The sequence below is a fragment of the Amphiprion ocellaris genome, chromosome 7 (assembly GCF_022539595.1).
Source record: "Amphiprion ocellaris isolate individual 3 ecotype Okinawa chromosome 7, ASM2253959v1, whole genome shotgun sequence".
Taxonomy (NCBI): Eukaryota; Metazoa; Chordata; class Actinopteri; family Pomacentridae; genus Amphiprion; species Amphiprion ocellaris.
In genome coordinates this window covers 37,237,203-37,360,855 of record NC_072772.1, presented here as the reverse complement: position 1 = coordinate 37,360,855, position 123,653 = coordinate 37,237,203, and the positions used below count along the sequence as shown (strand labels likewise).

The 123,653-nt window shown below is 42.2% G+C and overlaps 7 protein-coding genes and 3 non-coding genes across 14 annotated transcripts; 9 read left to right on the top strand and 1 right to left on the bottom strand.

Moving 5' to 3' along the window:
• The first annotated feature begins 13,720 nt into the window (after positions 1-13,720).
• On the top strand, positions 13,721-18,064 carry LOC129349224 (mRNA decay activator protein ZFP36L1-like). The gene is made up of 2 exons (XM_055011878.1): positions 13,721-13,882; positions 15,566-18,064. The coding sequence occupies exons 1-2, from the start codon at positions 13,829-13,831 to the stop codon at positions 16,640-16,642; spliced, it is 1,131 nt and encodes a 376-aa protein (XP_054867853.1). The 5' UTR covers positions 13,721-13,828; the 3' UTR covers positions 16,643-18,064.
• Positions 18,065-27,716: 9,652 nt separating this feature from the next.
• On the top strand, positions 27,717-29,970 carry LOC129349355 (transmembrane 4 L6 family member 5-like). 2 transcript variants are annotated; one of them, XM_055012414.1, is made up of 5 exons: positions 27,717-28,185; positions 28,340-28,408; positions 28,803-28,957; positions 29,033-29,225; positions 29,359-29,970. In XM_055012414.1, the coding sequence occupies exons 1-5, from the start codon at positions 28,009-28,011 to the stop codon at positions 29,377-29,379; spliced, it is 615 nt and encodes a 204-aa protein (XP_054868389.1). In that variant the 5' UTR covers positions 27,717-28,008; the 3' UTR covers positions 29,380-29,970. The 2 variants fall into 2 exon arrangements, with proteins under 2 accessions (XP_054868389.1, XP_054868388.1); XM_055012413.1 differs by lacking the exons at positions 27,717-28,185; positions 28,340-28,408 and having other exon boundaries at positions 28,541-28,957.
• A 1,810-nt stretch (positions 29,971-31,780) lies between these two features.
• LOC111575541 (protein phosphatase 1 regulatory subunit 14A) lies at positions 31,781-36,794 on the bottom strand. Of its 2 annotated transcripts, XM_023280744.3 has the most exons (4): positions 36,436-36,791; positions 35,256-35,336; positions 35,019-35,051; positions 31,781-34,358 (listed from the first exon to the last, which is right to left on the bottom strand). In XM_023280744.3, the coding sequence occupies exons 1-4, from the start codon at positions 36,625-36,627 to the stop codon at positions 34,224-34,226; spliced, it is 441 nt and encodes a 146-aa protein (XP_023136512.2). In that variant the 5' UTR covers positions 36,628-36,791; the 3' UTR covers positions 31,781-34,223. The 2 variants fall into 2 exon arrangements, with proteins under 2 accessions (XP_023136512.2, XP_023136519.2); XM_023280751.3 differs by lacking the exon at positions 35,019-35,051 and having other exon boundaries at positions 36,436-36,794.
• A 734-nt stretch (positions 36,795-37,528) lies between these two features.
• On the top strand, positions 37,529-46,857 carry LOC111564454 (kunitz-type protease inhibitor 2-like). Its single transcript, XM_055012415.1, has 10 exons — positions 37,529-37,799; positions 41,273-41,443; positions 43,266-43,358; positions 43,974-43,997; positions 44,117-44,278; positions 44,450-44,518; positions 44,603-44,770; positions 44,862-44,906; positions 45,356-45,461; positions 45,572-46,857. Exons 1-10 carry the CDS (start codon positions 37,670-37,672, stop codon positions 45,663-45,665), a joined length of 1,062 nt encoding a protein of 353 aa, XP_054868390.1. The 5' UTR covers positions 37,529-37,669; the 3' UTR covers positions 45,666-46,857.
• Positions 46,858-47,719: 862 nt separating this feature from the next.
• Positions 47,720-68,741, top strand: LOC129349380 (autophagy-related protein 16-1-like). Of its 3 annotated transcripts, XM_055012519.1 has the most exons (21): positions 47,720-47,883; positions 50,649-50,760; positions 50,930-51,026; positions 51,123-51,225; positions 53,538-53,611; positions 53,705-53,774; positions 54,246-54,427; positions 54,514-54,579; positions 54,663-54,749; positions 55,121-55,180; positions 55,278-55,319; positions 58,856-58,958; positions 60,509-60,614; positions 62,998-63,068; positions 63,147-63,218; positions 65,824-65,944; positions 66,310-66,415; positions 66,569-66,718; positions 66,844-66,891; positions 66,972-67,073; positions 68,311-68,741. In XM_055012519.1, exons 2-21 carry the CDS (start codon positions 50,655-50,657, stop codon positions 68,402-68,404), a joined length of 1,860 nt encoding a protein of 619 aa, XP_054868494.1. In that variant the 5' UTR covers positions 47,720-47,883; positions 50,649-50,654; the 3' UTR covers positions 68,405-68,741. The 3 variants fall into 3 exon arrangements, with proteins under 3 accessions (XP_054868494.1, XP_054868496.1, XP_054868495.1); XM_055012521.1 differs by lacking the exon at positions 55,278-55,319; XM_055012520.1 differs by lacking the exon at positions 55,278-55,319 and having other exon boundaries at positions 58,853-58,958.
• LOC111564456 (small Cajal body-specific RNA 6) lies at positions 53,887-54,159 on the top strand. The gene has a single exon (XR_002745782.2). It is a non-coding gene; the product is annotated as a small Cajal body-specific RNA 6 (non-coding RNA).
• Positions 60,737-61,009, top strand: LOC111564455 (small Cajal body-specific RNA 6). The gene has a single exon (XR_002745781.1). It is a non-coding gene; the product is annotated as a small Cajal body-specific RNA 6 (non-coding RNA).
• LOC111564457 (small Cajal body-specific RNA 6) lies at positions 63,283-63,557 on the top strand. The gene has a single exon (XR_002745783.1). It is a non-coding gene; the product is annotated as a small Cajal body-specific RNA 6 (non-coding RNA).
• Positions 68,742-73,290: 4,549 nt separating the features above from the next.
• LOC111564450 (anoctamin-7-like) lies at positions 73,291-86,693 on the top strand. The gene is made up of 23 exons (XM_055011889.1): positions 73,291-73,380; positions 74,601-74,658; positions 74,731-74,879; positions 76,280-76,387; positions 76,797-76,933; positions 77,011-77,068; positions 77,502-77,612; positions 77,693-77,858; positions 78,096-78,186; positions 78,320-78,416; positions 78,791-78,934; positions 79,197-79,334; positions 79,656-79,754; positions 81,021-81,123; positions 81,790-81,901; positions 82,097-82,151; positions 82,944-83,041; positions 83,126-83,283; positions 83,848-84,053; positions 84,623-84,768; positions 84,876-84,966; positions 85,197-85,316; positions 85,435-86,693. The coding sequence occupies exons 1-23, from the start codon at positions 73,291-73,293 to the stop codon at positions 85,489-85,491; spliced, it is 2,592 nt and encodes an 863-aa protein (XP_054867864.1). The 3' UTR covers positions 85,492-86,693.
• A 5,439-nt stretch (positions 86,694-92,132) lies between these two features.
• LOC111564452 (anoctamin-7-like) lies at positions 92,133-117,502 on the top strand. The gene is made up of 24 exons (XM_023264026.3): positions 92,133-92,221; positions 93,811-93,916; positions 96,849-96,906; positions 96,989-97,116; positions 97,276-97,383; positions 98,643-98,779; positions 98,857-98,914; positions 103,763-103,873; positions 103,954-104,119; positions 104,357-104,447; positions 104,581-104,677; positions 104,784-104,927; positions 105,010-105,147; positions 105,462-105,560; positions 105,635-105,737; positions 111,159-111,270; positions 111,411-111,465; positions 114,343-114,440; positions 114,581-114,750; positions 114,842-115,047; positions 115,185-115,330; positions 115,438-115,528; positions 115,759-115,878; positions 115,993-117,502. Exons 2-24 carry the CDS (start codon positions 93,827-93,829, stop codon positions 116,143-116,145), a joined length of 2,679 nt encoding a protein of 892 aa, XP_023119794.1. The 5' UTR covers positions 92,133-92,221; positions 93,811-93,826; the 3' UTR covers positions 116,146-117,502.
• Positions 117,503-123,653: the final 6,151 nt, after the last annotated feature.

Here is a 123,653-nt window from a genome sequence, read left to right as displayed (position 1 = left end):
TGCTTCACATCATGATGCTGCCACCACCATGCTTCACATCATGATGCTGCCACCACCATGCTTCACATCATGATGCTGGTTTCTCTACTAGTTCTGACGAACCTCCTACCAACATTAAATTTTACCCAGAATGACCTTTTTAAAGTTTTCTCTGGTGGATTATCAGAAACAGAAACACATCCAGGAACCAATGATTGTCTCTAGGACTCTAAACTGTTCACAGTAGGAAACATCCCATAATACTGATGCTGGTCTAACCTTAATATGTGTTCCAGTCAGATAAAGTTGTGTTTTCTGGTCCCTACATGCTGCAGTTTGTTGTTGTGCTTCTTAATGGGGTCGGTGGAACACAAAGCAGAACAGTAGCAGCACAACCGGTCAGTTCTCGACTGGATGTATTGTATGAAAGGAGGGCAGGAATTCCACAGGGAATTAATATTTGTTATGGAAATGACTGGTTAGATACGACTGGATGGATTCTCTCAGACGTGAAGGTGCTGATGGTCCAAACACTGGAGATGTTCCACTTTCTTCATGTTGGTAGAACCAGATTTCAGTGTGATTCTGTTGGTGGTTCCAGAACAGCAGAAACAAACACAGAGATCAAGGTTTTTAATGTTTTTATTGATCTGAACAGCATCTAACTTCACCTACACTGTGTTTGGGATTGATTGCATTCATTTTTATTCATCTTTGATTGTCTGAGCTGCACATCTCTGAATTTATCTTCAGTTCTGTTGTTGTGTATCTACAAGAAAATGATCACAGAGACACAAAATGATCACAGAGACACAAAATGACCACAGAAGGACACAAAATGACAACAGAGACAAAAAATTATCACAAAAACAACCAGAAAACAACACAAAAACTGCAATGAAAAGACACAAAACCTCCACAATAGCACATCAGCTGTTTTTCTGAAAAGTAGAAACACCTAAACCCAGACTAAAAACTTCAGCTCAACGCTACATGCTAACAAAGCTAGCACACATATGTCTGGTTAATGACTCAGCAGCTCGTTATTGTGATTATTATTGATTTATTGTGTATTTCTGCTGCTCTGTCGCCAGTGAAGGACTCCTCTGATGAAAAAAACATAGATTTGTACATTAAAATGTTGATTCAGTTGAATTCATTCTGAGCTGCAGCTTCTCCTCACAGCTGAAGTTAGAAGTTAGAATCTGGAAGAGATGATTTCTGACCTCTCTGACCAACCAGCGTTCCTACCAGAACCCTCCAGAGGAACCCTGCAGAGAAACCCTGCAGAGGAACCCTGCAGAGGAACCCTGCAGAGGAACCTTCCAGAAGAACCCTGCAGAGGAACCCTCCAGAGGAACCCTGCAGAGAAACCCTGCAGAGGAACCCTCCAGAGGAACCCTGCAGAGAAACCCTGCAGAGGAACCTTCCAGAAGAACCCTCCAGAGGAACCCTGCAGAGGAACCCTGCAGAGAAATCCTGCAGAGGAACCTTCCAGAAGAACCCTCCAGAGGAACCCTGCAGAGGAACCCTGCAGAGAAACCCTGCAGAGGAACCCTGCAAAGGAACCCTCCAGAGGAACCCTCCAGGGGAACCTTCCAGAAGAACCCTGCAGAGGAACCCTGCAGAGGAACCTTCCAGAGGAACCCTGCAGAGAAACCCTGCAGAGGAACCCTCCAGAGGAACCCTCCAGGGGAACATTCCAGAAGAACCCTCCAGAGGAACCCTCCAGAGGAACCTTCCAGAGGAACCTTCCAGAGGAACCGGCCTCCACAGCTCTGATCTCGTGTTTATCTCAGAATCTGGCTGCAGTTTGATCTCAGGGTTTCTTATCTGCAGTTTTCTTCAGGTTCTGGGTCAAATGTTCTGTCCTCCAGGCTGCAATACATAAATACATATAAAATGGGCTTTATTATATTATTCCTAAATCTAATTACGTGTTCCGTCTGCTGCTGGAGGGAACATTGGGGACTTCCAGAGCGTGAAGAACGTCTCATTCACTGGAAGCTGAGCAGAAATCCTCTCCAGAGGGACGGAACATGTCGTGCTGTTGGTTCAACAAAAGACCGAGTGTTTGGGACTCGATCGCTTTCTGACGAGGACACGGTTTGCACATGAATCTTTTTGCGTTTTTCTCCGCGGCGTTTTCATGCTTCTGCATTATTTCATATAAACACAGTGAAATAAAAGACACTTCCTACGTCTCATTTTGTGCTCTGATGCCAAAGTCAACAAAAAAGTCAAACATCAGTGAAAAATCAGGACACAAAGACACAAAACGACCACAAAAACTACACATAAATACCACAAAATGACCACAAACACAACATGATGACAAAAAGATCCAAAAATACTACAAAATGACACATAAATACGACAAAAAACACAAAATGACCACAAAAAGACACAAAAATACCACAAAAAGACCACAAGAAGACACAAAAACACCACAAAAGACTACAAAACAACCACAAAATGACACAAAAACACAAAATAACAAAAATACACCAAAATACCCCAAAGTGACAACAAAAAGACACAGAAATATCCCAAAAAGATTAAAAATGTACCACACAAAAACAAAATTACACAAAATGACAACAAAAATACACCAAATACCGCAAAATGACAACAAAAATACACCAAAATACCACAAAGTGACAACAAAAATACACCAAAATACCACAAAATGACAACAAAAATACACCAAAATACCACAAAATGACAACAGAAATACACCCAAATACCACAAAGTGACAACAAAAAGACACAGAAATATCCCAAAAGGATAAAAATATACCATAAAAAACACAAAAAGACACAAAATGACACAAAACTACCACAAAAAACGCAGAAAGATTTTTAAAAAACTATCACAACAAAACACAGAGACACTAAACAACCATGAAAAGACTGTTTTGTAAAAATTTGTTGTGTTTTTTTTTCTTGATAATTCTTGAATAATGAAACTTTCTGCTAATGATGAACTCTGTACACCTGTGCAGGTGTGCTGAGGTGAGCTGGTGCTGCTGACTTCATGTTTACCATCCTCAGTATTTCCATTCATGAATTCTGAATATGTTGATTTCATCTGGTAAATGTGTAACGGAGAACATGGAAATGTGCTCCGAACGCTACCAATTAGCCCGCTAACGAAGCACGTGTTGAGGAAAATAATCTTTTTATTGTTGTCACGGGATGAAGGGATTCTCTTTAAGGCGATTTCCAGCCATAAAATAATGTTTTAATTCTGTTCTTCTGTTCCCAGGATGCATGAAAGGACATCTTTATCCACTGTTACATCATAGCAGCTGGCACCAAACGGATGCGCACGTGTGTGTGTGTGTGTGTGTGTGTGTGTGTGTGTGTGTGTGTGTGTGTGTGTGTGTGTGTGTGTGTGTGTGTGTGTGTGTGAGACACGTTGCCAGATTCCAGGAAACAGGAAACTAACTGGCAGGAAAATTACAGCAGCGGGGGGATCCTTTGTCAAAACATAATCCAGTGGACACTATTAACACACACACACACACACACACACACACACACACACACAGGCACTTCTTCTAGGAGACACCAGCTGCTGCTTCGATCCTCTACAGAGCTAAACAGAGGATAGATGGATGGATGGATGGATGGATGGATGGATGGATGGATGGATGATTGATGATGGATGGATGGATGGATGGATGATGGATGGATGGATTGATGGATGGATGGATGGATGGATGATGGATGGATGGATGGATGGATGATGGATGGATGATTGATGATGGATGGACGATGGATGGATGGACGGATGGATGATGGATGAATGGATGGATGGATGGATGATGGATGGATGATTGATGATGGATGGATGGATGATGGATGATGGATGGATGGATGGATGGATGGATGGATGGATGGACGATGGATGGATGGACGGATGGATGGATGATGGATGAATGGATGGATGGATGGATGGATGGATGGATGGATGGATGGATGATGGATGGATGATTGATGATTGATGATGGATGGATGGATGGATGGATGGATGGATGGATGGATGGATGGATGATTGATGATGGATGATGGATGGATGGATGGATGGATGGATGGATGGATGGATGGATGATGGATGGATGATTGATGATGATGGATGGATGGATGGATGGATGGATGGATGGATGGATGGATGGATGGATGGATGATGGATGGATGATTGATGATGGATGGATGGATGGATGGATGGATGGATGATGGATGGATGATGGACTAGTATTTAAAACTGTTCATTACTCCTCATTAAAGCCTCAGCACATGATGCTGCCACCACCATGCTTCCCCATGGGGATGGTATCTTTTACATGATGATTCTTCCCCGAGGTTCTGAGAGATTGGAGGCATTTCTTTAGTGGTTGACAAGACTTCTTGGTGTCCAGCCCACCTGTAGTCCAGACACATGAAGCTCTGGACCATCTGATTGGTGGAGGAGACCAAAGTTTGGATTCAAGAAGACAAAAGAAATCAGCTTCAGTAGAAATCAGCAGGACTTCTGTTGGAGGTTCTTGAAGATGTTCCACCTCGCGTCCAAGATGAGAGATGGAACATCTTGAAGAACTTCCAAAACCAGTCTCGCAGTTTTGTATCTTTTTGTGTTTTTGTCATCTTTTTGTATCTTTTTGAGATAGTTTTGTGTGTTTTTGCAATCATTTTGTATTTTGTGGTAGTTTTGTGTCTTTTTGTCATCTTTTTGTGTCTTTTGTGGTAGTTTTGTGTGTTTTTGTGGTCTCTTAGTTTGGTTTTGTAGTTTTTGTGCTAGTTTTTTCCAGACACATGAAGCTTTCAGGAGGTTACCGGTTGCTTCTTGTAGGAATCAACCAGTAAATTGCTGCAGTTCTTCTAAAGCTGCTGTCGGGTTCTTGGCAGGTTTCTCCTGGTTCCCCTCAGTTTTAAATGGTTTTCTGCACTCGTTGATTCCACAGCGTTCTACATCCAACACCAACAGGAGTGTGTAGACCTCTGAAATCCACCATCTGGGAGCAGATTGGTGTGAATTAAAGCTGATCAAACCTGTTCCAGAGGTCTGAGCTGCAGGTGGAGGTCAGGACTCGGGGTGAAATATGGTCCTCCAGCAGTTTGTCCTAACAGAACCTCACGGTGATTTATCCTTCAGCTTCTGGTCTTCATTTCTCAACAGCAGCCACCGTTAATCTCTATAAGTTTTCTCTTTCAAACGGTTTCGCTGCTATCAGGGCGGGAAATGTTTCCTGGAACTCAGAGAGTAGCCATAAATCAGAGCTGCCGGGTTTTACTGGCTGAAGTGTTTCTGTTGAGTTTATTCTGTTTACAGAAAGAACAAACCAGAACATCAGCAGCGTATCAACAGCAGGTTAACAGAAAATCATCCACAAGTAAAGAAAACTTTACAGAAATGAACTAAACTGGCAAAAAAATCACTCAAAATATCACTGAAATCACTCAAAACATCACTAAAATCATTCAAAACATCACTAAAATATCACTAAAATCACTCAAAATATCACTAAAATTGTCTGAAATTACCGAAATCTTCCCAGAATTGAATTGAAAATCATTAAAAATGACTGAAAACTTGCAGAATGACACTAAACTTTTCCAAGATGCTTCAAAAGTGATCCAAAATGATTCCAAATGTGTCCAAAATGGAACTAAACGACTACAAAAGCACACAGAACTACAAAAAAAAAACACAACTCCCACAAAAAGATACAAAATTATGACAAAAACACAAAACTACCACAAAAAGACATCAAAAATCATAAATTGATGACAGAAAGACAACAAACTAGTATGAAGACCACAAAATTACCACAAAAACACACAAAACCTGCCACAAAAAGACACACAATGACCACAACATAAAACAACATGGCCAAAGACACAAAATGATGACAAAATGACAAAAATAGCACAAAAACAACTACAAAGTCATTTTTGGTATTTTTTGGTCATTTTGTGTCTTTTTGTGATTATTTTGTGTGTTTTTGTTGTAGCTTTGTGTGTTTTTGTCATCATTTCATGTCTTTTTGTGGTTGTTTCGTATCCTTTTGTGGTAGCTTTGTGTCATTTTGTAGTAGTGTGTGTTTTTGTTGTCATTTTGTGTCTTTTTGTAGTAGTTTTGTGTGTTTTTGTAGTTTTGTGTCATCATTTTGCATCTTTTTGTGGCAGTTTGTGTGATTTTTGTAGTCATTTAGTTCTATTTTGTTGTCTTGTGCTAGTTTTGTGTGTTTTGTCGCCATTCCGTGTCTTGTTGTAGTAGTTTTGTGGTCAATTAGTTTTGTTTTGTGGTCTTTGTGCTAGTTTTGTGTCTTTTTATGTCTCTTTGTGGTCATTTTGTTGTATTCTATAGTCAGTTTGTGCTAGTTTTTGTTTTTTTGTCATCATTTTGTGGTTATTTTGTGTCTCTTTGTTGTAGTTTTGTATCTTTTTGTTGTCATTTTGTGTTGATTTTTCGTTTTTTTTACCGTTTTGTTTTACATCTTCAAGAACCTCCAGGAGAAGCCCAGCTGAGCTGCTACGATCACCAGAACCTACAAAGAGAACGAACCAGCAGCAAACAAACCAAACCAAACCATGGAGGACTAGAAGCTCAGCTGACGACCTTCAAAGCCTCCTGAGATGGAAATGAGCCGGACGTCTCCATGACAAAGAGCAGCAGGAGTTGGTTTTCTGTGGGACGTAAACATCTGAGAGGACGGACTCTCAGCAGGAGAATCATTCAGAGGAACAACGTCCTGCTGAGTCTGAAACCAAACCCATCCTCAGAACCAGAACCTGCTGGCTTCCACAGGAACATCATGAAGCTAAAAAGAAACTACTTCTTTATTTCATGGGTCTCTTTGAGTCCTGGTGGTTTTAAATCTACTTCCTCTGAGCTCAGAAAGCCAGAAGATCCTCCTGAAGCTGCCAGATGTGAGTCCAGATGTGAGTCCAGATGTGAGTCCAGATGTGAGTCCAGATGTGAGTCCAGATGTGATCCAGCGTTAAGCCTCAGAGGACAGTTGGAGCAGATCTGAGCTGGTTTCATCCACAGAGCTGCTGAACATATGGAGGATCTGCAGCACAATGGAGCTGCTCAGCCTGGAACACAAAGAGGCACAACCGCTCGCTGTGTGTCTGTGTGTGTTACTGTGTGTGTGTGTGTGTGTGTGTGTGTGTGTGTGTGTGTGTGTGTGTGTGTGTGTGTGTGTGTGTGTGTGTGTTTGTTACTGTGCGTCAAAGGGACATAAAATGACCACAAAGTGATGACAAAAAGACAAAAAACTAGTATGAAGACCACAAAATCCAACAAAATTATCATAAAAACACACAAAACTAGCACAAAAATATACAAAATGATGACAATAACACACAAAACTACTGCAAAAAGATACAAAACTACCACAAAAACACAAAATTACCACAAAACACACCAAACCTGCCATAAAAAGGCACACAATGACCACAAAATGAAACAAAATGGCAAAAGACACAAAAAGACACAGAACTACCACGAGACCCACAATGATGACAAAAACACACAAAACTAGCACAGAGACAACAAATTGGAACTAAATGATCACAAAGGGACACAAAACTACAACAGAAAGACACAAAATCACCACAAAAAGATGCAAGCTACCACAAAAAGACACAAAACTACGGCAGAAAGATACAAAATGGTGACGAAAACATACAAAACTACCACAAAGGCAACAAAATAGAACTAAATGATGACAAACGCACACAGACAAGAAGATACACAAGTACCACAGAAAGACACAAAATGATGACAATAACACAAAAATACAACAAAAGATACAAAATGATGACAAAAAGACACAAAACTGGCACAGAGACAACAACATGGGACTAAATGACCACAAAAGCACACAGAATGAGAACAAAAAGACACAAAACGACTACAAAAAGATTGTGGTAGATTTGTGATCATTTTAGTGTTGTTCTCGTCATTTTGTGTGTCTTTTATGTGTGTTTTGTGTCTCTTTGGCTGATCTTCATGTTGTTGTGTTGTTTTGTGCCTCTTTGGCTGATCTTCATGTTGTTGTGTTGTTTTGTGTCTCTGAGGCTGATCTTCATGTTGTTGTGTTGTTTTGTGCCTCTTTGGCTGATCTTCATGTTGTTGTGTTGTTTTGTGTCTCTTTGGCTGATCTTCATGTTGTTGTGTTGTTTTGTGTCTCTGAGGCTGATCTTCATGTTGTTGTGTTGTTTTGTGTCTCTTTGGATGATCTTCATGTTGTTGTGTTGTTTTGTGTCTCTTTGGCTGATCTTCATGTTGTTGTGTTGTTTTGTGTCTCTGAGGCTGATCTTCATGTTGTTGTGTTGTTTTGTGTCTCTGAGGCTGATCTTCATGTTGTGTTGTTTTGTGTCTCTGAGGCTGATCTTCATGTTGTTGTGTTGTTTTGTGTCTCTTTGGCTGATCTTCATGTTGTTGTGTTGTTTTGTGTCTCTTTGGCTGATCTTCATGTTGTTGTGTTGTTTTGTTTCTCTTTGGCTGATCTTCATGTTGTTGTGTTGTTTTGTGCCTCTGAGGCTGACCTTCATGTTGTGTTGTTTTGTGTTTCTGAGGCTGAGCTTCATGTTGTTGTGTTGTTTTGTGTCTCTGAGGCTGATCTTCATGTTGTTGTGTTGTTTTGTGTCTCTTTGGCTGATCTTCATGTTGTTGTGTTGTTTTGTATCTCTGAGGCTGATCTTCATGTTGTGTTGTTTTGTGTCTCTTTGGCTGATCTTCATGTTGTTGTGTTGTTTTGTGTCTCTGAGGCTGATCTTCATGTTGTTGTGTTGTTTTGTGTCTCTTTGGCTGATCTTCATGTTGTTGTGTTGTTTTGTGTCTCTGAGGCTGATCTTCATGTTGTTGTGTTGTTTTGTGTCTCTTTGGATGATCTTCATGTTGTTGTGTTGTTTTGTGTCTCTTTGGCTGATCTTCATGTTGTTGTGTTGTTTTGTGTCTCTGAGGCTGATCTTCATGTTGTTGTGTTGTTTTGTATCTCTGAGGCTGATCTTTATGTTGTGTTGTTTTGTGTCTCTTTGGCTGATCTTCATGTTGTTGTGTTGTTTTGTGTCTCTGAGGCTGATCTTCATGTTGTTGTGTTGTTTTGTGTCTCTTTGGCTGATCTTCATGTTGTTGTGTTGTTTTGTGTCTCTTTGGCTTATCTTCATGTTGTTGTGTTGTTTTGTGTCTCTGAGGCTGATCTTCATGTTGTGTTGTTTTGTGTCTCTGAGGCTGATCTTCATGTTGTTGTGTTGTTTTGTGTCTCTGAGGCTGATCTTTATGTTGTTGTGTTGTTTTGTGTCTCTGAGGATGATCTTCATGTTGTTGTGTTGTTTTGTGTCTCTTTGGCTGATCTTCATGTTGTTGTGTTGTTTTGTGTCTCTTTGGCTGATCTTCATGTTGTTGTGTTGTTTTGTGTCTCTGAGGCTGATCTTCATGTTGTGTTGTTTTGTGTCTCTGAGGCTGATCTTCATGTGTTGTTTTGTGTCTCTGAGGCTGATCTTCATGTTGTTGTGTTGTTTTGTGCCTCTTTGGCTGATCTTCATGTTGTTGTGTTGTTTTGTGTCTCTTTGGCTGATCTTCATGTTGTTGTGTTGTTTTGTGTCTCTGAGGCTGATCTTCATGTTGTTGTGTTGTTTTGTGTCTCTTTGGATGATCTTCATGTTGTTGTGTTGTTTTGTGTCTCTTTGGCTGATCTTCATGTTGTTGTGTTGTTTTGTGTCTCTGAGGCTGATCTTCATGTTGTTGTGTTGTTTTGTGTCTCTGAGGCTGATCTTCATGTTGTGTTGTTTTGTGTCTCTGAGGCTGATCTTCATGTTGTTGTGTTGTTTTGTGTCTCTTTGGCTGATCTTCATGTTGTTGTGTTGTTTTGTGTCTCTGAGGCTGATCTTCATGTTGTTGTGTTGTTTTGTGTCTCTGAGGCTGATCTTCATGTTGTGTTGTTTTGTGTCTCTGAGGCTGATCTTCATGTTGTTGTGTTGTTTTGTGTCTCTTTGGCTGATCTTCATGTTGTTGTGTTGTTTTGTTTCTCTTTGGCTGATCTTCATGTTGTTGTGTTGTTTTGTGCCTCTGAGGCTGACCTTCATGTTGTGTTGTTTTGTGTTTCTGAGGCTGAGCTTCATGTTGTTGTGTTGTTTTGTGTCTCTGAGGCTGATCTTCATGTTGTTGTGTTGTTTTGTATCTCTGAGGCTGATCTTCATGTTGTTGTGTTGTTTTGTGTCTCTTTGGCTGAGCTTCATGTTGTTGTGTTGTTTTGTATCTCTGAGGCTGATCTTCATGTTGTGTTGTTTTGTGTTTCTGAGGCTGAGCTTCATGTGTTGTTTTGTGTCTCCTGGTCGTTTGTCTGTTGCAGCAGTTTTTCATCTTTTCATGGGCAGGTTTGTATCTTTCAGCGGTGGGTTTGTGTCTGAGACAGATTCAGATTTAGTATTTTTCCCACTTCTTTTAATCATAAAGTCTTTTCCTCTTTTTCTGACTTTGTCTTTTAACAGTTTTCATAAATATTTCACTAGTTTCTGCTGTTAACCTGCTGAGGACCACAGAGCTGAGCAGCCTCACTCTGTGTGTGTTTTCTTGTGTGTCTGTGTGTGTTTTTGTGTATTTATTGTGTGTGTAGCTGCCCCTCCTGGTCTCCACCCTGTCCTCTGCTAACTGACGCCGTTCACGTCTCTCTGCCACAACATCACGACTTTCATCAAAAGGCACATCCTGATCCACACAAACACATAAACACACACACACACACACACACACACACACACACACACACACACACACACACACACACACACACACACACACACACACACACACAATAACACACTCTCTCTCTTTCACCCAGAGTCAGTTATTCTGATGTAACAACAGATTCTGTTGCTGCGTCACTCAGACCTTCAACCACAAAAACTCTCAGATTCACCGACACAACGGCCTGTTACCACGGAAACCACCGCAGACAGGAAACCACACACAACCCAACACACACAACTCAACACACACTCCATAATAACACACAACTCAACACACACTCCACAGTAACACACAACTCAACACACACTCCACAGTAACACACAACCCAACACACACTCCATAATAACACACAACCCAACACACACTCCACAAAAACACATGCAAATCCTGAAAAAAATCACATCGATGGAGCCCCAAGCCAATGAAAAGTTCTGAATTCTCCAGAAATCCTGTGCTGAGCACAAACCCACAAATAATTGTTCAGAAAGCAGTAATTTGGGTAGAATAAACCTTTAAACCAGAACGTATCCATCAGAAAGTACTATTTTGGACTGAACAAAGCTTTAAAACTAGAAGTAATTGAATTATTAGGTTTATTGCACCTAAAATACTACTTTCTATCCAAATATTTAGACTTTTAAAGGTCTTTTCAATTCAATTCAATTTCATTTGTATAGCACCAGTTACAGGTCAAACTGTCTCAAGACGCTTTACAGAACCCATATTCCACCTAAAATATTGAATTCTGTCCCAGTACTTGTACTCTTAAAAGTTTATTCAGTTCAACAGATCTTAAAATCTCTCCAAAAACGTTCTTTCTTCTATGAAGTTATTGTGACCATTCAGACACTTTGTTTGCTCCTAAATATTTCAAAGTTTTGACATAAAAAGTCTAATTATGGATTAAAAGCAGAAAACCCAACATGTTTGGCGGATTGTTGTCCAGCGATTAAATGTGCTGTTAGGAGCGTTGGTTTCGAACTCTTTAGAACCAGAGCTGTTAGGAGGGTTGGTTTAGAACTCTTTAGAACCAGAGCTGTTAGGAGGGTTGGTTTAGAACTCTTTAGAACCAGAGCTGTTAGGAGGGTTGGTTTAGAACTCTTTAGAACCAGAGCTGTTAGGAGGGTTGGTTTAGAACTCTTTAGAACCAGAGCTGTCAGGAGGGTTGGTTTCGAACTCTTTAGAACCAGAGCTGTTAGGAGGGTTGGTTTAGAACTCTTTAGAACCAGAGCTGTTAGGAGGGTTGGTTTAGAACTCTTTAGAACCAGAGCTGTTAGGAGGGTTGGTTTAGAACTCTTTAGAACCAGAGCTGTTAGGAGGGTTGGTTTCGAACTCTTTAGAACCAGAGCTGTTAGGAGCGTTGGTTTCGAACTCTTTAGAACCAGAGCTGTTAGGAGGGTTGGTTTAGAACTCTTTAGAACCAGAGCTGTTAGGAGCGTTGGTTTAGAACTCTTTAGAACCAGTGCTGTTAGGAGCGTTGGTTTCGAACTCTTTAGAACCAGAGCTGTTAGGAGGGTTGGTTTCGAACTCTTTAGAACCAGAGCTGTTAGGAGTGTTGGTTTAGAACTCTTTAGAACCAGAGCTGTTAGGAGCGTTGGTTTAGAACTCTTTAGAACCAGAGCTGTTAGGAGCGTTGGTTTAGAACTCTTTAGAACCAGAGCTGTTAGGAGCGTTGGTTTAGAACTCTTTAGAACCAGAGCTGTTAGGAGCGTTGGTTTAGAACTCTTTAGAACCAGAGCTGTTAGGAGCGTTGGTTTAGAACTCTTTAGAACCAGAGCTGTTAGGAGCGTTGGTTTAGAACTCTTTAGAACCAGAGCTGTTAGGAGCGTTGGTTTAGAACTCTTTAGAACCAGAGCTGTTAGGAGCGTTGGTTTAGAACTCTTTAGAACCAGAGCTGTTAGGAGCGTTGGTTTAGAACTCTTTAGAACCAGAGCTGTTAGGAGGGTTGGTTTAGAACTCTTTTGAACCAGAGCTGTTAGGAGCGTTGGTTTAGAACTCTTTAGAACCAGAGCTGTTAGGAGGGTTGGTTTCGAACTCTTTAGAACCAGAGCTGTTAGGAGCGTTGGTTTAGAACTCTTTAGAACCAGAGCTGTTAGGAGGGTTGGTTTAGAACTCTTTAGAACCAGAGCTGTTAGGAGCGTTGGTTTAGAACTCTTTAGAACCAGAGCTGTTAGGAGCGTTGGTTTAGAACTCTTTAGAACCAGAGCTGTTAGGAGGGTTGGTTTAGAACTCTTTTGAACCAGAGCTGTTAGGAGCGTTGGTTTCGAACTCTTTAGAACCAGAGCTGTTAGGAGCGTTGGTTTAGAACTCTTTAGAACCAGAGCTGTTAGGAGGGTTGGTTTAGAACTCTTTAGAACCAGAGCTGTTAGGAGGGTTGGTTTAGAACTCTTTAGAACCAGAGCTGTTAGGAGGGTTGGTTTAGAACTCTTTAGAACCAGAGCTGTTAGGAGCGTTGGTTTCGAACTCTTTAGAACCAGAGCTGTTAGGAGCGTTGGTTTAGAACTCTTTAGAACCAGAGCTGTTAGGAGGGTTGGTTTAGAACTCTTTAGAACCAGAGCTGTTAGGAGCGTTGGTTTCGAACTCTTTAGAACCAGAGCTGTTAGGAGCGTTGGTTTAGAACTCTTTAGAACCAGAGCTGTTAGGAGCGTTGGTTTAGAACTCTTTAGAACCAGAGCTGTTAGGAGGGTTGGTTTAGAACTCTTTAGAACCAGAGCTGTTAGGAGCGTTGGTTTAGAACTCTTTAGAACCAGAGCTGTTAGGAGCGTTGGATCAGCTCTGATGAACATGTCTGGGAACCAGCTGAATGCTCCTTTAAGGTCTGCTGCTGGGTGAATAGGAGGAGGAGGCTCCATTCAGCTGCCCTCCCTGCCCCCCAGCACAGCATCACAATGGGACCCTCCCCCCCACATTAGCACACATTAACACCCCGTCCGCCTCCAGCTGCCCCCGGGGGGTGGGGGGATAAAACTATTTAAACAGATTCCAGCAGATGGTCGGGAACTTTCCTCCTGGAGACCCGCTGCTGCTCTTCGTCCACAGACAGACTCCTGGAACTAGACGGAGCTCCAGACGGTGGACGGAACCATGCCCTCCAACTTCCTCACGCCTTTCCTGGAGCTGGACGAGGAGTTCTGCAAGGTGAGGAGAATCCAGACGTTAATCCATGAAGCTTCTCAGTGATCGGGCTTTTCTCTGACTCTAATTTATTCATCTTTTCTGCAGCTCAAATGTTCAATTTGCAACCAAAACTACAAATACTTGGACAGAAAGTAGCATGCTGGGTTCAATAAACCATTAAAACTACAAATATTTGGACACAAAGTAGTATTTAAGGTGGAATAAACTTTGAAACCATAACTTGTTCATCAGAAACTACTATTTTGGACTGAACAAAGCTTTACAATTTGAAGTACTTGGACAGAAATAAGTATTTTGGGTGAGAAAAACCTTTTAAATTACAACTACTGAGGCAGAAAGTAGCATTTTGGTAGAAACAAACCTTTTTAATTAAACATACTTGGATAAATGAAAAGTAATATTTTGGTGGAATAAACCATTAAAACTACAAATATTTGGCCATGAAATAGTATTTAAGGTGGAATAAACCATTAAAATGTCAGATACTTGGACAAAAAGAAGAAAACACAAGAGAAAAGTTTAAAGAAAGTTTGTTTTAGGATTCCCTGAACAGAGAGATGAATTAAACAGAGCTCAATATCTCTTAAATAAAGTTATGATAAAGTTGTAAAACTGATGCCTCATTTCAACAGAAGCTCCTTTTCTTTGACCACATTTCTAGTTCAGGGGTTTAAAATCTTCTTTTCTGCAGCTCAGATGTTTCATTCAAGTTTTCTACAATGAAGAAAAGTTTGTTCTTACTTATTTTTTAAGCCTTTAGCTTAAAGATTCGCGATGAGTTTATTTCAGATGTTTCCTCACACGAGACTAACTGAGCTCCAGCGTTTCCTCCTGGAGGTAAAATAAAACCAAAGTCTCTGGAAGATGAAGTCTTGTTTCTGATCTGGTGATTTTAAATTAAACTGAGGAGAGTTTCTAGCTCAAATGTTCAGTTTTAAATTAGTCTTTGTTCCAAAATCTTCAGAAGTTTTTGACACTGATAAAAAAGTTTGAAGAGACAATGCTTTTCTTTGAATTTCTAGTTTATTCTGTTATTTATTTCATCTTTTCAGCAGCTCTAATGTTTAGTTTGAAATGTATCGAACACTGAGGAACATTTGTATGAAAGTTTTAAACCCAATCTGGGGAGAAAATGCTTTATTTCAGATTTATTTTGTTTGTATTTTCAGCTGCAGATTGAAGTCAGTTTTTAGATTCCATCTTTTCTGAAGCTCAAATGTTCAGTTTGGAATTTATTTTTAATCGTTTTGTAGACCGAAGAAAGTTTCATGAACCTTCAGCTGAGAAGTTTTTAATTAGAAACATTTCCTCATTGAGGGAAAATAAAGTCATAAAAAGTTATTTTAGAAAATGTTTTTAAAATGTGGTTTTGATGAAGAAGCAGCAGAAGTTTGGATTGTGATATAAACTATAATAATGTGTGAAAAAAACATCTTATAACTCCTGGGAACTTGTTTATATGCCTGTATAAAGGTTACGCTGTTTTTTTATATTGTCAGTCACTTGTTCTGTTCATGCTGCTTCTTTGTGGCAAGTAAAACTTTGCTCTGACTTGAGAGACGACTCTGAGTATTAATCTGGAGAAGTCAGGACTCCACTGGAGAACATTCCTGACAGATTGTTTGGATTTTAAACGTTAATTTCCATCCTTCATCTCATCGTTTCTTCTTCCCCTGCTTTCAGAGTTTCCGTGGTTTGGATTCATCCGATGTTCTGTCCGGCGGCTCTCAGCGAGTTCTGGGTTTCCAGCGGCGCCACTCGCTGTGCCCCGTCACGCTGCCCAACTCCAAGTTCAACAGCGGCGACTCGTCCGAGGCGTGCTGCTGGGGGCTCAACATGGCCGCCGGCCCGCCGTGGAGCCGTGAGGGTCAGCTGAGCTCGTCGCTGAGCCACATCCCCTTCAGGGTGGACCGCTCCGTCAGCATGATCGAAGGCGCCGTCCAGGAGGACAAGATGGCCGCGTCGTCGCCACCGCTGCCGCCTCCTCCGGGCCTCTGCATCAGCAACGCCTCGCTGTCGGCCTCCCGGCCGCCGCCCCACATCTCCACCCGCTACAAGACGGAGCTGTGCCGGACCTACGAGGAGAGCGGCGCCTGTAAATACGACGCCAAGTGTCAGTTCGCTCACGGCCTGGACGAGCTGCGAGGCCTCAGCCGACACCCCAAGTACAAGACGGAGCCCTGCCGCACCTTCCACACCATCGGCTTCTGTCCCTACGGCGCCCGCTGCCACTTCATCCACAACGCCGACGAGGCCAACGCCATCGCCACCGCCGGGACTCAGAAACACAAGCTGAGGCCTCCGCTGCTCCGTCACAGCTTCAGCTTCGCCGGCTTCTCCTCGTCTCCTCAGACCTTCCAGCCACTGGAAGAGCCTTCATCCGTCCTCTTCACTCGGGCCTCCTCCATCTCGCCTCCCCCGTCCTCCTCGGTGAGTCCGGAGCTCCTCTCTCCTCTGTTTCCAGAACCAGGAGCCCTGAAGCACTGCTCCTATCCCTTCTCCGGGATTGGCGACCTGGCGGCTGACGCTGGCGACTCCCTCCGGTTCTATGCTGCGACCGACTCGCTCAGAACCTCCAAACCCCAGAACCTCCGGTTCCTGCCGCCGGGCCTCCAGCGCTGCTCCTCGGCCGACTCGCTGTCCGAGGAGGGCTACACGTCGTCCTGCTCGCTGAGCTCGGCCTCCAGCGGAACCGAGTCCCCGAGCTTCGAGGGCCGACGGCTGCCGATCTTCAGCCGGCTGTCGGTTCCGGACGAGTAGAAGTTCTACACAGACTGGGACAGACTGGTGTAACTCTGACTCCAGAGGATTAGAACTTTAGCGGTTCTATTCCCTCCTGAGTCCGGCCCAGTAAATATCTTTGTGCATATTGCATTCCTCATCCCAGCAGCTGTAGCGCTGCTCAGTGTTCGTCCACTTTTAGCCGACCTTTTGTTCTCTTTCTGTTTGTTACTGCTGTATACTGTTGTATACCTGTTAGTACAGAACCAGAACCTGTGGAGCCCAGCATTGGTTCTGATGCTGGTTCTGGAGTTCTGTGTGAGAACTTCTTGTACCCTGAAGAAGAAGAAGAAGGATTTTACTCTTTTTACCGCTTTATTTGATCCGTCTTTGTGTAGATTCTCAGCCGTCCAGGTCCTGGTGATCCAGCTGGACTTCTGCTGGGTTCTAGAAGATGTTCCATCTCCAGAACCCAGCAAAAGTCTAGTTCAAGAATCCAACATGGAAGCTCCAGTAGCTTCTATTTCTACTGAAGCTTCCATGTTTGTTGGTTGTATTTCTTCCTTTAAGTCTGCAGCTTTCAGCACCTCTCACATTCAGGGCTGAATACCTGCCACTGATTGATTGATTGATTGATTGATTGATTAATTGATTGACTGATTGACTGATTGGCTGTGGACACTTGATTGTACTCGTTTTAACTGCACCGCTGTAGAGAACCCACTGACTCTAGTTACCAAAGTCCTTCCTAACCTGCTAGTTAGCTGTTAGTGACCAGACTGCTGTGATTCTAGTCTAACTCCTTCGTTTTATTTATTTATTGCTTTTTGACTCGTTTGTCGCGTCATGATTGCTTTATGCATTATTCTGTGATGCCAGAGAAATTAGGATGCTTTGTGATGCGTCCACCTGCTGGCCGTCAGAAGCTTTAAGGCGGCTGGTCGGAGAGGAGAGACCAGGAGGAGTCTTCACTTTGGCATTCTGTCTTCATGTTGCCTTACTGGCTAAAGGCCTGCAGGAATCAGGACTCTCCTCTCGACCTCCTCACCTGACCGTCGGACTCACCTTTACCTCAGCAGACCAACAGGAGGAACTGAAACTATGGCCTGTTTTAAGTGTTTTTATGCTGGTTCGTGTGAAGAATGGATCGTAAACTATAAACTCTGGAATCATTCAACTGAACTGTTTTGTTTTTTTTTTAGTCCTGAAACGGACACTGAGCTTCCTTCTTTTTTTTTGTAACTTTTGTTAACTTAAAGTCTTATTTATTTTTTTGGTTTTTCGAAGCCGAACCTATATTGTGTTGATTGATTGTTGTGTGTTTTTGTTGTTTTACATAATTTAAGTGCATCTATTGTTTACAGTCTGTGGTTATGTTCATATCTTAGCTCTTTATCTTAATATATGTCCATCTTTATTTCAAAATAAAGGTCTCTGAAAAGAGCTCAGTCTGGAATCTCAGTGGATTTGGTCTCATTTTGTTATTTAGCAGCTTTAAAATAAAGATTTCAAGTTATTTAATCCAAAACTCTTTAATAGAACGCAGCTAGACTTCGTTTTTTTTATATTTTAAGAACCAAAAAAGAAGTCCAGATAACTTAATTCTTTGTCTTATTAGGTTTGCATTTGATGAGTTAAGTCCTCTTTTAATGACGTTGCATGAGATAAAATATCTCAAAATCTTGTATTGAATCCAAAGTGCTTCAGTAGAAATAAACTCGACTTAAGGTTCTAAAATACCAAAAACAAAGAAGTCCAGTTAACTTTTAGTATCTTTTGAAACCAGAAACATCCCTGATTTCATCCTAAAAACCTCTAGAAGTGAAGCGGACTTTCTGAAATCTCTAAAAAACAAGAAGTCAGGATTAAAGGGACATTAAAAAGCTTTTTTTAAAATATTTTTAGAAGCAAAAACCAACATCTAGTCAATGTCTGCTGCAGCAGTTTGGGTTGAATCTGGGATGTTTCAGGTTTTCAGATATTTTCTTGTGAATAACGTCGATTAAATCTCATTAACACAGGGTTTAACTCAGATACCAAGCAGGATAATGATCCTAAATGCTTCAGTAGAAGTTTTTCTTGTTTGCTTTTTTGGTATTTTAAGAACAAAAAACTGAAATCTAGATAATTTCTAATGAAGCTCTTAGAGGAAAATTTCTTTTAAAACCGAAAACATCCCAGCTTCAATCCAAACTGCTGCAGCAGACATTGACTAGACGGTGGTTTTGGTTCCAAAAATATCAATAAAAAGTTTTTTTAATGTCTGTTTAAACCTAAAACACCATGATTTGATCCCAAAACCTTCAGTAGAAGTTAACTAGACTTAGTTTTTGGTATTTTAAGAACAAGATATGAAGTCTATGTAACTGCTACTGAAGGTTTTCGGATCAAATCAGAGTATTTTCCAGTGAATTTAGTCTATTAAATCTCATAAAAACAGGGTTTAACTCATATCAAACAAGATCCTAAATGCTTCAGTAGAAGGTTTTTTTTTTTTTTTTGTATTTTAAGGGCAAAAAATGAAGTCTAGATAACTTCTACTGAAGCTCTTAGAGGGAAATATCTTTTAAAAACTAAAACATCTCAGATTTGATCCTAAATGTTTGTTTTTGGAGCGTCAAGAACCAAAAAAGCAGCCTACAACCTGAAGCTTTTAGGCTGCCTTTTCCTAAGATCCCAAAATCAGGGATCTTTTAGAATATTTTCCAGTGAATTAAGGCGATTATTTTTCATGTAACTTCATTCAAACGGGGTTTAGTGCGAGAAAAACAGCATTAATTCTTTGATGTTGATATGAAGGAATGCGGGAGTGTGTGTCGTCCCACAGCGTCTCTTCAGTGTGTGTTTGTGTGTCTGTTTGTGTGTGTTTGTGTGAAACGTGGAACGACTGAAAGGCCGTAAAGGTTCAGTAACTAAATGACAAAAAGCAGAAACACAATCGTTCCCACAAGCTTCACTTTAGAACAGTTTCAGCCTCTTTACCGTCGTCTGCAGCACAAAAGAACAAAGATTAACCCCGAGAGAGAGAGAGAGAGAGAGTGTGTGTGTTAGTGTGTGTGTGTGTGTGTGTGTGTGTGTGTGTGTGTGTGTGTGTGTGTGTGTGTGAATGTTTGGGCAACAGATGCTCGAACAAAGACTCGTCTGAACACAAAGGAGCTCTGAGATACTTGTGACTGATTTCCATCTATTCAGAGACTGGAGCAGAAGTTGAGGTCCTCCCAGTGTGTGTCTGTTTGTGTGTCTGTTTGTGGGTCTGTTAGTGTGTCTGTTTGTGTGTCTGTCTGTGTGTGTCTGTTTGTGTGTCCGTATTTGTGTTGCGTTGAATCTTTAAATTCTCTCACTGCAACTAATGGGAAAACGTACCAAAAAACAAAAAAAATTCTGTGTTTTATGAGCAAATTCTTCAGTTTTTGTTGTAAAATAACATCCCATAATTATAAACTGTTAAAGCTACTTTATTTTACTGACAGATTTAGTTATTTTAAGTTAAATTTCACTCATATTTACTACCAGAAAGTAGAACCTGCTGCTGTCGCCACATAATGTTGGTTACCGAACAATTAAAGGCCTTTTTAATTCAGATTAACCCCCCTGTTGTCCTCATTTACAGGCACCAAAAAATATTGTTTCCTTGTCTGAAAAAAATCAAAAAAATCAGCAAAAAAAATCCCCCAAATTTCAGAACATTTGCAAAACCTTCAGGAAGAAAATTCCAATAATTCCTTAAAAGTTTCCTTTAAAGGTTTTATTTAAAAAAAAAAAAATCCCCCAAATTTGTAAGAAAATTCTTGAAAACATTTTCAAAAAATGAGTAAAAATCTTCAAAAAAATTCCTACAAATATCCAAAGTGATTCCATATATATCAGTAAAACTTCTAATATTTTCTTTAAGAACATTCACATCAAAATGGATTTTGGTTGATTTTTATGTGAATGTTTTTAAAGAAACATATTTTTTCAGCATTTCTTTTTTTCCACCAAAAAATGTTCAAAAATTTTCCAAAAATGTTGAAAATGTGGACATCAGAAGTTTTATTGTGAAAATATATTTTTTCCATATTTTCAAACTTTAAAATGGATCAATTTAACCCGCAGGACGACATGAGGGTTAAATCAATGATTGACGCCAAAAAACAAGTTTTTAAGTTGATTACTCAGAAAATGAACTTGTTCTAACTGTAATTTCTACAACTTTTGAAGGGAAAATGTTCCTAACATGCATTTAATCATCATAAATATGAACACAAACCTTTAAAACTTCAGCTGTCAGTCAGATTTGAATCAGTAGTTTTAGTCTTTTTCCTTGTTTGTGTAGTTTTTAAAAGTAAGTCTGTGTGTGTGTGTGTGTGTGTGTGTGTGTGTGTGTGTGTGTGTGTGTGTGTGTGTGTGTGTGTGTGTTGGTATTCAGCCTGAGGTTCAGACTCCCACAGCTGCTCTCCATTCAGCAGACGTGCACGCTGGTGGGCACGTGCACGTCCTGGAGCGTGTGCATGTGTGTGAGTGGAGCCCATAAAGGCCAAAGTGCTCAGTGGAACATCTGTATGATAATGAGGAGGAGGAAGAGGAGGAGGAGGAGGAAGAGGAGGAGGAGGAGGAAGAAGAGGAGGAGGAGGAGGAGGAAGAGGAAGAGGAAGAGGAAGAGGAAGAGGAAGAGGAAGAGGAAGAGGAAGAGGAAGAGGAAGAGGAAGAGGAAGAGGAGGAGGAGACTCTAGAAACTGATCAGGAGGAGTTCGGGGTTTCAGGGTTCAGATTAAATTATTGATCAGGAAACTTTAACGACTTCTGCAGCTTCAATCAATTAAATAAACTAACCAATCACTGATCAATATCTCCAGTTCACTAACCAATCACTGATCAATCAGAGACATTTAATAGCAATAATTTAGTTTCTTCATTGTCATTACAAAATTATTATTATTATTATTATTATTATTACTATTCCTATTATTTATTTATCATTATCATCATTATTATTATTATCATTATCATCATCATTATTATTATTATTATTATTATTATTGTTTTTTTTTTTAAGTTATTTTTTTGGCCTTTTATCAGCTTTATTGGACAGGTGCAGTGAGAGAGAGACAGGAAACAGGGGAGAAGAGTCGGGGGAAGACATGCAGCAAAGGGCCGTGAGCAGGAATGGAACCCGGGCCTCTGTGTCAGGGACCAGCCCTGTACATGGGTCACCTGCTCAACATGTTGAGCTACACGGGCACCCTATTATTATTGTTGTTGTTGTTGTTGTTGTTGTTGTTGTTATTTTAACAGAATCTCTTATCTCTCTCCCACAGATGATGAAGGAAGAAACAGATGTGCAGAGATGACGCCCTCTAGTGGACTCTTCAGTCAGTTACACTTGTCTTCATAATTATTCAAACCATTGCTTTGTTGTGCTTTTTAAATTTTTGTGATGAAATTAATGCATTTTGTTAAGTTTGTTTGTGAGTTATTTGTGATCAACAAGTCAAAAAACGACAACAAAACACAAGAAACTCTTCATTTCATGGTATTTTATTCCTGGAGTCCCAAAAAACACTCCATGTTCAGTATTATTCATACCTCAGTCATTAGCATAGCCTTTGTTTTTCTGACTGCTTCTAGAAGGTTCTCGTCCTCCAGCGTCCTGCAGGTCTCTGTGAGACGTTGGGTTTCCTCACCATCGCTCTGGTCTTCAAGTCTCACCACGAGTTCTGATGGGATTCAGGACTGTGACTTCTACAACGTTGACATTGTTCTCCTTGAAGCGTTTCTTCTCGACCTTGGCGGTGTGTTTGGATCATTGTCCTGCTGGTACATCCAGTGGTGAACCAGCTGGAGCTTTCATGAAGAATCCTGTCATAGTTCTCCTTTCTCATGAGACCTTGATGAGGTTCCCCGTGCCACTGGGAGAAAAGCATCCCCATAGCATGATGCTTCCACCACCATGCTTGACATGGACAGTGTTCTTCAGCTCAGATGCTTCTCCAGACTGCCTCCAGACATATTCAGAAAGTAGAACCTGCTGCTGTCGCCACATAATGTTGGTTACCGAACAATTAAAGGCCTTTTTAATTCAGATTAACCCCCCTGTTGTCCTCATTTACAGGCACCAAAAAATATTGTTTCCTTGTCTGAAAAATATCTAAAAATTCAGCAAAAAAATTCCCCAAATTTCTGAAAATTTGCAAAACCTTCAGGAAGAAAATTCCAATAATTCCTTAAAAGTTTCCTTTAAAAGTTTTATTTTTAAAAAAATCCCCCAAATTTGCAAGAAAATTCTTGTCAATATTTTCAAAAAATGAGTAAAAATCTTCCAAAAAAATCCTAAAAATATCTGAAGCGATTCCATATATATCAGTAAAACTTCTAATATTTTCTTTAAGAACATTCACATAAAAATCAACCAAAATCCAGCGAAATTCGCTGGATTTTGGTTGATTTGGTTGATTTTTGTGTGAATGTTCTTAAAGAAACATTTTAACATTTCTTTTTTTCCACCAAAAAATGTTCAAAGATTTCCCAAAAATGTTGAAAATGTGGACATGAGAAGTTTCACTGTGAAAATATTTTTTTTCCCACATTTTCAAACTTTAAAATGGATCAATTTGACCTGCAGGACGACATGAGGGTTAATTCAATTATTGAAGCTGATTACTCAGAAAACGAACTTGTTCTAACTGTAATTTTTAGGTTGCATCCGTGTGGCCAAATGACTCCAGCTTTGAGTCATCAGACCACTGGTTGACCAAACGCTGGGATCCTGCTGTAGATGACCTCTAGTGAAGGCCAGGAGAACCTCCACGTGGTTCTACGTCCAGGGAGACCTCCTCCATGGTGGACCGTGCCTGGTCAGGTGTTTCTACTAGTTGTGGTCCAGGGGGCAGGTCTGAGGGACACCTTACACTTCCTGTCTCGCCCACTGAGCTCTTTAACAGTGAACCTCTTCTGCTTGTTGATGATGCTCTGGACGGTTGCCACGGAGACATCATACTGCTTTTAAATGACCTTGGAATCCAAAGTTGTTTAAATCAATCCAACTGGACTTTAAGAAGGTTCCTTGAAATTTCAGGAATTTCAAGGAACCTTCTTAAAGTCCAGTTGGATTGATTTAAACAACTCTGGATAACCATGACCTGGATGAATGAGAAACTACACGGAGACCTTGGAATCCTTTCCAACAATAAGACGTAGACGTAGGTCCTCACTGAGCTCCTCCTTCTTCACCATGAAGACCAGAAACTGAAAACAACCAGAACACTTCCTCTATTTACGCTCTTCTGGAAAAATGATTTTTTTTTTTATTGTTGTTTAAGATTCGGTCAACAAACTTATTATTCCACTGAAACATCCTGAAATAAGTACAGGACAAACATGAACACATCTGGGACATCTTTGTTGACATGTTTTCAGGGGTACAAACAGGAAGTACCAAAATAAGAGCGTTCACAAATGAAGAATCTAAAAAAGAATGTCGTTTTTCCTGAGGTATGAATCATTTTGAGGACCACTGTACATGTTTCTGTGTTTACTGCTAATCTGCAAAGTAACTGAGTACTCTTACTTGAGTATATTCACTTCCTGCTACTTGATCCTTTCACTCTACTACAGCTCAGAGGTGAATGTTTTACTCCTTTACATTTATCTGATAACTTTAATAAAACAAAATAATCAGCTGAAAAATGATGATTATTATACAAAATCAGCTGATCTTTAAGGAGAAATTTATATTTTCATCGTTTTTCTGGTTTTAAATGCTCCAATAATCCATAGCTGACAGATTTTTACTGTTTTTTTTTTATGGATTTCTGCTTTAAATATCGTCTTTATTTGTTTTTGATCATCATTAAATTCACTTGTTTCATGTATTTATTGGGGGACAGATGAATCTGTTGTGAATTCTGACAGTATTTACCTGAAACCTCCACCTGAGGTCCTCAGAGTTCAGGTGAGATGAAGCTTCAAACATGGAGACACCTGCTGGCTGCAGACCGCTACTGCAGCTTCAAATCAACATTCGCTCTTTCTCATGTCAGCACATCTTGACAAATAGTTCTTCTTGAACGTCTCTGATCTGCCTGAACTATATCAGAATCTATGGATGTATGAAATGCTACAAATGAAACTTCAGATTTATGAAAGAAATACTTTATGAGGTAAAATGTTTTTAAATTTGACATTCAGCAGTTTTTTTTCTCACATTAAAGATGAGTCTGTTTGAACAACAACATCTGAGGAACTATTAAAGATAAAAACTTTAAAAAAAATTTTTTTTTCTTATTTCGTATCGTGTCATTGATTCAGAATCTGGAATATTGGAGAAATAGATCAATAATCTCTGAGTATGGCTGAGCTGAAATATGACAAATAAACTGATCAACAATTTTAAAAAACTGATCATCAGAGGTAAACTAGTGATAATGTCTGAACCACATGTAGCTGCAGGTCACAATAATACCAAGCCAAACATGTAGGACGCTTTAATGTGAAATACTGGCTCACTAAAATGGAGGGGGGAGGGCTACAGTCAAATTGTCACTTAAAGATGCAAAATCACCGCAAAAGATGCAAAATTGCCACTAAGATGTAAAATCACCAGAAGAGTGTGTTTTTAATCTCTGTTTAAACATTTGTGTGTAATTTTCTGCATATGTCCTTGTTTATTAGTTATCTTTCTTCCTGCTGGGGCCTCTGGCCAGGTCATCATCATTGTAAATGAGAAATGGTTCTCAACTGATCTTACCTGGTAAAATAAAATAAAAAAATTGTCACAAAAATATGTAAAATTGCCGCTAACATCTGTTCATTGAACGTTAACTGATTTGTAGCACAGGAAGTGAGATATTATCAGATGTTCTGGTCCAAAGCAGAGTTCTGGAGTTTCACCGTGGTTCCACTGAAATCCTGTTTAATACGAGTAAATAACGTAGTTTTCACTTATTTATTGTTTTTTATTTATTCATACACACAAATATGAAGATGAAAGAACTGCTAATGTATTCTTTGACATCTGACTGTAAAATTAAACACTTTGACTGGTTCTTAGTATCATATTTTACAGATAATTCTCTCACTGCTGTCATTGTCTTTTTTTGGTTGTTTTATTGAGTAAATTCAATCTGATTCACTGGGGGTGTGGCTTGATTCATCAGGGGCGTGGCTTGACTCGATGGGGGCGTGGCCTGACTCTCTGCACCTGGCTGGTTGAGCACACCTGTAGATCATCTCATTCATCAGGACTTCCAGTAAACTCTGCTTCATCCACAGACACTCCAGTGAAACCAGTTCAGCTTCCCCAGTTCCAGTCGGATCCATCTGGTTCTGACCACTGATGACACTGAGACACAAGACAGTAAGTTCTTCACATGTGGACCTCCAGATGTGGACTCAGAGGTCTGAATATAGTCGGGAGGAAGTCTCATCACCACGCTGAGGTTTCTGTGGTTCCCCTGTGGTCATGTGACCCTGATGACTCGTGTCATCCAACCAAACCGCCGTCTTTGAGGACCAGAGGTGTCACACTGAAGTGTCTCATGTTTCTGGTTTTACTCCACAGATGTGATTTTAATAATCACATGGTTCTGAATGTCTGGATGCTGTCAGGAACCTCAGTGCTCATGTTCTGTTTCTGTTATCAAACAACTACAGCAGGACTTGTTCTCAGGAGGTTCTGGACCAACCCGAACCCTTCAGCATGAACTCTGGTTCCAGTCCTCATCAGTACCATGGAAACGCAGGTGCAGACTCAACAGGGAGTTCTGTCCATGGTCCCCTTCAACCCTGCTGGGACCAGACCAGCCACTGAACCATCCACTGAACCAACTGGACCAACCACTGGACCAACTGGACCAGCCAATGAACCAACTGGACCAACCACTGGACCAACTGGACCAGCCAATGAACCAACTGGACCAACCACTGGACCAACCACTGGACCAACTGGACCAGCCAATGAACCAACTGGACCAACCACTGGACCAACTGGACCAACAACTGGACCAACCACTGAACCAATCAGCATCGCCCACGTGCTCCAGCAGCAGATCAGACTCTTGGTTCCGTTCACAGGAGGTCGTTCTGCATCCAGCTGAAGTTGATGATGTGTCAGAGTCCTGGTGACCTACAGAGCTTGTCATCCTGAGGGGGCGGGGGCTGATGATGTCACTGCTGGATGATGAGCAGGTTTCCCATCAGGCTTTGCTGTCTGCCGACCAACACAGTGACTCAGAGGAGCTAAAATGAGACGACTGCTTTTAGAAACACTGAGAAAGAAGTGAGCAGAAGAGTCTGGATCCTGAAACAAACTGAACTCTGATCTCCACCAGACATCATCTATCAATCACAGATCATCTATCAATCACAGATCATCTATCAATCACAGAGAATCTATCAATCACAGAGAATCTATCAATCAGACATCATCTATCAATCACAGATCATCTATCAATCAGAGATAACTTATCAATCAGATATAATCAATCAATCACAGATCGTGTTGTCCTCTCTGAGGTGGTCCAGATGTGCAGCATCATTTATCACGATGATCTAGCAGCTGAACAGAGACAACTTTGTTGTTGTTGTTTTTGACGTGTTGCTGATATGAGCGTCATGCAGCAGGTTCCATGATGCAGCAGCAGGCGTGTCCCTATAAAAGCGTGTGCTGGTTCCTGTCTCAGTCTAAGCGTGTGCTGCAGCTTTACGGTGAGTCGACTCCGTTTTTCTTCATGTGATGCTGATTCAGACAAACATTAACAGGAAGTCTGTGTTTCTGCTCTCTGTGGGTTTGGTGATGTTGATGTTTGAGCAGGTTTAAGAGTTGAGGAGATGAAATTATTTATCAGTTTTGTCACCACAAACAGTAAATTTACTCGCAGTTTTAATAGGTTTAACTGCAAAAGCACAAAAGTTTCTGTCAGATTCAGTTTCTCTGTTTTATATAAATTAAATATCTTTATGTAAAACACAAACTCAGACAGTGGAGACAAAAACTGAAATGTTTTTCATCATCAGAGTAAATATTAATCTCATTAATCTGGAAGAATAGTTAATATAATTTTAAAAATCTTTTCACTATGAATCTGAGAACAGAACTGTGTCACTGAAGCTGCACTGATTCATGTTTTTGCAGCTTTTTAGCTTCTTTTAGCACAAAGTTCTGCTGCAGAACCATTTAGACATCATAGTAACGCTCATTTCTAATCAAACTATTCTTTCCATTAATCATAATATTCTGGTTTAAGCTCTGAAATGTTTCCACTTTTTGACATGAAATTGTTCTTTTCCAGGTTTCAGGTAGTTAACAAGATGAGCCAGATTCTAAATGAGTGGATAAATAATTTAAAAGTCACCAAATAACATTAAAACCTGAACAGAAAGCTGAAAGTGTGCAGCTGTAAATATTCCAGACTCCTTCATGCTCACAGATGTGTGTGTTGAGGTGTCTGCGGTGTGTCGGCGTGTCTCTGGTTCCCATGGCGATCGTCTGCATGCTGTCCAACGTCCTGCTGTTGTTTCCTGACCTGAAGGTCCGCTTCCTGCTGGAGGGTCATGTGACCAGAGAGGCTGCCTGGGCGACCGGCGTCTGGGGCTCCGGCATCACGGTACATGTGTGTGTGTGTGTGTATGACTCAGCCGTGTGTTTTCTGTGTGCATTTCATCACGTGTGCAGTTTTGTTTATTCCTCTGAGGCTGAATCAGACCGTCTGACCTCTGAGTCAACAGCATGTTTGAATCTCAGCAACCGTCTGATTCCAGGTTCTACTGGGAGCTCGAGCGTTCATCCAGAGCAGCAGAGAGAGAGGCTGCTGCGCCTTCAGGAGTCAGGTGAGGTGATGGTCCACAGGAGCTGCAGCCTTTACAGATGTTGTTCCTTGTGTCCCAGATGTTGTGCCCTGTGTCCCAGATGTTGTTCCCTGTGTCCCAGATGTTGTGCCCTGTGTCCCAGATGTTGTTCCCTGTGTCCCAGATGTTGTTCCTTGTGTCCCAGATATTGTGCCCTGTGTTCCAGATGTTGTGCTCTGTGTTTCAGATGTTGTGCTCTGTGTTCCAGATGATGTGCCTTGTGTCCCAGATGATGTTCCCTGTGTTCCAGATGTTGTTCCCTGTGTTCCAGATGTTGTGCCTTGTGTCCCAGATGATGTTCCCTGTGTTCCAGATGTTGTTCCCTGTGTTCCAGATGTTGTTCCCTGTGTTCCAGATGTTGTTCCCTGTGTTCCAGATGTTGTGCCAGGTGCTGGTGTCCTGTGCCTGCCTGCTCGCTGCTGCCTCCTGCTGTCTGGTCAGTGCCACTGGTCTTTCTCAGGGTCCTCTGTGTCTCTACAACTCGTCCTCTGGTCCTACCTGGGGGGTTCCACTGCAGCCCCTCCCGGACAGGTGAGACCCTGGGGTCCAGGTGAACGGAGGTGTCCAGATGTTTGGTTGTGTTCTGAGCCATCTCTGTGTCCTCAGACACTCGGGGTACCTGTACAACCGGACCCTGTGGTCGGGGGTGTGTCTGGAACCCGGCTCGGTGGTGCAGTGGAACGTGGTTCTGTTCAGTGTGATGGGAGGAACCAGCGGCCTGCAGACGCTCCTCTGTGGGTTCAACGTCCTGAACTCTCTGCTGGGGCTGATCCTGGGTCAGGGCTTCTGCCACAACAAGGTGAGGAACATCTGGAACATCTGGAACATCTGGTCTCCACTATATGAACCTGAGAGACAACATCACAAACTGAATCCTTCTCAGACAACTTATACATTGTGTGTGCATGTGCGTGTGTGTGTGTGTGTTGCAGGTCAGTCCGGTGTCGGTTTGAAGCTCCTTCTCAGTTCCAGGGGAGACCAGTCGTGATGGAAACTCTTCAGAATGAAATCTTTTATTTGCACTGAAGCACTTTAGTTGATACTGTTCCGATCAATCATCAATATGCTGACTTTACACATGCAGAGTGTAGGAATGTGAATATTGATCTTCTGTGAATATCAGGTTCCATGTCAGAAACGATCTGAGCCTGTTCATTTAAACAGGAAGTGATGGCAGATCTGAGAACAGACGAGGATCTGATCCCAGTTATTTCACGTCTTCTGATGAAACACATTTAAACTATTTAAACTAATCCAGTGTTTATGTTCTGCTGCTGCTGGATGTTCTGTCATTGGTCGGAACCTTCCTCTAAATCTCGTCCATCCTTTTCAAACCAGTTCTCCAACTAACGTACAGTGATGTGAAAAAGTATTTGCCCCCTTCTTCTCAAATTCTTTTTTTTCTTTTTGCATATTTTCTCCACTTTAATGTTTCAGATCATCAAACTAAGGTAAACATCAGACAAACCAAAGGAAACACAAAATTCAGTTTTTAAATCATGATTTTATTTATTAAGGAATAAACTCTCTTCAAAGCTCCCTGACCCTGTGTGAAAAAGTAATTGCCCCCTAAACCTGATAACTGGCTGTTCCGCCCTCAGCAGCGTTTTCTAGAACTAACTATGAGTCTTTCACGTCTCTATGGAGATGTTCTGGTCCACTCTTCTCTACAGAACAGTTTTAATTCAGCAGCACTGGAGGGTTTTCCAGCATCAACTTCCTTTTTAAGGTCCTGCCAGCATTTCAATCAGATTCAGGTCCAGACTTTGACTCAGACATTCCAGAACCTTCTTTAGTTCTTGAAGCCATTCAGAAGTCGACTTGCTGGAGTGTTTTGGATCGTTGTTCTGCTGCAGAACCCAAGTGAGCTTCAGCTGGAGGTGAGGAACTGATGGTGGAACGTTCTCCTTCAGGATGTTCTGGTAGAGATCAGAATTCATGGTTCCATCAAACACGGCAAGTCGTCCAGGTCCTCAGACCATCACACCACCACCACCATGCTGGACTGTTGATGATGGTTTTTTTCCAGAAAAGCTGCTGAGGTTAGTGACTGGTCTAGTGGGGCTCCTTATGCAGCACCTTGGGCTGGTAGCCTGGCTTCTTGAATGGATAGTGGACCATCTGAGGTTGCTGGAGCCATTATTTGGGCACCTGGTGTTGCTGGGGGACCTTGGGTTACTGGGGGCCAGATGTAACGAGACACACACCTTCCAGAAAGTTCTACTTTGGTCTGGTCAGTCCATAGAAGATTCTCCCAGAAGTCTTGGGAATCATTCAGATGTTTGTTTCCTTCATGTTCTTGTTGGTCAGCAGTGTTTTTCTCCTTGGAACTCTGCCATGGATCCATTTCTGCCCCATCTCTTCCTTATTGTTGAGTCATGAACACTGACCTTAACTGAGGCCTGCAGGTCTTTAGATGTTCTCCTGGGTTCCTTTGTGACCTCCTGGATGAGTCGTCGCTGTGCTCTTGGGGTCATTATTGTTGATTGAACAGGTCTGAAGGTCATCATTCTTGGGTGTGGTCGGTGAAACTGGACTTGTTTTCCAAAAAAATGTGATTAGCCACAGTTAATTCATGACTAAACCAGGGGGGCAATTACTTTTCACATGGGGCAGGTAGGTTTGGATGGCTTTATCCCTTAAACATTAAATCATCATTTACAAACTGCATTTTGGGTTCACTTTGGTTATCTTTGTCTGATATTTAAATTAGTTTTATGATCTTTAATATTTAAATGGGGGAAATATTCAGAAAAATAAGAATTCAAGAAGGGGGCAAATGCTTTTCACAACACTGTAGTGACTTTAATTTAAACTTTAACCAGCAGAGGCTCCATGGACAAACTGACAAACTCTACTCAGGCTGAAGCACACTGAACTGAACTGATATCTGTTAAATCAAACACACTTTCATCACTACATAATAGAATAGAATCATAACACACCTGCACAGGTGAGGATCAGGTGCATCAACATCCACATGCCTGAGGTTCATCTGATTTAACTAATAGAACTCTAAAAGCTGCATCTGTCATAAATAAATCAATAAATTCAGTTTCAGTGTTTCTCTCTGTGATCTGTTTGGATATTTTACCTGAGTTACCTGAAACATCTGGCTGTGTTAAGGTGAGTTTTTACTCTTCAGGTGTCAGACGGGCAGAACTAAAGCAGCTCCATTTCTTCAGATGATGCTGACATTTATTCATTATTCCCTGTGTTGTTCTTCCACTGCCTTCCAGCAGGGGGCTCTAATGCACCTTTAACTGGTTGAGTTTGTGATAACATCCACCTGGTTGCTACGGTGATTTGGTCCCTTTGCCTCCTTGAATGACAGAAGAAGAACTCTGACGGTCGGATCGTTTACATGTTTAATTAAAATAATTTAAAAAACAAAAACAACAAAAGACTTCAGACAGACATAGAAACAGGAGGAGCAGGAAACAGCTGAGAACTAAAACCGTCTCTGAGGACTGAAGATCTGGAAATCAGAGTTCAGGAAAACAGGTTCCTTTCAGTTTCATCCTCCAATCAGACGGAAAGAGAGTTTCTGTTCAGAAGAGGAGTTTAAGTCTAAATTCTACAGAGGTCAAGACCAGCTGCTGTTCAGAGGCTGTCAGACTGTACTAATCGATGCTGTTCAGAGGCTGTCAGACTGTACTAATCGATGCTGTTCAGAGGCTGTCAGACTGTACTAATCGATGCTGTTCAGAGGCTGTCAGACTGTACTAATCGATGCTGTTCAGAGGCTGTCAGACTGTACTAATCGATGCTGTTCAGAGGCTCTCAGACTGTACTAATCGATGCTGTTCAGAGGCTGTCAGACTGTACTAATCGATGCTGTTTAGAGGCTCTCAGACTGTACTAATCGATGCTGTTCAGAGGCTGTCAGACTGTACTAATCGATGCTGTTCAGAGGCTGTCAGACTGTACTAATCGATGCTGTTCAGAGGCTGTCAGACTGTACTAATCGATGCTGTTCAGAGGCTGTCAGACTGTACTAATCGATGCTGCTGTTTAAAGGCTGTCAGACTGTACTAATCGATGCTGCTGTTTAAAGGCTCTCAGACTGTACTAATCGATGCTGTTTAGAGGCTGTCAGACTGTACTAATCGATGCTGCTGTTTAAAGGCTGTCAGACTGTACTAATCGATGCTGTTTAGAGGCTGTCAGACTGTACTAATCGATGCTGTTCAGAGGCTGTCAGACTGTACTAATCGATGCTGTTCAGAGGCTGTCAGACTGTACTAAACGATGCTGTTTAGAGGCTGTCAGACTGTACTAATTGATGCTGTTCAGAGGCTGTCAGACTGTACTAATCGATGCTGTTCAGAGGCTGTCAGACTGTACTAATCGATGCTGTTTAGAGCCTCTCAGACTGTACTAATCGATGCTGTTTAGAGCCTCTCAGACTGTACTAATCGATGCTGTTTAGAGCCTCTCAGACTGTACTAATCGATGCTGTTTAGAGGCTGTCAGGCTGTACTAATCGATACTGCTGTTTAGTGGCTGTCAGACTGTACTAATCGATGCTGCTGTTTAGATTCTCTCAGACTACTAATCGATGCTGTTTAGAGGCTGTCAGGCTGTACTAATCGATACTGCTGTTTAGAGGCTGTCAGACTGTACTAATCGATGCTGCTGTTTAGATTCTCTCAGACTACTAATCGATGCCGTTTAGAGGCTCTCAAACTGTACTAATCGATGCTATCTGGAGGCTCTCAGACTGTACTAATCGATGCTGCTGTTTAGAAGCTGTCAGACTGTACTAATCAATGCTGTTTAGAGGCTCTCAGACTGTACTAATCGATGCTGTTTAGAGGCTGTCAGACTGTACTAATCGATGCTGTCGAGAGGCTGTCAGACTGTACTAATTGATGCTGTCGAGAGGCTATCAGACTGTACTAATCGATGCTGCTGTTTAGAGGCTCTCAGACTGTACTAATCGATGCTGTTTAGAGCCTCTCAGACTGTACTAATCGATGCTGTTTAGAGCCTCTCAGACTGTACTAATCGATGCTGTTTAGAGGCTGTCAGGCTGTACTAATCGATACTGCTGTTTAGAGGCTGTCAGACTGTACTAATCGATGCTGCTGTTTAGATTCTCTCAGACTACTAATCGATGCTGTTTAGAGGCTGTCAGGCTGTACTAATCGATACTGCTTTTTAGAGGCTGTCAGACTGTATTAATCGATGCTGCTGTTTAGATTCTCTCAGACTACTAATCGATGCCGTTTAGAGGCTCTCAAACTGTACTAATCGATGCTATCTGCAGGCTCTCAGACTGTACTAATCGATGCTGCTGTTTAGAGGCTGTCAGACTGTACTAATCGATGCTGTTTAGAGGCTCTCAGACTGTACTAATCGATGCTGTTTAGAGGCTGTCAGACTGTACTAATCGATGCTGTCGAGAGGCTGTCAGACTGTACTAATTGATGCTGTCGAGAGGCTATCAGACTGTACTAATCGATGCTGCTGTTTAGAGGCTCTCAGACTGTACTAATCAATGCTGTTTAGAGGCTGTCAGACTGTACTAATCGATGCTGCTGTTTAGAGGCTCTCACACTGTACTAATCGATGCTGTTTAGAGGCTGTCAGACTGTACTAATCGATGTTGTTCAGAGACTGTCAGACTGTAGTAATCGATGCTGCTGTACTGATCCTCTGGGTGTTTGGGTGGAGTGACTCTGGGTATGTTGGATAGAAGTTAAAGTGTGTTTGTTTCATACACCAGCTCCTCCTGCTCCAGTGGTGGGGGGGTGCCGTGGGTCTTAGGATCAGTTGGGAGACGCTCGGTATCTCAATGCAGTGCCTCCCTGTGGGCGGATTGGGAGCGGGTGGAGAGGATGTGTAGCTGTGGCAGGTCGATGCCGTCGTGCAGATCCTCCTGCTTCTGTAAACCCTGAAGCTTCAGCAGCAGCTCGCTGATGAACACCTGACGGGAGGAGACAGACGGTTTCATGGAAATCTGCTGGTTTTTTGTTGGAGGAAAGTTTTTGCTAAACCGGAGAAAGGCGCAGCTTCTGACTGAAATGTAGAAATTTAATACCAAACATGAGGCGTCGCCTTCGCTGTGGGTTTGATCAGTAACTTATTAAGTTCTTATCTGAGCTGCTGCTTTTTCCACAAGTTATCAGTTCAGTGTTGACCCACTTTAAGATCTCAGCAGGAAACACAGCAGGAAGAAATAGTGCTATACGTCCATCAGTCAATCAGCTGCTTACTGACTAACTGCAGGAACTGCAGTTTAATACCAGTATAATACCAGTATAACACCAGCAGGCAGCTGACATAGTGTTCACTTGTTGTCATGGTTACAGTGACGCCGTGCTGGCCACTATATCTCGCAATGGGAAATCTTTAACTGATCCGTGGATCCAGACTATAAGCCACATCACTGTCAAAATCTTGGTCCTTGTGTCATTTCTGACCTTCACTGGAAATTTCATCCAAATCCGTTGGTCTGTTTTTGAGTAAAGTTGCAGACAGACAGACAGACAGACAGACAGACAGACAGACAGACAGACAGACAGACATCACGTCAGTCTGCTGAGGCTCCGCCTCCTTGGTGGAGTAATGACTCCTCTGTGCTCACCTCAGTGCTGCTGGGACATGACTGAAGGATGTTCTGGAAACACAAGACAGTTACGGACGTGTTACAGACAGTTAGACATGTTAGAGACGTGTTAGAGGCGTGTTACAGACGTGTTAAATGTGTTACAGATGTGTTACAGACGTGTTACAGACAGTTAGATATGTTATAGACAAACGTGCTACAGGCGTGTTGGAGGCGTGTTGGAGGCGTGTTGGAGGCGTGTTAGAGACGTGTTACCTGCAGTCTGTGTGTTCTCTCCTCCACAGTCTTCAGGTCCAGCAGCTCATCGATGTTCAGCTCTTCAGGCATCTGCTCCTCCTGAGAACACAGTAGTACTACTCACTACAGAGGTACTACTCACTACAGTAGTACTACTCACTACAGAGGTACTACTCACTACAGTAGTACTACTCACTACAGAGGTACTACTCACTACAGTAGTACTACTCACTACAGAGGTACTACTCACTACAGTAGTACTACTCACTACAGAGGTACTACTCACTACAGTAGTACTACTCACTACAGAGGTACTACTCACTACAGTAGTACTACTCACTACAGAGGTACTACTCACTACAGTAGTACTACTCACTAAACAAATAATACTCACTACAAATACTACTCACTACAGTAGTACTACTCACTAAACAAATACTACTCACTACAGTAGTACTACTCACTACAGAGGTACTACTCACTACAGTAGTACTACTCACTACAGAGATACTACTCACTAAACAAATACTACTCACTACAGTAGTACTACTCACTAAACAAATACTACTCACTACAGTAGTACTACTCACTACAGAGATATTACTCACTACAGTAGTACTACTCACTAAACAAATACTACTCACTACAGTAGTACTACTCACTAAACAAATACTACTCACTACAGTAGTAGTACTCACTAAACAAATACTACTCACTACAGTAGTACTACTCACTAAACAAATACTACTCACTACAGTAGTACTACTCATTACAGAGGTACTACTCACTACAGTAGTAGTACTCACTACAGAGGTACTACTCACTACAGTAGTACTACTCACTAAACAAATACTACTCAGTACAGAAGTACTACTCACAGTATTCATAGTATTCTACAGAGGTTGCAGTACTCCTTGCAGTATTAATGCAGTACTCACCCTCCCCCGGTACAGTACTACTTGCAGTATTGAAGTCCTATTTGCAGTATTGAAGTATTATTTACAGTACTGCAGTAGTACTTGCAGTACTACTGCAGTACTCACCCTCCCCAAGTACAGTACTATTTGCAGTAGTACTGCAGTACTCACCCTCCCCCAGTACAGTACTATTTGCAGTAGTACTGCAGTACTCACCCTCCCCCAGTACAGTACTATTTACAGTACTGCAGTACTATTTGCAGTAGTACTGCAGTACTCACCCTCCCCCGGTACAGCTGCTCCAGTCCCCGGTCCGTCCAGCTCTCTACGTCCAGGCGTCGCTGCAGCTCCGTCCGGTTGTATTTGACGGTGACCCGTGCCTGCCGCCGCTGCAGGTTCTGACCCGGATCCCGGCTCGGTGACGGGCTGCCGCACACCCGGTTCACCCGCCGCCCCACCCGGTTAGCCGCCATCTGACCCGGACCGAACCGAACCGGACCGAGTCAACAGAGACAGAAAGAAGAATTGAGAGAGAATTGAAACTGATTTGAATGAAAACCTAACAGGGGAGACACCGGGGAGTGTCGGTGCAGCGCATGCAGACCGGGACAGGGCGGGGCCGCTGCCGGCGCTGCGTTCAAGGACCGCTGGAAAAACAGGAAACAACAGCTGTATATCCGGTGGAGGGTCTCAGGGGGCGGAGCCCGCTGAACGGAAGATACACCTGGACAGGGGGACAGAGACACCAGAACCAGGTAGAACCAGAACCAGGTAGGACCAGAACCAAGGAGAAGCAGAACCAGAACCAGGTAGGACCAGAACCAGGTAGGACCAGAACCAAGGAGAACCAGAACCAGAACCGGGTAGGACCAGAACCAGGTAGAACCAGCAGGTGGAACCAGAACCTGGTAAACTACCAGAAATAAACAGAACAAACAAAAAGTTTTAGTTCAACAAAATGGAACGTTCTGTCAAATTAAGGTTCTAATGCAGTGGAACGGTCCAAAATACTGCATTTATCACAGTACCGTACAGGATAGTACCAGCTGTAGTATTTATCACAGTACCAGTGAGTATTTATCTCAGTGGTGTCCATGTTTCTGAGCAGACAGTGAATGCAACATCTGCTGGGTCCTAGTGCCGCTGGGTCCTAGTGCCGCTGTGTCCAGGTGCGTGTGTGTGTGTGTGTGTGTGTACGTGTGTGTGCGTGTGCGTGTGTGTGTGTGCGTGTGTGTGTGTGTGTGTGTGTGTGCGTGCGTGCGTGCGTGCGTGCGTGTGTATGTTGTGTGTATTTTGTGTATGTGTGTGACGCAGGGGGCGGGGCCTCGGTGACCTCACCTGTCGCTCAGGTAAAAGTTTCTGCGACAACAAAAAGCCTCCAGACGCGGAAGTGACCGTTTTCTGCTCGCGGAGCTAAAACTCGGTTTGGTTCGGAACAAAGTCACGGTCTGGGCCTCGGTTCTGCTTGGTTCTACTCGGCTGTACTCGGCTCGGTTCGGACGGATCGCTGTGAGGATGAACGTGCTGCCGCTCGGCCTGCTGCTCGGCTCCGGCCTGGTTCTGGTTCTGGCTCTGGATCCTGGACCGACTCCCTACGTGGTCCCGCTGCTGGATTCAGAGCCGCGGAGCAACGAGGCCAGCCACGGTAAGACCCGGTATCGATTATTGATCAGCTCTGATACAACAGACTGCGCAGGTAACAGGTGAGATGGTCACGTGGTCTGAGTTTCACTCAGCAGTTTACAGTTAAGTGATCAGAACGATTGATTATGTGAAAGTGATTGATATTTTGGAGCTGATCAGTCACACCTGAGGATTGCTGCAGCTCTGGTCCAGGTTTACCTGCACAGGTGATGTCCGTGATTAAACCCACGGTTCCTCACAATTCTGCCTTATGAGAGTTAAACTGTAAACCTGCTGCTGTGTGTGGAGGTGGAACCAGGTAGAACCATGTGGAACCAAGTAGGACCATGTGGAACCAGGTAGAACCAGGTATTCCCAGCTGTTCTCTCTCAGGTGATCTGGATCCAAAGCATCAGAACTTCTTCTTGTTTCCACTTTGAGCTTCTTTACTTCAGATTCTGTTTGATGTTAAATATTCTGATCAATCAGTCGATCGGTTTTCATTTCATGACTCGTTTTTGTAATTTTGTGTCTTGTTTCTGTCGTTTGTCCCATATTTTTGTCATTTTGTGTCATTTTTTTTGTCGTTTTGTTTTTGTCATTTGTGCCTCATTTTTGTCGTTTTGTGCCTCATTTTTGTTGTTTTGTGTCTCATTTTTGTAATGTTTTGTCTTATTTTTGTTGTTGATCGACACCAACTGTTCTGATAATCGATTGATCGGTTCGAATCTAATATTTTGTGGGTTCTTTCGATAGAACATTTCTGGTTTTGGACTCTTACAAACTGATGGATTCCTCCAGAAGATGATCAGCAGATTCTAGAAATCAATAATTAGTTTTATCTTCAAACAGAAAAGCTTTCTGGTCGGTTATTGATCGTATTGATCAGAATCAGAGACTCTCAGTAACTAAACTCTCGGCTGTTCGTTTGTAGAGGGTAGAAATGAGATGTTTGAAGTCCAGACGAGCTGAACTCCAGTGTTTCCAGGAAGTTCCGATGGAATGTGTGAGATTCCTGGTTGTTGTGTAACTTCACACCATCAGAAAGCAGCTTTCAGTGATCAGCATCCGATTAAGAAGTCCTTAAAGTTCAGCCAGCAAACTACAACCAGAGATGGTTTTAATCCATTAGGAATGAAGGATTTTAAGATTACAAACATTTCAGTTGGACAATATTTTCAGCTTAGACCAGGGGTGTCCAACATGAGGCCCGCGGGCCAAAAGCGGTCCTCCACAGGGTCCAATCCAGCCCTCAAAGTGTAAAAATTCCAGAGAAGACATTAGCTGCAGATTGTAAATTAGTAAAACTATAAATTTAAAATCATTTCTAGACTGTGACAAGTTGTTTGGATCAGAAAGTAAAATACTGGATTGTTCATTTGTCGTTTTGTCTCATTTTTGTTCCTCTCATTTTCTCATCTTTCTGTGTCAGCTTTTTGTAATATTTTGTCTCGTTTTTCTTGTTTTTGTCTGACTTTTGTTGTTCATCTCATGTTTTTGACGCTTTGTTTCTCGCTTTTGTCATTTTGTGTCATTTTGTAATATTTGTCTTGTTTTTGTCTTTTTGTCTTTTTTATAGTTTTTTGTGTTTTTTGTCTGTCTTGTCATTTATTTTTGTCATTTTGTTTCTCGTTTTTGTATTTTTGTGTTTTGCTATATTTGTTGTTTTGTGTACGGTTAATGTTGTTTTCTGTTTTTTTTGTCTTGCTTGTGCTGTCTACTTTTTTGTCCTTTTGTGTTTCATTTTTGTCGTTTTGTTTCTTGTTTTTATAATATTTTGTGTTTCCTTTTCGTCTTGCTTCTGTTTTTTTGTCTATTTTTGTCACTTACTGTTTTGCTTTATTTGTTGTTTTGAGCATCATTTGTGTCGTTTTGTGGGTTTTTTTGTCTTGCTTGTGTTGTCTACTTTTTTGTTGTTTTGCTTCTCACTTTTACAATTTTTGTCATTTGTCCATTTTTTGTCGCTTTGTAACTTTTGTGTAGGGCTGCCACAAACGACGTGTCGACGAATCGCCTGAGCACGATACGTCATCAAAAGCGGAAGTGAGCGCGCAATGCAACAGAAATCACCGTCCGAGTGGAGCGCGGAACACGCATGGACATCCGCGCTGTATCATGCATATATAGTATATGCACAATACAGCGTGGACATCCGCGTTTACGATACAGCGCGGACATCCGCGCCGCATCGTGCATATATAATATATGCATATACTATATATGCACGATACAGCGCGGATGTCCATGCGTGTTCCGCGCTCCACTCGGACGGTGATTTCTGTTGCATTGCGCGCTCACTTCCGCTTTTGATGACGTATCGTGCTCAGGCGATTCGTCGACGCGTCGTTTGTGGCAGCCCTACTTTTGTGTCTCTTTTTTGTTTTGTGTCGTTTGTCTCATTTTTGGTCATTTTGTGTGTGATTTTTGTAATATTTTGTCTTTTATTTTGTGCTTTTGATCCTTAAATCCTCTATGGTTCAGTTCCAGGTGACTAAATGTTGTGTTCCTTTGTCAACACTCTGTGATCTGGAAGTTGTAATGTGGAAATGATAAACTGAGCTGAATGTTGATGAAACTGAATCTATTTTTCTTCATAAATTTCAGGTTGTTCATGATGTTTAGTAAAAGATAATTCCTTAAATGTGAACATTTCTGCACTAAACCAAAGGAACCATCAGGAGTTGTGGTTATTTAGAGGTTATTATGCTGTGGATTTACTGGTCCTACTGGTCCAGTCCACTGGAGATCAGACTGGACTGAACTAAAAGGATTCGTCTCCTCTGATCTTAGACCGTCTATTTAGGTCAGTAAACTGGGCTTTTATTCTGGCGGGAACAGGTTTGATCTGTCAGATTTTTAACGTCTCATCTTGAATGTGAGCTTATTTCCTGGTCTGGTGTCACCTGAGCAGCTAGCTGCTGAGTCACAGGTGGAGGCTGTTTGTTCTCCGTCTGGTCAAACTGGTCTGACCGGTTCCCACCAGTTCAGCAGAACCTGAGAGCAGCAGCGGAGCTCTGAAGGGTAGAATCTGAGCAGCTCCGCTCTGACGGATTAAAACATTCAGATTTCTATTAATATAGATTAATAATTCTATAAATTCGTCAGTGAACACACCTGCTGACTCCACACCACCGGCTGCTCTGCTACATGTGCTGCAGAGAGGTTCAGCGCCCCTGATGGACAGACTGGAACAGCGCAGTTTATAAAATACAGAAAACAACTTTCCTCCATCAGTTTATGGAAAAGAAAAAACCTTCATGTTGGCCGGAACACAAAGACCTCTGATAGGCTGATATCAGCTGATGGTTACATCAGCTGATTGATATATCAGCTGATCTATAGACGATCAGCTGATCAATGAAACTGCAGCTTTTATTTCTGTTAGTGATTGTTTCACTGCAGGTTTTCAGGTTTAATATTAACATCTGTCTGTTGTGTGTGTGTCTGTCTGTTGCATGCCTGTCTATTGTGTGTCTGTTGTGTTTCTGTTGTCAGTCGACTGTCGGCTGCCCATGAAGGTGGGTCCTTGTAGAGCTGCCTTTCCCAGGTTCTTCTACAACCCGACCAATCAGAGCTGCAGCAGCTTCGTCTACGGCGGCTGTGAGTCCAACAGGAACAACTTCCTCACCCTGGAGGAGTGTGAGTCCTCCTGCTCAGGTGTTACAGGTGAGATGGTTTCTCAGCAGCAACGATTCTCTGATTCTGAATCCAGACTCTCACATCTCTGGTCAGAAGTAAAGGTGAGGTTTGGAGCTGATCAATAATTGTCCATCAGAGGACGATAACGGGATCATTGATGAAGCACCACATTGAACTCCGGATCACAGGAAGAAACCAGAGAGGAACCGACCAAACCAGAGAAGAAGAACAGACTAAACCGGAGAAGAAGAACAGACTAAACCGGAGAAGAAGAACCGACCAAATAACACAGTGACTCTGGTGGGACTTGAATCCACAACCTTTGAATGTCCAACACGCTATCCATTGCACCACAGAGCCGTCAGGCTACAGGGGGACAGTTATAGAGGAGGTGGGACTTTACATTGTGACTTCATGTTGTGGCTTCACGTTGTGAATTTACGTTGTGACTTCACGTTGTGACTTCACGTTGTGGCTTCACGTTGTGGCTTCACGTTGTGACTTCATGTTGTGGCTTTACGTTGTGATTTCATGTTGTGACTTTACGTTGTGGCTTCACGTTGTGGCTTCACGTTGTGGCTTCATGTTGTGACTTTATGTTGTGAATTTACGTTGTGACTTCACGTTGTGACTTCATGGTGTGATTTCACGTTGTGACTTCACGACGTGACTTTACGTTGTGACTTCATGTTGTGACTTTACATTGTGACTTCATGTGACTTTACATTGTGACTTCATGTGACTTTACGTTGTGACTTCATGTTGTGACTTTACGTTGTAACTTCATGTTATGACTTTATGTTGTGACTTTACATTGTGACTTCATATTGTGACTTAGGTTGTGACTTTCGTTGTGACTTTATGTTGTGACTTCATGTTGTGACTTCATGGTATGACTTCATGTTGTGACTTCATGGTATGACTTCATGGTGTGACTTTATGTTGTGACTATGTTGTGACTTCACGTTGTTACTTTACGTTGTGACTTCCATTGTGACTTTACGTTGTGACTTTATGTTATGACTTCATGTTGTGACTTTACGTTGTGACTTCCGTTGTGACTTTACATTGTGACTTCCATTGTGACTTTATGTTGTGACTTTATGTTGTGACTTCATGTTGTGACTTTACGTTGTGACTTTATGTTGTGACTTTACATTGTGACTTCCATTGTGACTTTACGTTGTGACTTCCGTTGTGACTTTATGTTGTGACTTTACGTTGTGACTTTATGTTATGACTTCATATTGTGATTTCATGTTGGGACTTAACGTTGTGACTTCATGTTGTCACTTTACATTGTGACTTTAAGTTCGGCTGAAATGAGGATCTTTCTCCAGCAGGGCGGATCAACTTCACCAGAGCCGCTCCCTAAAACCAACCAGCAACAATAACAGGTTGACTGAGGAAACACAAAGACAATTTGTTTGTTTGGACAGAAGAGCCTCAAAGTTGAGCTCAGAAACCAGACGAGCAGCTTGAAGACGTCAGAGATAAGTCATCTCTGGACTTCAGGCTGTTGGTGGTTTAACTACAGGGACCTTCTGACCTGGAAACTGAAGCCCAGAGAAGCAGCAGGACAAAGACTTCTGCTGGATTTGAATGTCCTCCGTTTGTTGTTCTACGTTATTTAACGTCACAACAACAGAAGCTGAAACCCAGAGCTGCACAGAAAAACAGTAAAAGACAAGAAAACTGGTTTCACAGCTGATCTGACGAATGAATATAAGTTTACCGTCTAAACATAAACCTCCAATTAATGGACTGATTGGTTCATACATCTGAAATCAGTCATCAGTGTGACCTCACAGTGTCTGTCTGTGACCTCAATGTCTACCTGTGGTTCCAGGTTCGGTTCTTCCTGAAGACTCCACTGCTGCTCTTAAAGCTCCTCGGATGGCTCCATCTAATCCTCCAGAGTCCTCGTCCCCCCAGCAGACCGGTAACACCGACCTGATCCATCAGTAAACTGATCAATAATCATGGACTAGTTACACTGACAACATTTATCAGCAGTACTGCAGTATTTCTGTTATATCACTGCAGTATTAGTGTAATAGTACTGCAGTACTACTGTTATATTACTGCAGTACTACTGTTATATTACTGCAGCATTACTGTTATATTACCGCAGTATTACTGTTATATTACTGCAGTATCAGTGTAACAGTACTGCAGTATTACAGTTCTGGTTCAGTAGTACTGCAGTAATATAACAGTAGTGCTGCGGTAATATAACAGTAGTGCTGCGGTAATATAACAGTAGTGCTGCGGTAATATAACAGTAGTGCTGCGGTAATATAACAGTAGTGCTGCGGTAATATAACAGTAGTGCTGCGGTAATATAACAGTAGTGCTGCGGTAATATAACAGTAGTGCTGCGGTAATATAACAGTAGTGCTGCGGTAATATAACAGTAGTGCTGCGGTAATATAACAGTAGTGCTGCGGTAATATAACAGTAGTGCTGTGGTAATATAACACTAATACTGCAGCTGTTACTTTAACGTCCTGGTGTCTCAGATCAGCTGATTAACGTTGTTGTTTTTCTCCTGCAGAAATGTCTGCTGAGGAATACGCAGGTTTGTTTTTATTTCTCTGTTCAGAAACTGTTGAAGCTGCTTCACTAAATAACAACATGGAAACACAGCGTAAACACAACGTAAACACATCGTAAACACAACGCTTGTTGTCCAATCAGAGCACTGTGAGGCAGAGCTTCAGGTGGGTCCCTGCAGGGCGGCGTTCAGACGCTGGTACTACGACCGGGAGGCAGGGAGCTGTCAATCGTTCATCTACGGAGGCTGCAAAGGGAACAAGAACAACTACGTCAACGAGGAGAGCTGCATGGTTACCTGCTCAGGTAAGTACTGCACCTGTGTGTGCCTGTACAGGTGAATACTGTACCTGTGTGTACCTGTACAGGGGAATACTGTACTTGTGTGTACCTGTACAGGTGAATACTGTACTTGTGTGTACCTGTACAGGTGAGAGAGTCCCCTTACCTGTGTGTTGTGTTTGTGTTGTGCTGCAGTCACTGTCCTGCCGTCCTCTAAGAAGGTGTCAGCTGATGATGATGGTGAGGCGCTGGCAGCATATAAAGGTGAGACGTTATGGATCTGTCCTGCAGGTGGCGCTGGAACAAACACAGGTCCAGTAAATGACCCCAGTAAATGTTCTGTCTCAGGTCACTGCCTGGTGTCTCCAGACCCCGGACCCTGCAGAGCCGCCTTCCCCATGTTCTACTACAACCCAGACTCCGCCTCCTGTCAGTCTTTCATCTACGGTGGTTGTCGTGGCAACGAGAACCGGTACGGCTCGGTGGAGGAGTGTATGGACCATTGCAGTGGAGACGGTAAACTCTTCACCTCCCAGGATGAAGCCTTCAGACTTCAGGTCTGCTGGTTCCATGAGATGAACTCTGAGCTGCTCTTCTTCTCCTTCAGGTCGCTTTGATGGTCGAGGAAGAACCAGGAACCGCTGGACTGCAGGTGAGTTCTTCCTCTGAAGCACCAGAATGGATGTCAGATGGACAGCATCAGGCCATGTTACAGCAGAGAGCATTGTGGTAGTTTAGCAGCAATGGACACCATGACAAAGACTCGTGAGGAGGTTAATGGACACCAGACAGAGTGAAACAATGAGACAAAATGACACAACAGAGACAAAAAAGATAAAAACAAGACAAAAAACATAAAAACAAGACTAAAAAAGACACGAACAGGACATAAAGGATAGAAAAGACAATGCAAATAAGACACAAGGCAACAAAAAATTAGACAACACAAATAGGACAAAAAAACAAGACAAAAAAACAACAGGAAGGAGCCACGAAACGACAAAAATGAGACACAAAATGACAAAAGCGAGACACAAAATGTTGTACTGTCTTCTGTCCATCTCGGTGACTGTCTCAGACCTTCATCTCTCATCTCTGCAGCCTTCTTCCTCTTCGTCACGCTGACAGTCATCGCTCTGCTGCTGGCAACGCTCGTCATCGTCACGCTGAGACGCCACCGTCTGTCCCGCCGTCCGTCCTCCATCAGGTAATGTCAACATGCCGCCCCCTGCTGTCAGAGCTGAGGACAGCAAGTAGAAGACAGAGCTGTCCTCAGACAGACAGCAGGAATAATCCTCTAACTGTGTCTGTCCTCAGCGATAAGGAGGAGCTGCTGCCTGATCCAGATGAGCTGTCCTCTCTGGACTCCCTCACCGTCCCTGAAAGCCCCAAACCAGAGCAGAAGGCCTGAGGAGCCGCTGGGGGCCCGAGGAGCCGCTGGGGCCCCTGGGTAGAGTTCAGGTTTCATTAGCAGATCTTAGGTTGATGAACAACTGAACAGAATGTCAGTTTCCCCTCATAGAGCAGCAGTGAAGCAGCGGATCTGTCACTGATCAATACCTAACTGATCAATACCTGTACTGATCATCACTGATCAATACCTGAATTGATCATCACTGATCAATACCTGTACTGATCATCACTCCATTGATCAGTGCTTTTATTTGGATTAAACTCTCAGAACAGTGAAAGCTCAACTTTGAGCTAACTGTTAGCTTAACTTAGCATAAACAACAGTTTGGGAACTAAATCCACCTCCCAGCCCCATGTCCACCAATCAGAGGTCTCAGACCAACATGCTCAGCTGTGTAGGTATGGACAGGAGAGCACTGCATTCGTCTGTATGTGAGTGCTGCACCTATATAGCCTGCACAGGTGAGCACTACACCTGTATGCACCTGCACAGGTGAGTGCTGCACCTGTCCATACCTGCACAGGTGAGTGCTGCACCTGTCCATACCTGCACAGGTGAGTGCTACACCTTTGCGTACCTGCACAGGTTAGCTGCCTGTGGTTGGTCGCTGCTGTTACACTAGCGGAGGACTACAGGATGCTACTGATGATCTGGTCTGCTGCTGTTCTCTGCTGAAGGTTTTTCTGTTCCTGTAAAATGAAGGATTGTTTTTTGTTCATCTCGTCAGGTAAATTAAGGCGTGATGTGATCGTTTATGTAGCCGTGTGACTTTTCTACTTCATGGGTGAAATTAAAGCGTAATGTGATCGTTTATGTAGCCGTGTGACTTTTCTACTTCATGGGTGAAATGGGTGTGTTTTACCTGAAGAAAAAACATGACATAAGATTTTGGTTCAGATACAGACAACAAACTGAATAAATTATGATAAGCATTTAAAATAAATCATTAAACAAACTACAAACACTACAGTTCCCATGATGCACCTGGTGTGGCTTGTTGTCTCCCCCTGCTGGCTACACTGATGAACCTGCACTGACCACAGAATCACATTTTATTGGTTTTTAAAGGTTTGTTTTACTTCTTATGTCATATAAAGTTGTTTTCTTTTAAAATGTCTGTCATGTTTTCTACTGATCCTGAACTGCTGACAATCATCTGATTAAATAAAAACAACTCATGAAAGCTGGAGTGAGAACAGATGTGACTGTATCTGCATATTTAAACATCTTCACCCTTCACTGGTTCATGGATGGATGTCAGATTGATGGATCATGAATTTATTAGTTAGCTGCAGTGTAACACTCTTATTAGACAGCAGCTGAGTTAATTATTTAGTTTTAAGACATCAGAGAACATCCGCAGTTAAATCCTATAAATCAGATCCATCCGTCAGCTCTCTGTGATGTTAATGTGAACACAGACTGATGAAGTTACTTTACCCAGACTCAGCGTCTCATTTTAGACCCATTTCACTGTAAATTAACCTGAACATAGTAAAATTATCTCATTAAACCTGAAGGTTTCTGTCTGTTGGCTTTATTTTATTATTTTATTAACTGTGGCAGAACAATCCAGGTCTCTTCATTTCAGCTAAATTATAATATTATTACATCTGTGCTATTAACAGTTGGTGTGCAGTGGTTAAATGTATTATTCATGCTTTACGATACCATACTTTCTCAATAATATGTGAAATATTTCATTATCATGAATAATAATTATGACTTTAGAGTATTATCATTTCACTTTTCCATTCTAGTATTATTTTGGCAATGTATAGTGCTTATCATGTGTGTGAGTGTGTAATTCAAGTCTAGTGTATACATTTAATTTCATAAAAACAAATGTACAAACTACCTGTAACTATCATCTAAAACAGAAACGACAGTCGGACTCATCAGTGTTTACATTACTGTTGTATTAATATTGTAATGTGTATGTTTTATATACAAGGTTAGTTTTATTTATTATAAATTTAGAACTAAACCATCTGACCAAAGCAAAGCTATTTAAGGCTACGTCATCTCCCTGCGACCCTCCCGGTAGTGTCTGGTTGGAGCCAAAATGGCGGACAGTGTGAACGCGGCTGCAGAAGCTGATGTCGGTTAACGAACGAACCGGGACCGTTGGACATCCAGAACCCAGACCCTGCAGCACCGAGGACACCGGAGAGCCTCCTCAGGACGCGAGCCGCCCCCCGGTACCGGCTGGACGGTGAGAGTTTTGGCTTTTAACCGCTTCGAAGGTCCGGCGGCTAGCGGCGCAATTAGCATGCTAACATGTCGAGTCACGGGTGTGTGAGTACCGGGAGCTGCGGCGGGAAACAGCCGTGAAACGGCGCACAGCAGCCCGCAGAGCCCTGCCCAGGAGCCGCGGCTCGGACCCGGTACTCGGTCCGTTCGTGACCGGGTTAGAATCACCGTTTTTGATAACACCGGGACCGTTAGCATGTTAGCCGGAGCCTTCCTGTTTGTGTTGTGCTTCCCGTTAGCAGCTCATGCTAACACAGCAGCTAACAGAGACTTAAAGCTCAGTACCTGGACAGGTGAGACTCACCTGACGGACATCAGTGCAGAGCTAGCAGTCACCTGTGTGTCTGTCACCAGTTTACCTGTTCACACCTGTCCTGAAGCTGCAGTCCCAAACATCAGATGAAATAATCTTGTAGTTTTGGTCGTATTCTTGTAGTTTTGTGTCGTATTGTTGTAGTTTTGTGTTGTAGTGTTGTTTTGTGTCGTCATGTGTTCCTTCAGTTAACAGATGAAAATCTTGATTTAACTTAATTAGTTAAATATGTTCATTATTTTGGTGCTCAGTACAGCTGTAGTTTGTGTGTTTTCCTGCGTGTTGGTTTTATCATGTGTAGGGCAGCAACTAACGATTATTTTTAATCGATTAATCGGTCGATTAATTTTTTGATGAATCGGATTAAAACAAACACCTTTTTAATTTCCGCCACTTTATTCAGAAACAGAAGATTTGGACTCACAGTAAATAAGATGATTGTAGTGAAGCCTTCGTCTTCAACCATCGACAGAGGCCTCATCTCAGTGACCATCATGTTGAGGATGCTCTCAGTCAGGACAGATGCTTGCTGTGGTGGACATGATGTCTTGCTCATCATGAAGCCTGTCATTGTTTGCTGTTCATGAAATGAGAAAGATAGTATAGTTTGAGTATGTATTATAGCACAATTTACAACAACTCAGTAATTATCTTGTTTTATTTGCAGTATTAGGTTAAGGCAAGGAAGTAGTCCAAAGAGCAAAACACACACACACACACACACACACACACACACACACACACACACACACACACACACACCCACACCTATACACACACACACACACACATATATACACACATACATACACAAGCACCATGAAAAATGCTTCATTACATAAATTGAGATGTAATAAGTTCCTTTAACCCCTGTTTGGTCTAAATGCAGTTCATCCTGCTTCACTCCAACACAGACCAGTGTCTTCACTCAGACTTTGTGAGAAAATTAAAACTTGAGGCTTAATCTTTAAATTACTATCACCATTGTCTGCAAGTTACGTTTATTTGTAAATCATATTCAAACCCTGCTTAAACTGATTAAAGTGAAATAAAAAGTATCGCAGACACACACACACACACACACACACACACACACACACACACACACACACACACACACACACACACACACACGTCCTATCACTGTCATTAATCAGCTAACAAACACTAGCATCAGGAGAGCTACCAGAGAGACTAACGTTACGTTTCCTCACTGTAAAACAGAACAAATGTAGGATAATGTAGTGACTTACCTGCTGTTGAGCTCCTTCATCCTCATCAGAGACTCCGTGTTTCCGTTTCAGGTGCTGCATCATCATCATGGTGCTCCCGTACGTCATATCACTTTTGTAAAGCTTGCATGTTACACATGTTTTTTGTTTTGTGAAGCGTGAAATGCTCCCACACTTTTGAGGACTTCAGTCAAACTGTTTTCTCCGTGTCGATCATTTGTTGAATTTACTTTTCCTTTGAAAATACTGCCTCTGCTCTGCCTCCACCTCGCTCTGTTCAACTCGCTCTGCAGGTGGAGTTTTTGTTTTTTTTAAACAAAACTTTATTTCAGTCAGCCAGCATTGATTAAAAAAACCCAAAACTTTATTTCAGTCAGCCAGCATTGACAAAGCTCTGCAGGTGAAGTAGACGGCTCCCTGACATGGCGAGTGACGCATGAATCGTGCGACACAACGAATCGATAATGAAATTCTTTGCCAACGCTTTTAATAATCGATTTTTATGGCTTTTATCGATTCGTTGTTGCAGCCCTAATCATGGGTTTTTCTGGTGAATTAGTTCATTTGTTCCAGTGAAGACAGTAAACAGTTAGAGCATTATTAGAGCAGTGATCTGACCTCTCTACACCGTAACGTCTCTGTTAGTTCGCTTTACGTTTGCAGGCAGATTATTAGAGTTCCATGCGCTCTAAGGACATGTTACTGGATTATACAGAAATACTGACCAACACCTGCAGCGTGTTTACAGGTAAGGGCTCTAATTCTGCATTCAAAGGTCATTAGAACTTTGGTGCCTGATTTTAGCAGTTTCTGGAGGAATAGCAGCGACGACGTCTGAGCTCCATGTGACGTTACAGCACTCTCCTCACTAACATACGGACTCATCCCTCACCTGGACTGAGTCTGTGAGCGTGTCATCAGTCAGGTGATTCATACCTGAGACTGCTCATAGGTCAGGTAGAGCTGAGGATGCTCTGGGACCAAACATTTGCAGCAACCAAAAACACAAATCCAGCTGCTGGACCTCATGGGCTGAGATGTTTGTTAGACCGTCCTTTGACCTGTCCCTTAACGTGTCCTCTGACCTGTCCCTTAACATGTCCTCTGACCTGTCCTTTAATGTGTCCTCTGATCCGTGTGTTTCATGTGCTTAATGATGTGTGTGTTTGATTTGTGTGTCAGGTGGAGATGGCAGAGCGGCGGGTGGAGTGCACGTGGAAAAGACACGTTTCAGAGCAGCTGAAGCTCAGAGACAGACTCCAGAGACACGCCTTCGAGGAGATTGTCCACCAGTGTGAGTGAAGACACGCTAACAACATACAGCCAGAACTTGCTCATAATGTGCACTGGAGACACGCTAATAACACGCTCTGAGGGCATGCTAATAACATGCTCTGAAGACACGCTGACAGCATGATGGAGACGTGTTGTCAGTTTGTCCTACTGAAATGTTTCTGTCTCAGATAACCGTCTCCTGGAGAAGTCGGACCTGCAGGCCGTCCTCTCAGAGCGATACCAGGCGGCGGACAAATATGACATCCAGAGAGGACACGAGACCAGGTGAGGCAGCTCGGCACATCCACCTGGAGCCCACAGGCGACAAATAAAGTAACTGAACTGAATGTGTCCTCTAACACGGATCCTGTCCTGGTTCAGTCCTGCAGACTCGAGTCGCAGCGACGTCCTGCAGCAGGAGATGTCTCAGATGAGGATCAGACATCAGGAGGAGCTGACGGAGCTCCACAAGAAACGAGGAGAGGTCAGTTACCTGCGCGCCTCACTGATGATGTCATCATCCACACCTGTATGTCTGAGAGACTGTTAGAGCGTAAATGTAGCGTTACAGGGTAAATGCAGCGTTTGAGGGGAAATGTAGCGTTAGAGGGGAAATGTAGCGTTGGAGGGTAAATGTAGCGTTAGAGGGGAAATGTAGCGTTAGAGGGTAAATGTAGCGTTAGAGGGTAAATGTAGCGTTAGAGGGTAAATGTAGCGTTAGAGGGTAAATGTAGCGTTAGAGGGTAAATGTAGCGTTACAGGGTAAATGCAGCGTTTGAGGGGAAATGTAGCGTTAGAGGGGAAATGTAGCGTTGGAGGGTAAATGTAGCGTTAGAGGGGAAATGTAGCGTTAGAGGGTAAATGTAGCGTTAGAGGGTAAATGTAGCGTTAGAGGGGAAATGTAGCGTTAGAGGGGAAATGTAGCGTTATAGAGGGTAAATGTATTGTTGGAGGGTAAATGTAGCGTTAGAGGGTAAATGTAGCGTTATAGAGGGTAAATGTAGCGTTAAAGGGTAATTGTAGCGTTATAGAGGGTAAATGTAGCGTTAGAGGGTAAATGTAGCGTTAGAGGGTAAATGTAGCGTTAGAGGGTAAATGTAGCGTTAGAGGGTAAATGTAGCGTTATAGAGGGTAAATGTAGCGTTAGAGGGTAATTGTAGCGTTATAGAGGGTAAATGTAGCGTTAGAGGGTAAATGTAGTGTTATAGAGGGTAAATGTAGCGTTAGAGGGTAAATGTAGCGTTAGAGGGTAAATGTAGCGTTAGAGGGTAAATGTAGTGTTATAGAGGGTAAATGTAGCGTTGGAGGGTAAATGTATTGTTGGAGGGTAAATGTATTGTTGGAGGGTAAATGTAGCGTTATAGAGGGTAAATGTAGCGTTAGAGAGGGTAAATGTAGCGTTATAGAGGGTAAATGTAGCGTTAGAGAGGGTAAATGTAGCGTTAGAGAGGGTAAATGTAGCGTTATAGAGGGTAAATGTAGCGTTATAGAGGGTAAATGTAGCGTTATAGAGGGTAAATGTAGCGTTATAGAGGGTAAATGTAGTGTTAGATGGTAAATGTAGTGTTAGATGTAAATGTAGTGTTATAGAGGGTAAATGTAGTGTTATAGAGGGTAAATGTAGCGTTAGAGGGTAAATGTAGCGTTATAGAGGGTAAATGTAGCGTTATAGAGGGTAAATGTAGCGTTATAGAGGGTAATTGTAGCGTTAGAGGGTAATTGTAGCATTATAGAGGGTAAATGTAGCGTTAGAGGGTGAATGTAGTGTTAGAGGGTAAATGTAACGTTAGAGGGTAAATGTATTGTTAGAGGGTAAATGTAGTGTTATAGAGGGTAACTGTAGCATTAGAGGGTAAATGTAGCGTTATAGAGTAAATGTAGCGTTAGAGGGTAAATGTAGTGTTATAGAGGGTAAATGTAGTGTTATAGAGGGTAAATGTAGCGTTAGAGGGTAAATGTAGCGTTATAGAGGGTAATTGTAGCGTTATAGAGGGTAAATGTAGCGTTATAGAGTAAATGTAGTGTTAGATGGTAAATGTAGTGTTATAGAGGGTAAATGTAGTGTTATAGAGGGTAAATGTAGCGTTAGAGGGTAAATGTAGCGTTATAGAGGGTAATTGTAGCGTTATAGAGGGTAAATGTAGCGTTAGAGGGTAAATGTAGCGTTAGAGGGTAAATGTAGTGTTATAGAGGGTAAATGTAGTGTTATAGAGGGTAAATGTAGCGTTATAGAGGGTAAATGTAGTAATATAGGGTAAATGTAGCGTTAGAGGGTAAATGTAGTGAGGCTCCAACAGATGTAGAAATCGTAGGTTTGATTCAGATAAATAACTTGATCAGTGATTAGATCAGAACAAAGTGAATGTATTCTGCTGCACTGAAGGTTCTCTAAATGTTTCTGCTGAGTCATACTGGGGTTCTCTGGATGTTTTTGCTGAGTAATGATGGTGTTTCTGTCAGACTGACTCAGTTCCTGTAAACACAGATCTGCTGACTGAATTTAAAGCTCTGATTTCACTTCACTAAATCACAGAAAGAGTCCATCTGAATGTGGTCGGTGTGTTTTACTGACTTCCCTGAAAGAAGCAGTGAGTCACATTAATGAAGACGTAAAGGACTGCAGTATCTGAGCTCCTTCAGCTGGTTTCACTCTAACATTCCTGAGAGAAAATCACATTTTACCAGCTGACGGAGCTCATGAATTCCAGTGCTGGAGTTTCCTCGGTAACCTGCATCACAGTCCTGGAAGGTCCTGGAAGTTCCTGTAATGATGATGTTGTTGTGTTTGTCCCTCAGCTGGCTCAGAGTGTGATCGAACTGAACAACCAGATCCAGCTGAAAGACAAAGAGATCCAGAGCAACGAGGCCAAGTCAGTACACACTCAGTACACACTCAGTACACAGAATACACAACCAGTACACGGTCAAGGTCTGAGGTCTGAGCTCTCCATGATGTGTTCCAGGATGTTGGAGTACCAGCAGCAGATCGCCGGCCTGGAGGGAGACTGTCGGGACCTGAGGAGCAACCTGCAGGTAAGACTTCACCACCTGTCCAATCACACACCTGGAGCGTCGTTAAGGTCAGGTGTGCAGGTGTCAGAACTCCCTACCTGTACAGGTGATCATACCCTTCAGACGTGGTGAAGGTCAGTGATGAACAGTAAAAGGTCTGATTACCCACAATCCTCTCCTGCCGCCCTCTGGCTCCCAGCAGCCCCTGCTCTCTGCTCCCATCATGCTCTAGTGTTGCAGCGGTGGTCCAGCAGCTGCTGACAGACAGGATGTGACATCACACTGGGAGTCTGTGCCGAGGTCCAACAGGCTCCCCGTGATGACAGACATCCGACAGAACCAATCAGAACGGAGCGCCGGGCTGATGGGGAGGAGGGAGCTGATCTGAAGTTTTCAACCTGAGACCTTCATCAGTCTGAACCAGAGAGTCAGCAGAATTAACCATCAGTTAATCGTCAGAGTTCACTACTATCGGCTGGCTGTGTGCTGCAGGACCTGGAGAGGGCCAACCAGACACTGAAGGACGAGTACGACGCCCTGCAGATCACCTTCTCTGCTCTGGAGGAGAAGCTGAGGAAGACCACCGAGGACAACCAGGAGCTGGTGTCCCGCTGGATGGCTGAGAAGGCTCAGGAGGCCAACCGGCTCAATGCCGAGAACGAGAAGGACAGCAGGTAGGTGAGCACCTGGAGGAGGGGGCGGGGCCGGGGGCGGGGCCGGCGATGGGCCGACGTCTCACCCGTCTGTGTCTGTGTTTCAGACGCCGACAGGCCAAACTGCAGAAGGAACTGGCAGACGCTGCCAAGGAGCCGCTGCCCATTGACCCGTTAGTGGATTCATCTTTTACTGCAGCACCTGTACCTTTACCGGTACCTGGCACATCTGAGGTCTGACGCTCTCTGTTCTCAGGGACGACGACATCGAGGTGCTGGCTGAGGATGCAGGGAAGGTGGGCGGAGAAACGTCACCAAACCGGCCGCTCTGCAGGACGTCCAGGTGAGACTATCTGAAAACATCCAGGTGAGACTCTACCTGGTTGTGTTCCTGGTTGTGTAGCTGGTTGTGTAGCTGGTTGTGTAGCTGGTTGTGTTACTACTGTAGCTGGTTGTGTTACTACTGTAGCTGGTTGTGTCCCTGGTTGTGTAGCTGGTTGTGTTACTACTGTAGCTGGTTGTGTCCCTGGTTGTGTAGCTGGTTGTGTTACTACTGTAGCTGGTTGTGTCCCTGGTTGTGTAGCTGCTTGTGTTACTACTGTAGCTGGTTGTGTCCCTGGTTGTGTAGCTGCTTGTGTTACTACTGTAGCTGGTTGTGTAGCTGGTTGTGTTACTGCAGTTACTCGTCTCTGATTGTGTGTTTGTGTCTTGCAGTAAGAAGGCCTCCCAGCCTCCTCCTGCTGGTCTCCTGGACTCCATCTCCAACATCTTCGGGTATGTAGCTGTGAGGGTGGTCCTGGTCTCTGCAGGTCTGCTGGGTCTCTGACTGACCCCTCTCTGTCCACCTGTCTGTCCACCTGTCTGTCTGCAGCGTGTCTGAGTGTGTCCAGCCTGGACTCGTCCCCCACTGCAGGTGAAGGACTGCGTGTTTCGCGTGTTCACTCTGTCAGCAGCTCGGCTCCCGTGTTCATATGAACATGTAGCTGAGGAAACGTTCAGAACATCTGCAAACATCTCGAGTTTTCTATGTCTTCTTTGCTTCATGCGTCTGAAAACTCCCTAGATTTAGTTCAGAAAACACTGTGGTTCAAGTAAGTCAGCTGGTTCCACCTGAGAATGCTGTTCTTTAGGAGAACCTGCAGCTCCTCACGTTCACCTGACCAATCAGCTCCTCTGGTTCTTGACCAATCAGTGGCTGTGGATGGAAACATGACGTCTGTTTCTGCAGGTTTTCTGAGGGTTTGTTCCAGGTTTGGAGGGAAACCTGTAGCTGTCTTAGAGCTGAGTTTTACAGCAGGATACAGGTGTGTGATTTACCTGCAGACAGACTTCGGCTCAGCAGTGAGCTCCTCTGTGATTGGCTGCTGACAGAGTAAACACACAGTGAGGTCTGTAGTGACATGATCAATAATCTCAGCACTAATCAATAATCAGCTGAGAAGGCATGTAGAGATTCTGTGGATGATTTAAACCTTAATAACCCCTGCAGGTGTCCTCAGGTGTTCCTCACCTGTAGTGCAGACAGGTATCTGTGCCAGCAGCACTTTCAAATGTCCCAGGTGTCATATTACAGCCTGTTTATTTGTCTTATAAACATAATATTCCATAAACATCTGAAACTTGATGCCCTCAGAAGTTCTCGTATGAAGAGCTGTTTTTTTTTAACCTTGTAGTCAAACGTTAAAAACAGAAAACATCAGGATTAGCAGGAAGTGGAGTTTCTCTTGAAATCAGATCAGCTTTTCCTGTCCCAAAAAGAGAGCTTCAGCCCTCATGTGACCAGACTAACAGTTTTTTTAATAAGTTACTGTGGTTAGCTTCTTAAAAATGGGTTAAAGTGTGTATTAATCTGGAAGCAACAAAGGAGAACTTTCTCCAGTTGTCCGTAGGTCTACTCTAGAAATTTCTCCAATTGTCTGTAGGTCTACTCTAAAACTTTCTCCAGTTGTCCGTAGGTCTACTCTAGAACTTTCTCCAATTGTCTGTAGGTCTACTCTAGAACTTTCTCCAGTTGTCCGTAGGTCTCCTCTAAAACTTTCTCCAGTTGTCCGTAGGTCTACTCTAGAACTTTCTCCAGTTGTCTGTAGGTCTACTCTAGAACTTTCTCCAGTTGTCGGTAGGTCTACTCTAGAACTTTCTCCAGTTGTCGGTAGGTCTACTCTAGAACTTTCTCCAGTTGTCCGTAGGTCTGCTCTAGAACTTTCTCCAACTGTCTGTAGGTCTACTCTAGAACTTTCTCCAGTTGTCCGTAGGTCTACTCTAGAACTTTCTCCAATTGTCCGTAGGTCTGCTCTAGAACTTTCTCCAGTTGTTGGTAGGTCTGCTCTAGAACTTTCTCCAGTTGTCGGTAGGTCTACTCTAGAACTTCTACAGGGGACGTTCTCCTTTCCTGATTCTAGATGAATACATACTTTAACCCATTTTTAAGACCCTAGCCACAGTTCCTTAAAGACAATAATGTTAGTCTGGTCACTTGAATGTTGAAGCTCTTTGATATTTAGTTAAAATTAATTCAGCTTCAGAGTTAACATAACCTATCCAGCTTCAAACTGAGGATGGAATCTCTTCAATTCATCTGCTTCCATCGCTGTTGTTTGAACTGCCAACCCTCTACACTCCAAACTAGTAAAGGTTGAGATAAGATCATTTACTGATGTAGGTAAACTAAGTTGAGCGATTAGAGCTCAGAGGTTTGAGAACAACACATCAAAGCTCAAAGGTTCTCAGATGAGCTTCCTTCCTCCTCTAATGACCTTCAGATGACCGTCAGACTGAAACTTGTCTGAAGGTTGAAATGGTCGTTGCTACTGGCACTGATATCGGTTCATCGGGAAACCCTGAGCTGAAGTTAAAGTCTGAAGGAAGAAGATTCAAACCACCTGCCTCCATCTGACGCCTCATTTCCACACAGCTGACCTAAAGACTACGCTACCTGGTGTCCAAAGTAAGAATTAGCTTGTTGACATCAACCGATCAACGCTAGGAATTGGTCTTCTGGTCGGAGGTCATTAACTACAACACAAGTCTTTGTCATGGTGCCCGTTGCTGCTAAACTCCCACAATGCTTTCTGCTTTAACATGTGGTCTGAGTGACGCCTCCTCTGGTCTCTACAGGACTAAACAGGAAGAGGCTCCACCAAGTTTAACATTTTCAACATACTCGAGAAGGGTGTGTCTGCAGAGCCGGAGGCAGCACCGAGAGGGCTGCACACTTCCGGTCGCACATTTAGAGCATTATTTAAAAGTTATCGCAATAGATGATCGCTAAAGTACACAAGTTACGGTTTAAATGCAGAACTTACGGCTGTAAGGATGATTTCACTGAAAATATACTTAGAATTTAAAAGATTTTTTTCAAGGAGTATGCCCCTTTCATTTTCTCCCCGGTAAGTTTGTCTACAGAGGCTGCACTTTCAGGACCACATCAAGTATTCCACACAAAGTACTACTTCATATCCTACATAAGATTTTAAAGGTTAGATTCACCCAAATAGCCCTTATTACAATATCATGACTGGGCTGCCAAGACTTGTGTTTAACAACATGAAATTTATTCGCCTTTATGCGTTGCGTTTCGAGACATGCTTTAATCTGAAGGAGATGTGCACCGATACACGGAAGTGAAGTATTCTGTGAGTGCCGGGAAATTGTTGGTTATCGTTTGATGGTCTATGTTGACGAAGTTCCGAATACCTGTTCCACGAAGAAGCCTGGAATTAATTCCTTAACAATCTGTATTTGGACAAATTGTGAAATTATCAGGTAAAAAAAAAACAATGGAATCATGTACGGGCCTTGGTGGTGTCGAGATCTCAAACAGCACAATCTGAAAGGTTGGAATAGAGGCAATACACACGGATAACTCTGGAGGCAGATTTATATTTATTTTATACAATAACATTGAATAAAAATAAAAGTTAAATACACAAATACGCAAAGGTAAATTAGCTCTATGACTCCCTGACATGCATAAATAAAAATGTTTATAACGTTAAACATGCACAAATACAAATGTTTATAATGTTAAACAAATAAAATGTTATAAAACAAACAGCTCTCTCAGTGGAGCCTCCGGCTCTGCAGACACATACTATTGACATACTTGAGAGAAATTCCAGACTGTACCTAAACACACCGGAGGTGTTGAGGTTCCTGTAGGGATTCTTGGTGTTCCTGATCTGCAGAGCTGTGTGGAAATGAGGGCTCAAGGTGGAGTTTGGCTTCTCCTTCACTTAGTATCAGAATCTAACCTAAACTGATCTGTTTAATGGACTCTAACTGACCAATGGGTGAAGACAGGACTGGACTGGTTGTTCTGGTCCAGTTCTGCTCTCACCGTCTTGTAACTCTGCAGTTTAATTGAAGACGTTACAAGCAGCTCAGCGTGCTCAGCTTTCCCTTCCCGGCTTCTGTACGGACCAGTTTGTAAATGCTGCTTTTCTCCAGCAGGCGTCGAACTGCCAACTCTTTCAGCTCTTCCCCGGAGAGCACCGAGGCGCCTTCAGGAGTCTGTGCAGAGGTCCGAGTGCCGTCCACGGCGCTGCACGTCTTCGTGAGTACCTTCTTCACCAGTACAGCAGCAGCGATGGTTTCACTGGGAGACCAGTTCAGGCTCAGACACGTCCTGAACTGGTGCAAAACGCAGATTAAAGCTGAGAGGGAGACCTTTACCTGTAACTGATTATTTTTATAGAGCAGTTTAAGGGAGCTCAAATGAAATAACTTCGTGGTTTCATTATAAGTCAGTGTCGGCTGTAGAGAAGCAGTTAAACAGTTCTCTTTACTGATATTCAGCTGTTATCAATCAATAATCAATTCATTGTTTAAAATAATCACATCTGATTTTAACCACGAACAAGTAACATCTACCAATAAAAAGCTCAGTTTTCTTAAACCCTCAGTAATTTAAACACCATCCTGGTAGATTTTGGCTAATTTTAAACACAGGAGCTCCAGTTGGAGGTCATTAACCTCCTCAGAAGTCTTTGTCATGTTGCTAGCTAACCTCTCACAATGCTCTCTGCTTTAACATGAACTGTAGTTTGAGTGATGCCTCCTCTGGCCTCTACAGCATTAAGGGGCTCCTCCTGGTGGAACAACCAAGTACTACAACTGAAGAAAATACTGTCATAGATAGATGGATACTTTATTAATCCCAAGTGAAATTCAAGAATGACCCAAAACTTGTCCACGTTTACTTAAAATTTGTTCAAGAAACTCGAAATTTGGGTGTTCGGATAGCTCAACGGGTTAAGCGGGCGACCCATGCACAGGGGCTGGTCTCCGACGCAGCGGCTCTGGTTCGATTCCCACTCATGGCCCTTTATTGCATGTCTTCCCCCCACTCTTCTCCCTCCTTTCCTGTCTGTCTACACTGTCCCTATCTAGTAAAGGCCAAAAAAATAACTTTAAAAAAAAAAAAAAAAAAAGCTCTAAACTTGTTTAAAATAACTGACACCTTGTCCATAATTACTTGAAACTAGTTCAAAATCAGGGGCTGCACAGTGGTGTAGTGGTTAGCACTTTCGCCTTGCAGCTAGAAGGTCCCTGGTTCGCGTCCCGGCTTTCCCGGGATCTTTCTGCATGGAGTTTGCATGTTCTCCCTGTGCATGCGTGGGTTCTCTCCGGGTACTCCGGCTTCCTCCCACAGTCCAAAAATATGCTGAGGTTAATTGATCATTCTAAATTGCCCGTAGGTGTGAATGTGAGAGTGATTGTTTGTCTCTGTATGTAGCCCTGTGACAGACTGGTGACCTGTCTAGGGTGTCCCCTGCCTTCACCTGAGTCAGCTGAGATAGACTCCAGCCCCCCCCACGACCCTAGTGAGGATTAAGTGGTGTATAGATAATGGATGGATGGATAGTTCAAAATGTCTACAAACTTGCTAGTTAAACTCCCACAATGCTCTCTGCTTTTACATGAACTGTAGTCTGAGTGACACCTCCTCTGGTCTCTACAGGATTAAACAGGAAGAGGCTCCATGACCTTCATCTTCTTCTGCCTTATGAGCTCATATGTATAAGTTGAAATATTAATGACTGTATGATGATTAATGCGTAGTGTCTCCAGCTGGTTGAATATTAAACCTGTCCATACGATCAGGAAGCCCACGATGGTGAAGTGAACGCTGTGAGGTTCAGCCCCGGCTCCCGTCTCCTAGCAACAGGAGGGATGGACCGCAGGGTGAAGCTGTGGGAGGTGGTCGCCGGTGAGTCTGGTTCCACAAAACCAAATATCTGAGGTGTTGAGAGCCTCAGTAGTTTATCAGGTTAATACTCTGAGAACTGTTGATGGTGAGCAGATACAAACGGTTCCGAGACACGTGGTGAAGGTCAGTGATGAACAGTAAAAGGTCTGATTACCCACAATCCTCTCCTGCCGCCCTCTGGCTCCCAGCAGCCCCTGCTCTCTGCTCCCATCATGCTCTAGTGTTGCAGCGGTGGTCCAGCAGCTGCTGACAGACAGGATGTGACATCACACTGGGAGTCTGTGCCGAGGTCCAACAGGCTCCCCGTGATGACAGACATCCGACAGAACCAATCAGAACGGAGCGCCGGGCTGATGGGGAGGAGGGAGCTGATCTGAAGTTTTCAACCTGAGACCTTCATCAGTCTGAACCAGAGAGTCAGCAGAATTAACCATCAGTCATCAGCAGAATTAGCCATCAGTCATCATCAGCAGAATTAACAATCAGTCATCAGTCAATCAGCAGAGTTCACAGGAGGTCCTCCGTTTATGACCTATAGTGTTTCATCGTTACATCAGAACTGGTTACATGGAACTAGATAACGAGTGGAGCGGATGACTATGTTGTCATGGCGCTATCAGACGGCTTTGTTTCCATTCTCCGGTTGTACGGCACCTTGGATTGTGCTACAATCTAGTTTTCTGCCCTTCATTATGGCTCCCAGCGTAAGCATATATAATAAAAAGCTCAAGTTGTAAAAACAGGTCAACATGTTCTGTTATCTTCTGGTAAAATGATTCATACATGCATGAAAGTTGTTGGTATTCATGACTTTATGAAGAACTGATCGATATCGTGATGCACGGAGCGGCTTTGTTCACATTTTCGCCAGAGTTCCGACTTACGGTGACGATTGACTTACATCGATCCGTAGGAACTAAACTGTGGCACAAGTAGAGGATCTGCTGTACTAGTAGATTTATATTGCACACTGATGCAAATTGCCAAATCCATGATTTCTTCAATTAATTGCTAATAATTCTGTCTGCAAGTTGCAAAATTTCCAAGTAGTGTGTGACAAGGAATGACTAATATTTAGAAGTGTCCGTCAGAGTAGTAAAGAACAGAATCGATCCTTAATTGATGCTTTGATAACGTCATCAGATCTCTTTAACCCTCAGGCTCTGTTTATCTTCACTGTGGTTCATTTTAAAGTCCTCTGTAGAACCAGAACAACATGAACAATGAGGGAGAACTCAGGTGTTTGTTGACACTATGACACAGAATGACAGGAATCAGAAAAAAACTATACATTTATTTGATTTTTTATTTTAGTTTAACAAATAATTTGAAATCTTGAATGTCCAAAATGACTCAGAACTAGTCAACAATGGCTTACAGTACATCCAGAATTACTTATAACCTGATGTAAATTAATCAGTTTGTCCAAAATGACTCAAATTTGCCCAAATTTACTCAAAAAAATCCCCAAATGACCTAAATTTGTCTAAAATATATCAAAATGAGTCATAAAATTCCTTGAAATCTGTGCAAAATGACTAAAAAGTGTCCTGAATGACCACATTTTGTCCAAAATGACAAAAAAAACTTTGATTTGAATACGTGACTCTACTCTCATTTTTAAAGTCCTGCAGCTCTGTGGAACCAGAACAACATGAAGAAGGAGAGAGAACTCAGATGTCTTCTCTCAGCAGGACTCAGGAAAAATAAACATTCTTTGACTATTTATTTCATAAAGCCCGTCCAACATGACTGAAACATTTTGTAAAATGACGTGAAACTCGTCTAAAAATCTCACAAAATTGGTCGAAATATCTCAAATTTGTCCAGTATCACTCAAAGCTGTCAAAATAACTCTAAATGAATCTAAAAGATTAACTCAGAAATGTTGTCTGTGCAGAATGACACAAATAATACAAAAATAAACACTTTTTTGACTATTTATTTTCTAAACTTGTCCAAAATGACTCAAACATTTTCTAAAATGATCTGAAACTAGTCTAAAATCGCACAAAATTGTCCACATTTTAGTGTTTTGTGTCTTGTTTTTGTAGTTTTGTGTCTCTTTTTTTTAAGGAGAGAGAACTCAGGAGTTTCTTCTGTCACTATGATGGTTGGAATGACAGGAATCATAAGAAAGAAACATTTATTTTTTTATTTGTTTAAAACATTTTTTTGTTACCAATCCTGTAAAAAATGGTGTTCTGTTTTTGTAAAATCTTTAAATGTGACATTTTGTGAGCACATTTTCAGCTCAGATTTGTTTTAGAGACTCGTCAGTGATGACTAGTTGAAGGTTGAACCTCTGAAGCTTCCTTCAGTTCTACAGACGGTGTGTTTTGTTGTCTGAAAGTTAAACCTGTGTGTGTTTTGTTGTGTTCAGGTCGCTGTGAGCCTAAAGGAGCTCTGACCGGCAGCAACGCTGGAATCACCAGCATCGAGTTCGACAGCGCTGTGAGTGTTTCTTAAGGCCACCTGCAGCTCGTCCGTTCCACCTCCTACACCCTCTGAGTTCTGCTGGTTCTGTTTCAGGGTTCCTACCTGCTGGCCGCCTCCAACGACTTCGCCAGTCGGATCTGGACGGTGGACGACTACCGGCTGAGGGTGAGTTCAGACCTGTAATGTTCTCTGTCTTTGTGCAGCGCTAGAAACAGACATCTGTATGTCTGGTCAGTGATGTGATGTAAAAGGTCTGAACCTTAGGCTCCGCCCCCTGCCGCCCTCTGGCTCCCAGCAGCCCCTGCTCCCTTCTCCCATCATGCTCGAGTGCTGCAGCGGGGGTCCAGCAGCTGCTGACAGACAGAATGTGACATCATGCTGGGAGTCTGTGCTGAGATCCGACAGGCTCCCCGTGATGACAGACATCCAACAGAACCAATCAGAACGCAGCGCCGGGCTGAGGGGGCGGGGCCTGAGTGGTGATCTCACTGTTCTACTGAGACCAGGTCATGTGACTGAGTTTAACCAGCAGGAAGTAAAGTTCTCTGGTTTCTCTGAGCAGCAGCTTCCTGTCCGTCTGATTGGTCGGATTCATGATGTCAGACAAACATTTTAAACTCCTCCATCATTGGAGATGATCAGGTGATGTACGAGGTCCAATCAGAAAGTTTCTAAAGATCCAGACCTGATTTCAGTAAGTCTGTGCAATGTTGCTCTGCTCCCAGGGCTCCTGCAGCGCTGCTAAACCAGCCCCGCTCCTAAACCAGTCCTAAACCGGCCCCGCTCCTAAACCAGTCCTAAACCGGCCCCGCTTCTAAACCAGTCCTAAACCAGCCCCGCTCCTAAACCAGTCCTGCTCCTAAACCAGTCCTAAACCGGCCCCGCTCCTAAACCAGTCCTGCTCCTAAACCAGTCCTTAACCGGCCCCGCTCCTAAACCAGTCCTAAACCGGCCCCGCTCCTAAACCGGCCCTGCTCCTAAACCAGTCCTAAACCGGCCCCGCTCCTAAACCGGTCCTAAACCAGCCCCGCTCCTAAACCAGTCCTGCTCCTAAACCAGTCCTAAACCGGCCCCGCTCCTAAACCAGTCCTGCTCCTAAACCAGTCCTAAACCAGTCCTGCTCCTAAACCAGTCCTAAACCGGCCCTGCTCCTAAACCAGTCCTAAACCGGCCCCGCTCCTAAACCGGTCCTAAACCAGCCCCGCTCCTAAACCAGTCCTGCTCCTAAACCAGTCCTAAACCGGCCCCGCTCCTAAACCACTCCTAAACCGGCCCCGCTCCTAAACCAGTCCTAAACCGGCCCCGCTCCTAAACCAGTCCTGCTCCTAAACCAGTCCTAAACCGGCCCCGCTCCTAAACCAGTCCTAAACCGGCCCCGCTCCTAAACCGGCCCTGCTCCTAAACCAGTCCTAAACCAGCCCTGCTCCTAAACCAGTCCTAAACCGGCCCCGCTCCTAAACCAGTCCTAAACCGGCCCCGCTCCTAAACCAGTCCTAAACCGGCCCCGCTCCTAAACCAGTCCTAAACCGGCCCTGCTCCTAAACCAGTCCTAAACCGGCCCCGCTCCTAAACCGGTCCTAAACCAGCCCCGCTCCTAAACCAGTCCTGCTCCTAAACCAGTCCTAAACCGGCCCCGCTCCTAAACCGGCCCCGCTCCTAAACCAGTCCTAAACCGGCCCCACTCCTAAACCAGTCCTGCTCCTAAACCAGTCCTAAACCGGCCCCGCTCCTAAACCAGTCCTAAACCGGCCCCGCTCCTAAACCGGCCCTGCTCCTAAACCAGTCCTAAACCAGCCCTGCTCCTAAACCAGTCCTAAACCGGCCCCGCTCCTAAACCAGTCCTAAACCGGCCCCGCTCCTAAACCAGTCCTGCTCCTAAACCAGTCCTAAAGCGGCCCCGCTCCTAAACCAGTCCTAAACCGGCCCCGCTCCTAAACCGGCCCCGCTCCTAAACCGGTCCTAAACCGGCCCCGCTCCTAAACCAGTCCTAAACCGGCCCCGCTCCTAAACCAGTCCTAGCGTTGTGGTGTTTGTGCATCTCTGACATTGTGTTGTTTGTGTCTCTGACATTGTGGTGTTTGTGTGTCTCTAATGTTGTGTTGTTAGTGTGTCTCTGACGTTGTGTTTGTGTGTCTCTGACGTTATGCTGTTTGTGTGTCGCTAATGTTGTTGTTTGTGTTTGTCTGACATTGTGTTGTTTGTGCTTCTAATGTTGTGGTGTTTGTGTGTCTCTAACGTTATGTTGTTTGTGTGTCTCTGACGTGTTGTTTGTGTATCTCTAACGTTGTGGTGTTTGTGTTTGTCTGACATTGTGTTGTTTGTGCTTCTAATGTTGTGGTGTTTGTGTGTCTCTAACGTTATGTTGTTTGTGTGTCTCTGACGTGTTGTTTGTGTATCTCTAACGTTGTGGTGTTTGTGTTTGTCTGACATTGTGTTGTTTGTGCCTCGAACGTTGTGGTGTTTGTGCCTCTCTAACGTTATGCTGTTTGTGTCTCACTAACGTTGTGTTGTTTGTGTCTCTGACATTGTGTTGTTTGTGTGTCTCTAACGTTGTGTTGTTTGTGTTTGTCTGACATTGTGTTGTTTGTGTCTCCAACGTTGTGGTGTTTGTGCGTCTCTAACGTTATGCTGTTTGTGTGTCGCTAACGTTGTGTTGTTTGTGTTTGTCTGACTTCTTGTTTGTGCCTCTAATGTTGTGGTTTTTGTGATTCTCTGATGTTGTTTTGTTTGTGTATCTCTAACGTTGTGGTGTTTTGTGTGTCTGTTGCAGCACACCCTGACGGGTCACAGTGGGAAGGTTCTGTCAGCTCGCTTCCTATTGGACAACGCCCGGATCGTCTCCGGGAGCTACGACCGGACGCTCAAACTTTGGGACCTGCGCAGCAAAGTCTGTACGTGATTGGACCGTTTCTCACAGGTTTCCATAGCAACCAGGTGTGACAAGAGCAGCTGTCATTTCACCTGTCCTCTGTTCAGTTTGTAAATGTGTGAACAGACCAGCAGCTGAAGGAGCTCACCTGTGTCTCACCTGTGTCTTACCTGTCACTCACCTGTGTCTTACCTGTCACTCACCTGTGTCTCACCTGTGTCTCACCTGTGTCTTACCTGTCACTCACCTGTGTCTCACCTGTGTCTTACCTGTCACTCACCAGTGTCTCACCTGTGTCTCACCTGTGTCTCACCTGTCACTCACCTGTGTCTCACCTGTGTCTCACCTGTGTCTTACCTGTCACTCACCTGTGTCTCACCTGTGCAGGTATGAAGACGGTGTTTGCCGGCTCCAGCTGTAACGACATCGTGTGCACGGAGCAGTGCGTGATGAGCGGACATTTTGATAAGAAGGTGCGGTTTTGGGACATCAGGTGAGTTTGACAATCAGCAGGTGAGATCAGGTGTTTAGTGACATCACAGGTTATACAGTTACAGCTAGTTGTGTGTTTTTACCCACCTGTTGTGTGTCCTTACCTGCCTGTTGCGTGTCTTTACCTGCCTGTTGTGTTGCTGTTGTGTTGCAGAGCAGAGAGTATTGTGCGGGAGCTGGAGTTGTTGGGCAGAGTGACGTCTCTGGACCTGAACCACGACCGCAGTGAGCTGCTCACCTGCTCCAGAGACGACCTGCTGAAGATCATCGACCTGCGCACCAACGCTGTCCGACAGACCTTCAGGTGAGGAGGGGGTGGGCGGGGCTTAGATGAGGTGGGCGGGGCTTAGATGAAGTGGGCGGGGCTTAGATGAGGTGGGACTCTCAGGTAAATTGGAGCAGTCATTGAACCTGCTGTTGTGGTTTCAGTGCTCAGGGCTTCAAGTGTGGAGCTGATTGGACCAGAGTGACGTTCAGGTGAGTCCAGCTCTTTGCTCTGAGTTTAGTTTACCTGCCCGCCCTGAGCTGCTGATTGTTTGTTTGTTTGTTGTTTCCAGTCCGGACGGCAGCTACGTGGCCGGAGGCTCGGCAGACGGAGCTCTGTACGTCTGGAACGTCCTGACGGGGAAAGTGGACCGAACTCTGGACCGGAACCACAAGTAAGACGTTCAGATGTCGTCCTCCTGTCCAGCAGCAGCTCCTCTGCTGCCTCAAAGCTCCATTTAAAGCAGCTTTAGTCGTTCAAGACCAGATTCACTCATTTTTAACCATTCTTAACCATTTTTAATTCATTTTGGACCAGCTTTAGTCCTTTTGATCAAATTTTGATCGATTTCCAACCAGTTTTACAATAATTTTGATTAATTTTGGACCAGTATCAGTAATTTTGATTTTTAAATTAATTTATAACCAATTTTAGTTTTCTTTAAAACAAATTTTAATTAATTTACAACCAATTATTACCTTATTTATGACCAGTTTTTGTCATTTTGATTAAATGCCATTTCATTTATAACTAATTTCTCTGAGTTATTTTGATCTATTTTAGACATCTTGACCAATTCTGAACAATTTTTAAATTTATTTTAAATCCGATTTAGTCATTTGAGCAAATTTTAATTCATTTATGACCAGATTTAGTCATTTTGAACAATTTAGATTCATTTTGGACCAGTATCAGTAATTTTTTTTTATAAATTCTTGAATTCATTTTTGATCAGTTTTTGTCATTTTGTCTCTCACTTTTGTCATTTTTTGTCTTGTTTTTGTTGTTTGATCATTTTTTGTCACTTTTTAACTTTTTTGTCTAATTTTTTGTCTTTTCTTTGTTTTGTTTCGTGTTATTTGCGTCATTTTTGTTATTTACTGTCACATTTTTGTAATATTTTGTCTTGTTTTTGTTGGTTTTTTTTTTCTCTTTTTTTTGGTCTTTTTTTAAAAATTGTTTTGATCCTCCAGTAAATCCTCTATGGTTCAGTTCCAGGCGACTAAATGTTGTGTTCCTTTGTAGACACTCTGATCTGGAAGTTGTAATGTGGAAATGATAAACTGAGGCTGAATGTTGATGAAATTAAACTTATTTTTCTTGATAAATTCCAGGTGGTTGATAATATTCAGTGAAAAGTAAACTGGAACTAAATTGAGTTAATAAACGTCTTAAACGTTGTGGAAAACCTCCCAGAAGAGTTGAAGCTGTTGGAGCATCACAGGGTGGAAGAACTCCACGTTAAACCGTACGGATTAATGACAGGACATCATTAAAGCTGTGTTCTTGTAAAGCAGACGTCCAGTACTTCAGTAGATCTCGTGTCTATGGCTGGTTTTCATTTCTCTTAAAGGTCCACAGAGCAGCGGTTCCTGATGTTCTCGTTAATATGAGCTTGTGTCTGTCTGCAGCTCTGCCATTAACTCGGTGTCGTGGTCGCCGTCGGGAGCGTACGTCGCCAGCGTGGAGAAAGGCAGCAAGGCCATCCTGTGGTCCGACATGTGATTGGCTGAGCAGCTGATGATGATGATGATGAGGAAGGACTGCTCTGTGGAGACCAGCTGCTGCTTCAGTCACACGTTTTCTGAGTTTTAATGTTGTTCGCTGTCGTTTTAAGTGTGACAGAAGAAGACTGTTGGTCGCTCTGATGGTTAATAAAGTTTTATTGATGGCTGCTGGACGGACTGCGGCGTTTTCGTCCAGCTCAGAGACGTTTTCAGGCTGAAAGAAGAGGACAAGCTGAGGACAGGACTCTGATTTAAGCTCCATATCTCATTACAGAATCTCCAGAACCACTGTTTGATCACATGATGATGATGATGATTAAAGGGACGAGGAAGGAGATGTTTCTGTGACGTGTCTGTGTCGGCTGAACATCATAGAAGCAGTGCCACGTCCGTGACCTTATTCTCCATTAAACTGCATCATAGAGATTCACTCAAGCTCTTTAAGTCGACCCAACGGCAGCTTTTTATTATCTGAAGGACAAAAATGTAGTTTTCTCTTGAACACACCATTACTGCTGGCTGATGTTCTCATCTGGAGCTAACTAACACTAACAGTTGACTGAGGACAGGGTGCTAGATTAGAAAGAAATGTATTCCAAAACAATCATCAAAAAACATGCAAAAATACCACAGAAAGATGCAGGATGGCGAGTAAAAGATGTAAAATCATCCAAAAAATATGCATGTCACCAGAAAAAGATGCAAAATTACCCCAAAGAGATGCAGAAGGACCACAAAAAACTCTAAAAGACGCATATCTGACCTTTAAAGGTGCAAAACCACAATGAAAAGGTGCAAAATCACCACAAAAAATGGAAAATCAGCCCAAAAATGCATGTCACCATAAAAATATGCAAAATCACCACAGAAAGAAGAATGACCATGAAAAGATGCATCTTAAAAGATGCAAAACCACAAAAAAGGTGCAGAATCACCACAAAAAGACCAAAATCACCAAAAATATGGGAAGTAACCACAGAAAGAAGCAGAATGACCACTAAAAGGTGCAAATCACCCTAAAAAGATGTAGAATTGCCACAAAAAGACAAAATCACCAAAAAAACCATTCAAAACCATAACAAGGTGTAAAATCACCACAGAAAGATGCAGAATAACCAAAAAAGTGCAAAATAAAAAAAAAACATGCAGTATCACCCCAAAGGGACACAAAATTACCAAAAAACACAAAATATCACCACTAAAAGATGCAAAAACCCCAATGAAAAGGTGCAAAATCAAAGAAAACATTTGCAAATCACCCCAAAAAGATGCAGAATTACTACTAAAAGACCCAAAATGACCATAAAACCATTCAAAATCACAAGAAAACATTCAAAACCACAAAAAAAGGTACAAAATCACTATTAAAAGATACAATATTACCACAAAAAGAGCAAAATCACAAAAAAACATGGAAAGCCACCATAAAAGATGCAAAATCACAGCAGAAAGATGCAAAATCATCATAAAAAAGTGGAAAATCATCACAAAAACATTCAAAACCACAACAAAAATCTGCAGAATCACCACAGAAAGACCAAAAATGAACATAAAACATTCAAAACCAGCACAAAAAGAGATGAGTTCAAGGGCGTGGGAAAGTTGACCACCGCTTTTTGTTTTTACAGCGTCTGCCAGATAAATTAGTCATGCTTTAAATCTGTGGGCAGGTTCTGGGTTCAGAGCATTCAAACAGATTCTACAGAAATATAAAATCTCTCTAAAAGTCTCCAGTCCAGCAGAATATCTTCTTATCTTCGGTTTCATCCAGAACACCGACTAAATGTTAGGAACACTCCAGGAAACGATGTTTTCACAGCTTCTACCTGAAGTTACTAATGACCTTCTCATAGCGTCAGATAATGGACTGGTCTCTATACTTATTTTATTGGACCTTAGTGCAGCATTCGAGACAATCGACCACAGACTTTTATTACAGCGACTAGAACATTCTATTGGCATTAAAGGGACAGCACTGGACTGGTTTAAATCCTACTTATCAGACAGGTTCCAGTTTGTGCATGTCAACAATGACTCTTCTGAGCATACTAGGGTTAATCATGGAGTTCCTCAGGGTTCTGTCTTAGGACCAATACTGTTCACATTATACATGCTTCCCTTAGGCAATATTATTAGGAAGCACTGTATTAATTTCCATTGTTATGCTGACGACACTCAATTGTATTTATCTATGAAGCCAGATGAAACTAATCAGCTAGCCAGACTGCAAGATTGTCTTAAGGACATAAAGACCTGGATGACCTATAATTTCTTACTACTAAATTCAGACAAGACTGAAGTCATTGTATTTGGCCCCAAACATCTTAGAGAATTGCTTTCAAAGCATATAGTTACTCTGGATGGCAGTACATTGGCCTCCAGTACTACTGTGAGGAACCTCGGCGTTATCTTTGACCAGGACATGTCCTTTAACTCATACATAAAACAAATCTGTAGGACTTCCTTTTTCCACCTGAGAAATATTGTAAAAATCAGGAACATCCTGTCTCAGAGTGATGCAGAAAAACTAGTCCATGCATTTGTTACTTCTAGGCTTGACTACTGTAATTCCTTATTATCAGGTTGTCCCAAAAGCTCTCTGAAATATCTACAGCTGATCCAAAATGCTGCAGCCAGAGTACTGACGATAGTTAGCAAGAGAGATCATATTTCTCCTATGCTGGTTTCTCTTCATTGGCTTCCTGTTAAATCTAGAATAGAATTCAAAATCCTTCTTCTGACATATAAAGCTCTTAACAACCAATCTCCATCATATCTTAAAGACCTGATAGTACCATATTATCCTAGCAGAACTCTTCGCTCTCAGACTGCAGGCTTACTTGGAGAAGTGACCTGTAACTTCTCTCTAAAAGTAGAATGTGAGGCAGAGCCTTCAGTTATCAGCTCCTCTCTTGTGGAACCAGCTCCCAGTTTGGGTTCTGGAGGTGGACACCCTCTCTAATTTTAAGACCAGGCTTAAAACCTTCCTTTTTGACAAATCTTATAGTTAGGACTGACTGGGGGACCCTGAGGGGGTCAGCTGGAGTCTTCCTCTTGGACGTCCCTTAGTTCTGCCCCTAGTTCTGCTGCTACAGGCCTAGGCTGCTGGAGGACCTCTCTGGATGCACTGAGCCCTTCTCTATCTACCATTATATTTAATATATATATATACCATTATTGCATTACACTCACTCTGTTTCTCCCTGTGTCCTTTCTCCGAGTGTCCCTGATCCCAGAGCTGGATGCTTCAGATCTGTGGTGGTTCTCCCACCAACTGGTCTAATCTCCATCTGTGGGATGCTGCTGCTGACCTTCCTCCAGCCCACTGCTTCCAGCTGCCCATTTCCATCAATCTACTCTGCATCACCCTCACTATACTTGATTTGCTCATCTAGTTACTGTTTGAATGTTACTACCAGCTATATATGTAGGATATTTATGCCAGAGCCGTACATCAGAACAGGAAACTAGGAATCAGTTTCAATGTTAGCTTCTACTTTGTATGTATCATCTGTCTGATCATACATGTATCCAACTGTGTTCTATGTTCCTTGTTCCTCCCCCCTCTTCTCCCATCCCTCCCCCTCGACCTCTTCTGTCCCTCTCTACCCTCCTTCCAGCATGTTGTGTTCTGTAGTTATAATAAGCTGTCACCAGGAGGCGCTACTGAGCATATTAAGGTGACGTACAGGTGGTTTTAGTAAGTGAGGGAGAACACGAGAAATAATGCTATGAAGTGAAGCATAGATGACATTTCTTCGGGTGGTCATTTATTTTCGCGAACTGGAAATACCACACAGCAGCAGATGGGTCCCCCTCTATAAAGATCTGGGTTCTGCTCCAGATTGTTTCCCTGTTAAAGGGAGTTTTTCTGCCACTGTCTCCTTAGGGTGGCTCTGGGGGTTCTTATGGGTTCTGGGAAGCGTCTTGAGACAATTTGACCTGCAGTTGGTGCTATATAAATAAAATTGAATTGAATTGAATGTTTTAGAGCTTCTACCTGATGTTTTCAGGGCTGCAGGTAGAAATGTCTGCATCAGGAAACAAACACTCAGAACAAACAGACCAGGAACTCCTCCGGCTGCAGATTTAAATAACAGAAAACAGCTCAACGTCTGGATCTGAAGTGAATTCATTCCACCAGAGAATGAGGAGACCAGAAGGTTTTAGAGTTACCAAGGTGTGAAAACGTCCAGGTGAAGGTGAAACACAGCGAACTACATCACAAGGAGGGGGCGGGGCTTACCCTGGTCACTCTGCAGGTACAAAAAACATCTTCAGCTTCACCTGAGCTTCATCTGAGGTGAGTGGAAACTTCTCTGTGGTAAAGAATGTGTGGAGCAAAGCTACGTCCTCTCTTCTCGTTTTCATCGGTGTCTTTTTCTGTCTTGTTTTTGTTCTGTCATTTTGTGTCTCGTTTTTGTCGTTTTGTGTCTCGTTTTTGTCATTTTCTGTCTTGTTTTTGTTGTTTCCATCATCCACCAGTGTTCCTACAGAATGTGTAGAGCAAAGCCATGTCCTCTCTTCTATTTTCCATCTTTTCATCCCATTGTCAGCCTTGATTGAACGTCTCCCTCCAGCTCATATTATCAGGATCAGACTAATTCTTTTGACTGTTTTCCATCAGTCAGTTTGTCCTCTTGGTCAGCAGTAACAGCAGCTAAATATCTAGCTTCTACTGCTGAGAAAAAGATCACATTAGCATGGATTAGAGTAGGGTTAGCAAACAGCACAGAAAACATGGAGGAAGAAGCTGAGCCCATCAATACCTATTATTGATCAATATGGAGCAGAAGGTTCCAGATGTTCTGGAATGATCCTTAAATACTGTTTGTCTGCTGAATAAAGTTGAGCTGATTTTGAATCTGATGAAGGTGGGGCACGATGTGGGGAAGCAGGAAGCAGAGGGACGACGGCGCTACTCTCATTGCCATGGAAACCAACCTGGAGGATGACCGGGATAGTGTCACCATGGTAACACCGGTTAAAGAGGATCGGAGTTCCTCAGGGCGACGTCCTGGAGCCTCTATCTATCTATCTATCTATCTATCTATCTATCTATCTATCTATCTATCTATCTATCTATCTATCTATCTATCTATCTATCTATCTATCTATCTATCTATCTATCTATCTATCTATCTATCTATCTATCTATCTTTCGTTCTTTCGTTCTTTCGTTCTTTCTTCTGTTTGTTTTGCAACAACCAGCAGCAGAATAAGAGAAAATCAACATCTAATAAATAAAAACCAACATTTCCAATAATTAATATACATTTTCATCCTTCATTTAACCTGAAATTGTGGAGTTTTTACGTTTAATGTTTTTTTACGTGTGAAAACAATGAAATGACCTGTAATATATAATAATTAAATCAGGTATGATGATAAATAATGCATATAAACCTAAAATCAGTGATCTGACAGATTATTAATACTTCCAGATGTTACACACTGATGAAAACACTTTAGTTCAACAGTTTTGTTGTGAAAATTATGTAGCTACAAAAGAAATTTCTCATTTAACCAACAAATCTGTAAAACTACAGAACTGCCTAGAACTGAATCTTGTTTTATAAACATATTCACAGGATTAAAGTTGAATCTAGCAGTTTCAGATGTTAAATAAAAAGAAAAATATGTGAAATTATTATGAATCTGTACTTGAAGTGTTTTCATGTAAAGGTTTTTTAAAATTGTAAATATTTTTGGTAATTTGGAGGTTTTTGGTGGTATTTTACGTAAGATGTTAAAACATTTTACAAGTTTACCTTAAACTTGTCCAACATCTCTCAAATTTTGTCTAAAAATTGTCCAAAGTGATGCAAAATTTGGGCAGTGACTGGAACATTTTAGAAAGTGACACAAAATTTGTCCAAAATGACTCAGATTTTGCCCAAACTGACTCAAATTGTACAAAATAACAAAAAATTATAAAATGACACAAAATGTGTCCAAAATCATTAAGAATTGCACAAAATGACTCAAAATTTGTCCAAACTGACTCAAATTATCAAACAAATCTACAAAATGATTCAGAATTTGTCCAAAATCATAAACAATTGCACAAAATGACTCAAATGTTGTCGTAAAGGACTCCAAAAAATGTACAAAATGTTGGAAAATGTGTTTAATTTAATTCACCATCTGGTTCTGTAGTTTTCTGATGTTTTTAATCTGCCTTCGTTTCCCAGAATGCACCGGTCCAGCCTGCAGTGGGGAGCGTGCTCAGTGACGGCTCTACTCCAGTCGGTGAGTCAGACAATCCACACATTGTGTATGTTTAATAAAAACAGGATAAACTGATGGTGGACTGCTGCACAGACTTCGTTCTGGTGTGGGAGGAGCCTCTGGATCTGGGGGAGGAGCCTCTGAGCTCAGGGGAGGGGTCTGGTGACACTGACTCCGCCCACCAGCAGTGGAGGGAGGAGTTTCTGAGCCGACTGACGGAGCGTGGACTGATCCAGGAGCAGGTGAGGTTCATTCTACAGTGCTGCAGCTCTGAGGAACCAGAATGAAGGAGACAGAACTCAGCGACGTTCTTCTGTCAGTTAGAACGATGGAAAACAGGAAGAAGAGGAAATTCTTTGATTGCTGGGTTTGTAAAACTCGTCCAAAATCCCACAAAATGTGTCCAATATATCTAAAAAATACACAAAATTACTCCAACCTGTCCAGAATGACTGAAATATTTTCCTAATTTACTCAAAACTTGTCCACAATCTCTTAAATTTTGTCTAAAATTACCCAAAATTGTCCAAAATGACTCAAAAATTGAACAAAAATTGCCCCAAATACCTACAAAATGCACACAGTTACTCTAACCCATCTTTAAACTTGATCAAACATTTTCCAAATTAACTTGAAATTTGTCCAACTTCTCTCAAATTTTGTCCAATAATTGTTCAAAATTATGCAAAATTTGTGCAGTGACTGAAATATTTTACAAAGTGTCACAAAATTTGTCCAAACTGACTCAAACATTTTACAAAATGACTCAAATTTTGTCCAAACACTCATATTTTACAAAATAACAAAAAAATTACAAAATTTTGCAAAATTTTCTGAACAATGGAAACCAGAAAAAAGAAACCTTATTTTACCAAACTATTTTTCAAACTTTGAAGTTTTTGTTCCCACAGATGTTAAAAACCTGGAACTAATGTCTCTACATTCTGTACATGTTGAACTATTTATATTTTTACAGTTTCTATGGAAGTTTTCTGTCTCTTTTGTGTTGTTTTATGTTTTGTATTTCTCACTAATTTCTTGTGTTGTGGTCATTTTGTGTCAATTAATTTTGTCTTGTTTATGTCATTTCTTTCCCTCTTTGGAACATTTCTGTCTCCTCTTTGTAATTTTGTGACTTATTTTTGTTGTTTGGTGTCTCGTTTTTGTCGTTTGGTGTCTCCTTTTTGTCATTTGGTGCCTTGTTTTTGTCGTTCTGCTCTTTTTTGTCGCCTCTCTGCTGCCGCTGGTTTCTTTTTAAATGACACCTGCAGAATTAGGTGGTTTTGATGAAACTTTATGAATTATGAGCTCAGATTTTTTTGATTTTCCAACATGTCACTGATGATGTGTTCAAGGACTGTCAGAAAGAGGAAAATCTTGCCTGTTTTTACAGTTTTTGGCTGATAAATGGAGTCATTTGGAGTTTTTTGTAGGTCTTTGATAGCGTTGAATCGATTCTGTTTTCTTTTACGTTGAATTTAAATGTTCTTGTTCTTCTTCAGTTCCTCCTCCCCTGTTTGTTCTGTCTGTTTGCTTTTAGTTCGTTTCTCCTCAGGTTTTCTCTCTGCCGTGGCCTCAGGAGAGTTTCATCTGACAGAGCAGACGTTGACTCTGTGGATGATGGTTTCTGTTTGCTCTGCAGAGGGTGGTCCTCCTGGAGAAGAAGAAGACCTCCTTCGTCCTCCTCAGCGCTCCGTGGAGCCTCCTCTGTTATTACGCCGAGGAGATCAGCCTCAGAGTCCCTCTGCAGGTAAAACTTCTCACCTGGTTAGGCCTGTAGGCACAAATATTTAGCTGAGTTCATTAAAGTCAGAGGAGATTGTTGGGGAGACAAAGGAGAAGAAACAAGAACACATTCAAATTGTGCAACATAAAACCTGCTGTCAGCTCTGGTTGGAGGTCATTAACAGCCACATAGATCTCTGTCATGGTGCCCATTGCTGCTAAACTCATCCAGGTCCTGGGAAAACCAACCAGACTTCCAGTCCGGTTGGTTTCTCCTGAAGCTCCTACGACTAAAAGGTGGAACATGAGGGTCAGGTCATGAACCTCCTCAGAAGTCTCTGTCATGGTGCTACAACTGGTCTACTGACCTTCTCCTTCTTCTACCTCATGGTTAATATACTTGTGTTGAATCATTGGTTCATGTCGTCCTGCAGGTGGTGGAGGCTCCAAACCTGAACTCGTCTGAACAGGTCCTGTCCAAGCTGTCCCTCCCCAACCCCCTGTCCCAGGACGTCCCCAACCCCCCAGCTGACTACTACACCTGTCAGTTCAGGACCAACAAGCTGCAGAGGTCCAACCACTGAGACACTCTGTCCTCAGCGTGCAGCTGCAGCTTCAGTCCGTCACCTCTCTGTCTTCTGTCTGCAGGTTTCTGGGCAGCGACCACCAAGAGACCTTCTTCAAGACCACTCAGAGACACCAGGTGGTGAGTTCAGGCTCTGCAGGACGTTACACAACCAGTTGTTCAGCTTCATTTGAGGAGCAGACAGTGATTCAGGAGACCTGATCTCAGTAATCTGAGACCTTTATGTTCAGATCTGTCACATCTGAAAACACTGACAGGTGGAGCTGAAGCTTCTGTTCTTCTGGTAAACCAGAAACTCAAAGCAACACTTCCATGTTTAGTAAATCCTGTGGTTTGCCGTCGTCTCCATAACTAGAGGAGAATGCAGATCCAAGGAAGAGATAGCCTAGCCTAGCCTAGCTTAGCATAAAGACTGGTAACAAAGGGAAATCAGATCCTTTAAATATGCAGAGAACTCAGGCAGACCAAGAGCAGAAACCTTCAGACCTTCAGGTGAGGTCAGACAGGAGGATAAGTGAAGATGTGGTCTGGTGATGGTGTTGTGTTCCTGCAGCTGTACGAGATCCTGGCCAGGACTCCGTACGGTTCGGTGAAGAAGGGGGAGGTGGGAATTGACCGGCTGGTGAGCGAGCAGGTCTTCACTGCTGCCTACCCCCTGCACCAGGTGAGAGCTGGACCGCCTGAAGCTCCACAGCTACGCTTCTCCGGGTTCTCCAGCTGTTGAACATCTGTCTCTGTCTGCAGGGTGACTTCCGGCTGCCCTCCCCCCCGGTGCCGCCCCACTGTTTGGGTCTGAGACAGATCCTGTATGCGTACTGGGCCCAGTGGTCCTGCTGGAGGCGCTACCAGCCTCTGGACCACATCAGGGAGTACTTTGGGGAGAAGATAGCGCTGTACTTTGCCTGGATCGGTAACTATAGCAACGCCACTAACGGACCAGCTGTTTCACTACTGCTTGTTTAATCAGGGACTGTGTCCAACTGTAGGTTTCCATGGTAACTGTATCTGACTGTAGGTCTCCATGCTGACTGTTTCCACGGTAACTCTCTGTGACTGTAGGTCTCCATGCTGACTGTTTCCACGGTAACTCTCTGTGACTGTAGGTCTCCATGCTGACTGTTTCCACGGTAACTCTCTGTGACTGTAGGTTTCTACACTGTCTGGCTGTTACCAGCGTCTCTCGTCGGCACGGTGATCTTCCTGATCGGGTTCGGCCTCATGGCCACTGATGTTCCAGCGTAAGTACAAGCAAAGCAAAGGGTTTGTCAGGAATCACTTCCTCTGCTGCACCGATCAATCATCAATATGTCTCTGATCAATAATACGCTGATGACATCACATATTTAATGTCTGCTGATTGGTTGTTTGTAGGAAGGAGGTGTGTAACAGTGGAAACAGATTCATTATGTGTCCGATCTGTAACATCTGCTCCTACTGGAACTACTCCAGCATCTGTAGCACCTACAAGGTACCTGTCTGTCTGTCTGTCTGTCTGTCTGCCTGTCTGTCTGCCTGGACACTTGTTTGTCTGTCTGTCTTTGTACCTGTCTGTCTGTCTGTCTATCCGTCCACCTGTCTGTCTTTATACCTGTCTGTCTGTCTGTCTGTCTTTATACCTGTCTGTCTGTCTGTCTATCCGTCCACCTGTCTGTCTTTATACCTGTCTGTCTGTCCGTCTGTCTGTCTGTCCGTCTGTTTGTCCGTCTGTCTGTCTGTCCGTCCGTCCACCTGTCTTTCTGTCTGTCTGTCTGTCTGTCTGTCTGTCTGTCTGTCTGTCTGTCCACCTGTCTGTCTGTGTGTCTGTCCATCTGACTGTCTGTCTGTCCTCCTGTCTGTCTCCAGGCCGGTCTGCTGTTCGATAACGGAGGGACAGTGTTTCTCAGTGTCTTCTTGTCTCTGTGGGCCGTCACCTTCCTGCAGTACTGGAAGAGACGATGCTCAGTTCTGGCTCACTGCTGGGACTGCTCCGACTTTGAGGACACTGAGGTACCTGTCTCACCTCACCCCTGTCTCACCTCACCCCTGTCTCAGGTGAAAGTCTTCTAGGTCAGCTCTGAGTCCAGTCACAAAGCTGAAACTCTTTCTTCCTCTTTGAACCTTTCTGGTCGTCATCCTGGAGATTTATTTTAAAGCTAGATCTACAGACGTGAGATTAGAAGGTTTAAGGTGCCGCTGCTCATATTTTATTACTAATTCTTCCTGTCTTGTTGTAAATGTGTTTTCTGAATCCACCCACCGTCCTCCACAGGAGCGACCTCGTCCAGAGTTCACCGCCATGGCGCCGATGACGGTGAGGAACCCGGTGACCGGAGCAGAGGAACCCTACTTTCCTGAGCAGAAGCGCCTCAACAGAACTCTGACCTCCTGCATGGTGATCATCATCATGGTGGGTCTCTGATGCTGGACGTAGTTTGATGTAGTTTGAACATGACAAAGTCATTTAAACTGAATATCAGACAGAGAAGCACGAGGATCTGTAAAAAGACCACGCCTTGTCTTTTAGCAGCACATCAGTAGTTTTCTAGAACAGAAGAGCAGCTGGTGAATCCAGAAGATCCTACAAACCTTCAGCTGTAGAGGAGTAAAGAGAAGCTGCAACTTTAAGAAGTAAAAAGGTTTTTCCAGAAATAGACACTGTCCGTCCAGAGCAGGATGACTGAGACCTTCCAGGAACAGGAAGTCTGTCTGATGGTTGGTTTCCCTGCAGGTTGCCGTGGTGCTGATGTTCGTCATCGGCGTCATCATGTATCGCACCATCGTCGTGGTCATCCTCTACAGGAACATGAAGATCTTATCCAGCTCCATCGTGAGTATGACTCAACTCAACCTTTAACTGGTTTTAACTCTGAACTCTGACCAGTTTCTGTCTCATTTTCTTCACTGTGGTTCATTTTTAATCTAAAGTCCTGCAGCTCTGTGCAACCAGAAGAACATAAAGAAGAAGAGAGAACTCAGAGAGCAGCTGGATATCAGGAAAAATAAACATTTCTACTTTCGACTATTTATTTCATAAAGCCTGTCCAAAATGACTGAAACATTTTGTAAAATGACGTGAAACTCGTCTAAAAATCTCACAAAATTGGTCAAAATATCTCAGATTTGTCCAGTATCACTCAAAGCTGTCAAAATAACTCTCAGGTTTGTCCAAAACAACTTGTTACTAAAAGATTAACTCAGAAAAGTCTTCTGTGCAGAATGACATAAATAATACAAAAATACACACTTCTTTCACTATTTCTTAAAACCTGTCAAAAATGACTCAAACATTTTCTAAATTCACCTGAAACTAGTCTCAAATTGCACAAAATTGGTCACATTTTAATGTTTTGTATCTCGTTTTTGTAGTTTTGTATCATTTTGTTTTTGTCATTTTTTTGATAATTTGTGCCTTGTTTTAGTCATTTACTTTTTCACTTGTGGTGCTTTGGTTTGGTTTTTATCTCGTCTTTGTCATTATTTATCTTCTGTCTGTCATGATGTGTCTCTTTGTGTCCATTTGTCTCCTCATCCTGTAGATGTTTTTCTGTCTCCAGACTTTTCCTCTCTACGCTGCTCGTCATCAGTAGAAGATGTTTCACCATGCTGAATGTATCTCCAACAACCTGCTCCTCTGTGCACCGTTTCTGAGCTATGCTGCATTTATTTTATTCATCCAGGAGCTTTGGTTTTCAGTCTAAAATAGTCCAAAACTATTTGGAATGTGTCAAAAGTAGCATAAAATTTTCCATACTGACTCACAGTTGGTCCAAAATAAGACAAAATGTCCAAAATGAGTCAAGAATTGTTCAAAATAAGTCAAAAACGGTCCAAATTTACTTGAACGTACCTGGAAATATGCTGAAATTTGTCATTTTAAACAAGATATGAATCATATATGAAGAGCAGAGGCTCTAGGACGCCTCCCTGAGGGACGCCTCCCTGAGGGACGCCTCCCTGAGGGACGCCTCCCTGAGGGACGCCTCCCTGAGGGACGACTCCCTGAGGGACGCCTCCCTGAGGGACGCCATGCTCCCGACTTCACATCAGTGCTGCTGATTCGACTTCATGAATAAAGAGTGTTTTCTGTGTTCAGGCCGTGAGGATCACCAGCATCACAGCATCAGTGTTGAACCTGGTGGTCATCCTCCTGCTGTCCAAAGTTTACATCGCTCTGGCCCGAGTCCTCACCCGCTGGGGTGAGTCACTGTCCTCACCTTCAGTCTCACCTGTCAGGTTGTTCCGACTCACCCTGAACCTTCACGTTCACATCAGGGAGAAGATTCAGGTCAGGCTCATTGCTGTAGAGCTTCAGGAGTTTTTGGTTCTGAGTTTACGGAGAAACTTTCAGTCACAAAACCTTTCAAAGTTCTGAAGTTCTCTAAATGCTAAAGTTCAACAAGGAAAATGCACAAGGGTTTTCTAATCATCAATGAACCTTTCAGCACCATTAGCTAACACAATGTAGCATTAGAGCACAGGAGTGATGGTTGCTGGAAATGTTCCTCTGTACCTCTATGGAGATATTCCATTAAAAATCAGCCATTTCCAGCTACAATAGTCATTTACCACATTAACAATGTCTAGACTGGATTTATCATTCATTTAATGTTATCTTCACTGAAAACAAACTACTTTTCTTTCAAAATCAGGACATTTCTGAGTAACTCCAACCTGCTGAACGGTGGTGTACGTTCTCAGCTGCAGGTTTTGGGTTCAGTTGGTTTTCGATGCGTTAAAGTTTAAGAAAGCGTTCTGAAAAGGTAGTGTTTAAAGAGTTGAAGGATTGTGTGTCTGTTTGTACAACATGTGTGTAGTGTGTGTAGTGTTGCTGTACAGTGTTTATGTGCTGTGTGTGTTCCCAGAGATGCATCGCACACAGACCAAATACGAAGACATGTTCATCCTCAAGGTTTTCATCTTCCAGTTCGTCAACTTCTACTCGTCTCCGGTTTACATTGCCTTCTTCAAAGGCAGGTGAGAGCCAATCAGAGCGGCCGTACAGATACACCAGTCTGGAATTTATATTTTATATTCTGGTTTTGTCATTTTCTTCTTGTTTGTACGCCTCTGTGTTCAAAAGATATCGAAGTCTTCCAAGATGCGAACGTGTTTTAATCTCAACGTACAGTTTCATCTGAACCTGCTGTTTGTTTGTTTGTTTGTGTTCAGGTTCGTCGGTTACCCTGGAAACTACAACACAATGTTTGGAGTTCGCAACGAAGACGTGAGTCTGTCACACAGTCTGACATGAATAAACAGATAGATGGATGTAAATCTGTATTATTATCGCGACTCAGAATCAGATCTGGTGCTTACATAACTGTTCCTGATGATAATGGAATTCTAAGTCCTTATAACTGATTCATGTTCAGTTTAACAAATATTCAGCGGAACCAGAACCATGAATTATTTCTTAAATTGTCCAACAGCTACATTTTTTTGTCTCTTTCTTTTTTGATGAGTGAAATTGATTCATTTCTTCACTGAAATGACCATAAAACAGAAATTCAACATACAACAGAAGTGAATGCAAAATCACTAAAATATCAAATGGTTCTAAACTGAGTTTTTCCTCTGATGAACAATCACAAAGAAACACTTTAGAAAGACAACATTGGGGATTTTGCCTTCAGAGGAGAAACTCAATGAACCAAAGTGAGTCCAGCTGTGATTTCAATCACTCTAACTGCAGACAGATTATCTATGTCTGCATCATGGAAAAGAACTGAACAGACGAAGAGAAACATCTGACTGAGAGACTCGACAAAGATGGAAAAGGATCCAGGAATATCAGTGAGCAACTAAAAACCAGTGAAGCACAGTCAGCAGGAATCAGGAGGACTGGAAGGAGTCATAGTAGCACTAATCAGGAGGTCTAGAAGGAGTCATAGTAGCACTAATCAGGAGGTCTAGAAGGAGTCATAGTACCACTAATCAGAGCTGTAGGTTCTACCAGAAGTAATGTGATTACTGTGAGGGATGCAGGTTCAGTCACTGCTGTCTGATGTTTCCTCAGTGTGGAGCAGGTGGATGTCTGATTGATCTGGCTCAGGAGCTGCTGGTCATCATGGTGGGAAAACAGCTGATCAACAACATCCAGGAGTTCTTCTTACTGTAAGAAAACAAACGGACTCATGAGCAGAGAATGAATGAGCTTCATGATTTCATAGATGAACCTGAAGACTCACTGTCTGTCAGGAAGGTGAAGTCTTGGTGGCAGAAGAGGAAGCTGAACCATCAAAAGAAGGAGGAGGATGAAGAGGAGGTTCACAACTACCAGGAGGAGGTTCCTCAATGGGAGGCCGACTACCAGCTGCAGGTCTGTGGAGGACTCTTCGACGAATACCTGGAGACAGGTGAGTTCCATCCAAAGGTTCCTGATCCAACCTCCACAACAGGGTCTGTCCAGAGCTGGACTCTTGTCCTCTGTGTTTCCCAGTGGTGGAACCAGTTACCAAACTCTGTTCAGTCTTTACGAAAAGACTAAAAAGCAGCTCCTCACTGAACACTGAGCACTTGACAGACTACAAAAAATAAATCCTGTTACATCTGCACTTCCTGTAGACACCACGGTCCTATTATCACACTAGAACTAGTTCTATCTTATCCACTTTGGTTTCTCCTGACTAGATCCTTGATGTGTTGAATCTACTCTCAGATGGACGTCGCTTTGAAAAAGCGTTAAATGAAATTGTAGAATTGTAGAATATAGAAGAGTCCTGACATGTTGGACTAATGAAACATGTTTCTGCTCAGAGGTTGTTCTTGTCGTTTGTCGTAGTGAAGATGATTCTGAAGACAGCAACGTCGTTGAAGGGGAGGAAAGCTGCAGATAAAAGTCATTTTTATACCTGTAGTCCACACCTGGTGAGTCTTTAACCTGGTGAGTCTTTAATGTGAATCCTGCTGGTCCTCCTCAGTGCTGCAGTTCGGTTTCATCACCATCTTCGTGGCGGCCTGTCCTCTCGCTCCTCTCTTCGCTCTCATCAATAACTGGGTGGAGATCCGTCTGGACGCCCACAAGTTCGTGACTGAATATCGCCGGCCGGTGGCGGAGCGAGCTCAGGACATCGGTATCTGGTTTCCCATCCTGCAGTTCATCACACACATGGCCGTCCTCAGCAACGTAAGACTGTGCACGTGGTGAGGACGTGTAAGACTGTGCACGTGGTGAGGACGTGTAAGACTGTGCACGTGGTGAGGATGTGTAAGACTGTGCATGTGGTGAGGATGTGTAAGACTGTGCACGTGGTGAGGACGTGTAAGACCTGTAAGACTGTGCACGTGGTGAGGACGTGTGAGACAGTGCACGTGGTGAGGACGTGTGAGACAGTGCACGTGGTGAGGACCTGTAAGACTGTGCACGTGATGAGGACGTGTGAGACTGTGCACGCGATGAGGACGTGTGAGACTGTGCACGCGATGAGGACGTGTGAGACTGTGCACGCGGTGAGGACGTGTGAGACTGTGCACGCGGTGAGGACGTGTGAGACTGTGCACGCGATGAGGACGTGTGAGACTGTGCACGCGGTGAGGACGTGTGAGACAGTGCACGTGGTGAGGACGTGTGAGACTGTGCACGTGATGAGGACGTGTAAGACTGTGCACATGGTGAGGACGTGTAAGACTGTGCACGTGGTGAGGACGTGTTGGTCCCACAGCAGTCTGAGCACAACATCAACTTTGTGTTTCCAGGCGTTCCTCATAGCGTTCACCTCGTCCTTCCTGCCCCGTCTGTACTACCGTTACACCAGAGACAGCACGCTGAGAGGCTTCATCAGCTTCACTCTGGCCACGTCTCCACACACCTTCAGCCAGCAGCACCACAACGCCTCCTGCAGGTCGGTGACCAGACTGCAGCTCCGTGTGCCGCTGATGCTGGAGATCCTGAGGATGCTTTGGTGTCACTGCAGGTGTTTGACTGGATGTTTGCTGTCGTCCTCTGCAGGTATCGAGGTTTCAGGGATGAAAACGGTGAATACCTGCCAGAGTACTTCCATCTCCTCGCCATACGTCTCGGTTTTATCATCGTCTTTGAGGTTGGTGTCTCTCACGCTTCAGGTGAACTTGATGTAACTGTAGTTTAGGAAGCTTCTTGAGATTCACCTGAGCTCTGTCTGTCTCCTGAACGTTCACATTCAAAGGGTAAAATATTTGGATTGTATTTTACAAACCAGAATGTAGCAGAAACATCCAAACAGGAACTTTACTTTCAGAAACTTTACTTTCCTGTTAGATCTTGAAGGGTTTTGATGTCTTTCTTCCTCAGCATGTGGTCTTCTTCATCGGCCGCCTGATAGACCTGATGGTCCCTGATATCCCTGAAGAGGTGGAGCTGAAGATAAAGAGGGAGCATTACATGGCTAAAGAGGCGCTTGCTGAGAACCAGGTCCAGACTTTAACCTGTCATCAGAGTGTTTGAGGAAGTTCTAGTTATTTCCTGTCACAGTGATTGAGCACAGATGCTGTCGTTTGGTTTGTTCCAGTGTTGTGTTCTGTGTTTGCAGTCTTTGATGGAAACCCTGGTTCCTTATGAAAACGACATCCCATCCACTGATTTGTGACAGCGTGGATCCAGAACTTCACCACCAAACCTGGAGGGGATCCCAGAGGAGGATGAACACACTCCATCTGCTTCCACATCTACAAGACGGAGCTTCTTTGGTCGACCAGAACTATGTCACATCTTTTAAAGAACTACAGACCAACACAAGACCTGAAGATACAACAGAACTTACAGTCCTCTGCTAGATTTGTAGAAGATCTACAGGGTTTGTGTCAAACCTCTACAGAACAAGAGTTCCAACACATCTGCAACATCTCTGGACTACACAATCTCCCAGAGTTGTGTTGGATCCCTACATACCCTTCAAGATACTTTCCCAGAAGTCTACAGGATCTGCAGACATCTTCTAGACTTCACCAAGAGCTACAAGTCTTCCTCACATTTCTACAGGATCTGTTGGACAGAATGCTGCATGACCTGCAAGAACTGTTTCAGACTTTTAAAAGTCCTACAAGAACTGTGTAGGATCTACAGACATAACAAGACTGACAGACCTCTGCTAGACAACATCTACAAGGTTACACCTCTGGAAGACTTCTACAAGAGCTACAACATCTGTGATCTACAGGATCTACTAGAGGATCTTGTGGAACTCTGAGAGGTCGACAGCGTCTACAGGATCGCTGTTAGATTTATCCAAGAACTACAAGACTTTATCTGGACTTCCTGCTAGAACTCTGCTCTATTGATCTCAACCAGCTCCTGACAGGAGTTTTATCGTCGCTCTTATAGACCCCTGGATCTCTGATTCTGTTCAAAAGGTCAGAAATGTGGAGCGGAGTTTCCTCACGTCTTGTTTGGTCCAAAGATCTTCAGTTTACCGTCACAGAAGAAAGAAACCAGAAAAGATTCACAATTAGGAAAATGCAATCTCACAATTTAAGCTGTTTTTATTTAGAAATGATCAAAACCAATGAATCAGTTATCGATAGTGAGCAGCTAACGGACTTATTTATGTCTTTTTCCTGTCTGTGTCTCCACTGGTAGAAGAAACCTCCCCATGAACCTTCACCTGATCAGATGTTCATGTATTTCTGATCATCTGACCATCCAGCTGTGTCTTTGTTCAGTTGATAGTAATTAATGTTTATTTGTATTTGAAGGGATTTTCTTCTTCTGCAATTCCAGCATGTAATCATAAATAAATCCTGTCTCCAGATGATCCTGGTTCCTCTAAAAGTTCTGACCAACCATCTCCCAACATTAAAGTTTACCCATCTAATGGTTTGGTATTGCTGTGCTCAATACTGAGAAACTAAAATTCCATCTGTTCTGGATTTAAATTAATTATAATCTTAAAAGTTAACTATATTAAACAAATTAATGCCTCGGTAGTAAATAAAATAGTGTTGAACTTTTAACCTCTGTAGTTTAAGGAAATTATATAAATAACTAATTTCTTTCTGGTTCATCATGAGAAAATCAAACTTTTACAGAGTAAATTGAGAGCAGGATAAATAGAACAAGAAGATCAATCGGTAAAATTAGAAAAATATATTACAAGCTGTGCCTATCAATATGTTTTAAAATATCTTGTAACTTTCTGCTGTATGTTTCACTGATAATGTTTGCATTCCTAGTTCTAAACTAATCACTGTAGGCATTTCAGGCACCCCATAATTAAATTATTTTTTGAACAAGCTTATGTTTCAGAAGCAGGATCAGATGTGGAACATACTTTCTGATTCTTGCAGGAACACTTCTGAGTCTGATGGGAAGAGACCTTCTTTGTAAATTAAACACTGGTATTAATTGTACCTCAGATTACTTGTTTCTAGAAAATAATGAAATCAGTTCAGTGTTTGCAATCAGCTAATGATTTTCAATATTGTTAGACTGTGGAAAGTTTTAATATGAAAGAAATCTTTACTGCTAATCACATACAAGTATTACAAAATCTTGTCGAGTTAGTGCGTATTAAACACTGCCTTTTTAGCTTTCTCTGTTAACCATGTCAGCATGTCTACGTTGTCAGGTTACTGGACATTCTCAGTGGGGGGTAGATCAAAAGATTCCTCAACCACAGACCACTCTATGCCATAGGTGCAATGCAACAATACCTTCATGTCTGGAACTAGAACATTATACAATGTAGCTGTAACCCACAACCAATCAAGATATTTCATCAAGCTAGTGAAAGGATCTGGTGCACTAAACACTATATCTCTGGCCTCTGCTGAGCTACAAGCCTGACACACAGCTGTGTTAACGATCATGCATTTAGGGAAAGCTGGATTAGTTTCAGAAAGCTCTGACTCCTCTGTCTTATCACTTTGAAGAAAAACAGGTGAAGAACATGCAGACTGTTTATCCTTTTTTGTCAAATCATCATTACTCTGTCCTTTTTCTACATCACCATTTCCTGAAACTGAGCCTGATCCTGACTCGGGTTCTGTGTTAAGTCCAGATTCAACTTTTTTTTTTTTTTTTTAGTCTTTATCTTAGTCAATTCTTCCTGAAGAAGAGCAATGATCTTAAGTTTCTCATCTGTGTTCTTAGCTCTGGCTAATGACTGAATTCCTGCTACACTGACCAGCGTAGATGCATCAGATTTAATTTTAGCTGTGGATGCATCAGAGTTAGATTCAGATTGTGACTGGATCTGTGATTATGCTGCTATGGACTCTGTGATGAGCTGCCACACTGCAGGAGGCTCCCCTGTAGTGGAATGGACAGAAAGCATGCATAAGGCCTTTGTGGATGTAAAGACTGCTCTGGTTTCAGCTCCAGCCCTGGGAGTGCTGGACTACATGCAACCTTTCCAGCTGTGCATCAGAGAGAGAGAGAGGGGTTTGCTTGAAGTGTGCTGGTGTGGAAACGCTTGTCATACCATCGCTAGGTGGCATATTACTTATCAGGGCTCTGTACAGTAGTGCGTAGCATGCCTGGCTATTTAAGATCTATGGCTGTGGTTGCAGCGCTAGAAGAGAAATCTGCACCTCTGGTTTTATCTCATGACAGTGTTGTATATGTTACACGCTTAGTGGTGTACATAATTAATATAGCTGCCATACTGAACATAATTAACCACATATAGACCAAGTAATGACTCAATCATTTTGTCCAGTCCACACATCATTCTGAAAAGAGCACCTGTTTTAAATTACAAATTTGCCTGAATTAGAATTTGTTCTAAATTCTGCTATTCTTTCTCCTATTGCAGAATCAACTGCTAATCGAGGCTGTGAGATGGTTATAAGCTGTGGGACACCACCTAGACCTGACCTGAAGCAGAGAAGGATTCTAAATTGAAGTTTAATTTAATACACAGATGGTTCAACCAGCAGACCCTCTGACGTCACACGTCATGCAGGTGATGCTGTAGTCAATGACTAGTAAATAGTGGAAGTGGGTACTCTCCCCCCTGAGTAGCTCAGTACAGCCAGTTGAACTGTTTGCTGTTATTATCTCCAAGGACAAGGTCTCTAGCCTTTACACAGACTCCTGCTAACTTTAGGAGCAGCTTGTGATTTGGCTCAAAATATGGAAATAGAGAGGAATTTAAACATCAAGTGGAAAGCCACTAGAAAAAAAAAAAGCATAAGCAAGGTTCAACAATTTGATTAAAGCAATTTTATTGCTTAAACAATTGGTTAATGTAACATGTAAGAGACAATTTTGGTTCTAACCCAGTTGTAGAACAATAAAGTGAATTATAGCTGGATTATAATGGGTTTTATTTCAATAATAACATTGTTTGTTCCAAATTAGACCCTGAAATGTGAACTGTGAGAGACTTAGGGAGAGTTCTAATCAACCACTTTGGATAGTTTAATTGATTTATAGAAAAAATTAAACTCATTTTACTTTATCAGATGTAATGATTTGATATATTTCTTCGGTCAGTTTTGTGGGTTTAAACTAATAACAGAACTGAGAATAACTTTGAGGTTCACCTGCGGTCCTAAAAATTTGTTATTGGTGTTTTAGAATATATCATTTAATACTCAATAAAAGAAATTAGATGAATTAACACTGGATCTCTAACTACACCACGCAGTATGCAAAGTTTAAAATTGTGTGAGAAACAGATGACTGAAGAAGGGAATTCAGTTTTCTGTCGTGTTTGGGTGTTTGTGCATTCATGCACACACAGAAACAAAACCGCAATGAAGACAAACAGCAGGCACATAGCCATCACTCTCAGCTGCATCTGAACTCTTATGTGTCAATTTTCAATTATGATCAGGGAAAATTTCAGTCTGATCTGTTAGATGAAGTTCAAAATTCTTTTTACACAATTTATAGGAAATTTCGTGCCAGAATTCAATAGGAGTTTCCTCAAATTTAATGTGGGATTTCAGTCTGGTGGATCTGGGTACCAGATTCAACGTATTGAATCAATAGGTTTGCGCATAACCTAGCTCCGGGACAAAATTCCACAGAGTCTTAAACCCCGCCGAACCAAAGGGCGGACGCTCATCTCGCCTTCCACAGACAAGCACTTAAATTTGCCCAGAACCTCGTTCTCAAAGGTGGAAGGACCCACAGGCTGTCCCCTAAGGTCGAGTCACCCTCCTTTAAGAGGCGACCCAGGTACATTACCCAATCCGTGTACTCTACACTGCCTCTGTCCAGCAGTGGACGAGCGCCGACTTACTGAAACCCACATGCGTAGTGCGCCGTACTCGCCTCTTGAGGCAGCCAACTGGCATTTAATGTCCAAATTCAATATCAGACCATCGCAGATTCAGTATCATAGAACTTAATTTTCAAAGTTTTAGGTTTTTTTAACCAAGTTTTAACTGGTACATAATCTCACCAAACTCAGACATGGCAGTTTGCAAAATTTGTTAAAATTTGCACTTACCAGTCTTTGTTGTGTGGAGATCCTGTTCATGACGCCAATCTGTTAGGGAATTCTGCGATGTCAAAAGAGGAATCAGGAGGCAAACTCAGGGACACTCTGGAGACTCAGATGGCTTATGTTGAGAATAAGGTTTACTGAATTCAGGAGAAATGATACAGCGAGTAACACAGTGACGTGAGCACTGGCAGCATCAGTTCTGAGGAGTCTCTCTGGTCTTGGGTACTTATACCGTTTGGAAGGCGTGCCATGTTGATGTTACATTCTAAATGTGGAGGCAGGACTGTTAGTTCAGGATCTATCTGAACAGGAACACAGCAATATAACCTTGTTGTTCTGACATCGTCAGCCAGATAGTTGGTCTTTTATCCCTATGTTATGTTTACCAAGCGTCTGTCTGTCTCAGGGTCATATTAGGGGACAGAGAGAGCATACACAAGTTTGTATCCTCTATCTAGGAGAAGCATGAGTCAAGGGTGACCATTTGGGATGACTCAGCATTTAGGCTGTCATAAACTAGAACCACCTCAGTCATGAGAAAGTGAGTAATTTTTCCTTCACACCCAGAATCACCTTTTTAAAATTTTCTCTTGTGGGTTATCAGAAATCAGAAACACATCCAGTGACCTATGATAATTTATGACACCTGGATGGATGTAAAACTGACACCAAAATGACTCAAAAATTGTCCATAATTCCAAAAAATTAGTTCAGAATGACATGAAATTTGTCCTAAATGACTCTAAAATGATCCCAGAGACACAAAAATGATCCAAAATGATGAGAAAAGATCCAATCTGATATAAAACTTGTTGAAAATGATCAGAAAATTGTCCAAAATGAGTCAGAATTCACCGAAACTGACACAAAAATGATTCAAGGTGACTGAAGATTTGCAGAATGAAACAGTGAGTCCACGATGCTTCAGAAATGATAGAAAATGACACAAAATTTGTGCAAAATTATTCAAAAATGATTCAAAATTACAGGAAATTTGCTGAAAATGAAATGAAAATTGACCTAAATTGCTTGAAAATGATCCAGTTTTCAACAGTTGAATAAAATGATAGAATAAAAAGGTTCTGATCAGGAACCAGATTCAGTGTTCAGACTGAGACACCTGGATGGATGCAAAGCTGATCTGGAGTCAGTTTTTACCAGAACTCAGATGTGTTTTTTATTAATAAAAATTCATCAAATTACATGAAATCTGGATAAAATTACAAAAAATAGCCCCAAATTTCTCAATATTTTCAAGAATTTGCTGAAAATGACAAAAGATGTCCAAAATTATACCAAATTGTCCTAAAATTACATAAATTTGTCCAAAATTGACAGAAATCCTCCAAAATAACTCAGTATTTCCCCCAATCATTCCAAAAATGTTCAAAAGGACCTGAAATGACTCAGAAACTGTCCAGAATTCATTAAATCTGGATTATCTTCAGACTGAGACACCTGGATGGATGTAAAACTGATCTGGGGTCAGTTTTACCAGAACTCAGATGTGTTTTTCCTCCTAAATGTCCTGGTTCTATCTGCTGGACTGATGAAGTTCTGAAAAAGTCCATTAAAAAGTGATAAATCTGGACCTGCCTTTATGGAACTCTGGAAATATTCCCAGTCTAAAGGTAGAACTCTGATCATTGATGAAGTGACTGCAGATGAAGGTTGTTTCCTCTGACCAGCAGGTGGCAGCATCACGTTCAGTGATTTTAAAGCAGCTGCATGAAGGTTCAGATGTTCCAGGATCCATCAGTTTATTCAGAGGCGGGGCTAAAGAAAGAGGGCGGAGCTTCACTCAGTCAGCTGGAGGCACAGTGGGACACTCACTGATCAGTAGATCCACCTGGAGATCTACCTGGAGATCCACCTGGAGATTTACCTGGAGATACACCTGAGACCTCCACCGTCTGAACAGGTGAGTCTTTTAGTCTTAACTGTAGAAATAACAGCTGATATGTGTCAGATAATGACGTCTATTTTATTACAATAAAAGGATTTTATTGACTGTAAAATCTGGATGTTTTGTGTGAATATAATTTACTGCTTTGTTTACAAAAATCTACATTTAAATGATAAATGACAGTTACTCTGCGATACTAAGGGTGATATTAAAGGTAAATTTGAATCCTCTGAAGGTTTCAGGACATAAAATGTTTCATCGATTATTTTACTCTCAGTGTGAGAATCAATAAAATCATTAATATAATAATAACTAATTATTGGTGACTTCAGTTTTAAACTCAGTAAATCCTCCTCAGTCTCTGATGTCTGTGTGGATGAATTAAACCGATGAAGCAGATCAGGTCCTGGTCCTGGTCCTGGTCCTGGTCCTGGTCCTGGTCCTGGTCCTGGTCCTGGTTCAGGTTCTGGTTCAGGTTCTGGTTCTGGTCCAGATCCTGGTTCAGGTCCTGGTCCTGGTTCTGGTCCTGGTCCTGGTACTGGTCCAGATCCTGGTTCAGGTCCTGGTCCTGGTCCTGGTTCTAGTCCTGGTCCTGGTCCTGGTCCTGGTTCTGGTCCTGGTTCTAGTCCTGGTCCTGGTCATGGTTCTGGTCCTGGTCCTGGTCCTGGTTCTAGCTGCTGCCTTAAAGTTCTCTCGATACAATTTAAATCATTCATTTACTTCGTTTTTAATTTTTTAATAAAACACATTTATTCATAAGGAAGCTACCAAAATAAAAGCACTTTGTGTTAACATGTTTGAAAACATTCAGATTAAAAGAATAAAAGATTTATTAAGATAAACATTTGAAATTATTACATCATGAATATTTCTGTAAAAACATCACAGCAACGTGATTTTAACATGTTTCTGCTTCATGTTTCACCTGCTGAGGCTAACCTCAATATTAGCATGTTAATATGTGAACAAGTTAATGTTAGCATGTTAGCATGTTGGTATGTGAACAAGTTAATATTAACATGCTAGCATGTAAAAAAGTTAATGTTAGCATGTTGGTATGTGAACAAGTTAATGTTAGCATGTAAAAAAGTTAATGTTAGCATGTTGGTATGTGAACAAGTTAATGTTAGCACGTTAGCATGTTAGCATGCTAGTATGTTGATGTATTAGCATGTTAGCATGTTGATATGTGAACAAGTTAATGTTAGCATGTTAGCATGTTGGTATGTGAACAAGTTAATATTAACATGCTAGCATGTAAAAAAGTTAATGTTAGCATGTTGGTATGTGAACAAGTTAATGTTAGCATGTAAAAAAGTTAATGTTAGCATGTTGGTATGTGAACAAGTTAATGTTAGCACGTTAGCATGTTAGCATGCTAGTATGTTGATGTATTAGCATGTTAGCATGTTGATATGTGAACAAGTTAATGTTAGCATGTTGGTATGTTAGCATGTGAACAAGTTAATATTAGCATGTTAGCATGTGAACAAGTTAATGTTAGCATGTTAGCATGTTAACGAGTTAATATTAGCATGCTAGCATGTGAACAAGTTAATGTTAGCATGTTGATGTGAACTGAGCTGATGTCTGTGAATCGACAGGAGGAAGGTGTTGAAGATGAGGAGGAGGGGGGAGCAGAGGGACGACGGCACCACGCTCATCACCATGGAAACCAGCCCGGACAGCAACTACGGCAGCATCGTCATGGTAACAGTTGTTTGGCCTGATGTGAAGAAAAGAAACAATCTGATTCCAGGCAGAGATTAGCTTAGCATAAACACTGGAAACAGGGTGAACTGCTAGCATAGCTTAGCATAAAGACTGGAAATGGGTGAACTGCTAATTTAGCTTAGCATAAAGACCGGAAATGGGGGAACTGTTAGCATAGCGTAGCATAAAGACTGGAAATGGGGGAACTGCTAATTTAGCTTAGCATAAAGACTGGAAATGGGGGAACTGCTAATTTAGCTTAGCATAAAGACCGGAAACAGGGGAGCTGTTAGCATAGCTTAGCATAAAGACTGGAAACGGGGTAACTGCTAATTTAGCTTAGCATAAAGACCGGAAATGGGGGAACTGTTAGCATAGCTTAGCATAAAGACTGGAAATGGGGGAACTGCTAATTTAGCTTAGCATAAAGAATGGAAACGGGGTAACTGCTAATTTAGCTTAGCATAAAGACTGGAAATGGGTGAACTGCTAATTTAGCTCAGCATAAAGACTGGAAACAAGAGGAACTGCTAGCATAGCTTAGCATACAGACTGGAAATGGGGGAACTGCTAATTTAGCTCAGCATAAAGACTGGAAACAAGAGGAACTGCTAGCATAAAGTGTTGAGAGATGAGCAGCTTCAGTTTTGACTGTTTTTTTGAAGAAACTTTGCGTCTGATTGAACAGGAAACAGGACGAGAAGCTGCAGATAAAACAGGAAATGTTTGTTCAGTTTGTTGTCGAGCTCGTTAGCGACGGAAACAGGAAAGCTTTCAGGGACTGAGCTGTTGGACGATGAAAAGTAACAAAAACACAAAAACCCACCAGAGAATTCAGGGCCGTTTCTCAACATGTGTTCTTGTCCTTACTTGCGTTCTTGCGTACTCATAAAACGTCATCAGTCGGAGACCAAGTGCTGTTCCAATTCAAAGAACGCATCTGACCGAGAACGCATGAAATACCCTGAAGACTTTCTGAAATCTGCCGCTGGCTCTGACGGTTCTATAGCAGTTAAATGGGGATTTAAGTAGTTTTACGTTTATCTGATGCTCACACTTTGGCCTCATGGTGTATTTTTTCACTGTTCAGAGAAAAATGGGCTTGTAAGAAGTTAAAGTTAATATTCATAACATAATATTGTTCATGTTTTACTCGATCACTGACTGTGTTCTTCTGAATTATTGTCTTCATTACCTGTAGTACAACTTTGTTCTTTGTTCTATTCTTATGACTGTTACTGTACAGTAAAATAACATTTAATAATATTTTATTGGAGGAACATCTGAAGAAACCCAGATCCTCCCTGACTGCTGGGAGACTCCATAGACAGAACATCAGCAGCTGCATCTTCAGCATCTGGACCAGCAGGATGCTGTTCATGGAAACTGAAGGAGAGAAAATGATTAAGATTTTTAAGCATTTTGCATTAAATATTTTTCAACTGTGTTCAAAAATTGAATTGAATTGTTGAAGCCAGAAGTAAATGTTCCTCTAATCAGACCTGGTTGATCAGATGCTGCTGATGTTTGAAAAGGTTTCTGTTTTATTACCTGACAGGCAGAAGAAGAGCTCACCTGTAGCAGCTCACCTGTAGGAGCTCATCTGTAGCAGCTTACCTGTAGGAACTCACCTGTAGCAGCTCACCTGTAGGAGCTCACCTGTAGCAGCTCACCTGTAGGAGCTCACCTGTATTCAGAGGGATATGGTTTTACCTTAGCTGACATGTTGCATCTGCAGTCTTCTTCAGAGCGTCATCTGACGTGTCCTTTTTTATCAGGTGACCAGTCTGACAGATTTGTCAGAATATGTCAGATAGGCCACGCCCCCTGCCATCCGGTGGTCTCTGGAGGATGGAGTCCCAGGTATTAGAGGGTGTAGCTCCTCGTCCCAGTTCATGGAGGTTCCACAAAATAGAACCGGACTCCTATTCCATTATTCCTAGCTGCGGTATTCAGGTGACCGGGCCTGCTTTGAACACTCCAATTTTTTCAAAGTAAACGCTTCGGACCCCGCGGGACACTCAGCTAAGAGCATCGAGGGGGTGCAGAGAGGCAGGAGCTGGGACAGGCGGTAGCTCGCCTCACGGCGGACCGCGGTGTAAAAAAATAATGTTATCCTATGACAGTTAACGACAAAATGAACATCAGCCAAATATACCTGTATTCAGGTTCTGAGTAAAGCAGCTGACATGAAATATTCTCTCATTAATCAGTGATTATGTTCAGCATCCAGAAGTCCTGGTGATCACATTAAAGTGTGGTAATGTTTGTGGACCTGTCAGACTATAAACCTCTGGATGTAGAATGTAGACTCATGGATTTATCAATAACTAATAATAAACTATAAACCTCTGGATGTTGGAGGACAGAAACTGTAAACCATCCATCCTGTTCATGAGGTGTCCTGGTGAAGGTTTAATATTTTTCAGCAATCAGTTTCTGAAAAGTTTTAGTGGATCCACTGATAGAACTGAGAATGAGACGGTTCATTTCATCACAAACTACAGCTGTCAATAAATCAGCAGCTCTAAAACATTAAAAAAAGATGTATAACGATCTTATAAACCCGAATATATATATATATATATATATATATATATATATATACATATATATATATATATATATATATATATATATATATATATATATATATATATATATACAGTAACTGTTTTAATATTAAAACGTGAACATGCAGGGCTGTGTTATTATATCTGTTCCATTTGGTTGTTTTTCACGGTAAAAATAACGGAGCAGATGAACTGAGGTCATGACGTCATCAAGGACGCTGGTGTTCTAATTGCACTTCAGCCTCGATGCGTTCTCGCCAAGTACGCGAGTACGGACTTGGCGAGTACGGACTTACTTAGAATTGAGAGACGGCCCAGGTTTTCAGATCTGCAGCTGATGTTCGATTATTTCCCAGAATGCACCTGGTCAGCGTCGGGACGGAAATGTGTTCAGGGATGGATCGACTCCAGTCGGTGAGTTTAATCAGGTTAATGATCAATTAACTCAAAGAAACGAGGAAGAGCAAAGAATGAATCCTGCCCTCTGATTGGACAGACTTCGTGCTGGTGTGGGAGGAGCCTCGGAGCCCAAAGGAGGAGCTTAAAGGTGTTGACTCCACCCACGTGAAGTTTAGGGAGGAGTTTCTGAAGCGACTGAGACACTATGGACTGCTGCAGGAGCAGGTGAGTAAAACCAACACACCTGACAGCCCAGGTCAGATGATCTGTTTGCTGGTGATGTCATCTGACTGTCACATGACATCACAGTTCACACCTGAAAACAAACACTCAGGTACAGAGAACAAGGTGGAACCAAGAAGCTGACAGGTGTTTGCTCTGCAGAGGGTGGTACTCCAGGAGAAGAAGAAGACCTCCTTTATCCTCCTCAGCGCTCCCTGGAGCCTCCTCTGTTATTACGCCGAGGAGATCAGCCTCAGAGTCCCTCTGCAGGTAAAACGTCAAAGTTCTCACCTGGTTAGCCCTGTAGGCAACAATATATAGATGTTAGCAGCTATCTGAGTTCATTAACGTCTAGCATAACACTGGACCACACTGAAGAAGGGGAACTGCTAGCATAGCTTAGCATAAAGACCGTAAATAGGGGGAACTGCAAGTTTTGCCTAGCATAAAGACTAGGAGCAGGGGGAACTGCTAGCTTAGCTTAGCACAAAGGCTGGAAAGAGGGGAACTACTAGCTTAGCCTAGCATAAAGACTGGAAACAAGAGGAACAGCTAGCTTAGCTCAGCATAAAGGTTGGAAAGAGAAGAAACTGCTAGTTTAGCCTAGCATAAAGACTGGAAACAGGGGGAAGTGCTAGCTTAGCCTAGCATGGAGACTGGAAACAGGGGGAAGTGCTAGCATAGCTTAGCATAAACACTGGAAACAAGAGGAAATGCTAGTTTAGCCTAGCATAAACACCAGAACCAGAAGGAACTGCTAGCTTAGCCTAGCAAAAAGACCGGAAGCAGGGGGAACTGCCAGCTTAGCCTAGCATGAAGACTGGAAACAAGAGGAATTGCTAGGTTAGCCTAGCATAAACACTGGAAACAAGAGGAATGGCTAGCTTAGCTCAGCATAAAGGTTGGAAACAGAAGAAACTGCTAGTTTAGCCTAGCATAAAGACTGGAAACAGGGAAGTGCTAGCTTAGCCTAGCATGGAGACTGGAAACAGGGGGAAGTGCTAGCATAGCTTTTGTGGTTTGTTGTCTCGTTTTTGTGGTTTGGTGCATCATTTCTGTGGTTTGGTGTCTCATTTTTGTCATTTGATGTCTCGTTTTTGTCGTTTGGTGTCTCGTTTTTGTTGTTTGGTGTCTCGTGTTTGTGGTTTGGTGTCTCATTTTTGCAATTGGTGTCTCGTTTTTGTCTTTTGGTGTCTCGTTTTTGTGGTTTGGTGTCTCGTTTTTGTGGTTTGGTGTCTCATTTTTGCATTTGGTGTCTCGTTTTTGTCTTTTGGTGTCTCGTTTTTGTTGTTTGGTGTCTCGTGTTTGTGGTTTGGTGTCTCATTTTTGCATTTGATGTCTCGTTTTTGTCTTTTGGTGTCTCGTTTTTGTGGTTTGATGTCTCGGTTTTGTCGTTAGATGTCTCGTTTTTGTCGTTTGATGTCTCGGTTTTATCTTTTGGTGTCTCGTTTTTGTCGTTTGGTGTCTCGTTTTTGTCATGTGGTCCCTAATACACTTGTGTTGAATCATTGGTTCTTGTCATCCTGCAGGTGGTGGAGGCTCCAAACCTGAACTGGTCTGAACAGGTCCTGTCCAAGCTGTCCCTCCCCAACCCCCTGTCCCAGGACGTCCCCAACCCCCCAGCTGACTACTACACCTGTCAGTTCAGGACCAACAAGCTGCAGAGGTCCAATCACTGAGACACTCTGTCCTCAGCGTGCAGCTGCAGCTTCAGTCCGTCACCTCTCTGTCTTCTGTCTGCAGGTTTCTGGGCAGCGACCACCAAGAGACCTTCTTCAAGACCACTCAGAGACACCAGGTGGTGAGTTCAGGCTCTGCAGGACGTTACACAACCAGTTGTTCAGCTTCATCTGCTGTTTTAACGTTCTGGACCAAAAAACCAGAAAAAAACTGAAGTTATGAGCCTACAGAGGTTCTTTGAATAAATCCAGATCCTGATCTTTCATCTAAATTATTTGATTCTTCCTGGACAAATTCTCCAAAAATAAAATGTTTGCTCAAACCAGATCCTCCAAAACCAGAACCTTCCTTCTCCTGGTTCTGGTTCTCCAGGACCGACTCAGATGAGACCAAACATTCAGAGAGTTTCAGGTTGAACTGCAGGCAGTGTTTCCTCAGAGAGACTAAAATAAAGAAAGCATGACTCAGACTCAGTGAACACAGGAGATAGCTGCTGGAGATCCATCCAGCATGGAGAAACATCTAATGATGAGCAGAGTAGAGAGGAAAACCATCCACAGGATGAGGAGACAGAACGACCAGAAAGAAACACAAAATGACCAAAACAAGACACAAAACAACAAAGACTAGGTAAAAAATAACAAGAACAAGACTGAAAACGGCATAAACAAGACACAAAATGACCAAAACGAGATACAAAATGAGAAAAATGAGACACAAAACAACAAAAACGAGATACAAAATGAGAAAAACGAGACACAAAATGACAAAAACAAGACACATAATGACAAAAATGAGACACAAAACGACCAAATGAGACACAACAACGAAAACAAGAAACAAAATGACAAAAATGAGACACAAAATGACAAAAGTAGTAGTAGCTAGTTCAGTATCTACAGGAGGAGGAGATAAAACCACCACAAAGAGACATGAAAGATCATCAGGAGACACTAAATGTGAGAAAACTATAGAAACAAAAGCTAAAATGTGAGAAGGTGCTGGAGGTGTTGGGCTCAGTTCCTCCTCAGACTAGAGCTCTGATGAAGTTTTTATTTCAGAAGAACAAAGACGATAATCTGGGAGCATTTCAGAGCTCTTTAGGAGAACTCCTGAGAACCTTTCCTCATGTCACGCTGAGCTTTAGACTCTGAGCTTTAGACCAGACGTAATGCTGAGCTTTAGACCAGACATAACGCTGAGCTTTAGACCAGACGTAACGCTGAGCTTTAGACGCTGAGCTTTAGACGCTGAGCTTTAGACCAGACGTATAGCTGAGCTTTAGACCAGATGTAACGCTGAGCTTTAGACCAGACGTAACGCTGAGCTTTAGACGCTGAGCTTTAGACGCTGAGCTTTAGACCAGACGTAACGCTGAGCTTTAGACCAGACATAACGCTGAGCTTTAGACCAGACGTAACGCTGAGCTTTAGACGCTGAGCTTTAGACGCTGAGCTTTAGACCAGACGTATAGCTGAGCTTTAGACCAGATGTAACGCTGAGCTTTAGACCAGATGTAACGCTGAGCTTTAGACGCTGAGCTTTAGACGCTGAGCTTTAGACCAGACGTATAGCTGAGCTTTAGACCAGATGTAACGCTGAGCTTTAGACCAGACGTAACGCTGAGCTTTAGACGCTGAGCTTTAGACGCTGAGCTTTAGACCAGACGTATAGCTGAGCTTTAGACCAGATGTAACGCTGAGCTTTAGACCAGACGTAACGCTGAGCTTTAGACGCTGAGCTTTAGACGCTGAGCTTTAGACCAGACGTATAGCTGAGCTTTAGACCAGATGTAACGCTGAGCTTTAGACCAGACATAACGCTGAGCTTTAGACCAGACGTAACGCTGAGCTTTAGACGCTGAGCTTTAGACGCTGAGCTTTAGACCAGACGTATAGCTGAGCTTTAGACCAGATGTAACGCTGAGCTTTAGACCAGACGTAACGCTGAGCTTTAGACGCTGAGCTTTAGACGCTGAGCTTTAGACCAGACGTAACGCTGAGCTTTAGACCAGACATAACGCTGAGCTTTAGACCAGACGTAACGCTGAGCTTTAGACGCTGAGCTTTAGACGCTGAGCTTTAGACCAGACGTATAGCTGAGCTTTAGACCAGATGTAACGCTGAGCTTTAGACCAGATGTAACGCTGAGCTTTAGACGCTGAGCTTTAGACGCTGAGCTTTAGACCAGACGTATAGCTGAGCTTTAGACCAGATGTAACGCTGAGCTTTAGACCAGACGTAACGCTGAGCTTTAGACGCTGAGCTTTAGACGCTGAGCTTTAGACCAGACGTATAGCTGAGCTTTAGACCAGATGTAACGCTGAGCTTTAGACCAGACGTAACGCTGAGCTTTAGACGCTGAGCTTTAGACGCTGAGCTTTAGACCAGACGTATAGCTGAGCTTTAGACCAGATGTAACGCTGAGCTTTAGACCAGACGTAACGCTGAGCTTTAGACCAGATGTAATGCTGAGCTGTGATGCATCAACAGGCCAACCAGAGAAAAGCCTCCAGACCTCCAGTGTTTCAGCTCCAGCAGTAAATCATCAGCAGCATTCAAACGAGAACCACTTGTCACAGCTCTAATCCTCTGAGCTCGTGACAAAGTCCTGCTCCTCTGTGGAAACCTGGATTTGTGTTTTCTTTGTGTTGTTGTGGGTCTCAGTTGACTCATTTTATTTCATCTCATGTCTAGTTTTTGTCCCTTTGTGTCTCATTTTGTGTCTTGTCTTTGTAATTTTGTGTTTCGTTTTTGCCATTGTGTGTCTCATTTTTTCATTTTGTGTCTGGTTTTTGTCGTTTTGTGTCTCATTGTTTCATTTTATGTCTCATTTTTTTCATTTTGTGTCTCATTTTTTCATTTTGTGTTTCATTTTTGTAGTTTTGTGTCTCATTTTTTCATTTTGTGTCTCATTTTTGTCATTTTGTTTCTTTTTTTTGTCATTTTCTGTCTCTTTCTGATCATTCTGTCTCCTCGTCCTGTAGATGTTTTTTGTCTCCATGTTTCCAGACCTTTCCTCTCCACTCTGCTCATCATCAGTAGATGTTCCTCCATGCTGGATGGATCTCCAACAACCTGCTCCTCTGTTCTCTGTTTCTGCTACATTTATTTTTCTGGTTTTTCTCTCAGTCTCTCTGAGGAAACACTGCCTGCAGTTCAACCTAAAACTCTGCTCATGGGTCAGAAAATTAAAGCTGTTTTTCCGTGTGAAGACTTTGTGTTTGATTGGTTCCAGGATGTTTCAGTCAACAAACGGACGCTGCTGACGGCAACGCCTCAACCTCAAACACAATCAGCAAACACACACATCCTGCAACACACACATCAGCAAACACACACATCCTCCAACACACAAATCAGCAAACACACACATCAGCAAACACACACATCAGTAAACACACACATCCTCCAACACACACATCCTCCAACACACTCAGCGTATGAAGTATTAAAGAGCCAGTAGCTGTAATGTGGTAGATAGAACAATGAAACTTTCACATTCCACTGCTGCAGCTTCACTAGAGCTCTGCATGTTTATGGACTCTGGAAACCTGCTGAATATGTTGACTACATTCATTATTATTATTATTATTATTATTATTATTATTATTACTCCGCCAAGGAACGACGGAGTTATGTGATGATCGGCGTACGTCTGTCTGTCTGTCTGTCTGTCTGTCTGTCTGTCTGTCTGTCTGTCTGTCTGTCTGTCTGTCTGTCTGTCTGTCTGTCTGTCTGTCTGAAGCATTACTCAAAAACGGAGCAACAGATTTGGATGAAATTTCCATTAAAGGTCAGAAATGACAAAAGGACCAAGTGATTAGATTTTCATGGTGATGCAGCTTATAGTCTGGATCCACGGATTTCTTAAAGATTTCCCATTGCCAGATATAGCTGCCAGCACGGCATCACTGTAACCATGACAACAAGTGAACACTGTGTCAGTTACCTGCTGACGATCACATGATTGTGATCCTACTACAAAATGACTGTGATTTATCAGTTGGAAATCATACATGGAATCAAAGATTAAACTGTGGGCTGTTTCTGAGTCCCGCTACATATTTAGGTCACGTATGTAGCAAACCCCAGCCAGACAATGGTGGAACTCCTGATGTTTCACAAAGCCTTTATTTACCTTCAGCCATCAGCCTTATTTTGAACACAAATGCACCTTTCTGTCCTTCACTCATTCCTTCACAGTAAGAGCTTGTCTCCATTCCAGCTGCTTCTAAGTTTAGACACATCCTTTGCTAGACAGCAACAGCTGGAACCGTTTTCTGTCATCTTTAGGGGAATTTTAGGACTTTTCAGCAGCGTCTTCGTCATGTCAAGAAACCACTTCTTAGATAAACACTTCCTGTGCTGCTGGAATAATGACAAAATAAAAGCCCGTAACATTAAAAATACGCCTTCAAAATAAAAGCATGGAGGGAACAGTTATTTTAACACGAGCAAAACAAAGGTTTGCCAAAAGTGATGAAGTGATCGACAGACTTTTATAAGAGTAATTTACACGTGATTCAGTATAAATACATAACATGCACATGCATAACACATGCCTGTGCTCAGCACAAGGTCATTTTTTAGTAAAGATTTCATCCGTCAGAAATTATACGCCAACTGAGCAGCCTTGGCGGAGGACTGCGCTCTCTGAGTGCTTTTCTAGTTATTATTATTGTTATTATTATTATTATTATTATTATTATTATTATTATTATTATTATTATTATTATTATTATTATTATTATTATTATTATTATTATTATTATTATTTTACATTTTTGCACTGCAGCATCTATGTAAAACCTCTCCTCTGTATCCATGGTTAGCCTAGCTTAGCACCTAGCAAAGACTCAGGGCCAGGAAGCGCTGCTAGCCTAGCCTAGCCTAGCCTAGCTACAAGCAAACCTGACGTGCTCATACAGGAAGTCCTCCCTGGAGGTGATGGTGTTGTGTTCCTGCAGCTGTACGAGATCCTGGCCAGGACTCCGTACGGTTCGGTGAAGAAGGGGGAGGTGGGAATTGACCGGCTGGTGAGCGAGCAGGTCTTCACTGCTGCCTACCCCCTGCACCAGGTGAGAGCTGGACCGCCTGAAGCTCCACAGCTACGCTTCTCCGGGTTCTCCAGCTGTTGAACATCTGTCTCTGTCTGCAGGGTGACTTCCGGCTGCCCTCCCCCCCGGTGCCGCCCCACTGTTTGGGTCTGAGACAGATCCTGTATGCGTACTGGGCCCAGTGGTCCTGCTGGAGGCGCTACCAGCCTCTGGACCACATCAGGGAGTACTTTGGGGAGAAGATAGCGCTGTACTTTGCCTGGATCGGTAACTATAGCAACGCCACTAACGGACCAGCTGTTTCACTACTGCTTGTTTAATCAGGGACTGTGTCCAACTGTAGGTTTCCATGGTAACTGTATCTGACTGTAGGTCTCCATGCTGACTGTTTCCACGGTAACTCTCTGTGACTGTAGGTCTCCATGCTGACTGTTTCCACGGTAACTCTCTGTGACTGTAGGTCTCCATGCTGACTGTTTCCACGGTAACTCTCTGTGACTGTAGGTTTCTACACTGTCTGGCTGTTACCAGCGTCTCTCGTCGGCACGGTGATCTTCCTGATCGGGTTCGGCCTCATGGCCACTGATGTTCCAGCGTAAGTACAAGCAAAGCAAAGGGTTTGTCAGGAATCACTTCCTCTGCTGCACCGATCAATCATCAATATGTCTCTGATCAATAATACGCTGATGACATCACATATTTAATGTCTGCTGATTGGTTGTTTGTAGGAAGGAGGTGTGTAACAGTGGAAACAGATTCATTATGTGTCCGATCTGTAACATCTGCTCCTACTGGAACTACTCCAGCATCTGTAGCACCTACAAGGTACCTGTCTGTCTGTCTGTCTGTCTGTCTGCCTGGACACCTGTCTGTCTGTCTGTCTGTTTGTCTGACTGTCTGACTGTCTGTCTGTCTGTCTGTCTGTCTCTAGGCTGGTCTGCTGTTCGATAACGGAGGGACAGTGTTTCTCAGCGTCTTCATGTCTCTGTGGGCCGTCACCTTCCTGGAGTACTGGAAGAGGACGTGCTCGTCTCTGTCCCACCGCTGGGACTGCTCCGACTTCCAGGACATCGAGGTTTGATGTCCTCACACCTGCAGCTACAATCTACAGCTTAGACGGTTTTAGTTCACCAATAGCGTCCCTCTGTCCTCCACAGGAGCGACCTCGTCCAGAGTTCACCGCTATGGCGCCGATGACGGTGAGGAACCCGGTGACCGGAGCAGAGGAACCCTACTTTCCTGAGCAGAAGCGCCTCAACAGAACTCTGACTGGCTGTATGGTGATCATCATCATGGTGGGTCTCTGATGCTGGACGTAGTTTGATGTAGTTTGATGTTAGTTTTATGTCAGTTTAATTTCATTTTGATTTAGTTTGATGTAGTTTGATGTTAGTTTGATGTAGTTTAATGTAGTTGAATGTCAGGTTGATGTAGTTTGATGTAGTCTGATGTCAGGTTGATGTAGTTTGATGTAGTTTGATGTCAGGTTGATGTAGTTTAATGTAGTTTGATGTCAGGCTGATGTAGTTTGATGTAGTCTGATGTCGGTTTGATGTATTTTGACTTTGGTTTGTGTTTGGATCCCCCTGACGCTGGTCTCTGTGTGCAGGTTGCCGTGGTGCTGATGTTCCTCATCGCTGTCATTCTGTATCGCACCATCCTCAGCATCGTCATCTACAAGTCGGACTTCAGCTTCTTCAACTTGTCTGTGAGCGCGACGTCTGGAACGTCTCTGAGTTTCTCCGCAGATCTGAGGAGACTGAAGGTGTGCTTGTGTTTCAGGCCGGGAGGATCTCCAGCTTGTCGGGGTCGGTGCTGAACCTGCTGGTCATCCTGCTGCTGTCCAGAGTCTACACCGCCCTGGCCCACATCCTCACCCGCTGGGGTGAGTCAGGCCAGCTGCTTTACACTTCCTACTAGTGGAGAAGTCTCCTGTTCCTGTCTTTATCCAGGGCCGGGAATTGAACTCTGCCTCATCAGCTGGCTTTCAGACCGCCCTAATCTCATTACTAATGTCAGTCAGTTTACTGAGATTTGGTCTTTTCTAGTTGAATTTATTTGTCAAGTTATTGAAGAATCTCTAACCTTCTAACAGAGGCTGTAACACAATTGCCACGTTTACATGAGACCTTTAATTCCTCTTTAATTCGGAATTAAACTTAATTCCACTTTAAAATCTCCTTGTAAACACTTAATTCCGAATTAAAAAGTTAATTTTGAATAAACTAAATTCCGAATAAACTACCTGGTTTATTCCGATGTTAATTCCGAATAAACTAATTCCTGTGTACGTTCTATTCATGTATACAGTTAATTCCGCTTTAGTTAATCCCGGTCATTCTGCGCATGCTTGGCTCCTCACGTAGCGATGACGTAGCGATGACGTAGCGATGACGTAGCGATGACGTAGCGATGACGTAGCGATGACGTAGCGATGACGTAGCGACGTACACAGCTTGGTCGTCTGCCTCCTTCTCCGGTATTCTATCTCTCTTATCCTTCTCAAGTGACGCAACAGAAGTAGTACGCCATTGTCGAGTTGCTGTTTCAAAACGACAATAAAAAGCAAAGCGTAAAGCGTGCTTATTAGTTGTTCCTCCATGTTGTTGGGGAAAAGAAATGCCGCGGCAAATGGAGTTTGTTTTCTTCCGGTAAACAGGGATACGTCACGTCCACTCCCTGTCCAATCAGAATCCTTTCCAACGCCCAAGCGTTAAAGCGGAATTACGGAAGGGGATAAATGTGCGGTCCATGTAAACCTTAATTCAGAATTAATATTTCCATGTAAACGCAACGCACAAAACTTTAATTCTGAATGAGTTAATTCTGAATTAATAATTCCGAATTAAAAAACTTCAAGTAAACGTGGCCAGTCATCCTTATCTTACAGTGTTTTCCTCTCTACTCTGCTCATCATCTATAAAAAGATGTTTCACCATGCTGGATGGATCTCCAACAACTTGTTAACTTTGTCATGTTATGTGATTTTACGACATTTTTGTCTCTTTGTGGTTGTTTTATTGCCTTGTTTTTGTTATTTTTGTAACATTTCAAGTCTTTATTGTCTCCTTTCTGTTGCTTTGTGTCTCATTTTTGTCATTTTGTGTCTCGTTTTTGTCGTCTAGTGTCTTGTTTTTGTCATTTTGTGTCTTGTAGTAGTTGTTTTGTGTCTCATTTTTGTCATTTTATGTCCTGTTTTGTCATTTTGTGTCTTGTTTTTGTCATTTTGTGTCTTGTAGTAGTTGTTTTGTGTCTCATTTTTGTCATTTTATGTCCTGTTTTGTCATTTTGTGTCTTGTTTTTGTCATTTTGTGTCTTGTAGTAGTTGTTTTGTGTCTCATTTTTGTCATTTTGTGTCTCATTTTTTGTCATTTTATGTCCTGTTTTTGTAGTTTTGTGTCCCGTTTTTTTCATTTTGTGTCTCTTTCTAGTCGTTCTGTCTCCTCACTCTGTAGATGTTTTTCTATCTCCATGTTTCCAGTGTTTTCCTCTCTACTCTGCTCATCATCTATAAAAAGATGTTTCACCATGCTGGATGGATCTCCTCAGCTATCTCCTCTGTTCTGTTTCTGAGCCATGCTGGCCAAACTACACGTAAAAAGAGTTTTAATAATGTTGTGTTAACAGATGTGTGTGCTGGGCACCACTTTAACGTTTGCTCAGAGCGTCTTCACATCCTCTAGTGGATCATAGTCAGCTACAAATGTTCTTTTGGTTTATTTTTAAACAAAACTTTTCCAGGACAGTTTTTTGAGGTGTGTTTGTGTAAATTCTAAACAGGTCTTTATCAAGAATAACAACTAACATAGCAATGCTTGGAAGAGTACTCCTGGCTTTATTTTATATTATTTTAAACCCAATTCAATTCAATTCAATTCAATTTTATTTATATAGCGCCAATTACAGTCAAATTATCTCGAGACGCTTTACAGAACCCATATGCCTGACCCCCAGAGCAAGCCAAAAGGCAACAGTGGCAAGGAAAACACCCTTTTAACAGGGAAAAAAACCTCGAGCAGAACCCGGCTCTAATGTGGGGGGAACCATCTGCTGCTGGCCGGACGGGTTGAGAGGGACAGAAGAAGTAGAGAGGTAGAGATAGAGGGGTAGAGATAGAGATAGAGGGATACAGATAGAGGGGTAGAGATAGAGAGGTGGGGGGGTGGGACACAAGGACCATAAAACACAGCCACACATCTGAAGCATCCAGCATCCAGCTCTGGGACCAGGGACACTCGGAGAAAGGACACAGAAAGAAACAGAGTGAATGTAATGCAATAATGGTATATATAGTAAATACATAGGTAGTTAGAGAAGGGCTCAGTGCATCCAGAGAGGTTCCCCAGCAGTCTAGGCCTATAGCAGCATAACTAGGGGCAAACTAAAGGGGCGTCAAGAGGGGAAGTCAGTTGTGCAAATGAAAACACCAGCTCACCCCGTCAGGGTCACCCAGTCAGCCCTAACTATAAGCTTTGTCAAAAAGGAAGGAAGGAACCCAGAATGTTTTATTTTCCTCCTCGTGTCAAATTATCTCAATTGTCAAACCAAAATTGTCCAAAGTAATAAAAATAGTCAGAAATGACTGAAAATTTGTCAAAACTGACTCAAGAAGTCCAAAATTAGTTGTCTTTATGAACAATTTGAGTTTTTTATTGGAGCGTGTAGACTAAAGTGGTTTGAATAAATAACAGGATTTGTAGCTCAGATTTGGTTCATTTCCTGATGAGTTCAAAGACCGTCTGACAGTTGAAATCTGATGATTTTTTTCTGTTTCTGGCTAATAAACGGCATTGTTTGGGTGATTTAATTTAGCTCGTTTTTGTCATGTTGTGTCTCGTTTTTATCATTTTGTGTCTCTTTTGTCATTTTGTGCCTTGTTTTTGTTGTTTTGTGTCTCTTTTTTGCCATTTTGTGTCTCGTTTTGTCATTTTCTGTCTCATTTTTGTAATTTTTTGTCTCATTTTTGTAATTTTGTGTCTTGTTTTTGTCATTTTGTGTCCCGTTTTTGTCATTTTGTGTCTCGCTTTTGGCATTTTGTGTCTCTTTTTGTCATTTTGTGTCTTGTTTTTGTCGTTTTGTGTCTCATTTTTATCATTTTGTGTCTTGTTTTTGTCATTTTGTGTCCCGTTTTTGTCATTTTGTGTCTTTTTTTGTCATTTTGTGTCTCTTTTTGTCATTTTGTGTCTTGTTTTTGTCATTTACTGTCTCTTTTTTTGCCCTTGTGTCTCATTTTTGTAATTTTTTGTCTCATTTTTGTAATTTTGTGTTTCGTTTTTGTCATTTTGTGTCTGTTTTTGTCGTTTTGTGTCTCATTTTTGTCATTTTGTGTCTCGTTTTTGTCATTTTGTGTCTCATTTTTATCATTTTGTGTCTCGTTTTTGTCATTTTGTGTCTCGTTTTTGTCATTTTGTGTCTCATTTTTGTCATTTTGTGTCCATTTTTGGCCATTTTGTGTCTCATTTTTGTCATTGTGTGTCTTGTTTTGGTCATTTTGTGTCTCTTTTTGTCATTTTGTGTCATGTTGCAGGTTAATAAACAGTGTTGTTAGGGTGATTTATTTTAGCATTTATCGTCTTTTCTAAGCAGGTCAGGTTAACTTTTCCTTTCCTCGGGTTGTAAATATGATCATAGTGAGCTCCCTGAAAGAATGAAGGTTAAAGCAAGTAAAGTGAAGATTAGGTTTTGTTGTTCCTCCTCCACTCTTCTCACTTTCCTCTCAGAACATTTTGTGTTGCAGGGTTCAGAAATGTGAGGCCGGCGCCCCCTGCTGGGACTCACCTGAAACCTCACCTGAGCCTGAAACTTTATAGTTAAAAGAAATCAACACATTATCAAGGAACTAGAACCAAAACACAACATTCAGAAAATGTTTCAAACATTTTTCTGTCGTGAATTTTTGATTAAATGTTCTCTCTGGACTGTAGACTCTTATTTGGTTGTGCAAATAAATAAAACTCATCAGATGAGCAGAACAATAACTGATGCTGTAAACCAGAGGAGTCAGATCATCTCAGTCCAGTCTGATCTCCAGTGGACCGGACCAGTAGAACCAGTAGAACCAGTAGAACCAGTAGAACCAGCAGAACCACAGCATAATGACCTAGAAATAACCACAACTCCTAATGGTTCCTTTGGCTTAGTGCTAAAATGCTCACATTTAAGGAATTATCGTTTCACTAAACATCATGAACAACCTGAAATTTATGAAGAAAAATAAATTCAGTTTCATCAACATTCAGCCTCAGTTTATCATTTCCACATTACAACTTCCAGATCACAGTGTGTCGACAAAGGAACACAACATTTCGTCATCTGGAACTGGACCAGAGAGGATTTACTGGAGGATCAAAACCACAAAAGTCAGACAGAAAAAAGACAAAAAAAACCCCAAAACAAGACAAAATATTACAAAAATGAGACACAGAAAATGAGACAAACAACACGAAACAAAAGAGCTAAAAAAAAAAATTCAACGAAGAAGTTACAAAGCAACAAAAAAATGGACAAGCGACAAAAACGAGACACAAAGACACAAAAAATGAGACAAACGAGACAAAACAAAAAAAAGACAAAAAATTTGACAAAAACGTTCCAAAGCGGCAAAAGAACAGACAAATGACAAAAACAAGACAAAAATGACAAAAGTGAGAAACACAATGACAAAGAAACAGACGAACGACAACCAAAACAACAAATAAAGCAAAACACAAAATGACAAAAATTAGACAAAAAAACAGCAAGACAAAAGGAAAAAAATGAGAAAAAAATTACACAAACATGAAAAAATCACAAAAATCAAACAAAAAAGACAAAAAACTATAAAAACAAGAGAAAAAATTACAAAAATGAGACACAAAATGACAAAAACAATGAACAATCTAGTATTTTACTTTCTGATCCAAACAACTTGTCATGGTCTAGAAATGATTTTAAATTTATAGTTTTACTAATTTACAATCTGCAGTTAATGTCGTCTTCAGTGTGAATAGTTTCTGGTTTCTTTCCTCTATGACAGTAAACTGAAGATCTTTGGACCAAACCGGACATCTGAGAAAACTCTGATCCACTTTTTTAACATTTCGTGACGTTTTAGAACCAAACAGCTGATTGATTAATGCAGAAACTATAAGTATAAATATACAAACAGAAACTAGAACCTGAATGTAGGAAGTCCAGGAGGTTTGAATAAAACTCTGAGGTGTTTGACTGGACAGAATCTGAACACGTGTTGAAGGATCGTGTGTCTGTTTGTACAACATGTGTGTAGTGTTGCTGTACAGTGTTTATGTGCTGTGTGTGTTCCCAGAGATGCATCGCACACAGACCAAATATGAAGACATGTTCATCCTCAAGGTTTTCATCTTCCAGTTCGTCAACTTCTACTCGTCTCCGATTTACATCGCCTTCTTCAAAGGCAGGTGAGAGCCAATCAGAGCGGCCGTACAGGTCACGTGATCGCCTCTTCTTCTTCGTGTTTGGGCGACGACTCAACAGATGTGAACGTTTTGACGATCTGATGTTGAACTTCATGTAGTTCTGTTTGTTTGTTTGTGTTCAGGTTTGTCGGTTACCCTGGAAACTACAACACTCTGTTCGGAGTTCGCAACGAAGATGTGAGTCTGTTGTGATGCTGAAACTCTGAGATCTCGGGTTTGGGTTAGGTTCAGTGATCCTTCTGGACGTACAGTGTCATGAATAAGTATTTACCCCCTTCTCGGATTCTTATTTTTTTCAATATTTCTTCCACTTACATGTTTAAGACCCTCAAACTAATTTAAATATCAGACAAAGATAACCAAAGTAAACACAAAACGCAGTTTTTAAATGATGATTTCATGTTTTAAAGGTTAAAAAAGCTATCCAAACCTACCCGGCCCTGTGTGGAAAAGTAATTGCCCCCCTGGTTTAACCCTTGTGTCGTCCTGCGAGTCAAAATTGACCCGTTTTAAAGTTTGAAAATGTGGAAAAAATATATATTTTCACAGTGAAACTTCTGATGTCCACATTTTCAAAATTTTTGAACATTTTTTGGTGTAAAAAAAGAAATGTTAAAAATGTTTCTTAAGAACTGTTTCATAAAAATCAACCGAAATCCAGCGAATTTCACTGGATTTTGGTTGATTTTTATGTGAATATCCTTAAAGAAAATATCAGAAGTTTTACTGATATATAAGGAATCACTTTAGATATTTTTAGGATTTTTTTGGAAGATTTTTACTCATTTTTTGAAAATATTTACAAGAATTTTCTTGCCAAATTTGGGGGATTTTTTAAAAATAAAACTTTTAAGGGAAACTTTTAATGAATTGTTAAAATTTTCTTCCTGAAGTTTTTCCAAATTTTCTGAAATTTGGGGAATTTTTTTTGCTGAATTTTTGAATTTTTTTCAGACAAGGAAACAATATTTTTTGGTGCCTGTAAATGAGGACAACAGGAGGGTTAAACATGAATCAGCTGTGGCTAATCACATTTTCTAGTTCAGTTTCACCGACCACACGCAAACCTGATGACCTCCAGACCGGTTCAATCCAGAAATCACTTCAGTAGAACCTGTCTGATAAATGAAGGTGGCCAAAAGATCGCAAAAAGCTGCAACAAGATGATCCAGTGAAATTCAAGAACAACTGACATCGATCAGTCTGGACAGGGTTCCAAAGCCATTTCTAAAGCTTCATGTGGCTGTACACACAGACAGATGTGGACAGATGTGTAGGTGTTGTGGTTTACATCCTGTTAAGACGTGGTCGTGTTGGTACAGTTGCTCCTATGGTCCGTCTCCACAGATTTCATTGAACTGTTGATAGGAAAAGTTTCCAGCCGAGCTGCAGTGGACTGCAGGGATCAGCCTGTTGCTCTCCATGTTAGCTCATAAAACCAATTCCTTTATAAAACACGGAAATATTAACACCACTAAGAGCAACAAGAGGCATGAAAAACACGTCTGTGTGGAGATTTTTCATCTGATTGTTCCAGCTGCTGAGCTCAGAGGTTTGGAGGTCCAGGAGGAGAAGTTCAGAAGCTAGGTGTCCTCCAACGCAGGGATTTATTTACTGCAACACCTTAACATGAGCTGTGTCTAACAGGAAGTCAGTGCAGGTACAGGTGAGATGATTCATGGTGGTTCTGACTCACACTCAGTAATCTGACCTGAGATCAGTCTTCAGTCAGACTCAGGATGAAAGTAGATCTTTACCTCAGAGCTACACAGCTGCTCAGACAGTTGATCTGCTGGAAACGCTGGTTTAGTTGGAGGAACGTGAAGATAGTTTATGTACAGCAGGGGTGTCCAACATGCGGCCTACGGGCCAAAAGTGGTCCTCCAGAGGGTCCGATCCAGCCCTCAAAGTGTAAAAATTCCAGAGAAGACATTAACTGCAGATTGTAAATTAGTAAAACTATAAATTTAAAATCATTTCTAGATCATGACAAGTTGTTTGGATCAGAAAGTAAAATACTAGATTGTTCATCGTTCTTTTGTCATTTTGTGTCTCATTTTCATAATATTTTGTCTTGTTTTAGTTGTTTTTTGTCTTTTTTTGTCTGACTTTCGTCTCATGTTTTTGTCGTTTTGTGTTTCCTTTTTGTCCCGCTTGTGGTTTTTGTCTTATTTTTGTCATTTTGTGTTTTGCTTTATTTGTTGTTTTGTGTACTGTTTTTGTTGTATTGTGTTTTTTTTGTCTTGTTTTAGTCGTTTGTCCATTTTATTGTCACTGTGCAACTTTTTTGTCAATTTTTTTGTAGTTTTGTTTTGCGTCGTTTGTCAAATTTTTTTTGTCATTTTGTGTCTCATTTTTGTAATATTTTGTCTTGTTTTTGGTGTTTTTGGTATTTTTTGTCGTTCATCTCATGTTTTTTGTCATTTTGTGTCTTGTTTTTGTCTCCCTTGTGTTTTTTGTCTTATTTTTACCATTGTGTTTTGCTTTAGTCATTGTTTTTCATGCCATATTGTGTTTTTTGTCTCATTTTTGTCGTTTATCCATTCTTTTTGTTGCTTTGTAACTTGTCTGTCTAAATTTTTGTCTCTCTTGTTTTATTTTGTGTTGTTTGTCTCATTTTTTTGACATTTAGTGGGTCATTTTCCCACTATTTTGTCTTGTTTTTGTTGTTTTTTTTGTCTTTTTTAATCTGACTTTTGTCGTTTTGATCATGTAGTAAAAACTAGTCCGGTCCACTGGAGATCAAAGTGGGCTGAATGTGGAACCTGAACTAAAATGAGTTGGACACCCCTGATGTAGATGCAGGACTTCAGCTCCTGGAGGTTCAGCTGAGATAGAATCACCTCCAGAGATGATTGGAGTAGAAGAGGAAAGTAGAGACAAAACCTTCAGCACAGTTTCCTGGACACCAAGCTGGTCCTCCAGAGGGTTTAACGGAGGCGTCGATCGTATCGTGACTTCACAATACCATCGTTCTTTTCTTCTGTGAGATCTGATTTTGGATGAAGTGGATGAATCAACCGTAATAAAACCGACTGTCTGATGTTTCCTCAGTGTGGAGCAGGTGGATGTCTGATCGAACTGGCTCAGGAGCTGCTGGTCATCATGGTGGGAAAACAGCTGATCAACAACATCCAGGAGTTCATCTCCCCGTAAACAACAACACACAACAACACACAGTAACGCACACTAACGCACACTAATGCACAGTAAAACACACTAACACATACTAACGCACACTAACAGGCCACAGAGAGGTGAGGGAATGGAAATGATGGTGTCTCTCTGGCAGGAAGCTGAAGTCGTGGTGGCAGAAGAGGAAGCTGAGACCTCAGCTGAAGGAGAAGAAGAAGGAGGTAGACGGAGAGGAGGCTCAGGGGGAGGACGAGGAGGTCTGTCCCTGGGAGGACGACTACCAGCTGCTGGTCTGTGAGGGTCTCTTCAGCGAGTATCTGGAGATGGGTAAGTCCTCCTCCGGCTGCAGGAACCAGCCTCAGGTTCACCAGATCACTTCAGTGTAGCGTTTAATGTGAATCCTGCTGGTCCTCCTCAGTGCTGCAGTTCGGTTTCATCACCATCTTCGTGGCGGCCTGTCCTCTCGCTCCTCTCTTCGCTCTCATCAATAACTGGGTGGAGATCCGTCTGGACGCCCACAAGTTCGTGACTGAATATCGCCGGCCGGTGGCGGAGCGAGCTCAGGACATCGGTATCTGGTTTCCCATCCTGCAGTTCATCACACACATGGCCGTCCTCAGCAACGTAAGACTGTGCACGTGGTGAGGACATGTAAGACCTGTAAGACTGTGCATGTGGTGAGGACCTGTGAGACTGTGCACGTGGTGAGGACGTGTTGGTCCCACAGCAGTCTGAGCACAACATCAACTTTGTGTTTCCAGGCGTTCCTCATAGCGTTCACCTCGTCCTTCCTGCCCCGTCTGTACTACCGTTACACCAGAGACAGCACGCTGAGAGGCTTCATCAGCTTCACTCTGGCCACGTCTCCACACACCTTCAGCCAGCAGCACCACAACGCCTCCTGCAGGTCGGTGACCAGACTGCAGCTCCGTGTGCCGCTGATGCTGGAGATCCTGAGGATGCTTTGGTGTCACTGCAGGTGTTTGACTGGATGTTTGCTGTCGTCCTCTGCAGGTATCGAGGTTTCAGGGATGAAAACGGTGAATACCTGCCAGAGTACTTCCATCTCCTCGCCATACGTCTCGGTTTTATCATCGTCTTTGAGGTTGGTGTCTCTCACGCTTCAGGTGAACTTGATGTAACTGTAGTTTAGGAAGCTTCTTGAGATTCACCTGAGCTCTGTCTGTCTCCTGAACATTCACATTCAAAGGGTAAAATATTTGGATTGTATTTTAAAAACCAGAATGTAGCAGAAACATCCAAACAGGAACTTTACTTTCAGAAACTTTACTTTCCTGTTAGATCTTGAAGGGTTTTGATGTCTTTCTTCCTCAGCATGTGGTCTTCTTCATCGGCCGCCTGATAGACCTGATGGTCCCTGATATCCCTGAAGAGGTGGAGCTGAAGATAAAGAGGGAGCATTACATGGCTAAAGAGGCGCTTGCCGAGAACCAGGTCCAGACTTTAACCTGTCATCAGCCTGTTTTGTGTTACTCTAGTTTTGTAAACTGTAGTTATGTTTTAGCAGAGACAGTTTGAGTTATAGTTTGGTTTGTTCTGTTTTTGCAGTCTTTGGGGAAAACCATGATTCCTGGTCACAAGGACGTTCCATCCAGCAGCCTGCGACAGCGTGGATCCAGAACTTCACCACCACAGAGCGACTCCCCTCCACCACACCTGAAAGGGATCCCAGAGGAAACTGATCCACCAGGCAGCTGCTGAGATGAAAGGGACTCCCACCACCTCCATATCTACACGACTGAGAGCTAACATTCCTTTAGAGGAAGGTCCTACCATAAATTTGCAAGATCTACAAGAACTGTGTGTCTAGAAGATATGATGTTTTAAACCTCTAAACATCCTCCTACAGATGATTCCAAAGACCTCTGCCACTCATTGACAAGCTCTACTGACCCCAAATTTGCAAAAGGTCTAGCAGACCTTCAACATATCTAGTCAACAAGTTTTTCATGTTCTTCAAGAACTCTAGAAGATTCTCAGTCATCTAGGTCATGGTAATCCTAAGGCTTCAGCAGAAGGCAGCTGAACTTCTTCTTGGTTTTTGAAGACACGTCGTCCTTATCCAAGAGGCTTCTCAGTTCTCCCTGATGGTGGGGAGTCCCAGGTGTTGATGTCCTCCCCTAATCACATGAATCAAGGCTCATTAATGATGCAGCACTCACACGGGTCAAGATGTGAACTTTGGTGATGCTGCCTCCCTGGGCAGTTGAAATTACCCCGTCAAGCAGTTTCACCATAATTCACGCCTCAAGTCTTGTGAATCTTGGGTTTAGGGTTGAGTTTATTGTGAGAATACATATCTGAGAGTCCACATCTGTCTGTTAGAACCTCTTGGATGAAGAACCAAAGAGAACTTCAGCTGCCTTCTACTGAAGCACTTGGAACTCTTCAGGACGTTCACAGGAACTACAAGACTTCCTCTATAGTTCTACAAAATCTATCAGACATCTGGTAGACCTCTGGAGGACCTTGTGCTGAATTTTTACACATCCTACAAGAGCTCCTCAAGTAGTCTACATTACTGACAGGATGTTGTAGGACGTCTGCAAGACTTCTGCTGGACCCGTAGAAGGTTTTAAATATGTCTGGTAGGTAGAAGAACTGCAGGAGTTGTGTTAAATCCCTCAAGAGGTCTGCAAGAGACTGACGACAAGACATACAAGACAAGACATGAAGACAAAATGTGCTCCGGTAGTCATGAATCCTTACAGGTTCTACCAGGTTTAGACTAGAGTTCCAAGACTTTTACTGGAGCCTAAAGCATTTTAAACTCAGTAAAAGCTACCTCAGAGAGAACATTAGCCTCTAAAACAGCTGCACAATATATCTGAGTAAGGATATTCTGTCAATGTTCATCAACAAAACATTTAAAACTATTTGACACTGAGACTGAACATGGAGTTACTGTTACTGAATAGACCGATTGTACTTTTATTATCTAGAGACTTTAATATATATGGACACATATACTGATGGTTGTACTTATTATAAATCTAAACAAACATCTTGGTGAAGAATTTCAGTGTTCTTATGAGAATAAATTTCTTCCAGCGGTGAAGTGTTTGTGTTTCTTCATTTCATCCTGGAATCAGATTAAAACCAAACATGACATGTATTTATCTGTGTTTCTGTTCCACTGGAACCAAAGCCAGTGTTTTTTAGATTTTAAATACTGTTCAGATCAAGAAACTTCATCCAACCAGATTTACAGTAAATATCCAGAATCTGACGGTCTGAAGGTCACCACCCCCTTAGTTTACCTGCTGACCATGAGGTCCGTATAGACAGATACAGAATACATACATGCAACATAAATTATATCAGGGAGTGTGTAAAATGAAGAAAACTGACTTCCTGTTTTACAGTCTTCTAGAACAGCTTCAGGATTTTTGTTAAATTAGAAATTTATATCATAAATCAGGACAAGATCAGTCTGACACATAAATGTACCATACAGTCATCTGAGTATAAAATGCAGGATGAAACATGTATATGAAGTATGATTTTTTAAAAAAAGTTTCTACTTAATTTGATACGTGCAGTAACTGATTTCATAATGTGCTTTTTGAATGGCAGAATTTTCAGAAATCTGAACATTTTTTATGTTTAGTTTTATCTTCCTGCCCCATAGACAGCTGCACTGCTCCAAATGGCGGTTAACCTACACACCGAACGCGTCACGTTTGGGTAAATTGTCCACTGCAGCAACAGTTTTCACCTCGCCGTGTGCAGATGTTTCTCCATTACTATTTTAACCCTCCTGGTGTCCTCATTTACGGGCACCAAAAAATATTGTTCCTTGTCTGAAAAAAATCCAAAAATTCAGCAAAAACATTCCCCAAATTTATAAAAATTTGAAAAATCCTCAGGAAGAAAATTCTAAAAATTCCTTAAAAGTTCCCCTTAATATTTTATCTTTAAAAAAATTGGCAAGAAATAAAAAAAAAAAAATATTGAAAATATTTTCAAAAAATAAATAAAAATCTTCGAAAAAAATTCCTAAAATATCTAACGTGATTACACATATATCAGTAAAATTTCTAATATTTTCTTTAAGAACATTCAGAAAAAAATCAAGCAAAATCCAGCGAAACTCGCTGGATTTTGGTTCCTAAAGAAACATTTTTTTTTTTTACATTTCTTATTTTACACCAAAAAATGTTAAAAGATTTCCCAAAAATGTTGAAAATGTGGACATCAGAAGTTTCACTGTGAAGGTATGTATTTTTTCCACATTTTCAAACTTTAAAATGGGTCGATTTGACCCACAGGAAGACATGAGGGTTAGGGAACCTCATTTCTGCTCCGACAAAACAACTGTGACTGGTTTGGATGAATATAAACAAGCCAGAGCTTTGTTTATCCCTGCAGCAGAATGGCCATGAGGTGCAGCAGACCATTCTGCAGTAAGCTACAGAACGGTCTGACTACCAGACTGCTACAGCAGTAATTCATTGACTGGTTCTTTAGTGTGTGTTCAGGTTTTTACAATCAGAATCCCTCCAAGTTTGTTTCTTTTATTTCCTGAATTGGTGTCTGCTCCTCCAGGATTATCACCGTTATTTAAAATGCTAACCTTATTTTTAAACGTCTACACTAACGTGGTGCGGCAGGTCTGTCCCGGTCAGGCGCTCTGCGGGCAGCTAAACCGTGTGTGAGTGTGACGTGTAGGACCTCCTCCTCCGACACACAGCAGCAGTAATGGCGGACTTCGACAGCTACGATGAGCGGGACCGGGCCTATGGCAGCTTCGGCGGCAGAGGGTGAGTCTCGCCTCTGCGCGGCACGTTCGCGGTGCTACCCGAGCAAAAACCCCGACCGGACCGTTGCGGTGTTTCCTGCTGCTGTCCGGCCCGAGTCCTAGAACAGGGCGAACAGGCCCCCGTGCTCGACACGCCCAGCGCCTGCTGACCGGGCCGAGCGGGAGTGAGGGCAAGCCGGTCAGAGCGGCTAGGAAACACCGCGGCTCCGGAGCTAACAGGCTAACTTTTAGCAGGAGACTAGCTGCGTACAGACAGTGAAATAAAGGCAGCCATGCGGCGCCGACCGCCGGAGCTCCGGCGTGCGGTAATCTGTTTGTAATGACGAGCCGGAGCTGGTGTGCGGTGAGACGGAAGGCCGCGGCAGGTGGAGGAGATGGCGGGGCTGCAGATGCAGGCTGCCCGCATGGCTGCATCATGTGTCCGCAGCTGCACATTCATCCACGTAGGATCCAAACATGAGGCTGGCATCGATCCGGGCCGTCAGTTATTGATAAAGATCGACAGGAGGTAGGGGCTGTGAGGTCAGGGGCTCTGCTGGTTCCTGATGTCTGATGAATGAGGACCAGATCTGGAGGTTTTCAGGAGACTGAGCTTCAATCTGGGTTCAGTTGGAACAAGAAGCTGAAAGTACTGATCATTGCCATCACGGATCAGACCGCCTTTATTGATTAACCCCAGAGCTCCAAGCAGTTTATACCTCATTTGAACTCACTGTGGTTCATTTTAATTCGCCGTGGATCATTTTAATTCACTGTGCATCATTTTAACTCACTGTGGCTCATTTTAATTCACTGTGCATCATTTTTACTCACTGTGGATCATTTTAACTCACTGTGGATCATTTTAAAGTCCTGCAGTTCTGTGGAACCAGAACATCATGAAGAGAGAAGTCTGGCAGTAGGACTCGGAATGATGGAAACCAGGAGAAAAACGTTGATAATTAGTTTATCTATTAAAAAAGATTTAATAGATTTTTTATACATAAAACCATAAACTTGGAACCGACATGATTCCTCAGATGTTAAAGTTCCTCTTACTGCAGAGATTTAAGTTTAGTTTTCATTAAACTAATTCAGCTTCAGTCAGGGCTTCACGTTTCTGCTGAGCAGTGAAGGATTTGTAGTTTTTTGCAGAATCTGATCCACGAAAAATCATTTTTATATATTTCTGTGTTCATTGGTTGGTTTGGATCCTGTCAGCAGGTTTTGGGGTTCTGAGATTTGTTGGTTTGAATGTCCACAGGATGCTCTCACTAACTCATTTTGCGTCTCGTTTTTGTCATTTTGTTTCTTGTTTTTGTCATTTTGTGTCTCATTTTTGTCGTTTGCCCTGCAGTGAAGGATTTGTAGTTTTTTTTTTTGCAGAATCTGATACACGAAAACACAATTTTTCACTAATTTCTAAATGAAAAATGTAGAGAAAAGTGATTTTGATGAAATATCTCAGTTTTAAACTCAGATTAGTTTGTTTTCATGTTGGAACAACACATTTTATTTGTCGTGATTCTTTCTGTTTTTCCAGTTTCTGGCTGATAAATTGCTTCATTATTTATAGTGTATATATTTCTGTGTTCATTGGTTGGTTTGGATCCTGTCCTCAGGTTTTGGGGTTCAGAGATTTGTCGGTTTGAACGTCCACAGGATGCTCTCAGCTGCATTAAAACAGAACACACTTTTATTAATAGCAAACCACAGCGGCTCTGAAGAACGTCCTACTGGGTGTGTTTGTAGCCGCTGATAATTCCTCGTATGACGGATGTGTTTTACCTGCAGACAGTCAGCTCACCTGTAAACGGTTTCTGTCACCTGACTGATGGAGAATCAGCTGAGTTTAGGAGCTCAGAGTTTTTAGATGGTGAGAAAAAACTGTTTATTGTTAAACTTTGTAGAAAAAATGGATGTGGATGAATCCAGTAAACGCTGCAGTTTACAGATGTTCTCGAAACGCCTCACAGTCACCAGTAGATACTGCAGATTCCTTGTTTTTGTCATTTTGTCTAATATGTTGTTTTGTGTCATTTTAGTCGTTTTGGGTCTCATTTTTTATTTTGTGTCTCGTTTTTGTCGTTTTGTGCCTAATTTTTTATGCTGTCTCCTGTTTGTCACTTTATTTCTTGTTTTGTGGTTTTGTTTCTTGTTTTCGTCATTTTGTGTCTCATTTTGTGTCATTTATCAAACGCTGCAAATGGAATATCCGGTATTTTAAGCTCAGATTGAATTATTTTGCAGCGTGTCACAGATGTTTGACAGTCTAAAGTTCTTTGTTGTGTTTCAGTTTCTGGCTGATAAATAGAGCGATCTCTGTGATGTTTTCTGATAGAAACCTGCTGGAGGGTTTCAGGCGTCTGAGGATTCACTGCTGGATGATTTGATTCATGAAACGTCACTAAACAGAGATTTGTTTGTCTCGGGTGGAGGCGATGTCTTCAGTTGACCTGCTGTGTCTGCAGTTTACAGATGTTCCTAAACGCCTCACAGTCACCAGTAGATGCTACAGTTTACTGATGTTCCCTAAACGCCTCAAAGTCATCAGTAGATGCTGCAGTTTACTGATGTTTCCTAAACGCCTCACAGTCATCAGTAGACGCTGCAGTTTACTGATGTTCCCTAAACGCCTCACAGTCATCAGTAGATGCTGCAGTTTACTGATGTTCCCTAAACGCCTCACAGTCATCAGTAGACGCTGCAGTTTACTGATGTTCCCTAAACGCCTCACAGTCATCAGTAGACGCTGCAGTTTACTGATGTCCCCTAAACGCCTCACAGTCATCAGTAGACGCTGCAGTTTACTGATGTTCCCTAAACGCCTCACAGTCATCAGTAGACGCTGCAGTTTACTGATGTTCCCTAAACGCCTCACAGTCATCAGTAGACGCTGCAGTTTACTGATGTCCCCTAAACGCCTCACAGTCATCAGTAGACGCTGCAGTTTACTGATGTTCCCTAAACGCCTCACAGTCATCAGTAGACGCTGCAGTTTACTGATGTTCCCTAAACGCCTCACAGTCATCAGTAGACGCTGCAGTTTACAGATGTTCCCTAAAGGCCTCAAAGTCATCAGTAGACGCTGCAGTTTACTGATGTTCCCTAAATGCCTCAAAGTCATCAGTAGACGTTGCTGTTTCAGAGGCCGAAATTAACGTGGTTTTAGTGAAACAGCTGAAAGTTTGTTAGTAGAATAGACAAAGAGCTGCTTTTTATCTGAACAGTCTGATAGAATTTAATGTTAACCTGTTAAAACATTTAAAGCAACAATAAATAATCCTACAGGGTGAATTTAAATAAATCTTGTCACTTTTTCATAAAACTACACAAGTAGTTTTTCTTCCACTGTAGAATCTCAGAGTATGGATCCACTCAGGACTTTATCAGTCATGTTTACATTAATTTGTTTTATTCATCCACTAGCTTTGATTTTCCTCTTTTTTTGGTCTTCTTTTCATTGTTTTGTTTCTCGTTTCTGTCATTTTGTTTCTTGTTTTTGCCATTTTGTGTCTTATTTTTGTCATTTTGTTTCTCATTTTTGTCATTTTGTTTCTCTTTTGTGTCATTTTGTTTCTCATTTTTGTGTCCTGTTTTTGTCATTTTGTTTCTCATTTTTGTCGTTTTGTGTCTTATGTTAGTCATTTTGTGTCTTGTTTTTGTCATTTTGTTTCTCGTTTTTGTCATTTTTTGGTCTTGTTTTTGTCATTTTGTTTCTTGTTTTTGTCATTTTGTGTCTTGTTTTGGTCATTTTGTGTCTAGTTTTTGTCATTTTGTGTCTCTTTTTGTTCATTTTGTGTCAATTTGTGTCATGTTTTTATCATTTTGTTTCTTGTTTTTGTCATTTTGTCTCTCGTTTTTTGTCAGTTTGTTTCTCGTTTTTGTCATTTTGTTTCTCCTTTTTGTCTTTTTGTTTCTCGTATTTGTCATTTTCTATCTTGTTTTTGTCATTTTGTGTCTCGTTTTTGTCATTTTGTGTCTCGTTGTGTCATTTTGTTCCTTGTTTTTTTAATTTTGTGTCCTGTTTTTGTCATTTTCTCATTTTTTTCGTTTTGTCTCTTGTTAGTCATTTTGTGTCTTGTTTTTGTCATTTTGTTTCTCGTTTTTGTCATTTTGTGTCTTGTTTTTATTATTTTGTTTCTCGTTTTTGTCATTTTGTGTCTTGTTTTTATTATTTTGTTTCTCGTTTTTGTCATTTTGTCTTGTTTTTGTCATTTTGTTTCTCGTTTTTGTCATTTTGTCTTGTTTTTGTCATTTTGTTTCTCCTTTTTGTCATTTTGTGTCCTTTTTTGTCATTGTCATTTTGTTTCTCATTTTTGTCATTTTGTGTCTTATGTTAGTCATTTTGTGTCTTGTTTTTGTCATTTTGTGTCTCGTTTTTGTCATTTTGTTTCTCCTTTTTGTCATTTTGTGTCTCGTTTTTGTCATTTTGTGTCTCGTTTTTGTCATTTTGTTCCTTGTTTTT

Excerpts from the sequence above, each read along its gene's own strand:
- LOC129349224 (XM_055011878.1), top strand. The coding sequence starts at position 13,829 with ATGCCCTCCAACTTCCTCACGCCTTTCCTGGAGCTGGACGAGGAGTTC. Across the intron at positions 13,883-15,565 it reads TGGACGAGGAGTTCTGCAAG|AGTTTCCGTGGTTTGGATTC; the intron begins GTGAGGAGAATC and ends CCCTGCTTTCAG.
- LOC129349355 (XM_055012413.1), top strand. The coding sequence starts at position 28,551 with ATGTTGTTCCTTGTGTCCCAGATATTGTGCCCTGTGTTCCAGATGTTG. Across the intron at positions 28,958-29,032 it reads CTGCAGCCCCTCCCGGACAG|ACACTCGGGGTACCTGTACA; the intron begins GTGAGACCCTGG and ends CTGTGTCCTCAG. Across the intron at positions 29,226-29,358 it reads AGGGCTTCTGCCACAACAAG|GTCAGTCCGGTGTCGGTTTG; the intron begins GTGAGGAACATC and ends TGTGTGTTGCAG.
- LOC111575541 (XM_023280744.3), bottom strand. The coding sequence starts at position 36,627 with ATGGCGGCTAACCGGGTGGGGCGGCGGGTGAACCGGGTGTGCGGCAGC. Across the intron at positions 35,337-36,435 it reads AGCAGCTGTACCGGGGGAGG|GAGGAGCAGATGCCTGAAGA; the intron begins GTGAGTACTGCA and ends CTGTGTTCTCAG. Across the intron at positions 34,359-35,018 it reads CATGTCCCAGCAGCACTGAG|GTGTTCATCAGCGAGCTGCT; the intron begins GTGAGCACAGAG and ends TCCTCCCGTCAG.
- LOC111564454 (XM_055012415.1), top strand. The coding sequence starts at position 37,670 with ATGAACGTGCTGCCGCTCGGCCTGCTGCTCGGCTCCGGCCTGGTTCTG. Across the intron at positions 41,444-43,265 it reads CTCCTGCTCAGGTGTTACAG|GTTCGGTTCTTCCTGAAGAC; the intron begins GTGAGATGGTTT and ends CTGTGGTTCCAG. Across the intron at positions 44,279-44,449 it reads CTGCATGGTTACCTGCTCAG|TCACTGTCCTGCCGTCCTCT; the intron begins GTAAGTACTGCA and ends GTTGTGCTGCAG.
- LOC129349380 (XM_055012519.1), top strand. The coding sequence starts at position 50,655 with ATGGCAGAGCGGCGGGTGGAGTGCACGTGGAAAAGACACGTTTCAGAG. Across the intron at positions 53,612-53,704 it reads ATCCAGAGCAACGAGGCCAA|GATGTTGGAGTACCAGCAGC; the intron begins GTCAGTACACAC and ends GATGTGTTCCAG. Across the intron at positions 55,181-55,277 it reads TCCATCTCCAACATCTTCGG|CGTGTCTGAGTGTGTCCAGC; the intron begins GTATGTAGCTGT and ends GTCTGTCTGCAG.
- LOC111564450 (XM_055011889.1), top strand. The coding sequence starts at position 73,291 with ATGTGGGGAAGCAGGAAGCAGAGGGACGACGGCGCTACTCTCATTGCC. Across the intron at positions 77,613-77,692 it reads CTGCCTACCCCCTGCACCAG|GGTGACTTCCGGCTGCCCTC; the intron begins GTGAGAGCTGGA and ends CTCTGTCTGCAG. Across the intron at positions 78,935-79,196 it reads CCGACTTTGAGGACACTGAG|GAGCGACCTCGTCCAGAGTT; the intron begins GTACCTGTCTCA and ends CGTCCTCCACAG.
- LOC111564452 (XM_023264026.3), top strand. The coding sequence starts at position 93,827 with ATGAGGAGGAGGGGGGAGCAGAGGGACGACGGCACCACGCTCATCACC. Across the intron at positions 93,917-96,848 it reads ACTACGGCAGCATCGTCATG|AATGCACCTGGTCAGCGTCG; the intron begins GTAACAGTTGTT and ends ATTATTTCCCAG. Across the intron at positions 98,780-98,856 it reads AGGACCAACAAGCTGCAGAG|GTTTCTGGGCAGCGACCACC; the intron begins GTCCAATCACTG and ends TTCTGTCTGCAG.